The sequence below is a fragment of the Tachypleus tridentatus genome, chromosome 8 (assembly GCF_004210375.1).
Source record: "Tachypleus tridentatus isolate NWPU-2018 chromosome 8, ASM421037v1, whole genome shotgun sequence".
NCBI lineage: Eukaryota > Metazoa > Arthropoda > Merostomata > Xiphosura > Limulidae > Tachypleus > Tachypleus tridentatus.
In genome coordinates this window covers 48,948,637-49,079,532 of record NC_134832.1, presented here as the reverse complement: position 1 = coordinate 49,079,532, position 130,896 = coordinate 48,948,637, and the positions used below count along the sequence as shown (strand labels likewise).

Here is a 130,896-nt window from a genome sequence, read left to right as displayed (position 1 = left end):
TTGGTTTACGCCGAACACGTCTTCTGTTCTGGTGTCCAAATAATTCAATTTTGGACTCATCTGTCCAAAGAACATTATTCCAGAAGACCTGGTCTTTGTCTACATTCTCTCTGACAAACTTAAGTCTGGTCTTGAATTTTCTCTTAGAGAACAAAGGTTTCTTCCTTGTACACCTCCCATGCAAGTTAAACTTGTGCAGTCTCTTTCTGATTGTAGAGGCGTGCACTTTCACATCAACAGTAGCCAGAGCCTGCTGTAGATCCCGTGATGACATGTTAGGGTGTTTGAAGACCTCTTTTAGCATCTTGCGGTCTGCTCTCGGGGTGAACTTGCTTGGACGACCAGACCAGTTACAGTTCGTAACTGTAGAGGTGCTTACTTCAACCATAGTTTCCCTTATCAGTTTCTGTATGTCATTACGAGTTAAACGAGGGTTCCTACTAACTTAACTGAGAACCTTCCTCTTGGTTCTCTCTGAAATTTTGGTAGGGCGTCCTGAACGAAGGTGGTTTGCAGTTGATCCTATAAGCTTAAACTTGAAAATTGGATTTCGGCACATTAAGTTGTGTAGCAATACCGGAAAAAAACAGACGAAACTTGTATTTTACAACAATTCGGATTTTTAAATCACTGGACAGTTGTTTCCGGTACGCCATGATGACCAAGCAGATAATGACGGAGACGGCGCTAAATTGCCGGAAGTACATTTTTTGCTGGCTAAATTCCAATAATTATGAACCAAGTGTCTAGTTCTGGAATGGTATAATGTAGTTTATTTGCCAAACCAAACAAATTTTTCACAGGAATATCAGTTTTTTCACACGTTCTTATATTCTTTGATATGTATGAAGCTTGGTAGTTGTCTGTATTGGATTTTTATGGCTACGTCTAAGAATGTTAAGTATCCTTCTGGTTTGGGTAGTTTTAGTGTTAACTTGGCTAATAGATAAAGGTTTTTAGGAAATAGTGAAGTGTTCTAGTACTTCTATTGCAAATAATATCATATCCCCAGTGGCGCAATTGGTTAGCGCACGGTACTTATAAGACAGTACTTGTGGAATATGCCGGGGTTGTGAGTTCGAGCCTCATCTGGGGAAATAACGTTTTGTTTTCTACCTCGTTGTCACGTTGGCAAAGAATTTCAATTGAAATCTACGATCTGATATTTTGGCCCGGCATGACCAGGTGGTTAAGACACTCGACTCGTAATCCGAGAGTCGCGGGTATTAATTCCTATTACCCCAAACATGCTCGCCCTTTGAGTCATGGAGGTGTTAAGGGACAATCAATCCCAATATTCGTTGTTAAAAGACTAGAAAAATAGTTAGTGTTGACTGTCATGACTATTTACCTTGTCTCTCGTCCTACGCTGCTAAATTAGAGACGGCTAGAGCAAAAAGCCCTCATGAATCTTTGCTCAAGACTCAAACCAAATCGTTTCCGTAATATGCCATCGATGTATCTCTACCATACTTCTGGTGTTAAACCTGAATTTAATCTATATGTGTCAAGAGCTTTGATGTCTTGTGTACATATGAATATTATTACAAATGTCACTGTCAAATTTCATATAGATGGTCTCATATGATTCTCAAGCACTCTCTTATACACAGTGGAATTCGTGGTGGATTCTATGATTGTGAGCTGTCCAGGTCCTGCTGCAGCAAAGCAGCCCCAAACTATGGCACTTCCACCTCCATGCTTCACATTTGGTATGAGATTCTTTTCCTGGAATTCAGTTTTTAGTTTACGCCAAACACGTCCTCTGTTCTGGTGTCCAAATAATTCAATTTTGGACTCATCTGTCCAAATAACATTATTCCAGAAGACCTGTTCTTTGTCTATATTCTCTCTGACAAATTTAGTCCGGCCTTGATGTTTCTTTAAGAGAGCAAAGGTTTCCTCCTTGCACACCTCCCAACCAAGTTAAACACTTGCAGTCTCTTTCTGATTGTAGAGGCATGCACTTTCACATCAACAGTAGCCAGAGCGTTCGGTAGGTCCCGTGATGACATTTTAGGGTGTTTGGAGACCTTTTTTAGCATCTTGCGGTCTGCTCTCGGGGTGAACTTGCTTGGACGACCAGACCTGGGCATGTTGGCAGTTGTTTTGAAAGCCCTCCACTTGTTGACTATTTTCCATGTAGTGGAATGGTTGATTTCAATATCTTTTGGGATCTTTTTAAAACCCTTACCAGACTCATAAGCTGATACAATTGTCTTTCTGAAGGCCTCAGACAGCTCTTTTGCTCTCACCATGGTGCTCACTCTCACTTCAACAGTCAGGAGCACACCAAACTAAATGTCTGAGGTTTAAATAGGTCAAGCCTCATTCAAAACGCTGAGTAACGATCTTTTAATCATGTGCACCTGGTATGATACACCTGTGTTTGAGTTGAAACATTTTAAGTGGATATAAATGTGGGGGTGTCCTAACTTTTTCCTCAGTTAGAGTATGCATTTTTGTAGAATTACATTTACAGAAGGTCTTGAAAAGTCTTTTCTTCAGTTGTAATTGTTTAGATATATTCCTATATTCTCTCAGTATTGTTGAAATTGAGATTAAATAACTACATATCCAAAAATGTTACAAAAATACACAGGCTTTCATAGGGTGTCCTGACTTTTTCACATGCCTGTATATGTGTCAAGAGTTTTGAATTTTAGTGTCACTGCTGCACTGTTATCTATTGCCACTCCTTTGTTTGGTTTGTACAAAGTGTTTAAAACAACTGTTGTTTGAGACAAATATAAGTATTGTGTGGGTTGTTTCTAATGTGATGTTTGCTGGAAAATATATTGATCCCCGTATACACCAAACATCCTCGCCCTTCCAGCCGTGTGGTTGTTATAATGTTGCGGTCATTTGCAATATTTGTGGGTAAAGAGTAGCCCAAGAGTTGGCGGTGAGTGGTGACGAATTGCTGCTTTCCCTCTAGTGTGTGTGTGTGTTTCCTTTAGTAAAGCCACACTAAGCTCTAAACTGAGTCTACCGAAGGTATTCGAATCCCTGATTTTAACGTTGTAAATCCGTAGACTTACACCACTGAATTATGGATGGCTGGCGCGGATATCCCTCGTGCAGCTTTGCGCGAAATTCAAAACCAAACACGTATAAAGTATTTTTGTTATCTCAACCGACGTTTTTCCTTTGCAGCTACATGAGGGTAAATATGCACAACCGATTAATGTTAAGTATCCGTCTGGGCTGGGAAATTTTAGTGTTAACTTGGTTGATGGACAAAGGTTTCTAGGAAATAGTGAAGTGTTCTAGTGCTTCTATTGCAAATAATGTCATATCCCCAGTGACGCAATTACTTAACGCATGGTACTTATAAGGTAGTACTTGTGGGATATGCCGGGGTTGTGAGTTCGAACCTCACCTGGGGAATGACCATTTTGTTCTCTACCTCGTTGTCACGTAGGCAAATAATTTCAATTGAAATCCATGATCTGATACTTTGGCCCGGCATGAGCAGGTGGTTAAGACACTCGACTCGTAATCCGAGAGTCGCGGGTATTAATTCCTATTACCCCAAACATGCTCACCCTTTGAGTCATGGAGGTGTTAGAAGGGACAATCAATCCCAATATTCGTTTTTAAAAGACTAGAACAATAGTTAGTGTTGACTGTCATGACTATTTACCTTGTCTCTCGTCCTTCGCTGCTAAATTAGAGACGGCTAGAGCAGAAAGCCCTCATGAATCTTTGTGTGAGACAAATGTAAGTATTGTGTAGGTGGTTTCTAATGTGATGTTTGCTGCAAAAATGTGTTGATCCCCGTATACACGAAACATCCTCGCCCTTTGGCCCGTGGGGACGTTATAATGTGACGGTCAGTTGTAATATTAGTTGATAAAAGAGTAGCCAACCGTTGACAGTGGGTGATGACGAATTGGTGCTTTCCCTCTAGTGTGTGTGTTTTCTTTAGGAAAGCCACACTGGGCTCTCATCTGAGTCCACCGAAGGTAATCGAATCCCTGATTTTAACGTTGTAAATCCGAAAAGTTAGCGGTGTATTAGCGGAGGACTTTCCCTTTACTCATAAACTACGAAACGATGAACGGTTAGCGCGGATAGCTCTCGTGTAGCTCTGCGCGAAATTTAAAAACAAACAAACAAACATATATAAAATATTTTTTTATCTAACTGACGTTTTTCCTTTTCAGCTTCATTAGGGTTAATATACACAACTTTTTAATATTATGATATTCGTTACATTATTAACACTCTAATAGTGTAGTTATAACACTAATCATACAGCTGTACTGACATATTACATAAATGACTATTTTATGAGATATAAAATAAAAAGAATTACAATATGTTTTATCATTAGTTAAAAACACATAAACAGAAAATACAAGTTGTTAAGAAACAGTAATAAGTTGAAAGGATATAAAGTGTACTTAAGGGCTATAAACGAATTGTAAGACTGTGTGATACTCTACAGTATGCAAGTGTTAAACAGAAAGTAATGGTGTCAAGTGTATCGGTGTTGCGTATTATTTTTAGAATGGTGGTTTGGTTACATATGCCATCAAGTGTCTCTGTTCATCTTCGGATTAGTTTGTTTAATAAGTATAGTTTACATATTTGGTTTGTGGTGCAGATCTTGAAGGTAATTTTTGTTTACGTTTGTAGGGACTCTGATAATTTAATGTGTCATGGATGGAAATGTCTTGACATAGTATATTCAAGTTGCAATAACAGATTCCTATAGTCGTTTGTTGTTTACTCTAGATAAAACCTTATCTAAGCATTGAAATAATAGTTCGGTAATACATTAAATATTTCTGTGTTCGTTCACATAAGAAGAACTTATCTTATATCATCCGTAGCATAGATTAGATCTATTTGTTTGAAGAAAATCAGTTTATCTTTTGTAGTACATGGCATGAGCTCTGTATATACGTTCACTGAAGAAAGAATGTTCTATGTTGGAACATCACAGTCCGTGAAGAACAGTGAGTAGAATATCTGACATTCCGAGCGATGCAGTCCAATTAGGACTTGTCAGCAACATTTCGCCCGCATACATAATTAAAAGAAGAAAAGACTTTATGATACTCGTTTTGCCAAGTCTGATTTCTGTCATCGTGATAGGATCATTTGCTGTTGTCAGTGGCACTTCGTTAACTAGCACCAGGAAACCACAATTAAAGGTGATAGTCAGTTCTCGAATTTCAAACATGTTATCGTATATGTGATATTCCATTGTCCTTCTAAATACAGACAGGATGTAACGATTCATGTGGACATTTTTGACAAGATCATGTGGAGGAGATATTTCTTGGAAGGTTGAAGGGGTGGAAACTGTAGCCCACATAGGTATCAAGCATAATTATTCGCCATTTCCTTTTTGTGAATGTTGTATTATATTCTATTCATTATAAATTGAGAATAAAAAAAATTTCTATGTTTTACTGAGGAAGGCCTGGGTGGTTATTAGTCTCTGGACTTTAGAACTATCAAGGCACGTGGTTTTCGTGCTGGCCTAATTTCCTATTTATGAATGTTGTAGAAGCGATATTACGTTCATTATAAATTGAAAAGAAAGAAAAGTACTATATTTTACTGTGGAAGGTCTGGTTGGTTATTAGTCTTTGGACTTTATAATTATCAAGGTTTTTGTGCCGACAAAGGCTGCTCTTAAAATGCCGAAACTTTCATCTGGTCTCTTAAAATTATCATCTGTATTTACTGCATTAGTCTATTAAAGTTAGAAACATATATAAAACCCTTAATAATAAGTTAAACACTAATAATATGTCTTTGAAACAAAAGAGAGTTAATATTACAAATACAGTCATCAGTCTGTTTTTTTCGACCAGTTAGCCTCGACCATAAAATAAGTTAAACGATGTTTATTATTAAAGACTTTTTTATTCATTGTTTGGTTTATTGAAGTAAAAATAACTAATCATGGTGAGATAGAAAAGTCCCGCGAAATTTGTACCTCGTGCATTTTTAAAATAACAGTACCAGACAAAACCACTGTTGTTGCTAAATCTTCAAAATAAAATATAAATTGTTATGGAATATTCCAGTGCATATAGTTAAAAGAGTACAGGACTAAAACCTGAGCTCCATTTGTTCGCCATTGATCAGCCTGACTGGTTGGGTAGAAAGTGGCTATCTCATTACACGTTCTCCTTCTGCACATGCTGACCTAAGCATTCCAGATAACAAAGTCGAAGCTTTTGGCAAAACTGTGCTCGTGCCACTAATTGTGACTTTAGAACAAAAGAGGGAAACTAAAAAAAAAAAAAAAAAAGGCGGGAGGCAGTGAAGTAACTATTTTATTCTAGTTACAAACATTTTCTGATAATAAAGATCAATTTGTGCCGCTACTGAAGTAAAAGTTTAGATTAATGATTTAAAAATATGGCAGATTTAACTGTACAGTAACAGATAATAATGTAGCGGATTTTTTTTAAAAGTTCGTTTTGATAAGAATTGGCTTGGTTTGGTTTGAATTTCGCGCAAAGCTACACGAGGGATATCTGCGCTAGTCGTCCCTAATTTAGCAGTGTAGGACTAGAGTGAAGGCACCTAGTCATCACCGCCCACCGCCAACTCTTGGGCTACTCTTTTACCAACGAGTAGTGGGATTCACCGTCATATTATAACAGCCCCACGGCTGAAAGGGCGAGCGTGTCCGGTTGACGGGGATTCGAACCCGCAATCGTCAGATTACGAGTCGAGTGTCTTAACCACCTGGCCATGTCGGGGCCTCTGATAAGAAAACTATTATTGCTTAGCAGTGTAGGACTAGAGTGAAGGCACCTAGTCATCACCACCCACCGCCAACTCTTGGGCTACTCTTTTACCAACGAGTAGTGGGATTCACCGTCATATTATAACAACCCCACGGCTGAAAGGGCGAGCGTGTCCGGTGTGACGGGGATTCGAACCCGCAATCCTCAGATTACGAGTCGAGTGTCTTAACCACCTGGCCATGCCGGGGCCTCTGATAAGAGAACTATTATTGCTCATCAAACTTTTGCTGAAATTAAAGTCAATGGTTCATTTTTTAAGTTAACCTCTCTTCACCTCTTTTATTTTTCAAAGCTTTAAAATCTCTAGGCCCAATTACGTAAAAAAATGAACCGAATTTCCTGTTCATCGCAAATCCTGAAAAGGCTTAACTTTCGCTGTTGATTCATGTTAGTTTCTTTTTTTATTATTATTATTATTATCTCTAGCCACCATTTACTATTTGACGATACGTTTAGTAACTAATGCCATAATCTGATAAATCAATAATGCACCGACAACAGTTCTTTTATCAAAATACACAGCAGTTCCTTCTGTAAATACGTTCGTTTTAGTTTTGACGATACGAAACTAATATAAATGTCCTATCAGAGATTAAATCATGGGATTTAGAACAAATTAAGTTTTTTTCGTTTTTTTCAGCTCAAAGTTCTTTCATATTCCAGTAGGTTCTCTTGGCAACTTCAACAAAAAGAATAAAAAAATACAATGTGCGTCTTCACAGTTCCACTTAATATGATCGCTCTGCTTAGAAAATAGGGTTTCGCCTCACTGCCAATAAATCAGAACTGCCGTGTTCATAACAAAGCTGAAACCATACAGGGTTGAATTAAAAAACAAACAAAAAACGTTAGCGTTTACTACGCATATACATGTGCTTAGATTCGCTGGAGACATCAAGGCAGATATAATAGACATTGAGACAAACATTATGGACATTGAGCTGAGCATTAAAGACATTGAGACATTTAGGAAGCCAAGGCACAAATAAAAGACTTTGAACCTAAGAAATTACGAGCAAGATTTTTACATTCATTGAAAGAGTCATAAAACAAGCAAAATAAATTCCGGTTTCACCGTATGTAAAAGTATTCAAATGAAAATAAGACATTCTAGTGGGTTATACATATATCAATGTCGTGATAAGGTTATTTGCTCAATTAACTTCGCAATGTTACACTTGCTAATTTTATATTGCCATTACATTCAATACATAAAATAACATCAATCCAAGATTGTGTGTTTATAAATAAGCTGACAAAATGAATAAATAAACCGTTCAATAATCAAAACGTAAACAGCATTTCGTCACTCTGAAGCCCCCTGGTGACTAAACGATAAGACTAATGGCTTATGATTCCATAAAATCGGGTTTCAGTGCTTGTGATATACAGTTTGTTTGTTTGTTTTTGAATTTCGCACAAAGATACTCGAGGGCTATCTGCGCTAGCCGTCCCTAATTTAGCAGTGTAAGACTAGAGGGAAGGCAGTTAGTCATCACCACCCACCGCCAACTCTTGGGCTACTCTTTTACCAACGAATAGTGGGATTGACCGACACTATATAACGCCCTCACGGCTGAAAGGACGAGCATCTTTGGCGCGACGGGTATGCTAACCCGCAACCCTCAGATTACGAGTCGCACGTCCTCAATTTTGAACTGACAAACTAGAATGAAGGTTGCTAAACAACAGTACGCACTGACAAACATTGGGCTACTTACTCTAAGTAACAGAATGGTCAGACTTGGTCGTCACTCTAAATGCGTATCCAAGGGCATGAAGCGAAAAGTGAATTTTTGTGTCAACTGTTGGGTTCAAATTGGGAAGAGACAATTGATGTAATTTTTGAGTAATGTCTTATATAACATTAAAACACGATAAGACTCTACGTATGACGTCATGCTCGTGAATAAGGCGTTACGACAGTTTAATAAAGACGAATAACAAGGTAATCATCCGCAAAGCAAATAATCCCTGGCACTCATAGATTAGGATTAATCAAACACATTTTTCGTCCATTCGAAATTGATGGGTCAGGCGTGGGTCAGTGGTTAGCGTGCCGAATTGCGAATCCGAGGGCTCTTGGCCCGTATTCCATTGCTGCAGAATTATAACTTTAGAGCCGTATGCAAGAGTGGAAGTCAACTCCCACTTTTTGATTAGAGTAGCTCACAAGTTGACGGCGAGTGTTTTAGCTGGATGCCTTCCCTTTAGAAAGAACAATGAATACGTTATTAATGAAGATGTTCAAATGAAGTTTCCATCTTGGATAGTGCTGTTCGATTAAAATGTGAACTTAGGAACGTTTTTTTGTTTATTAAAAAAAAACCTGTAGTAACGAAGTATCTTGAATAAAAATAAATCTATTGTTTTTTGTTTCTCCTTGTTCTTATTAAACGCGTGCAGAAGGCCTGTAAACTAAATATTATACAACTAACTAATTCCCTTTATTGTACACCTTGGAATACGTTTTGTTTGTATATTTTCTGATATATTAAAAATTGAACCTTTAGAAAACAAACAGTCCACCGAAAATACGGTACATTGGAACGAGAATCATTATAAAAATACGGTACATTGGAATCATTATAAAAAGAATATTTAGAAAAATAAAGGAAACGCTTAGAAATAATTGTTTTGAATTTCGCGCAAAGCTACACGAGGGCTATCCGCGTTAGCCGTCGCTAATTTAGTAGTGTAAGACTAGAGAGAATGCAAATAGTCACCACCACCCACCGCCAACTCCTGGGCTACTATTTACCAATGAATAGTGGGATTGACCGTCACATTATATATAACGCCCCCACGGCTGAAAGGGCGAGCATGTTTGGTGTGACGGGGATTCGAACCTCGGATTACAAGTTGAGTGCCTTAACCTCCTGGCCATGCCAGGACTTTAGAGATAATAAACAATCATAATATAAAAAATGAAGTAAGTTCGTAAAGCTGTTTTGTAGTTTTAGGTTAACTGAGCATCAAAGCGAAGAACTGTTGTCGGCTAAGCCTAAAGACAAACCTAAAATACACTATATTCGTAAAAATAATTTGAAAAAAATTTCAGTAGAGAAATGTTGAAAATTAAAAAAGAAGGATTTCCAATAACACCAAACGAAACGTTTGTTCTTCCATTTTTAAAGTCGAGAGGCCATCTTTAAAAAAAAACCTCTAAAAAGTGGTATAACCTTCAAGTAACTATTTCAGATGTGATATTTTTCTCGATGATTGTTATGTGTAATTAAGATAACTTTGTTTATAGTTAAGCACAAAGCTACACAATGGGCTCTCTGTGTTCTGCCCACCAAGAGCATTGACACACAGATTGGTGCCCGCCATTGCCAGCCGGGTTAAGGTGTTCGACTCGTAATCTGAGAGTCACGGGTTCGAATCCCCGTCGCACCAAACATGCTCGCCCATTCAGCCGTGGGCGCGGTATAATGTGACAGTCTATCCCACTCTTCGTTGGTAATAGAGTAGCCCAAGAGTTGGCGGTGGGCGGTGATGACTAGCTGCCTTCTCTCTAGTCTTGCACTGCTAAATTAGGAATGGCTGGAGCAGAGAGCCCTCGTGTAGCCTTGCGCGAAATTCAAAAAACAAACAAAACGAACACACAGATTGTAGCGCTGTAAGACATGGCGCTGTGAGGCATAGTTAAGACTAACTCGTGTTATTAACCCTGATAAAGCTGCAAAACGAAAATAAGAAAATTATTATAGAGCGATAAAGAGTAAGAGACTTTAAAGGTCTTTTTTTTTCTAAACTGTTTATCAAATATTAAAAGATAACAAAAAAAAAAGTTTAAAAGATGAACATCAGTAAAACCGAAAGAGGGCGCCACAATCAGTTCCGTTATTGACTGCTTCATTCTTACTTGAACTTAAGGATTGTAAGGGAACATTTCGTTCCCCCTCTAAACAAGAGATCGTTTCATTCACAATTTCAAAAGCATTAGTTAGAAAGTCCTAGATGTACTCTAATAATCCCAACGCTTATTTTAAACTTCAAATTTACAATTTATTTTCTTTATATTTTTCGTCTAGAAATTAAAAACTTACCAAAACAAATTGGATGTAATTATTCATTTTCTAAGCAGAATACATAGTGAATGCCAGTGGTAGATATTGGAATTAGTTGTACTACTGGTGACATGTTTGTTAGATTTAATCTCTTGTGTATGTATGTTTGGATTTAAACACAAAGCTTATACAATGGGCTATCTGTGCTCTGCCCATTGCGGGTATCGAAACCCGGTTTCTAGCGGTGCGAGTCCGCAGGCATACCATTGTGCCTCAGGAAGGGGCTTTTGTGTATGACTCGCAGGTCATTAGCCTGGCATGATCTTGTGGTTAGGGCAATCTGCGAGTCGAATTCCGTCATAGAACATGCTAGCCCTTTAACTTATGGAGGCATAATAATGCGATGGTCAACACCATTTTTCGTTGGTAAAAAGTAGCGTAAGGGTTCGTGTTAAATATCTTCCTTTCCTCTAGTCTATTTCCCGACGAGCCCATCACAATGGTCCTCGCGTGGAGTAGTAGTAAGTGTTCGGATTTACAGTGCCAAAAATAAGGGATTCTTTTCCCCTCGGTGGACGCAGCAGACAGCCCGATGTGGCTTTGCTATAAGAAAACAGTAATGTATTACTTCTAAATTAGGCACGATTAGAGAAAATAACCTGGAAGTAATTTTGGGTGGAATGTTCTACAGTAAAACCTGTCTAAGCCAAAAAATCAATATTTTGCCGCATTATTTTAATATTTCTCTTATAAAACGCCCTCTACATGGTGGAACCTGCGTAACGCAAACGGAAAACTATCTTTCACCTACATTGTCTATCAACAAGTAGGGTTAGAACCTGAGTAAGGCAGAAAAAAATGATTTTGATACAATATTAATTTCTTATTTAATTAAAAATTTCTTTAAACATTAATAAATTCTCGGACATTTTGTGACAGTAAGTACTGAATAAATATATTCTGTTCTTTCTTCTGCCGTCATTATTTCAGAGGTCGCTATTCGAAAGAACGATTGACTCTACTTTTGGTCGCATTTGCTGATGGAAAAACTTGAGTAACCATGGGTAATAGGTAAACGTGAAAATCCGCTCTGTTTCAAAAATTTAAGGAAGAATCATCTTCCTGTGGAATGGAAAGCGAATAATAAAACGTGGATGACAAGTGTTATATTCGAGGAATTTTTGAACAAAAGAATGGAACAAGAAAATAGGAATATTCTACTTTTCCTAGATAATACAACTTGTCACAAAAGTTCAACTTTCTAATGTTCGTTTAGTCTTTATACCTCCATGTACAACATCAGTTCTACAGCCATTAGATAATGGATTATACAGTGAATAAAACTGATGTTTCATCATGTTGTTGTAAACATGGACGACTATAAGAGATCATCTGAAATGACTATGAAAATTGACATGTTAGATGTAATTGCATTTTCTAGTGAAATTCAAACTCTGATTGAGAAGATTGATGCAGATGATTCTGTGAACGTCGACAAGAATGTTTTAACAGAAACTGATGAAATTGATTTAAAATCAAGATGGTAACAGTGTGAGAGATTCAGAAGATGAACAAAATGGAAAAGATAGTGAAGAAATAGAAATTCCCACTTCGTCGCAAGTGTTAAGTTATATTAACTTTATCAAATTGTATGTAAAAATGAACTTCTTGAAAAGGCCATAGAATTGGCGTTCTATTTTAACCGCATGAGAACGCCCATTAAAATAACGAAACAGTTGAAATTGGACACTTTCTTAAAATAAATTTGATTAAGATTTTGTGTGCTTGTGTATATTTTGAATGTCTATTTTTGTTCTTATTCTAATAAATAAAACATAAACATTATAATAATTTTATTCGTAAACGTCTCACTTCCCTTGAGTCAAGCAAATGTAACGTTCCGCTCAAAAATTATATATAATTAAAGAAATGCACGTTTACTGTCTCAGCCGGAAAACCTGCTTCAGCAGGAAATTTTACTTGGACTCGTGCGATTCCGCCTTAGACAGGTTTTACTGTAGGAAGGTTGTAACTACTAAAATCGCGAACCCACATACAGTTTCTTGCATTAAAAAACATTAAAAGTGTGTCTAACAAACCGGAAGGGAAGGGGTGTGTGTGTGTGGATAATTCTAGGGTTCAAGACATTTCTAAATAGTCATGTAAGGAAGTAAGGATGTCGCTGAAACAAATGGACATTAAAACATGCAGTAATGACGGGGGGGGGGAGAGAAATCCAAGGACATCAAACAATAAAAATGACATGTGTGACCTTTCTCCTCTCCCAAAACAGCGAGAGTCCTTCATGGTCTCTGAAAGCACAGATGCGTGTTTGTTTATAAGTGCTGTTAATTCAACGTTAACTGTTATATTCTACTAACATATTCTATCATCACCTACAGAAGTGACGATAACTTTTACTGGTTTGTTTCCATCTCATTCTTCATTAAGTGTTGGCTAGCGGGGGGAGGGCAACCAAGTGCCCGTAAATCATAAAAACAAAAGATACATAGTTGTCCAATGTTCATCAATGGAAAATGTGGCTACCGAATTCTACACATTTCAACCGAATATTTGTTTCTTTTCTGTTAACAGACTTGTTTGCACACTTTAGCAGCTCTGATAAATTTTAACTGAATATCAACATATTTTTCCGTTCTGTTTACAGACATTTTAACAAGTCTTTGGTGTTTTTTTTAATTTCACGCAAAGCTACACGAGGACTATCTCTGCTAGCCGTCCCTAATTTAGCAGTGTAACCCTAGAGGGAAGGCAGTTAGTCATCACCACCCACTCACTATTCGTTAGTAAAAGAGTAGCCGTGAGCATGTTTGGTGCTACGGGGAGAAGATTTGTTAACCCTAACGTTATTACAAAATAAGATCTACTGTATATTTAATATTCCTACAGAGTAGTTCGAAATTATGTTGTTGTTGTTTTTTCGTGTTATTTTTCATCACAAAAACAGTTTGTTTGTTTTTGTTTCACAAAATTAGTGTTTTGATGATCAAAGAAATGTGCTGAATTTTGTGTTATTTTCCCCAGTCCTATAGGAGCTTATCAGTAAATTTAAGAGCTTATAACGCTAGAATTCGAGGCACGAATCCCGCGAGAAATATAGTGCTGCTTTTTCACAAAACAAACAATATCCTATTTGTTATTCACTGATCGTTAAATAAGCTATTTGCTCCTCCCAGTGGCTCAACGATAAATCTAAAGGCTGACAACGCTAAAGACCAAGGTTACGTACTTATAGTGGACACAGTACAGATAGCCCATTGTGTCGCCTTTTACTTCAAAAATGTACCCCGCTGGGACAGCGGTAACTCTCCGGATTTACAACGTTAAACTCAGGGGTTCAATTCCCCTCGGTAGACACAACAGCTAGCCCGATGTGGCTTTGTTATCAGAAAAACGCACACATGCACACACTCCGTAAACAAATAAATTATTTACTACACTAAAAGCTGTAATTATGGAAATTAAAAGAAGTTAAACGACCTCCTTCAGTGATTTCATATGTTTTATCAAGATTTAAATCTTCACGATGTAGCCAAATCGGTTAGAAACTGCAAGAGATTTCAATTGATTTTTGCGTTAGTTTTCCCATAACTTAAGTTCAGCTGTTGCCTGTAGAAGATAAAAGTAGGCTATCATAAAATATTTCATTATCTCGTAACCTCCGACCATCAAAATCATATATATATATATATATCTAAAAGCGCATTTTACTAAAAAACAAAAACGACAAAAAAACATGTTTCTCTCATTTAAGTTAAAACGCTACGTAATAAGTCCTTTGTGAGAGTTGTCAAACCTGCCACTAACGAATCACGAATTAAGTAGTTTTCAAGTGTTAATTAAATGAAACTTCTAATTATGTAAGTTTCACATTAACATTAGGATGTCTCGAAATAAATTTTTCAACTCTATAGGTATTAAAAACGTAATAATTGGCTGAATAAAAATGATAAATTTACATAATATTGAGGTCCTTTGATAGTTTTGCGGTAACCCTGAGAGTTAATGACACCAAAATCTGGATTTCGATACTTGCTGTAGACAAAGCATGTACAGTAAAGCTTTGTTTAAAGCAATACAAAATATACTATAGAAAATTTGTTTGTTTGAAATTTCGGGCAAAGCTACACGAAGGCTATCTGCGTTAGCCGTCCCGAATTTAGCAGTGTAAGACTAGAGGGAAAGCGGATAGTCTTCACCACCCACCGCCAACTACTGGCTACTCTTTTACCAACGAATAGGGGGATTAGCCGTCACATTACAATGCCTCCACCGCTGAAAGAGCGAGCAAGTTTGGCGTGATGGGGATTTAAACCCGTAACTTTTAGATTACAAGTCGAGCGCCCCCTACCCACTTACGATCGAGAGGGATTAGTCATTATTTCAAAAGAGACAACATTCCTATAAGCTGGGTTGAAACTGAACACACAGAATAACATTATGAATCCGATTAGAAATGCGATATTCTAGAAATAACATGTAACATCTGAGACAACGTATTTACATATAACGATCTTCTACGAAACCAACTCATTTCCAAAAAATGTCCAGCACCGTCATAGGAAAGTGGTGCGGTGGCGCTGTCTGTTTTTGTTTTCGTTGTTTTAAGTTTCAGGGTTAGCGGGTTACGTCCAGCTGTCATTTTTTATTTTCTTCATTTAGTATTAGAAATTTAACTAGAGAAACGTAAAAAACAAATTCTAGGAACGCTTTTCCAACATAGATAACAACTGCGTAACTTATTATATGTCCACCTTTTAACGTTTTTGTTTTGTTTTGAAATCAAATTATCGCAGATATACCAAACGTATTATCATGAAGTAAAAGCAAGACAAAATAAAATTATGTTACACAATATCACAGTTAAGTGTTTTCATATTTCGTGTAAATATGCTCAGATATCAATCATGATTTGTTTTTTAATTTCGCACAAAGCTACTAAAGGGCTATCTGCGCTAGCCGTCCCTAATTTAGCAGTGTAACATTAGAGGGAAGGCGGCTAGTCATACATACATTCATACATAAAAATACAAAACTGGTTCACAGATTTCGAAAAACAAATAAATTTTAATTGTGTTTTTGTTGGTTGTTTTAATTTTATAGCTTTTCATTTTCTTGTAATAATGATAAAACAGGGTGTTAGTTTATAGAAGTGACAAACGTGGAAGAAAATTTAACTTCATTTGATGTTTAAAAGATGCGGTAGTTTACAAGCACAGCAAAGTGTAACATATAAACTGGTTTGTTTTGAATTTCACGCAAAGCTACACGAGGGTTTATTTTTTCTTTAATTTCGCGCAAAACTACGCGAGGGCTATCTGCACTAGCCGTCCATAATTTAGCAGTGTAAGACTAGAGGAAAGGTAGCTATTCATCACCACCCGCCGCCAACTCTTGGGCTACTCTCTTACTAACGAATAGTGGGAATACCCGTAACATTATAACGCCCCACGGCTGAGAGATGAGCATGTTTGGTACGACGGGAATTCGAACCCGCGACCCTCAGATTACGAGTCGAACGCCATGCCGGGCCAGAATTAATATGACAATGATTTCTTGGTGATGATACATATATAAAGAGTCATGAAGGCTCTCTACTGATCTCAAGTGGTCCACTGAGTAGTCATGAAGGCTCTCTACTGATCTCAAGTGGTCCACTGAGTAGTCATGAAGGCTCTCTACTGATCTCAAGTGTTCCACTGAGTAGTCATGAAGGCTCTCTACTAATCTCAAGTGTTCCACTGAGTAGTCATGAAGGCTCTTTACTGATCTCAAGTGGTCCACCGAGTAGTCATGAAGGCTCTCTACTGATCTCAAGTGTTCCACTGAGTAGTTATGAAGGTCTCTACTGATCTCAAGTGTTCCACTGAATAGTCATGAAGGCTCTTTACTGATCTCAAGTGTTCCACTGAGTAGTAATGAAAGCTCTCTACTGATCTCAAGTGGTCCAGTGAGTAGTCATGAAGGGTCTCTACTCATCCCAAGTGGTCCACTGAGTAGTCATGAAGGCTCTCCACTCATCTCAAGTGGTCCACTGAGTAGTCATGAAGGCTCTCTACTGATCTCAAGTAGTCCACTGAGTAGTCATGAAAGCTCTCTACTGATCTCAAGTGGTCCAGTGAGTAGTCATGAAGGGTCTCTACTCATCCCAAGTGGTCCACTGAGTAGTCATGAAGGCTCTCTACTGATCTCAAGTGGTCCACTGTGTAGTCATGAAGGCTCTCTACTCGTCTCAAGTGGTCCACTGAGTAGTCATGAAGGCTCTCTACTCAGTGCGGTTTTTCTTTCATTCTTCAACCTCTAGTTTCTTCAGGTTTGTTTTTTGTTTGTTTTTGGAATTTCGCACAAAGCTACTCGAGGGCTATCTGTGCTAGCCGTCCCTAATTTAGCAGTGTAAGACTAGAGGGAAGGTAGCTAGTCATCACCACCCACCGCCAACTCTTGGGCTACTCTTTTACCAACGAATAGTGGGACTGACCGTCACAATATACACCCCCACGGCTGGGAGGGCGAGCATGTTTAGCGCGACGCGGGCGCGAACCCGTTTCTTCAGGTCGCTATTTCTAAGTCCTTCTCTGTTGTTTTACACAAGGTATCTATCTGTCTTTCTCTCTGTCTGTTTGTTTGTTTTGGAATTTCGCGCAAAACTACACGAGGATTATCTGCTCTAGGTTTCCCTAATTTAGCAGCGTAAGACTAGAGGGAAGGCTGCTAGTCATCACCACCCATCGCCAACTCTTGGGCTACTCTTTTAGAAACGAATAGTGGGATTGACTGTCACATTATAACGCACCCACGGCTGTAAGGGCGAGCATATCTGGTGTGACGGGGATCCGAATCCGCGACCCTCAGATTACGAGTCGAATGCCTGAACCATCTGGGCATGTCGGGCCTCACAAAGACACACATGAAATGCCAACTTACACCCCTCTAATTCTGAATCCGCTACAGAAACAAAATTACGAGGAGTGTAGAAAAACACATACACCTGTAGCTACTGTTCTTTTACCACAATTCTAGCTCTATTGTTTTAATAAATGTTATCTATTTCCATTCCTTCTTTATTAATATTTTCAACAAGTTTGTAACAGTTAATGGTTTAGCTAAATTTATGCAAAAATATATTACAACAATGTTGTAACCAAACAATTAAAAATTATGATAACAATGTGGCCATCCATAACTCAAATTTCTTATTACCACAATATCATCACCAAACAGTCATATAATATCATTACAACAATGTTGTAACCAAACAATTAAATTACTTGTGATAACGTGTAATTACTAACCAATCACAGCAATAAAACTACAACGCTAAACTCAAACGTTCGATTCTTCGTAGTAGATTGTCTGATGTGGCTTTCTTTCAAGTAAACTCGCGCGTTGTTACAACATTGTTGGCACGAAATAATTAAATAAATTACGATGTTAATATTGTTTCTAAACAATTAAATAAATTACGATAATACTATTGTTGTTACGAAACAATCAAACCTGAGTCATTGTAAATACGCCAAAGTCAACAGGACCAAGGTTCCGATGAAATCTTAAAATAATCAAAGAAATTGGTAAGCCTAACTCATGCGGCATAATGTACGTAACTTAAACTGTCTAATTGTGTACTCGGTAAAGAAACAAAGATAGATCAATTACATATACACGAAACTACCAAAACGTAAAGCTAGAACTAGACACATCTAATTTAACTTTGATCTGTTTCAGAACATTAATGCTAGACGTTTAAAAGCGTCTATGTGACTGAGTCAAATGTTGTTTAATACACGAACCGGAACGGTAAATCTATATTTTATTCTCTGGTACCAGGGCTGATACAGACAAAAAAAAACAACAACACTTTGTTTATCATCGAACGTAAGACTGGATCACAGCGTTTACGAAGGATTTGAAGCTGCTCCTTAGATAATTTTCGTAAGAACAAACAAGTCGATATCTAACTCTGTATAGAGTATAAGTATATTTGCGATTTAAACCCAATCAGTTTTTCACTAAATAAACATTCATTTAAACTATTACGAATATTCAACATTTATCTATTGCCAATACCTATTTTGTTTTTGTTTTAAGCTCCAAACTGCACAATCGGCTGTCTGTGCTTTGCCTCCCTACACGGATCGAACCCGAATTTTAGCGGTATAAAACCTCAAGCCTACGTGGAAGAAAGCAACAAACGTAAAACTAGTACAGGTATGTTACACAAAATATGACAACTTGCATTTCGTGCAAAGGTGAAAGTGTGCTTTCGTGCTTGATGTTTGTGTGTTTTTATTTCAACAATTGCTGTTAAGCGCTGGCACAAATATTTACCTACATTAGGGTCAGACTCCCGTAAAGTGTGGGCTAAATCATGGACGGGATTTGAAACCGAAATGGGGAAGATAGTCTAATTTAATCATGAATTCCGTGTGTATACTACATCCCATAGAAAAGAAAGTAGGGGTAATTGCCCCCCCCCAAACTATGAGCTAGATCTTGTGTGATCCTGTTGACGATGGTCACATCCGTATATCGTTGTTGTTGTTGTTTTCTGTTACACTTGTTAAATTCTTTTACTAACTTAGCTTTTGACAAATATAATTACAAATCAATAAAGCTTTTTTCTTCTCACGTCTGTTAACTTCTTGGCATCAATAAATAAGGTCGAATTCGATTATTGATTTCTTTGCCCGAACAGTTTTTTTAGGGGTTACAACTATATTTTTAAAACTCTGTATCGTTTCGCGATCACTTTTTACGCGTATGATTAAAAGATAAAAAAGCAACAGTGTAATTACACTAATTACACCAAGCATACGTAGATTACATTTATTATTGCCTTCCGGCCTGGCATGGCCAGGTGGCTTAAGGCGATCGACTCGTAATCCGAGGGTTCGAATCCCGGTCGAACCAAACATGCTCGCCGTTTAGCCATGGGTGTGTTATAACGAGACGGTCAATTCCACTATTCGTTGGTAAAAGAGTAGCCCAAGCGTTGGCGGTGGGTGGTGATGACTGGCAGCCTTCCCTCTGGTCTTACACTGCAAAATTAAGAACGGCTAGTCCTGATAGCCCTTGTGTAGCTTTGCGCGAAATTCAAACCAAACCAAAAGTCTTCACTGAGGCCTTAAAAAATTGTTTTGGTATTTTCTTTCTTTGCCTTAGCGACATTGATTACATTTTAATATTTTTATTTATTAAAACCTTGATATAAAATTACCTGACTGAGTTAATCTACAAAGCAGAGAAAGCCAGTATTTTCACTTTTTATTTTGTTCATTTATTTTCCGCTAGACTACGCCACTATAAAGCGAGCATTGGAAAACTTCACAATCAATCTTCTGAAAAGACTTTTTGAAATCACATATAACATGGTTTCCTTTCTTAGATTGTCATACAGTTGACCTATCCTCACCAGTACAGCGGTAAGTCTACGGATTTACAATCCTAAAATAAGGGGTTCGATTCCCCTCGGTGGGCTTAGCTATAAGAAAACCCACACACACTCCTAAGCAAGTAACACTCATCCATAACGTTACGACGTTTGATTAGTGGTTACCAAAGCATCTATAATTTACTTATGGCTACTAGGTGCACACCATAAATTAATTCCAGTCTCCTGTCTAGTTTGGTTAATTTGTTTATTGGTAGGCATCAGACATTAGTTCTGATTATCAAAATTATAATTGTTTGTAGCCCTGGTTCGTGTAGATCGCTTATCTAATTAAAGTAGGTTGACTTATCAAATAGTTTGTTTTTCTTTTTGAATTTCGTGCAAAGCTACACGAGGGCTATTTGCGCTAGCCGTCCCTTATTTAGCAGTGTAAGACTAGAGGGAAGGCAGTTAGTCATCACCACCTACCGCCAACTACTGGGCCACTCTTTTACCAACGAATAGTGGGATTGATCGCCATGTTATAACGCCTCCATGGCTGAAGGGACGAGCATGTTTGGTATGACGGGGATTTGAACCCGCGATCCTCAGATTACGAGTCGAGTGCCTTAACCATCTGGACAAGCCGGGCGCAACTGAGAAACAAGATGTGACATTTTATTTCTGTCAATTCAAGAATCAATCAAACAAAAGGTTTCTAGTTATATGCTTGACACCACATCGTCAGAGATCACAAAATAAGATTAAATTACTTACGCATACATGGAAGACTATATAATAAGCATGCCTTTAACATTGTGATAAGAAGCCAGCTTATAACACAACGATAGTTTTAAAAACAAAAAAGCCGATGGATACTTCAGGCATTAAAGGTAAATTCTAGGATATTGCGTTTGAAAGATAGTAATATCCGCTATTTTTCTTATACGACGCACATTCCCGATGTTCGTTAGCGTCTTAATCCGTGAAAAGCCTTCATCACACTTATTAACCGTTCATTCAAAGTGAACTTCGAAGCTATTTTCTAAGGCATTCTGATTGGTTGGTTGAAACAAATAACGAAAATTCCTAATTTTTTTAAACCTTATCTAAAGTAACATGTTGAAAACTTATCATTTTTTTCCACCAATCATCTATTAATTGTTAACTTAACCGTTCAACGAATCAAAATAATTAAACTCTGTTCTTTAAGAGTTTTTTTTTTTTAGTTTCAGAATTTCGTATTAATTGTATTATTATCACAATTTTATCGTCCAAGATGAAAGTTATGTTTAATCGTGCCAAAGATGGGGTGATACATTTTGTAACCGTGCAGATATTACCTTACGTGGAAATGTATTTTTTTTTTTTTTTAGTATTATATGTAAGTTTTGTTTGTTTTGAATTTTGTGCAAAACTACTCGAGGGCTATCTGTCCCTGATTTAGCAATGTAAGACTAGAGGGAAGGCAGATAGTCATCATCACCATTCACCGCCGATTGTTAGGCTACTCTTACCAATGAACAGTGGGATTGAACATCACATTATAACGCCCCCACGGCTGAAAGGACAAGCATGTTTGGTGTGACGTGGATTCGAACCTACGACCCTCGAATTACAAGTCGAGTGCCTTAACCACCTGGCCATGGCGAGCCTTTCGGCTGTAGATGCGTTATAAATATGGCAGTCATATTCTACCGCTCGATAAGACAAGAGCATAACTAAAAATAAGCGGCGAGTACTGTTGCCTGTTTATCAGTTCAGAATTGAGGGCCACAAGTGCAGATAGTCCTCACGTTGCTTCGCACGAATATCAACAATAATAAATAGGATATTTCGGGCAACTAGTATAACGTTTTTTTTTTTTAATTTCACGCAAAGCTACACGAGGGCTATCTGCGCTAGCCGTCCCTAAGTTAGCAGCGTAAAACTAAATGGAAGGCAGATAGTCATCACCACCCACCACTAATTGATAGACTACTCTTTTACCAACGAACAGTGGGACTGACCGTTACTAAATAACTCACCCACGGCTGAAAGAGTACGCATGTTTGGTGTAACGGGACCTCGAACCCGCCGTAGCTACTTGGCTATGCCAGGTTCAAGTGTGTTGAATAAATAAGTTTGAAACATGTTTAAAAACTGATGGTTATCTTCAATTTAAAAAAAATATTACAAGAATATTACTTATAAGTATTTTTATATTTTTTTATTTAAAAGAACGGTTGTCACAAGTTCTTTCATATGTAGTTTCTTATACAACCTGTTTCAAATATCGCGCAAACATGTACAAGAGATATCGATGTGTAACTATCTCACCGAATACTGGGATTTGACAGTCACTCTTATGGCACAACCACGGCCACAAATTGTGGAGCATATTATTTTAAGACAAGAGACAGGAAACCCGAATTCGAGGTTTCACACTCTAGTCATTCTAACCACTCTACCATGCCCGGACTTATCACACATTACAAACTGAAAGCATGATACTCATATTGGTGTTAATACTGTTCATTGTATTTGTTTTGTTAAAAATCACAAGAATACTGAAATTTATTTACGATAAAATATCCCATGTCGCTTTTTTATTTTGTTCACTATAACAAATAATGTTTATTAGTGCTGCCACCTGTTGAGCAAAAGTTGAATGAACAATGTGTTTTATTACTTACTTCCTTCAACAAAGGAAAAAAAATACTTAAACATTCCAATTTACTCGCTTAGATTTCGATTTTATTTAACCTGTTAATATTTTACCATCAAGTTAACATTATCTTACTTGTAACAAATTTCAAAATTAATATGAACCACAGTTCAAAATAATTTATTTCTCATGAAATACAAAGATTAAAATATAACATAGGAATAAAAACACACAAAACTTAATGTTTCCATAAAAATATTCACTAAACATAAACAGGGAAAGAAACTCTTAAATCTTATACTGATTACGATATGTCGAAATCCTGTAAAATAAAATAAAAATTTCTACTATTCTAAGAATTCAACATCCCCCAAGACATGTATTACAAATCACAATGAATAAAATTTATATTAAAAATCACAATATGTAAAACTCTAATAATAAATTACAACTCTGGTTTCTCAATTATTCAGTTATATGAGATCCAGCATTTACTATAGCATTTGTCCTACTCACACTTTTTCTGATGTTCGTTGACTCGATTTAGGCCTAACATCTTGACAGGACTGAAGGAACTCTCACAAATCGTAGATCATAAGAAACATATATATAAACAAACCCATTTATAAAAATATACAAGTTATCCAATTTACTTAAAATTGTATGCTTTGGATACACGTACACATGACGTGCCATAAACAAAAATACAGCAGTGTAAAATATTGGTAAGTTCAATTCATTAGAAATGTATGTTTTAAACAAACAATAATATATTTAATTCCTGCTTCACACTGAGTAAAAAATACAACAATCTATAAAATTTCATTATGATGCTTTCTGTTTAAGTTGCTTGCATTTAAAATATGATGAAGTTTTCTATTTCCTATATTCTCAGGAATGCAAAGGCAGAAACGGCAAATTTACTTTCACCCAATTAGGAAAGGGTTAAAAACTATTCTGAACATTAACTGACTTTAATTAGAGTTAAGTGAAATTTAATACACTAATAGTTTTAAAACACAAAACTATGTTCTAACTTACACAGAACTTCTTACAATACATAACACTAGTATGTCAGAAGACTGTTCGAATTAGAACATAGAACACTGGTACGTCAGAAGACTGTTCTAATTAGGATTCAGAGGTCAATCATTTTCTTCTTCAAGATCTAAAAACAATAAAAGTATTGTATTATTGTTTTATGTATGTTGATGATGTTAGAACAGCATGGTAAATCATCGAGTATTATTCTCTGAAGATGTAAAATCACATAAAGTTAAGCTTAAAGGACACTAAAGGCCCAAGAAATTAAATTCAGAATTTTTACAAATATAATAATCTCAAGTAAAAGGTAGAGATGTAAGATTAAAGTTTACAAAACGTTTGTTGTTGTTTTTCAATTCCAAGAAAAATTGTACAAAAAGTGAAGAAAAATGAAGAAAAATCAGGTCAGATCCACAATTATATCATTTATTCACAACCATGGTCATGAGTAAATGATGTGTTTGTGAAACCTACAATTGTCTTCGTTTTTTCATTCAGTTCTGTACTTATAAAGTTTCACCAAGTACTAACAGTTTCAATTATGTAACTTCTTTCTATACAAAAATTCTGAGTTTTTGACGTACGTAAATTTAAATACACAACCAACGTTGTTATAAAGTTCTTTCACACTCATGACATACCTCTTCCCCCCATAAAAAACACACCCTATCCTGTAGAGAGAAAATATTATTAAAAAACAACATTTTTAAACCTTTTCTTGGTGTTGTCACAACACAAATCAACATTATTTCTTAGTACCTGTTAAAAGTTCACTTGCTGGGTTTGTATATTGTATTTTCATATCCCTGTGTATAAACCTATACAGGAAGTAACAAAATAGTTTGTTAATGTCACAATAAATTCAACATTTGAAATTTACTGGAACTTAACTAAACATTTACATGAACACTCACTCACATGGTCATTTTCCTTGAGCACATTAACCTGTCCCCAGAATTTAACAATTTACACACACGTGGTATCATCAGCTATGGTAACAATAACATTTTGTTTAGAATTCATTTCCAGTGAGTTTCAGTTTGCTATGGTAAACGTTCAATTTCAAAATCTAGAAGCATCAGAATCTTACTTATAAAGAAATATTTTTCATTCCATACAAAACCTTGGTTTCTCCAACATATCTTACATTCAACATCACATATCTCTTTAAGATGACTACAGTTGGACTTACACAAATATTGCTCCAGCAAACAGTTGTAATAAAGCTGCCAAGAGAAACGAGAATCCCTTGAAGAAGGATGCAGTGGCAGGGTACAGATTGTTGAATATCAAAGATCCCGTAAGGAAACAGATATTCTGAATTCCAGACATGAATGCAAAAATCTTTCCTGGAATAGCCAAATCATTGAAGTTACTGACTCTGTCACTTCCAGCATTTAATCATGAGCTCAAAACACATGAAACAAAAAGTCCAAATATTCAAAGAAATGTATCAGACCCCAAACTGCCCAATTTTACCTTCTAATCTTATTTTGTATACAAATCTCTCCACCCAACCCATCATGATGGGTCCAAGTCTCTCCACCCAACCCATCATCATGGGTCCAAATAGATTTCATTTTTCTGCAGTGTTTAGGAGAGTTTTGCAATTTTGTTGAATAATATAAATATGATACGCTTCATCTGTTTCAACAACTGGTACGTCTGCCACACCCCAACAAGCCTAAAGAGTTCTACAGTCGGGCAAAAGACTTCGGCATTAAACACAGAGGATATACTGCAGTTAAAATATTATATGTTTTTGACTTTCAGTGAGATAAATATGACTAAAATACTCAAAAACAATTTCTATTATTATAATATCAAAATATTTTATACACAGTATTGACTTCAGAGGACAAAACTTCTACACTGTTTCATCCAGTCAGTTTAATCCTATCTATAAATGGTTTAAACAAAATAGTTCGTCCACCAATAATGTTTTATTTTTAGCAAGTAGTGGAAGAAAGATAAAATCTAATTAATTAAACAACACAATAAACCTGTTAATCACAACTTCTTTTACTGGCCTTGTAGGAGTCAACAATGACAGTTCCAGCTTTCCAAATATACTATGGAAAGACAAAGCCTTTTTTACAATATCAGGCCAGATCAGTCACACATTGCAAATATTATTGTATAAGAGACATTAAGTTGTATAGTTATACAATCTAAACTAGCAAACAAAATAGTTTTTCATATTATAACTGTGATAAAACACCACAATAAAACAAAAACAATAATATCACAACTTACTTCTAAGCAACAAAAACATGTTCCTTTTTCCTAAGTATTTGTATAATTGTGTGAAATATTGTACTGGCTTTGTTGTAAAGCTATCAATTTGAGTATTAACAATTCCATAAGAGCCTTATGTTCATAAGGATAGAGAAAGTTATAGTTGTGGAGAAATGGCTTATGTTCGTAATTTAAACAAATGTTACATGGGATAGAGAAAGTTATAGTTGTGGAGAAATGCCTTGTGTTTGTAATTTAAACAAATGTTACATGGGATAGAGAAAGTTATAGTTGTGGAGAAATGGCTTATGTTTGTAATTTAAACAAATGTTACATGGGATAGAGAAAGTTATAGTTGTGGAGAAATGCCTTGTGTTCATAATTTAAACAAATGTTACATGGGATAGAGAAAGTTATAGTTGTGGAGAAATGCCTTGTGTTTGTAATTTAAACAAATGTTACATGGGATAGAGAAAGTTATAGTTGTGGAGAAATGCCTTATGTTCATAATTTAAACAAATGTTACATGGGATAGAGAAAGTTATAGTTGTGGAGAAATGCCTTGTGTTTGTAATTTAAACAAATGTTACATGGGATAGAGAAAGTTATAGTTGTGGAGAAATGCCTTATGTTTGTAATTTAAACAAATGTTAGATGGGATAGAGAAAGTTATAGTTGTGGAGAAATGCCTTGTGTTCATAATTTAAACAAATGTTAGATGGGATAGAGAAAGTTATAGTTGTGGAGAAATGCCTTGTGTTCATAATTTAAACAAATGTTACATGGGATAGAGAAAGTTATAGTTGTGGAGAAATGCCTTATGTTCGTAATTTAAACAAATGTTAGATGGGATAGAGAAAGTTATAGTTGTGGAGAAATGCCTTATGTTCGTAATTTAAACAAATGTTAGATGGGATAGAGAAAGTTATAGTTGTGGAGAAATGCCTTATGTTCGTAATTTAAACAAATGTTAGATGGGATAGAGAAAGTTATAGCTGTGAAGAAATGCCTTATGTTTGTAATTTGAACAAATGTTACATGGGATAAAGTTATAGTTGTGGAGAAATGCCTTGTGTTCGTAATTTAAACAAACGTTACATGGGATAGAGAAAGTTATAGTTGTGAAGAAATGCCTTATGTTTGTAATTTAAACGTTACATGGGATAAAGTTATAGTTGTGGAGAAATGCCTTGTGTTTGTAATTTAAACAAATGTTACATGGGATAGAGAAAGTTATAGTTGTGGAGAAATGCCTTATGTTCGTAATTTAAACAAATGTTAGATGGGATAGAGAAAGTTATAGTTGTGGAGAAATGCCTTGTGTTCATAATTTAAACAAATGTTAGATGGGATAGAGAAAGTTATAGTTGTGGAGAAATGCCTTATGTTTGTAATTTAAACAAACGTTACATGGGATAGAGAAAGTTATAGTTGTGAAGAAATGCCTTATGTTCGTAATTTAAACAAATGTTAGATGGGATAGAGAAAGTTATAGCTGTGAAGAAATGCCTTATGTTTGTAATTTGAACAAATGTTACATGGGATAAAGTTATAGTTGTGGAGAAATGCCTTGTGTTCGTAATTTAAACAAACGTTACATGGGATAGAGAAAGTTATAGTTGTGGAGAAATGGCTTATGTTCGTAATTTAAACAAATGTTACATGGGATAGAGAAAGTTATAGTTGTGGAGAAATGCCTTATGTTCGTAATTTAAACAAATGTTAGATGGGATAGAGAAAGTTATAGTTGTGGAGAAATGCCTTATGTTCGTAATTTAAACAAATGTTAGATGGGATAGAGAAAGTTATAGTTGTGGAGAAATGCCTTATGTTCGTAATTTAAACAAATGTTAGATGGGATAGAGAAAGTTATAGCTGTGAAGAAATGCCTTATGTTTGTAATTTGAACAAATGTTACATGGGATAAAGTTATAGTTGTGGAGAAATGCCTTGTGTTCGTAATTTAAACAAATGTTAGATGGGATAGAGAAAGTTATAGTTGTGAAGAAATGCCTTATGTTCGTAATTTAAACAAATGTTAGATGGGATAGAGAAAGTTATAGCTGTGAAGAAATGCCTTATGTTTGTAATTTGAACAAATGTTACATGGGATAAAGTTATAGTTGTGGAGAAATGCCTTGTGTTCGTAATTTAAACAAACGTTACATGGGATAGAGAAAGTTATAGTTGTGGAGAAATGGCTTATGTTCGTAATTTAAACAAATGTTACATGGGATAGAGAAAGTTATAGTTGTGGAGAAATGCCTTATGTTCGTAATTTAAACAAATGTTAGATGGGATAGAGAAAGTTATAGTTGTGGAGAAATGCCTTATGTTCGTAATTTAAACAAATGTTAGATGGGATAGAGAAAGTTATAGTTGTGGAGAAATGCCTTATGTTCGTAATTTAAACAAATGTTAGATGGGATAGAAAGTTATAGCTGTGAAGAAATGCCTTATGTTTGTAATTTGAACAAATGTTACATGGGATAAAGTTATAGTTGTGGAGAAATGCCTTGTGTTCGTAATTTAAACAAACGTTACATGGGATAGAGAAAGTTATAGTTGTGAAGAAATGCCTTATGTTTGTAATTTAAACGTTACATGGGATAGAGAAAGTTATAGTTGTGGAGAAATGCCTTGTGTTCGTAATTTAAACGTTACATGGGATAGAGAAAGTTATAGTTGTGGAGAAATGCCTTATGTTTGTAATTTAAACAAATGTTACATGGGATAGAGAAAGTTATAGTTGTGGAGAAATGCCTTGTGTTTGTAATTTAAACAAATGTTACATGGGATAGAGAAAGTTATAGTTGTGAAGAAATGCCTTATGTTTGTAATTTAAACAAATGTTACATGAGATAAAGTTATAGCTTTGAAGAAATGCCTTGTGTTTGTAATTTAAACAAATGTTACATGGGATAGAGAAAGTTATAGTTGTGGAGAAATGCCTTGTGTTTGTAATTTAAACAAATGTTACATGGGATAGAGAAAGTTATAGTTGTGAAGAAATGCCTTGTGTTTGTAATTTAAACAAATGTTACATGGGATAGAGAAAGTTATAGTTGTGAAGTAACATTATAATTTTTTAAGGTCTCAACTTCTGTTCCTCCTACTTATTAAGAATGTTTAAGCATATGAGAAATTCTGTGAAATTTTTGTTGGGATTACGAAGACGTGGTTTAGTTATATTTGTCTTATTGCTAATGTTGGTTTGTCTGCTGTGAAGAGAAACAATGGTAGTTGTATTTGAAAACTTATACATAGAAAAAGGTTATTATATGTGGTATAGTTTGAACTGAAAGCTACTGTTTGTATTAAAATTATACCTTGGCATTTATGTTATGGTTTCAGTTATCAGGAGCACCTGTGTTGTAAGTATATTGTTGTAAGGTAGGTGTTGTTCACAAGTGTAAACACATAAAGGCTGACTGATGTATGATAACTCTGAAAAGTGAATGTATTGTAAGAAAAACAGCTTACATTAGGTAGCTGAGCTGACTGAAATCATAAACTGAGATGAGAGTTGTTATATAATTTATATATGATCAAAGATAAAACATGCTTCCTTATCTTGAAACTAAACATCAACCTAATGACAAGTACAGCTAATTAAATAGTGTTCTTAATTTTTACTTATTAGAAAAATACATTTGTTTATTGGTTTGGTAACCTTGCAATTAGCAAACGTTTTGACCAAAATTTCAACAATATTACACAAGATTTAGCCAGCTTAGGTGATAAAGGTTAGTCCGAAATCCATATACAACATTAACAATAAAATCTTTACAATAATTGTAATAATACTGAACTAGAACTAAAAGAAAATGGATATATTAAACATTCTAAACAATGCTTCAATGCATACAACATTAAAGAAAGAACGAAGCACATTTTTCTTAAGGACTACAAACACCAGTGGATTGTTTCACGTACTATTGAAGACATAAGGTTCTTTGAAGAACTTGACATCTGTAAACACAAAACACGATCTTCCTGATCAGCAACATGTAACTAATGAAAGTCAGTGAAGTGACTCTTACACTATAACTTAGAAAAAATTTAACGATGCCCTTTAGCTACAGAGTCACATAGTTTGACAAAAAAATGAAGAAAAATAAAAACATTAAACTCATAACAAATTAATATAATTAAGTGGGAAGAATACAGATTATCTAATTAAAATATAATCAATCTAATTTAATGAAAAGGTAAAGGAATATACTAAATATACATTGAGGTGTGTCTAATACATTTAACCTGAATTTAACTAACCCCTGTAACATTACAATCCATGTGGAGAGAACGGCTCAAAGTAATAGTTAAATCTTAGGTAAATGACAATTATATGAGATTATATATGAAAACACTCACAATAATAGCAAGACTTAGAAAAGGAAGAGGTAATGGTAGCAAATATGACAGCTGGCATAAATAACTTAATTAATGATGCAATGTTACACTACAGAGGGAACAATTACAAAGTATGGATTAATTACACTAATACTTTAACTAACAGAAGATAAAACTAATGCTGATGACTGTACTACAGTGTTTAGTATAACAAAACATTTTCTAAGAAGTTAAAGTGTAAGTGCAACAGTTTTGAAATGGTCATAGCCATCAGTGCAGTTTTAACCCTATAAGGCACAGCAAAAATATTGCAAGTTTTCTGCAAAACTGACTGAACCTGGAATATTAAATGTAGGTTGAAGAAAGTCCTTGTTTATGAAAAATATTAAAACAATTTTAATATGATAGAAACATTTTAATGGTGAACAATTTAATCTTTCTGAGTAGTAAATATTGTAATGTAACTTACTGGGTTGGTGAGTAGTAAATATTGTAATGTAACTTAAGGGTTGGTGAGTAGTAAATATTGTAATGTAACTTACTGGGTTGGTGAATAGTATATATTGTAATGTAACTTACTGGGTTGGTGAGTAGTAAATATTGTAATGTAACTTAGGGGTTGGTGAGTAGTAAATATTGTAATGTAACTTACTGGGTTGGTGAGTAGTAAATATTGTAATGTAACTTAAGGATTGGTGAGTAGTAAATATTGTAATGTAACTTACTGGGTTGGTGAGTAGTAAATATTGTAATGTAACTTAAGGGTTGGTGAGTAGTAAATATTGTAATGTAACTTACTGGGTTGGTGAATAGTATATATTGTAATGTAACTTACTGGGTTGGTGAGTAGTAAATATTGTAATGTAACTTACTGGGTTGGTGAGTAGTAAATATTATAATGTAACTTACTGGGTTAGTGAGTAGTAAATATTGTAATGTAACTTACTGGGTTAGTGAGTAGTAAATATTTTAATGTAACTTACTGGGTTAGTGAGTAGTAAGTATTGTAATGTAACTTACTGGGTTGGTGAGTAGTAAATATTGTAATGTAACTTACTGGGTTGGTGAGTAGTAAATATTGTAAAGTAACTTAAGGGTTGGTGAGTAGTAAGTATTGTAATGTAACTTACTGGGTTGGTGAGTAGTAAATATTGTAATGTAACTTACTGGGTTGGTGAGTAGTAAATATTGTAATGTAACTTAAGGGTTGGTGAGTAGTAAATATTGTAATGTAACTTACTGGGTTGGTGAATAGTATATATTGTAATGTAACTTACTGGGTTGGTGAGTAGTAAATATTGTAATGTAACTTACTGGGTTGGTGAGTAGTAAATATTATAATGTAACTTACTGGGTTGGTGAGTAGTAAATATTATAATGTAACTTACTGGGTTAGTGAGTAGTAAATATTGTAATGTAACTTACAGGGTTAGTGAGTAGTAAATATTTTAATGTAACTTACTGGGTTAGTGAGTAGTAAGTATTGTAATGTAACTTACTGGGTTAGTGAGTAGTAAGTATTGTAATGTAACTTACTGGGTTGGTGAGTAGTAAATATTGTAATGTAACTTACTGGGTTGGTGAGTAGTAAATATTGTAATGTAACTTAAGGGTTGGTGAGTAGTAAGTATTGTAATGTAACTTACTGGGTTGGTGAGTAGTAAATATTGTAATGTAACTTACTGGGTTGGTGAGTAGTAAATATTATAATGTAACTTACTGGGTTAGTGAGTAGTAAATATTGTAATGTAACTTACTTGGTTGGTGAATAGTATATATTGTAATGTAACTTACTGGGTTGGTGAGTAGTAAATATTGTAATGTAACTTACTGGGTTGGTGAATAGTATATATTGTGATGTAACTTAAGGGTTGGTGAGTAGTAAATATTGTAATGTAACTTACTGGGTTGGTGAATAGTATATATTGTAATGTAACTTACTGGGTTGGTGAGTAGTAAATATTGTAATGTAACTTACTGGGTTAGTGAGTAGTAAATATTGTAATGTAACTTACTGGGTTGGTGAATAGTATATATTGTAATGTAACTTACTGGGTTGGTGAGTAGTAAATATTGTAATGTAACTTAAGGGTTGGTGAGTAGTAAATATTGTAATGTACCTTAAGGGTTGGTGAGTAGTAAATATTGTAATGTAACTTACTGGGTTGGTGAATAGTATATATTGTAATGTAACTTACTGGGTTGGTGAGTAGTAAATATTGTAATGTAACTTACTGGGTTGGTGAGTAGTAAATATTGTAATGTAACTTAAGGGTTGGTGAGTAGTAAATATTGTAATGTAACTTAAGGGTTGGTGAGTAGTAAATATTGTAATGTAACTTACTGGGTTGGTGAATAGTATGTATTGTGATGTAACTTACTGGGTTGGTGAGTAGTAAATATTGTAATGTAACTTACTGGGTTGGTGAGTAGTAAATATTATAATGTAACTTACTGGGTTAGTGAGTAGTAAATATTGTAATGTAACTTACTGGGTTAGTGAGTAGTAAATATTGTAATGTAACTTACTGGGTTAGTGAGTAGTAAGTATTGTAATGTAACTTACTGGGTTGGTGAGTAGTAAATATTGTAATGTAACTTACTGGGTTAGTGAGTAGTAAATATTGTAATGTAACTTACTGGGTTGGTGAGTAGTAAATATTGTAATGTAACTTACTGGGTTGGTGAGTAGTAAATATTGTAATGTAACTTACTGGGTTGGTGAGTAGTAAATATTGTAATGTAACTTACTGGGTTGGTGAGTAGTAAGTATTGTAATGTAACTTACTGGGTTGGTGAGTAGTAAATATTGTAATGTAACTTACTGGGTTGGTGAGTAGTAAGAGTTGTAATGTAACTTACTGGGTTGGTGAGTAGTAAATATTATAATGTAACTTACTGGGTTAGTGAGTAGTAAATATTGTAATGTAACTTACTGGGTTAGTGAGTAGTAAATATTGTAATGTAACTTACTGGGTTGGTGAGTAGTAAGTATTGTAATGTAACTTACTGGGTTGGTGAGTAGTAAATATTGTAATGTAACTTACTGGGTTGGTGAGTAGTAAATATTGTAATGTAACTTACTGGGTTGGTGAGTAGTAAATATTGTAATGTAACTTACTGGGTTAGTGAGTAGTAAATATTGTAATGTAACTTACTGGGTTAGTGAGTAGTAAATATTATAATGTAACTTACTGGGTTGGTGAGTAGTAAATATTGTAATGTAACTTACTGGGTTGGTGAGTAGTAAATATTGTAATGTAACTTACTGGGTTGGTGAGTAGTAAATATTGTAATGTAACTTACTGGGTTGATGAGTAGTAAATATTATAATGTAACTTATTGGGAGTCTTTGCATTTGGAAATGGAAAGTTTATAGTTTCAATATTAAAAATGTCTGTTTTATAGAAAATGTGAACTCAAGTGTTTAATTAATGAAGCTATTATCCAAATCTGAGTAATTTCCTTTGTTGTTATTGAAACAGGTTTTTCCAGAATATGTTTCTTCTGGTGGATAAATCTGTTTTTATATAATTATGTAAAAAATAATGATACCAGTTAATGTTTGAAGGTTTGTCTTAAGAGTAAAATGATAACTGATTTGTTGTTTGTTTTTGAATCTTGCACAAAGCTACATGATGGCAAGCTGTGCTAACTGTCCCTAATTTAGCAGTGAAACAGTGAAAGACCTGAAGGAAGGCAGCTAGCCATCACCACCCCACAGCCAAATCGTTGGCCACTCATACCAATCAACAGTGTGATTGACCACCATATTATAATGCCCCCATTTTATAACATTAAAACCACAAAACACTATTAATAATATTTGTGGCTATTAACAGATTTTGTTTGCATGATATGTTTTCATACACAAACGTTTAGGGTTAATAACAGAATGAATCATAAGTTATTTTACATGAACACAGGGTTTCCTTTTGCTTTTAACGTTTCTTAACCAACTGGAGTACCTTACGTTAAAATAACTGAAACTGTGTCATTCAAGTCCAGAGTCAAATTTTGGTGAAGCAGTATATTGTGGAAACTACAATAAATTGTTTCTGAAAATTCTGATTAATAAATTAGCCTTAACAATCACATACAAAACTTTTCATGATTTTCAACCATGACCCAAAACTTTGAGTTTTTTCTTCTTCAGGAAAATGAAGTGGGGAGAGATTGCGTGCGAGCAACATCAAACTTTTCAAAAGCACTCGAGTTTTGGATCTTGTTTGAAAACTATTGTTTCTAAAATGATAAAGACAGCTTACCTTTTTCATCAGGTTCCACCAGTTTGGAAAGAGCAGATTTTATAGCAGGAATTGGAATTTCAGAAAACACAAAGATTAATGCACCTAAAATAATAAAAATACTGAACATAAAGACTGCAGTATAGGAAATAAAGATACACCTCCTAGTTTTGTTGTTAACTATAAATGTGATTCTTTCATTTAAAAACATTATTAGTAGAATGGAAGAGTCAATACAAGTATCAATAATAATAATCCACTTCATTTGTTTGTACATCTGTTTTCAAAAAATAAATATATATATATTTTTCTAAAAAATATTTCTGGAAAAAAAACACTGTAACACCTGCATTTTTCAAAGAATTTGGATAATTGTATCTAGTAAAGCTGATATCAGTTCAACAAATGTTTATTTAAAAACAAAGTTCAAACTAATATTTTCACTATCGTATTTTATACTATACCAAGAGTATGAAACCTCTGTGAGTTTACAAACTACCTTTGTATGTATTTAAACATCTTAAAAATGTACTTAAGGCTTACAACCACTGCCCTCTTATAAGAACATTGTTTTTAAACTCTATAAGTCTTGCAAAATTAAACAACTGACTAAAAATATTACATATATTACATTATAATACATTAAGGGTAACAAAAGCATGGTAATTGGAATGAGACCCAAAACCCTCAAGACATGAGCATCCCTACCCTATCACCAAAACTGAACAAATGTAAAGCAGAAGAAAACAAAAACATTTATATATGTTAAAGGAGGGTTTTAACAGCTGCTACAAGCAGAAAACAGATAGTGTATTAAGTATTTTAATGACATTAACAACAAACAAACTTGACGCCAATATTTCAAATACATTGACAGTTGGAATAATATAAGATAGATTTAACGGTAATTCCAGTTAAGTGACTAGTTTTTGTGACACTAATTAATGTAACTGCTCTGAAGCATAACACCGTTTTCCTCTGTAAAGTTTAAATCTTCCAATAAAGACAAATATTATTAAAATTTTTAGCTATTAGTAAATTACTCTATAAAATTCAAAACTTTTGCACTACATACTGATATAAACCAGAAAAGATGTTGTACTAAACCCAAGCACGGCCAAACCTAATCCTCGAGACAACGTTCCTATCAGACCAATAAGGGTGTCCGGAGCACGAAACCAGCGAGACAATACAGGCATACCAATCAGTAAGCCTGACCCACAGATAGCAAACTTTAGTGCACTGATGAAACTGTACTTTGACTGACTCCAATTGAGAGGATCATCGGTGAGAAAAATGAAAAGTAGATCAACCTGAACTACAATTAAAAAAACAACAATAAATAATTAGGTTAAGTCCCACAATAACTGTTTGTATTACAATGTTTAAATCATCACGGGTAGAAGACACCTGACGCCCGAATTAGGTGCATTATGTACAACACTAACAGTTTACCCGGAGTTACTTTACATGTTACAAACTGAATACCTGTAATATGATGAGAAAAAATGACAAATTTTCTACTTAAAATTATCTCTAAATAAGCATTTTTCATGATGACAAGAAAACCCACTTGTAGAGAAAAATATACATGTAAAAACGGCTGGTATGGGTACAATGTTGTTGGCTCTTTTACATATCACTTTCTCTACCCATACCAGTTGTTTTTACATAAATAAACGTTTTATACATGTTTTATATAAATTAATTATATTATAGTAACAAGTTGTGTATAGAGAATGATTATCTTATTTCTAATACTTCAGGAAAACAACATTCTTAGGTACATTACTTCATCTTCCTCATGTATCACTTGATTAGCGTTTCGACTTCTATATATTTTTATGTTCAAGTATTCTTCTCGATAAATCCTTATAGGTTAAAATGTGGAAAAACTGATTCTCAAAGACATATTACTATTGGTCAGCTATATGACCCTGCAAATTATTAATTGTGAAAGTAAAAGCCAAGAATTCTCTCGTGAATTTTGGAGTCATCTCTTTGGACTGTTTTCCTGGTTTTGTCTTTGTCAGCCTTTTGAGTGAAGAAATATGTTATAATTTGGGAATTTTTAACATTGAAATGCTCTGTAGGTAAAACATCTCAGTTATTAAAGTTATAGATAATGGTCTGATTAAACAACATTTGGTGATGTTGCGTCAATGTGTCATCACGACAACCAAGCAAACGTAATGGGCAATTTCAGCCAATGATTGTGATTTTTGTGCACCAGCAATACCACATATACCCAAATCAGTTTTATTACTTAGCATAATTTCTACCAACTTAGGTAATTATAGGCCCAAAGTACCACCCTGACCATCTTATATATAAATATGTGTTGGAGAATTTGAAAGGCATAAACTTGCTTGTCACAGCTCAAAACACTATCATTTCAGGCAAACTGCATGTTGATCAGTACCACAATGGCCAAGATATCACAATGACATACAGACATTTTTTTTCTGTCTTTATCTAGTATATTAAACTTATGACAAAGTTTTCTTACTTCAAGATAAATCACACTAACAGTCAAACACTCCATGTTTTCTTAAGCCATGTAAATTTTAAACATAATAAGAGCACATGACCATTCTATGGTTTCAATGTGGGTAATTATGTCTTGTAACAAAGATAATTACAAATTTAAGAAATGTGCAAGAGCACTTCTGAAAACAAGATGCAAGTAAAATAAATAGAAACACATTAAAGTGCTAAGGTGAATAATTATATTTAGTTGTGAGAAAACACAACTTACACATAGTAATAAAATTTATATCTTAACAAATTACTTCAGAATTGTTTTTAGTACCTCAAATTTCTTTTACTTTTTTTAATGGAAAGTAAAGACTGCCTTAGAAAGTTGTATCAGATTCAGTTTTGATAATAACCCACAAATCAAAAGTCATCTTACCTACTAATCCATAATACAGTAGAGCTGAGGCAAGAAGGAAAAGAAAAACATGCAGGCGTCTGTTTCCGAGTCTGTACATGAAAACTGTTTGTAGTACGTCAGTAAAGTGGTGAAAGGTGAAATACTTTTGATGAAATGATTGTCTTTCTTCAACAGGTCTTTCAGAATCTCTACTAATCTGTGGCTTAAGGTCATCAATAAAAAATAAGATATGTAAAATAACTACAACATGCAGACATATTTCCAGAATAAAAGCATAGGCAAAACCCACAACTTTCAACAATGCTCCTCCGACATAAAACCCGGCCGTTCCTCCTGTAAACAACATAGCTTCCAGAAAAGCCATACGTTTTGTACGCATTTCTGTAGTGGTGATGCTTGATAAGTAGCTAAATGTTATGGTAATCATGGTAACAGTCCCGCCACATAAGCCTGAGATAGTTCCACTGATCAACAACAAAGGAAGAGGAAATTTTAAAATGAAGCAGCTAATCACCACCAAGTTTATACATGCAAGAGTGGAACCAATCGGTGGAATTAACAGAGAAAACTTCTTGCTGAATTTATCAGACCACGAACCAATGTACAACGTTGAAATGATTGCCATCGTATAGAGAACAAGATTGTAGTACTGTATCCAGATGTTTGTTTGTTCCTGTACAACATGAAGAGTTTTGTTTTTTAACTTTTCACATGAATTAATATTATGTAAATCTGTTTCTTGGAAGCAAATTCTGGTTCTTATTAGATCCTGAAATACACTCATCTCCAGAAATATAGCCATCGTGTACATAAACAGCACAGGCTCAACAGTAATGGACTTAAAACATGTCTTCACTCCTTCCATGATTCTTCTAGTGCCAAATACGTTGACTGTCTGAGAAATCCAACTGCGTAAAAATGTCTTATTTCGTTACACTTCTGTAAAATTAAAAACTAATAAGGTTATAAATGCTGTAGTAAATACAATGAAATATTTAACAAAACAAAAACACAGACATACAGAATGTCTAAAGTGTTGATTGCCATTTTAACACAGAGAAAATGAACACTTCTTGTTTCTTTTCACATTCTGAGATAGTGACACTGACTACAGGTGAACATGTAAAGGCAATACAAACTAAATATTTCCAATGATCTATCAATTTTAAGGTTTCAGTATATTCTGTAAAAGTGTATGAACATTCAGCTTATGAGAGTGGCTTTTTGAATGCCCTGTAAAACTATACTTAGAAAGAAGGTTTATCAGTCAGTTAAAACCATTTACATTTAATATTTAAACACAATTATTCTAGATAAATAAATAAACTAATGTATGCACACTAATAATAGTTTTTTTTCATTTGAAAATTGAAAACAATACATAAACGATAGGAAAAAAAAACATGGTCCTAACCCTAACTTTAGGAAAAAATTCAAACTTTATTCTAAAGCTTTTGTTCTTCTTTTTTATAACTGACAAATTCAGTCAAGTATCTCAAGATCAACTGTTTTTCACCCATCACAAATTGTTTTTGCTTTAAAAAATTAGAAAACAAAATATGTATATATTCAAAGATAAAGACAATAATAAAATATCCTAGAATGTTACATGATTAATATAGCAAATCTTGATATCCACTACTGCTGATTATATATCCTATATACACACGAAAGTGAACCAGGCATTTCCTTCCAGACACTTCACCCCATTTTTATGTTTTACTTTAAAATTTTAGGTTTTCTATATATATCTGTTGTGTGAAAATCATACCTTCATAAATTATGCAACATGATTTACATGGGAAAAATATACAGTATTGAAACTGTTAATAATGTTAAACACATTTTAGTGTGAAGTCCAAAATCTTTTATATGGAGCAGAGAGTTAGAAATAAAAATATTTATTGACTTTAGTATTGTGAACAAAAAAATAATAAGTAAAGAATTATTTGTGTGCATTATACTACACACTAGACTTAAAACATTTAGAACATGATGTGTTCATGTCCCTTAAATATGAAGAAAATGTCCTATACATAAGAATATTAGTGAGAAACAGGTTACCTAGGGATGAGCTATCCAGAAAAAGTACCCAAACACAGTAAAATATTAAAACAACTACTATAGTTGTATCTTTTTATACAATTTAAAACAATTTATTTCTCAATGTTTTCTTATAGATAAGAAATGACTTAATAAATATTATGTGTTCATTATGTTAAGTGATGGTTTATTAACTGTTGCAACATAAAAATGTCTATGCTTTTTAAATGGGGCTCAGAAACACAAATGAAATATATAGTTTTTCTTTTGTTGTAAAACAGTCCATCTTAAAAACTCAATCACTTAGATAAAAGGATAATGTTGAATAAGAAATTGTGGTTCATTTATTTAAATAACATAAATAAAATAACAATGAACCTGTTGGTCCATGTAAGCTGTCCCAGACACTGAACTAAAAAGAAAAAAAAAAAACAGCTCAAAGACAATTCAAATCGTAAGTATATTTATCAAACATTTCTTTAAACTTACTGCTTCTAACACATCTGAAAAAAGCCCATTCCACAAAGTCAAACACCTTGTTAGAAAAACTTAAACTGTCTTAGTTATAGCAGTATAGATGTCTCCCACTATACCAAAGTACACATATGTGTTTGCTAATCATATGTATTGGTACTCAAAACAGATAAACATGTAATAGTGTAACGGACTAAACATTTTCAACAATCTATCAGTTTCGAGGTTTCAGTACATTCTATAAAAGTGTATGGGCGATCAGCGTATGACATTAACTTTTGAGGCACCCTAAAAAAAATTATACTTAAAATGGGAGGTTTATCACTAAGTTAAAACAGTTTAAATTTAAAATATAATTTTACACGAACAAACAAAATAATATATACAAGTTAAAAAAGGTGTTTTCTTTCTTTCTCATTTAAAAAATCATTTAAAATGTTTTTAATCCTTTTTGAAAATATCACGTTTATTCTTCGAGTCTTAGATTTAAAAAAGCAAAATGAAACCATAATCAAACTGCAAAAAACAAGTCATAACTTAAACCATAATCACATATATTATATATATAAGTTAAATTACTTACAAACTTAGGCAATGAATTAGAAAACTTGAAACTTACAGCTAAATCATATTAAATAAATACTCACATACAGAGACAAAAACCAAAACACTCGGTGTTCCCAGTCTGGATGTGCAACCTAAAAACTTATTGACAAAAATACTTACCAAAATATAACTCAGTATAATTTTCACTTCCAATGTGGCTCGAATTTGTTTGATGATTTATGTACCCAACCACACGACGTAAAACAAGATATTATAAAATTTTCTCCAGCAACGATTTGATTAAACTTCTCAGTGTATTAAACTTAAAAAAAACACCGATGTCATCTCGGCATTTTCAACACAAGCGTCTAAACACCTTATGTCCCAAACTGCTTGTCGTCTCAAGACGACAATAGTTTCCAAACAACTCACACAATGCTAAGTAATCCACTGACTTTAACTGATTGGATTGAGGGTCGTCACTTTCAAGTGGCCATTTTGGTGGTTCTTGTAATTTCTGTTACTAAGAGAAAAAGAATAAAACCTAGTGTTGAGTTTTCACGTTGCAATCTGTATCTAATGTGAAAGTAACAATGTTTGTTGTTGCTATTATGCCCACCACCGGTATTGAAACCCGATTTCTAGCAGTACAAGTCCACCGTGCTAATACAGAGGTTTGCAGTACGAATCTGTAACAGTAGACCAAGAGCTAATCTTGTGTCGTTTCACAAGTTTTGTTTTCTTAATCCTCCGCAAATATATTAATACGTATTGATTTTATAATCGTTTAAAATAATTTATTTCATATGAAATACACACATTAAACTATGACATAAACATAAAAATATATAAATTAGGGCTTCCCTAAAATATTCACTAAATATTAAAACGGAAAGAAACGTTTAAATCTGATACGACATTGTCGAAAGTCTATAAAATAAAATATTTCTACTGCTCTGATAATTCAATTCTAATGGTCCTACATCCCCAAGAACATGTATTACAAATCACAAGTAATAAAATCTATATAAAAGATGACAGTATGAAAAACTATGACAATAAATTATAACTGGTTTCTCAATTATTCAGTTGTATGGGATCAAGCATTTGCTATAGAATTTGTCCTACTCAAACTTTAAAATGTTTGTTAAATTCAATTTAAGCCTAACATTTCCAAAAGACTGTATGAACTCTTACAATCTGGAGATCATTAGAAACATATATATATAAATAAACCTATTTATAAAAATATAAAATATACCTAACTTCAAAAATGCATTATTTGGATAAAGTGCACATCACATGCTATAAACAAAAATAGTGTGAAATATTATTACGCTTCATTCCTTTAAAACTGTATTTGTTAAACAACATGTATTAATGTATTTAACACATTATATTTCTATGTTCTCCTGCCTCACACCAAGTATAAAATACGACAATCTATAAAATTTAATTTCTTAGCAATTTTTTGGCTTAGCAGCTCTTGTGTGTTTTTTATAGCAGAGCTACATTGGGCTATCTGCTGAGACCACAAAGGGGAATCGATCCCTGATTTTAGGATTGTAAATCTGTAGACTTACCGCTGTACCAGCAGTGTAAGACTAGAGGAAAAGCAACTAGTCGTCACCACCCACCTCCAACTTTTGGGCTACTCTTTTACCAACGAATAGTGGGGATTGGCTGCCATTATAACGCCCCCACGGCTGAAAGGGCGAGCATGTTTGGTGCGACGGGTATTCGAAGCCGCGACTCTCAGATTACGAGTTGAACGTCTTAAGCACCTGGCCATGCCGGGAAAAGGGGTATTTAAAGAGAGACAACACTTTAAATAAAATTAACATCTTTAAATTCAGCTTTTATTAAGCCAAAAATAAATAATGCATAAGGTTTTGGACAAAATATTTATAATTACCCAATTTGTTTTTAAAAAAAATATTACCGCGTGTTTTAAAGTCCTCCGGTAGAAATTTACCATGGAGTTTTATTTACAGGAATATTCATGTCAATATTTCTGAGTGATTACATCACATCACTGTTAACAACAACAATTTTTATTGAATTATAAGAAACCCTTTTCAATATATATGTGCAAACACGTAAATCTATATGTTATAACATTTACATATTTAAAATGCTTTTTATACTTTCTAAATACCATTATCATTGTCGTAAGGTATATTTATAATGTAGTTTATTTAATTTATATGTTAACTTGAAGGTTGTATGTAAATCTTGAAAATATCTAGAAAGCGTATATTATACAACGTTTCGTGATTAGGTTATGGAACAAGTAATTTCTATATTATGGTAATTTGTTTTCAAAATAGAAAGTGAACCAGTCACTGTGCTGTAGTTAACGCTATTTATAACGCCCTCTTCAGTAGCACAGCGATATGTCTGTGGACTCATACGCTAGAAACTGGGTTTCAATACCTGTGGTAAATAGAGCACAGCCAGCCCTTTATGTAGCTTTGTGCTCGATTCTAAAGAATCAATCAACTATTTATAACGCGGGCCTACAGTGCTTTACGACAGTGTACAACTTTTCAAGTTTGCTGAAACGTTAACAGAGGTTATAAAGTAATTTATTATCATTACGTGTCTAGGATTTGTTCATTTTTTCAAGATAATTTAAAATAACCCACCAACGAAAGAAAAACGATACAACAATATTATTGTATTTCAAACTTTCTTGACCACTTGTTATGCAAAAACTTTCATACATCTAGAATACAAAAAAGTGAACATTTCTACATTTATTGTTTGTTTTTGAATTTCGCACAAACCTACTCGAGGGCTATCTGTGCTAGCTGTCCCTAATTTAGCAGTGTAAGACTAGAGGGAAGGCAGCTAGTCATCACCACCCACCGCCAACTCTTGGGCTACTCTTTTACCAACGAATAGTGGGATTGACCGTAAAATTATAACGCCCCCACGGCTGAAAGGGCAAGCATGTTTGGCGCGACCGGGATGCGAACCCGCGACCCTCAGATTACGAGTCGCACGCCTTAGCACGCTTGGCCATGCCGGGCCATTCTACATTTAAATAAAACAGTAAAAAAGCGTGGTGAAGTTGCTTACCTCTGAGATAAGATACCACCCTTGAAATTTTAAATTATTTTTAAAAGTTATTCTGAAAATCCCAATTAGATATTTGAAATTTCTAATGGCTCAAACAAATTCTGATAAGGGTCACTGACAAAGGAGATAGCCAGGTGGGTTAAGGCGTTCGACTCGTAATCTGAGGGTCGTGTGTTCGAATCTCCGTCGCACCAAACATGCTCGCCCTTTCAGCCGTGGGGGCGTTATTATGTTATGGTCAATCCCACTACTCGTTGGTAAAAGAGTAGCCCAAGAAATGGTGGTGGGTAGTGATGACTAGCTGCTTTCTCTCTAGTCTCACACTGGTAAATTAGGGACGGCTAGCGCAGATAGCCCTCGTGTAGCTTTGCGCGAAATTAAAAAACAAAAAAAGACATGACATAAGAGAAAATGTTTAAGGCAAGTAAATTCAAAAAGAGAGTACCTATTTCATATTAACAGCATTTCGACATATTCTAGTGACTTGTCTATGCCAAACACGTTTAAATGTCACAGTTTCGGCGGGTTTTATAAACTCTTAAAGTTTGTGTTTAACTTTTTAAGATTAATTTGAAAATTTTGTTTTAATGGTTTAGGTACTGGCCCTTTATTCATTCTAAAAATCTTCTTACCTTAGAATATATTTATCAGGGCGGTATAGTATATGAGCCAATATGCTTCATATCCTCTCAGTTGTTATGTAAACTTTCTGCATATTTTGTGTTTAATAAAGAAGGAAATGAAACCAATGAAAGTCACTATAGTTCCACTATTGAATCAATCAACAAGTGTATCACATGAACTTCCTATCAGAAGAAATCAGATTAGCACGAAACGATACTGATAGTGACAGTGACCTTTTTCTGTTGACACATCAGGCGACTTCCTCTTGTTTGATAGAGTTCACTTCGATCACGTGGGATGTAATCGTACCCTTACTCTATGATAAGACGATAAGAAGACTAATCGAATATATTTGATATTAAAATATACACTGCTTTTGGAACATTTGATCTAATATTTATCATTATTAATTATCATTTATGAAATTGAGATCTCAGTGTAAACAAGTTGGTATTGCACTTTCAATATAAAGAAGATAAAGCTACACAGGGAGCTTTACATTGTGACCACCAGATGGGGCGAAACCTGATTTTTAACATTAACCCTCAACCTTATCGCTGAGTTAATTAACAGTCTCACTAATTTATTATCAAACGCATCTGTTCGACATTCATGTATAATTTTACTGTTTACTCTCTGTTCAACCCAAAAGGTAAACACACATACGCCTTATTTGTTATAAAACTGCACACTCGAAGTACATTATTCCAAGTTGAATTTTGTATTCTCAAAAAACAACAACACTTGAAATCAATTAAGAGTATTCGGAAGAAGTTAAGTATATTAATTTGATCTTAAATAAATAAAATTCCTGGAGTTTATCTTTCAATAGTCTTTACTCTCCAACACCCTTTCCATAAGTTTCATTTTTAACCTTGGATTTAATAACTGTAGTTGTTCCATTTCTGCAAGCACAATTTGAATTCGAATCTCATAAACGCTAATCAGTTGTTCAATCAAATGAGTTGAAAGGTTAATATATTGTGATAAGGCACTTTTTGACAACTAAAATTATGCCGTATTCCGCCCTTTTCAAAAACAAGATCAGTCCTTAAGCCTTTTCTCCAGGTCGTACGGCAACCATTACTTTGACGTCAGTTGTTGTGTGACACCCACCCCAACCGTCTCGTGATAGGACCGAAGATTTTCTCCATGGAAGTAGTGACAGATTTAAGGTTGTGAGGACCCGGAGGCTAATGGTTTTTGTAGGCAATATATCTCATGTAATTTTACATAGAATAAAATTGTCAATGGGTCCCCATTAAGACCATGGATACTGGGACTGAGTCTTCTCTAGCCTATACCTAAATACACACTGCATGAAAGGCAAGTGGTAAACAGTGTTGCCGAGTCTGCTTATAGTAAGTGGAATTGGACAAGTTTTGTAAAAAAAATCACTTTAATATATTGTGAGTAGCTGAATGCGGTTTTGTGGTATTATTTTATTCTGATTGTTTGTTTTTGGATTTCGCGCACGAGGGCTATGTGCGCTAGCCATTCCTTATTTAGCAGTGTAAGACTAGAAGGAAGGTAGCTAGTCATCAATACCAACCGCCAAATCTTGGGCTACTATTTTACCAACGAATAGTGGGATTGCCCGTAACTTTATAACGCCCTCACGACTGAAAAGGCGAACATGTTTGGTGCGACGGGGATTCGAACCCGCGACCCTCAGATTACGAGTTGAACGCCTTAACCCACCTGGCCATGGCGGACAGTTTTATTCTGAAGTTGCTTGTTTGTACGTTTTACAACAGCTGACCTTAACATCCAGTAAAATGTTTATAGAAGAAACTGACTGAGTCAGTGATGTTTAGGTTCATGCTATCCTTTCACTAAACAACACACTAAAATCGACATGCCCATTTGACATATCCCACATTTACAATTAAGCAGTGCAAACCATTTTGAGGGTGCACCATAACAAAATAAACAGTTTTGAAAATAGCACCGTTTATTTTTCTCGCGCGACCTGTGCTCAATCAACCGAATTAAGAGTTAACCCACTAGATGTTCTAACTAATAACGTATTTTTTTAACACCTCAAACTATTACAATAGCTTGAAAGTCGTCGGACACACATAACACTTTCTTCTTTTACGCCATATGTTATAAAGGACATTGTGTCTAAACAAGGTTATAATACTAATGATGAGTTGAAGGCAGCTGTTACCGCGGCATTTGGAACAATAACCCCTGCTATGTTGAGGAAAATGTCTCACAGAACATGGCGTCGCATAATATTATGCAGCAAGAATGAGTGTCAGCACACAGATAATACACTGGATACATAATATGGGTAGGGGCTTACGGGCCACCCTGTACAGAAGATGTGCTTCATAAAACCACTTTCATATGGTAATATAACTTCTTCAAAACTGTCTCTACTCTGAAATTATGACTGAATTGTTTTGACATTACCAGTTATAAATAACATTCATATTTATATCAGATAACACATTACCAGTTACAGATAACTGTCTTTATGTCAAATAACACATTACTAGTTACAGATAACTGTCTTTATGTCAAATAACACATTACTAGTTACAGACAACTGTCTTTATGTCAAATAACACATTACTGGTTACAGACAACTGCCTTTATGTTGAGTAACATATTAACAGATATAGATAACTGTCTTTAAGTCAAATAACACATTACTGGTTACAGACAACTGTTTTATGTCAAATAAGACATTACTGGTTACAGATAACTGTCTTTATGTCAAATAACACATTACTAGTTACAGATAACTGTCTCTATGTCAAATAACACATTACTAGTTACAGATAACTGTCTTTATGTCAAATAACACATTACTGGTTACAGACAACTGTCTTTATGTCAAATAACACATTACTAGTTACATATAACTGTCTCTATGTCAAAAAACACATTACTAGTTACAGATAACTGTCTTTATGTCAAATAACCCATTACTAGTTACAGATAACTGCCTTTATGTCAAATAACACATTACTGGTTACAGATAACTGCCTTTATGTTGAGTAACATATTAACAGTTATACACAACTGTCTTTATGTCAGATAACACATTACTCGTTACAGATAACTGCCTTTATGTCAAATAACACATTACTGGTTACAGATAACTGCCTTTATGTCAAATAACACATTACTAGTTACAGATAACTGTCTCTATGTCAAATAACACATTACTAGTTACAGATAACTGCCTTTATGTCAAATAACACATTACTAGTTACAGATAACTGTCTTTAAGTCAAATAACACATTACTGGTTACAGACAACTGTCTTTATGTCAAATAACACATTACTAGTTACAGATAACTGTCTTTATGTCAAATAACACATTACTGGTTACAGATAACTGTCTTTATGTCAAATAACACATTACTGGTTACAGATAACTGTCTTTATGTCAAATGACACATTACTAGTTACAGATAACTGTCTCTATGTCAAATAACACATTACTAGTTACAGATAGCTGTCTTTATGTCAAATAACCCATTACTAGTTACAGATAACTGTCTTTATGTCAAAGAACACATTACTAGTTACAGATAACTGCCTTTATGTCAAATAACACATTACTGGTTACAGACAACTGTCTTTATGTCAAATAACACATTACTAGTTATAGATAACTGTCTTTATGTCACATAACACATTACTGGTTACAGACAACTGCCTTTATGTCAAATAACACATTACTGGTTACAGATAACTGCCTTTATGTCAAATAACACATTACTAGTTACAGATAACTGTCTTTATGTAAAATAACACATTACTAGTTACAGATAACTGCCTTTATGTTGAGTAACATATTAACAGTTATACACAACTGTCTTTATGTCAGATAACAAATTACTGGTTACAGATAACTGCCTTTATGTCAAATAACACATTACTGGTTACAGATAACTGTCTTTATGTAAAATAACACATTACTAGTTATAGATAACTGTCTTTATGTCAAATAACACATTACTAGTTATAAATGTCTTTATGTCAAATAACACATTACTAGTTACAGATAACTGTCTCTATGTCAAATAACACATTACTAGTTACAGATAACTGTCTTTATGTCAAATAACACATTACTAGTTACAGATAACTGCCTTTATGTCAAATAACACATTACTGGTTACAGACAACTGTCTTTATGTCAAATAACATATTACTGGTTACAGATAACTGTCTTTATGTCAAATAACACATTACTAGTTACAGACAACTGTCTTTATGTCAAATAACACATTACTGGTTACAGATAACTGCCTTTATGTCAAATAACACATTACTGGTTACAGATAACTGCCTTTATGTCAAATAACACATTACTAGTTACAGATAACTGTCTAAGTCAAATAACACATTACTGGTTACAGACAACTGTCTTTATGTCAAATAACACATTACTAGTTACAGATAACTGCCTTTATGTTGAGTAACATATTAAGTTATACACAACTGTCTTTATGTCAGATAACAAATTACTGGTTACAGATAACTGCCTTTATGTCAAATAACACATTACTAGTTATAAATAACTGTCTTTATGTCAAATAACACATTACTAGTTACAGATAACTGTCTCTATGTCAAATAACACACTACTAGTTACAGATAACTGTCTTTATGTCAAATAACACATTACTAGTTACAGATAACTGTCTTTGTGTCAAATAACACATTACTAGTTACAGATAACTGCCTTTATGTCAAATAACACATTACTGGTTACAGACAACTGTCTTTATGTCAAATAACACATTACTGGTTACAGACAACTGTCTTTATGTCAAATAACACATTACTGGTTACAGATAACTGTCTTTATGTCAAATAACACATTACTGGTTACAGATAACTGCCTTTATGTCAAATAACACATTACTGGTTACAGATAACTGTCTTTATGTTGAGTAACATATTAACAGTTATACACAACTGTCTTTATGTCAGATAACACATTACTGGTTACAGATAACTGTCTTTAAGTCAAATAAGACATTACTAGTTACAGATAACTGTCTTTAAGTCAAATAACACATTACTGGTTACAGACAACTGTCTTTATGTCAAATAACACATTACTGGTTACAGATAACTGCCTTTATGTCAAATAACACATTACTGGTTACAGATAACTGTCTTTATGTCAAATAACACATTACTGGTTACAGACAACTGTCTTTATGTCAAATAACACATTACTAGTTACAGATAACTGTCTTTATGTCAAATAGCACATTACTAGTTGCAGATAACTGACTTTATGTTGAGTAACATATTAACAGTTATACACAACTGTCTTTATGTCAGATAACAAATTACTAGTTACAGATAACTGTCTTTATGTCAAATAACACATTACTAGTTACAGATAACTGTCTTTATGTCAAATAACACATTACTGGTTACAGACAACTGTCTTTATGTCAAATAACACATTACTAGTTACATATAACTGTCTCTATGTCAAATAACACATTACTAGTTACAGATAACTGTCTTTATGTCAAATAACCCATTACTAGTTACAGATAACTGTCTTTATGTCAGATAACAAATTACTGGTTACAGATAACTGCCTTTATGTCAAATAACACGTTACTGGTTACAGATAACTGTCTTTATGTCAAATAACACATTACTAGTTACAGATAACTGTCTTTATGTCAAATAACCCATTACTAGTTACAGATAACTGTCTTTATGTCAAATAACACATTACTAGTTACAGATAACTGACTTTATATTGAGTAACATATTAACAGTTATACACAACTGTCTTTATGTCAAATAGCACAGTAAACTAAATGGCACAATTTCAGTAAGAATGTCATAACGTTTCTTAAATTACATCCAAAGCAGCACCAATGTTAAATTTCTAAGTTAATGGCAGAATCCCTTGTGTAAGACAAGATTTTAACTATGCAAAATGTTATCCATTTTACGTCGGGAGTAACTTCTGAACGAACCATATAATAATGATTTATCTCTTTGTTCCAGCAATGAGTAAAACATAACAACACTTGTAAAAAGTTCAGTAGCTCAGAGAAACACAGAATACACATTATGAAAAATTAAATTCCTAGAACAAAGAACAACAGCAAATTTTAAAAATTGAGAAATAAATCATTCAAATGTTACTTTCAAAACACTTTAATTACCAACTAAAAGAAAGCTCTGCTCTGTACACATAGAGAAATAAAACTGGCAAAAATCCATTTTACACAAGGCCTAGCCAATCACTACAAATTCTGATATAATTACATGTAACCATTGCTTGTTGGAGTACATTATTACCACCACAATCCACTTCTATGATAAACTACAACTACCTAAAAACTGTTTTTTTCAGTAACAAACCATTTGAAGAGCAACCGTCAAAAGTGTATCCACAATACAACTATTGAATGACAAGTTTTGCAGAAAGAGATTCTTTATAAAAAAGTTGATTCTTACCACCACGGTTTTATAAATGTAACAGAAAGGTTTAAAAAGGAACAACCATGCTCAAAGATTAGCCAAACATCACATTTATTTAAAACCCTTTAAATGCTACTATAAAGACCAAGTTACTTCTTTACTGTTCTTCAACTTGAGTCATCTGAACGTCTGAAACAAATTAATATTTTTTAATCGATAGTTTTATTGAAACAGTTTAGGTGCTATAACAGCTGTTTCGGAACTGTGTCTTGTATCAAGTTACCAGGGGTGTCGGCATTTTATAAAATTAATAATAATAAAAAAAAATACTATATTTGAGAGTAGGGGTATTGTGTAAGTTACAGTCATGGGTTAGGGTGTTGTCAGTGAAAATGTTTGGAAACCATTGCACTAAAAGTTAAATAAAGAGTTTTTCCATTAAAACAAAGACTGAAAAGTGGTCTGATGTCATTATTGTGTAGTCCTAACATGATAAAACAATCTTAGAATAAAACTTCTCAACAGTAGTTCTTCTGCAAAAATCCAATACAAAACTGAATTCACAGTTAATAAAATAAACTGCATTTCAGTGCAGACAACTTTTATACTGTCCAGCAATCTAAAAGAAATTATAAAAAATAAACACTGAAATCATTTTGATTTCATGTTATCAAATTAGAAAACATTAATGTAACGACACGTTTCAACAATAATCAATATTTTAAAATGTAATAACTCATCTTTTGACTGTAGTGTACACTGATACCAGCATTACAATCTGTATACATTTGACAAACATGTTTGTCGAAAAAAAAGATAAAAAACAGAGTAACAAAACTTATTTTTAGCTAATAAACAATTCCATTCTGGTAACTTACTAATAAACTGGAAATGAATAAAGCATATAAAATTATAAAAAGGAAAAGCTTTACTAAAGTTTCCAAGATTACATCACATAAACTTTGTAGAAGTTGTAACAGACATTAAAAAACATCAAACAGATTTTAACGTGCAATATGTTTATTTAACACACATATACACTTTTATTTTCCATCGTAGATAGCTAACCAAATTCAAATAAAACAAGCTTTGGATTACACTAGCCTACTGAAAGTAAAGATAATTTAAGCAGGAGAGCAAATGTTTGTATTTTTTTACCTGTTTTTTGGGTAGAAGGACACAAATGCATACATTCTCTTGATAATAACTGTTATAATTTATGTGGAAGAAGACAAGTTGATTATTTTCACTCTCTATTAACAGCTTTCAAAATTGTTTAAAGAAAAATACTTTATGTATAGATCAATAACTTAAATTATATGGCTGAACAAAACATTGCAACACAACCTGTCTAACACACACAGACAGCCAAGAAATTAATTAAGCAGCTATACAACGAAATAATAAAAAAAGCAAATTATCCAAACAAATCTTTAGTTCCAAACGTAAACTACAGATGGCGAAACTATAATCCGATCTTGCACTTCTAATTACTTTGTTTCACATACTCTCTGATCTATACAAACACAGTTTTGTTAAATATACAAATGGATATAAGAAATACGCTGAAATCATCCTAAAACTAAGGATACAATAACACAGCTAAACCAAGACGTGTAAAGTTTATATGAAGGAGTATATTAAAACTAAAACACATTCCACACTCAAATAAAATAAATGTTTTAACTATTTTTGACATCTAAGCAGATTATAAACAAACAAGCAAACAGTAACAAATTACAAAATGTCCTCAAAAGAAAACTGTTTCAGTATTTTGATTATTTCATTTATAAACATGTTAACTTTCTTAACAAATAATTCCATTTCTTCCACAAGGTGATAGAAGAAAAAACATTCATACTTAAAGGATGCACCTTACAAAACTCAAGAAACTTTGAAATAAACTAATTTTATTACAGACAGACAATTTTAACTGTTTAAGCATATTTTGTGTGTGTGTATATATTATATATATACACACACACACATTATCTAGACATGAATAAAACATGTCTGTACGATTACATCCAAGTATGAAAATGCACAAACAAAAAATCACATTTAACAATGGTTATGTTCACTACATAATGCAAAGCCAGCACCAAGACATAATGAAAAGAACTCCATGCACTATGGTCATTGTAACAACACAGTCCTATGACTATAAACCACAAATATTTGTGAGTACCAAATCAAATCTATGCAATAATTGAATGTCTCTTTGTGTTATTCTTAAAATCTGACATTACAACACATTATGATACACATACTAAAAACACGATATAAAAATAAAGTAAACCGATACACACGAAAACCAGACGATGCTTGTTCAGATGTTAATGGTTGAGAACTGGTTTAACAAACCACGTGTGTATGGACAACGTAAAACATTTTTCATGTTTGAACTCTTTCTTTAACTTGGGCTAATTTCTACATGCTATTTAACCGGATTTGCAAGCACAATGCTAATGAGTAATAAAAACCAAAACCTATTGCACAATGTATCCACAATATACAATTAATGACAATGAATTAAAATTCCCCTTTGTCTCAGACCAAGAAACATCAGTTGTGATAAAATCACCAATAACGGCTAATGTTCGTTCTTTGATCAGTCACAAGACTCCAAGTCTTCATGAAACATCTACTGAAACATTAACAGTTCAAATAATATATTCTGGGTGAATCCTTGGACCAAAATTTTCAACTGCAAAAAAAACAAGTCTTACAATAATAAAACCCATTCTCATCACCTCCAACCAAATGCCTTATATATATACTTGTTTTCTAGTAAATGCAATATAGTCCATTGAACTGCAAACAAAGTAAACACTTTGCTTCTATTAGTCCAGAGAAGTCCAATTTTCAAATGCTATTTCTGCTTCATGCAGGCTAGTCCCTCGTTCTCTTGAAATAGCTTTTATAATGGCCTACAGTAAAGAAAAATTACTTTATAAATGGTTCCTAGTTCTTCATGTCAAAAACGTACACCTGTTTGATTTTAATTATTCAAAAATACACAGACGTTTGAAAATTCCAAATCAGTTTGTTTGTAACATTTTCGATAAAACTGATTCTTTTATGAGCAAAACAAATTTCCATTCAGGAAAACAAATTAATTTATAGAGAAGTAAGAAAATGGGTTAAAGAAACAACGACAAAAAATCTACTCGTGTGGTATTCAAATTAATCACAAAACTACACAATGGGTTATCCTTACTATGCATACCATAACGTATCAAAACCTGGTTTCAAGCAGTGTGAATCTGCAGACATACCACTGTGTCACTGGGAGAAATACCATCATAAATTTAAGTTACAAGTATTCACTTCTTATTTCTTTAGGATAATAACAGAAATCAAATCCAGGATTTTACAATGGATATCTGCAAAAATTACTACTGACCTACTGAATAGTCTAACCTGAAATATCTCTGAGAAAAACTTGATCATTAATTAATTTCTTGGTCTTAAAAAATGTTTGAACTGTACTCCTTTCATTGAACCATTTAGAAATACAGTATATACCCCTATTTTGCTTCTTCTTGGGGTACAAAAAATTTATGGGACAGAAAATGAAACAATACAGACTACTTTGAAAACTTAGGCCTAGCTCTTCTTATACAGGATGTTTACCAAATCACTTGTGAAACTATATAAAAGTTCCTGTTCTCAATATGTTGTGGCACTATAGTAAAAGTTCCTGTTCTCAGTATGTTGTGGCACTATAGTAAAAGTTCCTGTTCTCAGTATGTTGTGGCACTATAGTAAAAGTTTCTGTTCTCAGTATGTTGTGGCACTATAGAAAAAGTTCCTGTTCTCAATATGTTGTGGCACTATAGTAAAAGTTCCTGTTCTCAGTATGTTGTGGCACTATAGTAAAAGTTCCTGTTCTCAGTATGTTGTGGCACTATAGTAAAAGTTCCTGTTCTCAATATGTTGTGGCACTATAGTAAAAGTTCATGTTCTCAGTATGTTGTGGCACTATAGTAAAAGTTCCTGTTCTCAGTATGTTGTGGCACTATAGTAAAAGTTCCTGTTCTCAGTATATTGTGGCACTATAGTAAAAGTTCCTGTTCTCAATATGTTGTGGCACTATAGTAAAAGTTCCTGTTCTCAATATGTTGTGGCACTATAGTAAAAGTTCCTGTTTTCAGTATGTTGTGGCACTATAGTAAAAGTTCCTGTTCTCAGTATGTTGTGGCACTATAGTAAAAGTTCCTGTTCTCAGTATGTTGTGGCACTATAGTAAAAGTTCCTGTTCTCAGTCAAAAAATAACGATTTATTTCTCTTTTCTTTAAAATGGGGGTTGGGGGTGGGGTAGAGAAGGGGGGGTTAATACCAAAAATAACCAATACTTTTCATGCAATGAATACTGAAATGAGTGAATCCTAGTAATAACAAATTCTGTATTAACATGTCTCACATGAGGTACAAATCATCTTGTAAATTACAATACGAAATGACGTCTTACGCACTGGACAGCCAACTGGTATTAATTACTTAAGATACAGAGCAGCCTTACTCTGGTATTTGTCCATGGTATTACATTAAAAAGTTAACATTTTCCTACACTGAAAATGTATTTTCAATGGGTACTTATCTTTCCTAACAAACAGTCATTCCTGAGTGGATGTAAGATATTATATTGAAAAAAACAAAACAAATACTAATGATGGTCCATTGGGTTTGTAATTTACATGGATGAAGCATATGCACATACAATGTGCATGAATACTTGAACTTATGATTGGTTTATTCACGTGTGCATGAAGAGACAAGCCGACTAAGTAATGACAATGTGTGTGTAGCTGAATGGAAAACTTGAAACTGGAGAATTGAGACTGTTTATGAAGCATTATGTTACGTTCATTAAATTTACAGATCCTCAGTAAAACAGGTAAAGATATTTTTTGTTAGTGGCTTCATTATATCAACTACCAGTTCTGTATGCTTTGAACTTAATTCAACTTCTCAACTGTTTACAAAACTTCCAAATTTCAGCACACAAACCGTGCTTAGAGTATTAATACAAAATATATATAATAACTCTGTGCCCAAAGTATTCTTACCTCAGGAATCCATACTTCAAACATATAAGCCACTGTATCGAAAGAACTGACCGGATCAAAGTTGGACTTAAACAGTTGTAAGCAGTAGTCATAGATCTCTTCTTGCTGTATACAAATGGAAATTTTTAAGTACACATCTATTACTACAACAAGAAAATCTGTAAACAAAACAAAAGTCGTTTTATTTAATATTCACTAATTATTTTTACAGGGATGACCAAAGGAAAAAAAAAGAACACGTGATAAAAAGCAAGGATTATTTTAGTTATTTGCTTTGAATGATTAACAAAAAGGTTTCTAGTTTATATTCCTGTTGGGTAACAGAAAATAATTGTAATATCATACACTGTACTAAACTCCCCAACTTCATCATTATATAGATTGTAATGGGGGCCTGCTTAAGACCCAATATCACAACAGATAAAACATTTGTGTGAATCACGAGACCCGGGTTCAAGACTTAGTTATACCAGGTTTTATAATATCCTCATTTATTACAAAATGAACAGTACTGTGTAACAGTGTTATGATTCTTTTCATTTTATGGGGTTAATTTTTCCATCACTTCATAGAATGTAGATTTCCAGACTCTAGTTATGTTTCACTGATCCATGTTGACATTCAGATGAGTCAGGGTGAGAACATTTATCATTCTTTAGAATTCCAATATACTTGTACCAAAAACATGTCACAAGAGTTCAACTTGAATGAATATTCTGATCAAATTTAGGGTCTCAAAAAACTGTCATGGTACCCCATGCAGTGTATTCACTATACAGAAAGAAGCTAGCATGTCATAATGGTGATAGCTAGAATAAATTAATTTAACAGCACTCCACAAATAGACCTTGAAATAAAAGAGTGTTTGATATTATATATTAAATTTTGTTGTCATGACACAGCCCAGAAAGTGTAAAACATTGTAGGTAAAACAGAGAACTTGCATAAAAGCCTTACTTGATGGTGATTGGACTCTGATAAATTACAATAGACTTGAAATGCTCTCCTAACACTGTCTAGTACACCCTATACTGTTAAGACAGAGACAGGTTACTTTGAATATAGGAAAGTAAGAGACAGAACACTAAACCTCAGTGATACTGATGTTAAGTATCTTTGTTTATGTAGCCTTCAGGACAGAATGAAGACTGACATTGATCTCAAGTATGAGATAAACAACCATGTACCAGATGACAGAAAAGTGTCCAGATGTACAGTATCAAGCATTCTCAATGAGAATGTAATATTTGATCACGTAGCAGTTGATAAAAACTGTTACTTAGAACTCCAAATATTGTCAAGAGACTGACATTTGCTAAAAAGTACAAAACTGGACTGTTGATGACTGAAAAAAGGCATTATAAATGGATAAGTCCAAGTTTGAAATATCTGGTTTAAAATGTAGGTTGTATATCTGGCAGAAGAAATGTGAAAGATAGTTACCTCACTGTATAGCACCTACCATGAAGCATGGGGAAGGTAATGTGAAGGTTTGGAGGTGTTTTTCTGCTGAGATGATAAGGAAATATTTTAGAAACAGGTGGAATAATGGACTGGTACAAGCATCATCAGATCTGTCATGGTATACTCAGTGGTTTGCATATTATTGGTAAAGGATTCTACTACCAAGAAGATAATGACCTCAAACAATCATACAACCTGTGTAGAAACTACTCAGCCACAAAAGAAGCTGCTTCAGTTATTCAACTGATAAAATGGTTCCCACAGAACCCCAGTTGAGCAGATCTGGGATTTGGTAGATCAAAAACTTGACAAATCAGAAGTTACTTCTAAAGAAACTTTATAGGAGTGTATTAGAGACATTTGGAGTAAAATCCCAAAGAACACTTTGATTAAATATGTTGTAACGTTGTCTGAAAGACTCTCTACAGTTATCAAAGTGAAAGAGAGAAACACAAAATATTAACTGTTTGCTGAACTCAAGCATGTTCACTGAGTTTCTGTTGTACTAAATATGAAGATTAATATCAAGCATGTTCACTGAGTTTCTGTTGTACTAAATATGAAGATTAATATCAAGCATGTTCACTGAGTTTCTGTTGTACTAAACATGAAGATTAATATCAAGCATGTTCACTGAGTTTCTGTTGTACTAAATATGAAGATTAATATCAAGCATGTTCACCGAGTTTCTGTTGTACTAAATATGAAGATTAATATCAAGCATGTTCACTGAGTTTCTGTTGTACTAAATATGAAAATTAATATCAAGCATGTTCACTGAGTTTCTGTTGTACTAAATATGAAGATTAATATCAAGCATGTTCACTGAGTTTCTGTTGTACTAAACATGAAGATTAATATCAAGCATGTTCACTGAGTTTCTGTTGTACTAAACATGAAGATTAATATCAAGCATGTTCACTGAGTTTCTGTTGTACTAAATATGAAGATTAATATCAAGCATGTTCACTGAGTTTCTGTTGTACTAACTATAAAGATTAATATCAAGCATGTTCACTGAGTTTCTGTTGTTCTAAATATGAGGATTAATATCAAGCATGTTCACTGAGTTTCTGTTGTACTAAACATGAAGATTAATATCAAGCATGTTCACTGAGTTTCTGTTGTACTAAATATGAAGATTAATATCAAGCCTGTTCACTGAGTTTCTGTTGTACTAAACATGAAGATTAATATCAAGCCTGTTCACTGAGTTTCTGTTGTACTAAACATGAAGATTAATATCAAGCATGTTCACTGAGTCTTTCTTGTACTAAACATGAAGATTAATATCAAGCATGTTCACTGAGTTTCTGTTGTACTAAATATGAAGATTAATATCAAGCATGTTCACTGAGTTTCTGTTGTACTAAATATGAAGATCAATATCAAGCCTGTTCACTGAGTTTCTGTTGTACTAAACATGAAGATTAATATCAAGCCTGTTCACTGAGTTTCTGTTGTACTAAACATGAAGATTAATATCAAGCATGTTCACTGAGTCTCTCTTGTACTAAACATGAAGATTAATATCAAGCATGTTCACTGAGTTTCTGTTGTACTAAATATGAAGATTAATATCAAGCATGTTCACTGAGTTTCTGTTGTACTAAATATGAAGATCAATATCAAGCATGTTCACTGAGTTTCTGTTGTACTAAATATGAAGATTAATATCAAGCATGTTCACTGAGTTTCTGTTGTACTAAACATGAAGATTAATATCAAACATGTTCACTGAGTTTCTGTTGCACTAACTATAAAGATTAATATCAAGCATGTTCATCGAGTTTCTGTTGCACTAACTATAAAGATTAATATCAAGCATGTTCACTGAGTTTCTGCTGTACTAAATATGAAGATTAATATCAAGCATGTTCACTGAGTTTCTGTTGTACTAAACATGAAGATTAATATCAAGCATGTTCACTGAGTTTCTGTTGTACTAAACATGAAGATTAATATCAAGCATGTTCACTGAGTTTCTGTTGTACTAAACATGAAGATTAATATCAAGCATGTTCACTGAGTTTCTGTTGTACTAAACATGAAGATTAATATCAAGCATGTTCACTGAGTGTCTGTTGTACTAAATATAAAGATTACTAACATTTTGATGTTTCACCTGTGATTTACTTTCCATTGCTCTTTGACAGTAGCCTGAAATCTAATTTTTGAGTTTGTGGTAACATTTTCACAAAGCACCGTACACGTTTCACACAGCACCGTACACGTTTCACACAGCACCGCACACGTTTCACACAGCACCGTACACGTTTCACACAGCACCGCACACGTTTCACACAGCACCGTACACGTTTCACACAGCACCGCACACGTTTCACACAGCACCGTACACGTTTCACACAGCACCGTACACGTTTCACACCGACTGACTTCTTCAACTTACTTGATCTTCTTCTTCAAAAGGACTAAACCATGAAGAATGTTGGAGCTGGTTTCTTTCAGAAGGTACTTCACTATGAAAGTTGGTATGACGCTGACTGGCTATAGAACCACTATAAACCCCAAGAAGATGATTCTAGACAAAGAAAAAGTGATTTGCTTTCCAAAAAACAGCTTTTATTACAATACATAAACAACAATGCACAAGAAATATTACAATTAAAACGTTTAATGAGTTATTTTCATGAGTACCCAGAAACCAAGGATAGAACAATTAACTACTGACACAATAGTTCTTCCTTCATAACTTCACACATGTAGGAATGATTCAGGATACACAAGAGTTGGGTACAAGAAAGCAGCAGACGTTGATATTAATATTAAAACAGATTTTTTTAAATGGTAGAACAGGAACGCTGGTTAATTTGAAACGATGATTTACAGACTTCTCTTACAAACATGTTAACTTCTTGTTTGGATGACAGAATAATTAAATGTCTTGTTAATCCTAGAAAAGTGCCAGAAAGACTGGAAGTTACAACAGCAAAGTAAATTTAGTACCAAATAGGATCTGCAGCTTTATCACTAAATCCAAAGTAATAAATCAAACAGATAATTATATTATTAAAGGGTTTTTGACCCTACCAACCAATATGCTTTTGTACAATGTATAATTAATGTAGTATATAACCTTTATCAGAAGAAACTTGTTCATATTGTACTTTCTGTATGATAATATATCGCAATAGGTACAAAGACATATTCTGGCTCATGTCATGTAACATTATCAATGCTGCTAACTTGTATATTATAAAGAAATAAAAAAGAAATGTCTTATGTTCCTTGTATCTTCTAAACACATAATACAATGTTCCTGAAAGTGAGTCCAGACTTAGAAGGGTTGTGAAGTATTAGTCCAAACTAAGGAAGACCCTGAAATTGGTCTTGACTTTGATGGGTTGTGGAGTATTAGTCTTAATTGAGCAAGACCCTGAAATTGATCTGGACTTTGATGAGTTGTAAAAATTTAATCTGAGCTAACAAAAACTCTGAAAGTGTGTCTAGACTTTGATGGGTTGTGAAGCATTAGTCTGAACTAAAAATAACCCTGAAAGTCCACAGGTTAAGGATTCAAAATATGCAAAAAAGTAACTGATATGTTTTTGATATTTAAAGGGTATATGTTACCTTAAATTATACATTATAACAGATAAGAGTGGAACTTTACAATACTGGGGAAAAAATAAGGAAGAAAAGATAACACAAAGCATATCAGTTTTTCACCAAAAAAAATCCAACAGAAGAAATGTTACACCAATAAAATTATTACATACACCCACCCACCTCCACTCTCCCACTCTTTATACACCTCAGCAGTTTAATAACTTCTTCTTTCTTCTCTCTTCTGAAACAAACAAACAAATGCTTCGTGAAACAAGACATAAACACCATCACTACAATTTCTGTAAAGTACACATTCACGATTAAGATATTTTCTTCTGATAACAGCAAACTATTACATGAGTAGACAACTGTTTGTACTTCATTGAACTACCAGAATAGCTTAAACATGTTCAAAAATGTCACATTCAATGTGAAAGATGTCCATGTTTAAAGACAGCTTGGAAGAATAATAAAAAACTTCACTACAGGTTTTATTTATCACCTATTTAAGCCGTTTTCAAACTCTATTGTCTCAAAGAGAGGTCCTCATCACTAAATCTGAGAGGTCTACGTACAATAAGATTTTATAAATAAATACTGAATTGATTTCTTCATGATTAGAAACAAACATAAAACACACACAATAAGATACTGGGTGTTAAAAAACTTAAAACATTAAACAGCCAGGGCTTCAAGTTTAGTACTACTGTATAGTTACAGAGCTGGATGCATTACTAACTGGGGATCTAGACCAACTAAAGTCAAGTCTAAATCAGTGTTACCAGATTTTCGACTTAAATATATTTATTATAGCTTTGGAAGTGATGATCAAAAGGTTTCTACATCTGATGTTATATATTTTATTCAAAATAAAAATTAAATAATTTTGTGGTGGAATTGTATTCATTATGTCTGACATCCACTTAAATGTTACTGTTTCAAGCTGTTTTTATTTGAGATGAGGGTTACATAACTCAATATTTTTGTCATGTAATCAGTACATAATTATTACTTTTTGTACACAACTACCTCATAATAAATAATTTTATGTTGCTTAATTTTAAACTGTTCCTTGGATTATTTTCACTTTATAACACTGGGACCCTGATCAAGTTAAAATTTATTTTTTCCAAAGCTGAATCAAAATGGTATGAAAACACAAAAAAAGCAAACCAATAGTAACTGAGATATAACTACATTTTTTATACCACAACTACGGTTTCTACTTAGCATAAATCAAACAGCATTACTAATTGTTTATGTCAACCTCAGTGCCACAACAGAAAGTAAACAAACCTTACTGCCCTAAAAATAAACACATGAACTAAGGTTATTACACTACGAGTGATGCTATATCTCCATGATAGAAATCATAGTTGATGTCATTGGGGGCAGTTTCCTCTTTTGTTTGCTCTGCAACTTTCTTACATCACTCTAAAATTGTTATCAATAAATGTTTATACCAACCCGTAAGATGTGAAACAAAACCAGCCTATAGCAACAGTTAAAAACCATTATAACCAGTTATCCTTTAAATTAACAGATATTTTTTGAAAATTAGTATTAGTATGTTAATGAAAGATTCCAAGAAACTTCTGTATTAGTGATTTATGTTTCTGGATTTCTACAAATTCTCACAATCTAAAGAATTGTCCAGTTATACCATCATCTCTCAGGGCTTTACTTCATCAATACAAACATGTCATTCAGCCCCTTTATACTGAGAAATACAATAATCTTTTTTGTGCCAATACAGAAACCTAATGTAGTAGAAAAATTCTTTAATTCAATATTATCTGTCAACAAATTTACTTGGATTGTCACTTGTCGCAACCACGGATCGGTGAATGGACACTCAAAAAGATATCTCTATTGTAAGTTCCAAAATAATTCTTGTAACAAAAGTGTGATATGCATTATCTACCCTGTTAGATTCCAAACAATGTATCAAACTTTCAACATTCCTGAGTTTATATTAATAACATTTATCTTAGTTATTCATGAGACTTTATGAGTCACCAAGGTTTTCCTTTAGTACAAAAGCAGTGGTCTAGTGGCAAACCAAAGGATAACCAGCGAGTACAACTCTGCCTTGATAATGTGAGAGTGGCCCTCAATTGCGTGGATGGTATGTGTACCTGAAGATGGAGATATCTGTAGATACATACTGTTTTATGTTTAAGATACTCTGCTTGCTAGACCCCCAGTATAGATTTATGTTTTGAGATTAACACTGAAACTGAGGTTTATACAGAACTAGGTTTCAATACAGATTACTGAGAGCCATTGTTTGCTCCTGAAAATGAGTCCAGACTTTGAGGGGTTATAAAGTATAAGTCCAAATTTAGGAAAAACCTGAAAGTGGGTCCAAACTTTGATGGGTTGTGAAGCATTAGTCTGAACTAGGGAAAACCCTGAAAGTGCAGGGGTTAAGGATGCAAAAAAAAAATATATTTTTTAAATTAACTGGTATATGTTACCTTAAATTAAACATTATAACAGCTAAGAGTGTTAAAGGGTATATGTCACCTTAAATTAAATATTATAACAGCTAAGAGTGTTAAAGGATATATGTTACCTTAAATTAAACATTATAACAGCTAAGAGTGTTGAAGGGTATATGTTACATTAAATTAAACATTATAACAGCTAAGAGAGTTAAAGGGTATATGTTATCTTAAATTAAACATTATAACAGCTAAGAGTGTTAAAGGGTATATGTTACCTTAAATTAAACATTATAACAGCTAAGAGAGTTAAAGGGTATATGTTACCTTAAATTAAACATTATAACAGCTAAGAGTATTAAAGGGTATATGTTACCTTAAATTAAACATTATAACAGCCAAGTGTTAAAGGGTATATGTTACCTTAAATTAAACATTATAATAGCTAAGTGTTAAAGGGTATATGTCACCTTAAATTAAACATTATAACAGCTAAGAGTGGAACTTTACAATACTGGGACAAAAAATAAGCAGGTAAAGATAACACAGACACATCAATGTTTCACACACACACAAAAATCCAACTGAAGAAATGTTACACCAATAAAATTATTATACCTGCACACGAACCTCCACCCCCTATACACTGAGAGCCTTTGTTTGAATCATAGATCATGTTAAAGCTTTGAATTTGACATAAATGAACTAGAATTACAATGGTGGAAGAGTGTTAGTAACGTTCTCTCTCCATTCAATTAAACAAGCACTTGTTCAAGTGTTTAACTTGATTATGGCTGTTCCTGTTTACAGCCCCGTCTGTGCCCACTGTCTTTCTTCTGATTAAGGCTCATTCAAAAGGAGAGAAAATCCAAGCACTTCTGTGTAACATAGTATCTCATAAATCTATTTATTTAGCTCCTGAGGAACAACTGACGGGAAATTAATGCAAACTGAAAACATGGCAAGAAAAAAACACAAAATAAAACATATCATCTTTCATTTTTGTGCAACTTCCAGGAGACTTCTAGCCTGAAAGTAACACAATTATCAACTTTTTTTATTATTTTTATTATTATTAATATTAATTATTATTAATAATATTTACTATTATTAATATTAATATTTTATTATTTATTATTAATTAATATTAATTATTAATATTTTGTTATTATTTATTATTAATTAATATTAATTATTAATATTATTTTCTTCTCTCTCATTGGTTTTACTGCTACAGCCCTTTGATACCAGTTGTTTACGATGTCACAGTACATGGTCTGAAGAATTAATCATGAAGACCCAGCATTGAAAATATATTTACTTTCCTCAATATAGTCAATTAAATTGTTACAGTAATAATTTGTGATTTGTGTAGATATTGGAAAGTAGTAGTTTTAGGAGGGGTGAACAAACTATTCTAATGTGAAGTTTACAATACTTTGGAACACACTATATATCTGTGAATTTTTTTTCATTAGTCCATCTGATATCCTATTTTTGTTCCTCAAAATATTTTCATATTAATTTATATGAATTTGAAGGCTACAAGAACGTTTTTCTACTTCATCAGGCAACTTTAATTAATGTTAACATGCCTTCTATCAAGACACATTTTTTGGATGACTCAAATTATTTTTTATTGATTTCTATTAAGTATTATATTCAACCAATGCACATAAATCACTTATTATTGTTGAGAACCAACTATAATTTATTATATATAAACTGACAGTGTTAAATAACATTGTTAGTAAGCACATTGTTATGTAGCCTGTCAAAGTTAATGGCGACAACATTTGAAATGGTGGGCTCTCTGGTAATTTTTCTCAGTTTTTGCCATGTTTTTCATGACTTAAGGATAAAAAAAGTGACTATTTTGTGTCTGTGTTTTTCTTATAGGCAAGCAAAGCCACATTGGGCTATCTGCTGAGCCCACTTAGGGGAATCGAACCCCTTATTTTAGCATTGTAAATTCACAGAGTTACCTCTGTACTAGTGGGTAGCATGACTATTTTAATTGGTACAATAAAGTATCAAATGAAATATATTTATGAACATCAAATTCTCTGTGAGGATAGATAAAAAAGTTATATCCCCAGCCTAAAAAAAGGTTAAAACTTGAAACCATTTACTGGGTTATCAAGTAAGAAAGGTTACACTGCTATTGAATAGATAAAACTACAAAGATTCTTCAAGTAGAAATAACTAAAAATTAGTTTTTTGGTATTCATACTTCACTTGAAGGTGACATTTCTTCTCCTTATCTTTCTGAAAATCCTTTTTCACATAATAATTGAATAAATTCTGAAATACCTTATTTATTAATGTTCTATAAAAAAATGACATACTTTGAAGAGGAAACTTCAATGTCTTCAGAGATTTGGGTGTTTGTCAGCCCTGTAGTTGGGTCTTCAATGAGGAAAGACGAACTTTCGGAAAACTTTCTTTGTCTTTTTACGACTTCTGCTTCAAGTAAATTGCAAGAATCACTTTCAGATTCTGACAAGGAGTCAAAGAAATCTGTGACAAAATAAGTTATCATATGTAACGCCTCATTTCCTATACACAAAGAAAATGAACTCTAATACATTTTGAAATCAAATATGCTGATTATAAAGGATACCAATATTTTAACCATTTAAAAATGTTATGCAGGAAACTAAACATTAACCTTATTATAAGCAGTTTTTAAATCCCATGATACTTTACATTTCTTACTGTATTGTTTGTTTATTTTCTGAATTTTGTACAAAGCTACACAAGGACTATCTGTGCTAACCATTTTAGCAGTGCATTTTCTGATAGCAAAGCCACATCGGGCTATCTACTGAGCCCACCAAGGGGAATCAAACCCTGATTTTAGCATTAGAAATCTGTAGACTTACCACTGTACAAGCAGGGGGCAAATTAGTAGTGTAAGACTAGAGGGAGGGCAGGTTAGTCATTACCACCCACCATCAACTCTTGGGCTACTCTTTTACCAACGAATATTGGGATTGACCGTCACATTATAATGTCCCCACAGCTGAAAGAGCAAGCATTTTGGTGTAACGGGGATTCAAACCTGTGACCCTCAGATTACGAGTCAAGTGCCTTAACCACCTGGCCATCTCTTGGGCTACTCTTTTACCAAAGAATATTGGGATTTACTGTCACATTATAAATTTCCCACAGCTGAAAGGGCAAGCATGTTTGATGTAACGGAGATTCAAACCCATGACTCTAAGATTACAAGTCAAGTGCATTAACCACCTGGACAACTCTTGGGCTACTCTTTTACCAACAAATAATGGGATTGACCATCACATTATAACGCCCCTACAGCTGAGGGGATTTGAACCTGCAACCCTCAGGTCATGAATCGAGTGCCCTGACCACCTGGACATGATGGGCTAACTATATTAAATGCAAAGATGTAATTAAGTATATTGAAGTTTTACCTTGAGCATTAAACATTACAAATTTTATAAAATAAAGCCAGTAATGCTACATGACAATAAATTATAATGTACAAGACAGCCAGTGAAATTTAGCTTGAAACTTTCAACCTCCCACTGTTCATACTGTGCTCAAACAATTTCTCTTAAAGATAAGTTCTAAAATAAATATCTCTATCTTGTTCTCCGACACACAAATTCCATGTTTTGCACACTGTTTCAGGGTGTTGTTACATATTCTAAGTATAACAGATTAAAATGTAGCAATTTTGACTACTATATATATAGTAAGGTAGTTCAGTATTTTTAAAACTAGTCATTTGTAGTATAAAATTTAAAACATGGCATAAAACCAAACAGCGACCAACCTCATCACTCTGGGCTTATGGTAAAAACATTAATTTCTGAAAAATTAAAAGTTCACCTCTTTCCAACCACTGATTCCATTTCTGTTCAAACAATAAGACATTAATTCATTCTGCAAATAAGACTCAGTTTAGTTTCCACAATAACCCTGATAAAGTTCTGCAATAACTTATCACATATTAAAGTAAATTTCTGAAATACAGATGATACGAACCTAATTAATGCTCTTTAACCAAACTTTTAATAACATTTACATCTTGCTTAATACTAAGAGAATAAAGTATTCCATTACGGCACATTTCAAACACAAAGCTACTCAAATGAAGTATTCCATTACGGCACATTTCAAACACAAAGCTACTCAAATGAAGTATTCCATTACGGCACATTTCAAACACAAAGCTACTCAAATGAGACTCTTGGACACATACACTGTATCACGTGAATTATATTAATATTAATTAAATGTATAACACATATTTATGCAACTAAATATATCTTGTAATCTTGGTGGTGTATTAACTTAAGCATAAAACCCATACCTCTGTCCATAAACCCAAAAAACTGGGCTGCATTAACTTTTATTCCTAAACATCGTTTTCTAAGGAAGTCCTCAGCTTTTTGCACAGCCTTAACCAGGTTCACAGATTCTTCTGAGGATGTAGGAAGACTCTGAGGAAGAAAGTTTGAAGAAGCATGGCATGATATATTATATGATGAATAGCTACAGTAGAATACTATATACAGTCACAGTATGACCATACTTCATAAAATCATTACCTAACTTAACTTAAAAGTATTAACCTTAGAAAGTCATGAAATAAACCAGTCACACAAAGAGACTAAAATGTGAAACTGGCTAATGGGAGTGAGAAAATTATCAGATTATTGGCTTACATACTTTTCCATGTTTGACTACTGGAAACAAAAAAATAGTAAAAAACAGAAATATACAAAAAACTGTTCAGAATAATTTCATCAGCATCTTTGTGAGGATTTTTGATGTAAATGTTGGTAGAAGCTAGAATAAGAAAAGATGATCATAGGATAAATGGTTATTCATATGGAAATCACGTTTACAAACATTGGAAACGGCTGTATTAATTTTTCATTTAACCAGAACTGATAAATTTCACTATTAACTAAGTAAAACAGTAATAATCAGTTCTTGTCTACAACTATTTAATAGCAGATGTCACATATATTCCACTTCTTTTATATAGTTTGTAAATACCAATCTGTCCTGTTGAAGGTAAGCTGAGGATGCCATTACAACAAACAATCAGACACCAGGTTTTTGTTTTTAAACAATTATCAATGCTTTGTAAAAAAAAGTGAACTTAGTCTAATGATTATTTTCCCCAAAGGGGCTGAAGGCTACCTGGAGGGTTCAGTTGTTTTAACCATTCACACCATTATACAATAGTATGTTGTCTACTAGTTAGTCAGCAGACACCAAAATGACGCTACACGTTACATAGAGGAAGCTTAATGTGTAATTTATACTGTTGTGGCATCAGTAAAACATGTACAGTTGTTTTACCCATTCACACCACAATACAGTAATGTGTTGCCTGCCAGTCAGTCAGTGGACACCAAAATGATGTTATACAAAGGAAGCTTAATGTTATAACTTATACTATTGTGGCATCAGTAAAACATGTACAGTTGTTTTAACCATTCACACCACTGTACAGTAGTGTGTTGTCTGCCAGTCAGTCAGTGGACACCAAAACGACGTTACATAAAGGAAGCTTAATGTTGTAACGTATACTGTTGTAGCATCAGTGAAATGTGTACATGTCACAAATCACATGAAGAATTAGACACTCTGTAGGCTAGAAGACAGTATGACATATGAACTTGAAAAGCAAGATATAAAAATATTTGTTACTGTTAATTTTGATTTTATTTACTCTTGAAATACAAGGCTTTTAGGGACACTGTGGAAGTACATTAAGTAAATACAAGTATGTCTGAACTTACTACAAACAACTAAATGAAGACCAAAAAAGCAAAGTATGATATACTGGAACATCCTAAATGTCATTTAATCTCTTACTACTCTTACAAAGAACAAATTAAAAATGTATTATACAATAAACATTAAGTAATATCTTATAAATATGAATACTCACCAGGAACTTTTTATTCATCTTCGCATCATTAAATGTCACCACCATTGAAATATCAGTTTTGGACCTACACAACGTTATTGAAATTCACTTTATCAGAAGAAAAAATAATATTTAAAACCAAACAAAATCACTGAGTTACAGATCAACATGATAAAGATTTAAAAGATTTTGAATGTTGAAAACAGTGATTTTAATCAGAGAGTCAATATGATTTAAAATGTGAACAAGTTACCATTCCTCACTGTTGGTAAAACAAGTTAAATAAAACATGCTGAAATATTCCATCTGTAACAGTTTAAGAATATTCATATGGAGTTCATGAATTTACAGGGAAGAATGTTAACAGTTAACTTTGTATTCGTACCCTTTCTTCCCTTCAGGATTTCCAATGAACTTCACAGATACCTTTTTCAACTTAGGGTCGACTTTGTGTACCTGAAATTGATAAAGATTAATAACAGTTCATGTCCTTATTACCTGGTACAGAACTATGTCATAACTTTCACCCATTACCAGCTATTAGTGAAACAGTTGTATAATGTTTTACATACAAAATACAGGATAGATATACCTGGTATAGAACGATGTCATAACTTTCACCTGTTACCAGCTATTAGTGTACAGTTGTATAAAGTTTTACATACAAAATACAGGATAGATGTACAATCATGTGAAAAAGTTAAGACACCCTATGAAAACCTGTGTATTTTTGTAATATGTTGGGATTTATATATATTTAATCTCAATTTCAACAATACTGAGATATTATAGGAATATAACTAAACAATTAAAACTGAAGAAAAGACTTTTCAAGATCTTCTGTAAATGCAATGCTAAAAAATGCATATTCTACCTGAGGAAAAAGTTAGGAGACTCTACCCCATAATAGCTAGTGTTACCCTCTTTGGCTGAAATAACTGCAGTAAGATGCTTCTTGTAGTCATCTACCAGTCTCTGACATTGGTCTGAAGAAAGTTTGCCCCACTCCTCAATGCAGAATTCTGTCAGCTGTGAGATGTTTGAGTGGTTTCTTGCATGTACAGCCCGTTTCAAGTCACCCAACAGCATCTCAATGGGATTAAGATCTGGGCTTTGACTCAGTCATTCCAGGACTCTCCATTTCTTAGTTTGGAGCCAGTCCTTGGTGAATTTACTGGTATGTTTTGGGTCATTGTCGTGTTGCAGGGTCCAGTTCCGCTTCTTCTTTAATTTTTATATAGATGGTCTCACATGATCCTCAAGCACTCTCTGATACACAGTGGAATTCGTGGTGGATTCTATGATTGTGAGCTGTCCAAATCCTGCTGCAAAGCAGCCCCAAACCATGACACTTCCACCTCCATGCTTCACAGTTGGTATGAGATTCTTTTCCTGGAATGCTGTATTTGGTTTACGCCAAACACGTCCTCTGTTCTGGTGTTCAAATAATTCAATTTTGGACTCATCTGTCCAAAAAACATTATTCCAGAAGTCCTGGTCTTTGTCTACATTCTCTGTGGCAAACTTCAGTCTGGCCTTGATGTTTCTCTTAAAGAGCAAAGGTTTCCTCCTTGCATACCTCCCACGCAAGTTAAACTTGTGCAATCTCTTTCTGATTGTAGAGGCATGCACTTTCACATCAGCAGTACCAGAGCGTGCTGTAGGTCCCGTGATGACATGTTAGGGTGTTTGAAGACCTCTTTTAGCATCTTGCGATCTGCTCTCGGGGTGAACTTGCTTGGATGACCAGACCTGAGCATGTTGGCAGTTGTTTTGAAAGCCCTCCACTTGTTGACTATTTTCCATGCAGTGGAATGGTTGATTTCAATATCTTTTGGGATCTTTTTAAAACCTTTACCAGACTCGTAAGCTGATACAATTTTCTTTCTGAAGGCCTCAGACAGCTCTTTTGCTCTCACCATGGTGCTCACTCTCACTTCAACAGTCAGGAGCACACCAAACTAAATGTCTGAGGTTTAAATAGGTCATGCCTCATTCAAAATGCTGAGTAACGATCATCTAATCATGTGCACCTGGTGTGATACATTTGTGTGTGAGTTGAGCCATTTTAAGTGGAAATAAATGTGGGGGTGTCCTAACTTTTTCCTCAGTTAGAATATGCATTTTTGTAGAATTACATTTACAGAAGATCTTGAAAAGTCTTTTCTTCAGTTGTAATTGTTTAGTTATATTCCTATAATCTCTCAGTATTGTTGATATTGAGATTAAATAAATACATATCCAAAAATGTTACAAAAATACACAGGCTTTCATAGGGTGTCCCAACGTTTTCACATGACTGTACCTATGTCATCACTTTTAACATTTTCCAGCTACATACAAAGTAGTTGTATAAAGTTTCATTTATTTTAGCTGAACAACATTTACAGCTCTGATCAAAGAGATTATTTGTTTGTTTGTTTGTTTTGAATTTCGTGCAAACTGCACAAGGGCTATCTCTGCTAGCTTTCCCTAATTTAGCAGTATAAGACCAGAGGGAAGGTAGCTGGTCATCACCACCCACCACCAACTTTTGGGCTACTCTTTTTCTAATGAACAGTGGGATTGACCATCACATTATACCATCCCCACAGCTGAAAGGGCGAGCACATTTGATAAAAAAAGGAATCAAACACGTGACCCTTGTGGTTTGAGCTCTCGGCCATGGATCAAAGAGATGATCTTTTTACTGAAAATTAAATGTTACACTTAAAACAAACTAATTAGGGAAGTCATAATTTTGTAAATTCTTCAAAAACTTTATACTGAATTCAATGAAGCCTTTATCTATGAACACTCCAAAATGTAAATATCATTTATACCATATTATTTACTATATAAAAAGAGAAAATAATTGTCAACTATTTCTAATATCTTCTGAGATATAATACTATTTCTGTATTTTTATATGGAAAGCTGGCATTCCTTTTACCTCAAAGTACTGGTGAAAATGTAACTATATTTTTGGCATTTTTTAAATCAGTATCACAACTAAATTATTTTCATAAATCAAAATGATGTTTTCAATTTCCCATGAATAATTATAACCTTTTTACAAATATTTGTGGCACCCATTTTAAACAGCTAAAAATAATATAACACCTTTCTGATCTGTAAAACAGTCCTGAAAAATTACCTTCAATAAAACAGAGTACATTGATAACTATATAACAAAATGTACTTACCACAGCCGGCCACCATAAGTCTTTCAAGACAACCCACACAACATCGTCTTTATCAAATCCAAAGGCTGAAAAATAATAGTTCTTGCATTCAATAGTGATTACCCTTTTGAAGAGACAAATTAAGTAACATATTATGACAACAACAGATGGTTTACTTATGTTTTAGTGATCTCAAAATGCAGTATCTTCCAATCATTACCATTAAGATTTGATTTACACTGCTATCATACTGACATGTGTAGTTTCTACTGCTTCAATTTATTCACAATATGAGGCTCATTTGAATACAATTGTGCATTTAGAAGTATAAACAATCAGATAACATCTCGTAAGTTATGGTAAAATTTCTTATTACATCACTTTCTGTGTTAGTAGTTTGTTATCTACAACCAATAGATAAAATATAAACACAAATCTGTGAAGTTACCATTTTTAATGGATGAATTCACATCACCACCATCATCATCATCACTTCCTGACAAAAGTAAATCTTCATCGCTGTAAGGAAATAAAAAACAACAAACTTTTGGAAATTATACATTTTCCTTTGCAACAGAAAACATAAAGTAAAATAAAATACGTTTATCTTATTCTTTAACTTTAATGTAGCCATGCAACATTCACAGGAACATTAATACTTGTGACATGTTACTTTATTTGTGACTAAAACTCCTAAAACTAATGACTAAAACTAATGTTTGTATTCTACATTAATTGTATGTTGTTGTTTTTTATAAGAAAATATCAGGTAGTTTATAATTAAGCCATTAATACCAATTAACAAATGATTTTTTCTAAAGTATTATACTGAACAAAATACATTTTACACCACAAATATTTCTGTTTAAACTTCTGAAAATGTATAGTAATAAATATACCTGTACTATGTTAAAGCTTCTACTTTTAAAGAGTTTTAAAATACAAGTCAGTAATAAAATATGTTGGTTCTCTTTTGAAAAACTCACTAAACTTTCTCTTCTTAGTTAGAAAATGAATTAGGTATATTGATGGACATTGCATTACATAAAAGGAAGAACAAGAAAGGTACTTTTGGTCCAACTAAGCTATCCTATATGGAAAATAAGACTTATTTTCAGGTCATAACTGTATATGACCTGAAGTAGGGCTATTTTTAGCTAAATCATAAAAAGTTGCATGCAACTACAATTTTACAGGAGATCTAATAGACTTTTAACTACAACAACTGCTGATTTATCAACTGATATGCTATAGGAAATTAGAAAAACAAATTCAGCTTTGTATCATATTAAGTCTTTAGAGCTATGGCTTATGTAAACTAATGTTTTTTACGATTTTGGGTTTTCAGGTGATTTTACTGCCTCACTATGCAAATCCTAAGAGAGATAAACTTGGTTGGAGACAATTTTTTAATTCTGTAAGATCAATTCAGTCAGTACAGCAACTTTCAGCCTTCTACCACCATTACTTTTGCAGCTTCAAGCAGCCAAAGTTACCCAAAAATGAATTTGCCAAAAAAAAATTACTTAACATTTTACAGGGCTGTAAATCAGAAACTATTAGAGATATTGATCTAATCTTTGACAATTTTTCATTATATGGGTAGATAAGCACATGTGAATTTTTTCAAGGCATTCTGTGGGGGTCACCTGCAGCCCCCTGGATGATTTGACATGGAAAGACCCTACTATATTTGGTAAACACAGTGGAATTTTATGGTATCAATAGTTATTTATGATTTTTTTTGGTTATTTCAACTGTATATATAAAACCTATAAAAGTGATTTTATTTCACATGTACAATTTGAAAATCCTTATCAAATTATGGAAAGCAGCAAATGAGCAAAAAGTTCAGTGTAAATTAAAGATATAATTGTTTACTATACTTATTTACTTACTGTTGTATGTTTTAACACAAACAAGTTTAGGAACATATCTGTAAATAGTAATTATCTACATATATTATATAATATATAATAATTGAAATGTAGCTGTATTTCACCAAATACTAATTTACTAAAGCATAGCCAAGACAGGCCATTATATAATGACTGTGTACTGCATTAATGTAAGTTATGTTAGCCAAGCATGACTGGAAAGTCAATATTATGAAAATAATAAATATATATAAATGTATAAAGTTATGATATTTCAACAATTTAGACTAACCATTTGTATTTTTGTGTTATAATCTGTAGTCATTCTAGAATAAAAAATGCATAATTTACATTTATTTCCTAATTTTTATGGTGGTTACGGGGTCAGTCAAAATGACAGACCCCACATAGTTAAGGTAGAGAAAATAACAGACAAAATATAAAGTCTTACTGTAACAAACATTTTAAATATATTTAGAAAGTTTTAGAGATTGCATAAATAATATATGAGATTTTGTGGGTGAAGAATAGTTTTATAATCATAATATGAAAATTGCCTAACACTTGAACTAGTAATGAAAGAAACTTTATATTTTTACAAACAAATCTTTAGTAAACATACTTCATTAAAAAATCCAATTTTTTGTGTGCAAAGGACTTTAAATTTTTACTAAATTTATATCAATTTTTGTAAAGGTACACATACTTCATGAAAAGTTATAGTGTAAATACTTAACTTGTGTATATTATACCAAGCCTATAGTGAAAGGGTTAACTTATGACCTATACAATAACATTATTACCTATTTAAATTTGTATTCAATATTGCTCTTCCATTAGGAATGGCATACTGCTTGGATGGCTTATGAGATTGATCAACCATAACACTAAAATCCCTTTCTTTCATAACACTATTAAGGTTATTCTAATCAAAATTATAATCATAATTCAAACTGTGATATCCCACACCTTGCATTTACAATTAAAATTCATCAGCCATTTATTTACTCAGGTCACCAAATGATCAAAATCCTTTCGTAAAGCAGTAGCATTCCCCTCACAGCCAGTAACATCCACAAATTTACTATTATCAACAGTTTTAAACAATAAAAATGTTTTTTTTTAATTACATGTATGAAAATACCAAAAAGTGCAGAAACAAAGTAAGAATGAATACACAAAATAATACCAATTTGACTACATAAATAGCCAAACCTTTCCCTAAAAGATCTTTTATCTACAACCAAATACTAAATTAAGGTTTGAATAAGAGCATTTATTTGAACTGAATGGCATTACACAACTTTACAGTGACTAATAACCACACGCTTGACCACTGGCTACTCTTATAGGATTTTTCTTTGGTTTCGTACAATCACTGCTACTTTGTTTATATGTTTTTAGCATCTCTATAATACACTTAACTTTTGCTATTTTTATTACTTCTTTCTCATATTATTTAAAACTAATTTTGTTGAACTAGGTTTATAAGTGAACACTAGCCTTATTTTTATAATTCAAATTACATATATGTTGTTAATGTCATACAAGTTTCTCTAATTTTGAATTACATCAGGGGTAGTAAATTTGGAAAGGTTTCTCCAGCATGGTACAAGTACACCAGAAGGTATTTACAGAACCAACACCTTTCAACTTCCCCCAACTTGCTTCCAGCACACCATATGCTAGGGTCACATCAGTAAACAGAGAGGACATCATGTAGATCGTAGATCATGACACCACATACACACACAGCTGCCACGTTTGGCCCCACATAAACTCTGGAGAAAAGTAGACTGCTATAAGATGTTTATTGTTTTGATAATTAAGAAACTGGTGTACTTAAACTCAAGACATCAATAGCATGTACATAAATTTGTCAGTTGCATAAATACTTGATATCTGTGATACCTTGAATATTAATTTAAATCATTCTTTCTTTTATTTATTTATTTTACTTACTGATAGTCTGCTCTAAGTGTTTTTAAAATCTTTTCCTGCCATACTAAAGCCACTGTAAAAACTTCAGAAACAATTTTGGTCAGTGTAAGAGAATAAAAATGAAAGATGAACATTTTATTTCTTTAGCTAGCTCCCACTTCTTGTCTTTCAATATGACATTGAGAGTCTCAGAAGCTGTGAAACACTATAAAACTCAACTTTAATGATTATTTGCACAGTACCAAACTGAATATAGCAGCCATTTTGTTTGTTTAGTGATAATCTACTAACCATTCCTCCATCCACATTATTCAGGTAAATCAAAGAAGGCAAAGGGCTCTAACACTGAATCTTGAAGATCCCCACCTGTGACAATAGTCCAGTTTGACTGTACTCTGTTTATAACAAAACCACTTTCTTCATGTGGTCAGTTTTCTATCCACTGAGCCATCTTATCCCCAACACTACCACTGCCAAGGCAAAAATAAGACTATTTTTACCTGCTAGTGCTCATATGGATTACTGTGCATGGAGGATATGTCGTCCTGTTATTGGAGGATATACTATAATATAAAGATGATTACATCACAAACCATGACAATATACCTTGACATGTGTAGGGATGAGAGGTTTGTTCAAGGTTTGTGATAGGGTATTACCTAGCACTGCATGCAAGGTCTGTGTGAAGAACATAAGTAAGACTTGTGAAATATTTATGCTAGCTTTAAAACTAAATAACATTTTGTTATAACTGCTTTACTTACATGCAGTTTTTAAATCATTTTAATGCACAGACAAACAACGATGTAAGATGATACAATACCTAAGTAAAACGATCATTACCATGAAAAGATATAAGTATATTACAGTTATGAATGAACAAATTATTGTGAATTTAAAAATGTCTCCATAAAAAGTGCAATTCAAACATGACCAGACAAAAACTAAATCCAATTTCCAGGCACATGTTTTAAAATCCTAAAAGTTATTTAAAACATAACTTGTCAATACAGAAGGCCTAACATGAATTGCAAACCAAACAGTGTCAGAAAGCATTTTAAAATATATCCACTTATTCGAAAATATTTGCCTCTACTAAAAATATCCACTTCAACTGAGTCAATACCAGTTTGGATGCAATACAATAACTGTCCTCTTTACAGCTGTTTTAAGAGCAAAACAATAACAAATAATTAAATAAAATTTGGAACATTCTGTAACTAGAGCCAATAAAGCCATTTGTTGTGAATATAAAAACAATTGTGATCATTTTTTAAAATTCATAAATTCTTTCATTATTTCATTTTAAGATTTTTGTAAACTTAAAAGAAAACAAAAACAACTCACGTGTTAGTTCGATCTTCTGACCTATTCTGTCCGACCTTTTTGTCTACTTTGTTTTTTATAGTTACTTCTTTACATATTTCTTCTTTTCTCTTGTTAAATGATCTGGTAGAATAGCTTTCTCTTGGCCCCTGTTTTGTTAGTAAACTTCTATCTTCATCTACAGAACTTTTAGCATCCTTTACATTTGGCAATTTTGATTTCTTGGTAAAGGTAGCAACATGTGAGGAGGTGTCCAACTTGTTTCCTGAAGGACCCTTTTGACTATCTAATCTGCTTGCTCCGAACCGATCTTGAAGCTTTGTTCGGACAGCTTCCTGACCGAGGTCCCATGGATTGTTTCCAACAGCCTTTGGACATTGCTCTTTGTGATGATAGATGAGGTTCTCTATTCGAGATGTAACAAATCCACATTGGAAGCAGCAAAGTGAGGCTGTTGAAGTGACTTTATCTGGAGATCTCTGACACCTGATTCGTAAATCCCAATTTTTTGGCTGCCTTAGAGTAGTTTTTCCTATTAATCCTGAAATTTCCTTTATATCACCAAGAGGTTCAGTTTTGGCTCTTTTATGTTGCCTTTCACTTTCAGAAAATTTATCATATATTTCATATGTACACTGGCCAACTGACAATGACCTTTGATGAATCTGTGTTTCTGATGAACTATTTGGTCTCTTAAGAGTTGAAGAAATAATTCTTTTAACATGTGGACTATTCTTCTTTGTAATACCTTCTCGAGAAAGAAAATTTGGTCTTCTTCTGCATCTTGTCTTAGATTCTGATTTGTTATCAATATCTACAACTAAATCTTGTTGGAAGTCCTTCGAAGATGTCACTAAATCAGAACTAACTGTAATTTCACTAACATCATTTCTTTCATCTTTTAAAGTATCAGAAATAAATGCATTTTCAGGTGCAACTTTTTTTTCTTCATTTCCTAATTCAGTTTTTGTTCTCTTCTTCAGGTTATTTATCTCTTCTTTACTATCTCGGTCTTTTTTCTTTTGAAAATGTTTTTCTTTTTTAGCTTGTTGGACAGTTTCTTCTGTCATTCTTTTTTGCTTTGTTTTTTTCTCTTTAAGCCTTTGTGACCTCAAGAGTACAGGTTTCACCTGGTCATTTGTCCCTAATTCAGGTGCTTCTTGTTCAGCTTCTTTTTGGCTTAACCTGGATCTCAAAGGGATCGTCTTCTGCGTTTCATTTAATCTGAACAAATTTTCAAGTTTTTCTTCTTTATCTTCAAGCTTAGAATTCCTTGTACCTATTTTATGGATAGCACGAGGTTCTTTAACTTGACTACTTTGTACAGGTCTTACACGTAAAGGTCTTGATACAGTGAGATGTCTCTTAGCTTTGCCATCCAGAGTTTCAAGCACTTTTCTTTTATTACAAGGACTACTGCTGGCTGATCTTGTTTTAACTTTACTTACTGCTACCCTGTTGTTAATTCCATCCACACTTAACCTCTGTCTTTTGATGAGAGTCAAAGCACCTACAGGAACATTGTTAGTATTCTCATCTGTAGTTTTGACAGTAGAAAAACCTCTAGACTGCTGGGTATTTGGCAAATTGCGTTTATTTCCTTTTCCTCTACTACACGTTTCATCTGCTTTTAATTCTTCAGTGACACATACTTCTTTAGGATTACTTGTTTTATCAGTGGTACAATTACAGATTTCTTTGAATTTAGGTTGTCTACCTTTTATTTTATTACGGGTTATAACTGATGAATCTGCTTTTGTTTCAGAAACTGAATTTTCTCTTGTGACAACCTTGCTTACCTGTAAAGTTTCTACAACAGGAACGGTAACAGATTTTTCATGTTCATCTTCCTCACTGATTATGACAGAAGAATGTTTAGGTTCAGAAGAGGCAGCATAATTTTGATCTGCACCTAATATTCTTGAACTACTTCTCCTCTTTGCAGGTTCCATCTCATTATAAACTATTTTGCTTACCTGTAACGTTTCTACAATAGGAACGGTAACAGATTTTTCATGTTCATCTTCCTCACTGATTATGACAGAAGAATGTTTAGGTTCAGAAGAGGCAGCATAATTTTGATCTGCACCTAATATTCTTGAACTACTTCTCCTCTTTGCAGGTTCCATCTCATTATAAACTATTTTGCTTACCTGTAACGTTTCTACAATAGGAACGGTAACAGATTTTTCATGTTCATCTTCCTCACTGATTATGACAGAAGAATGTTTAGGTTCAGAAGAGGCAGCATAATTTTGATCTGCACCTAATATTCTTGAACTGCTTCTCCTCTTTGCAGGTTCCATCTCATTATCAACTATTTTGCTTTCCAAGATTCTCGGTTTTTTATTTCTTGTTAAAATTTCTTTTTGTTGTCTTTTTCCTCTCTCAATATCTTGAGTCAGATTCCTCTGTTTAGTGTTTCTTCTGTCATATGTCTGTAAATAACTATGACATTTCTTTTCTTGAAAATTATGCCATGGTCTCGTTTCAATTGCAGACTGGTTTTTCTCAACATTTTTCCTGGTAGTTTTCTGTTCAGGAACTACAATATTTATAATGGTTGGTCTGAATCTTGTTGCACCTAACAAAGGCTTTTTTTCCCATAAACCTAGTTTTCTTTCATATTTATTAGTTGAACCTTCAGATTTTTTTACATCATCTGCTACAGATTTATCTTTCTGTAAACCATGATCAGATGGTAATCTTCTTTCTTCTTGAATGTTTAAAACTTTAGACTGTGTTTCTTTATTTGACTTGCTTATTGGGCTGGCTGTATGTACACCAAGAATTACTTCATCTTTGTTGGTTACCCTGATGTTTCTAGCATTATCAGGTTCTTTAGAAACAGTAGCATGGTTATCACCTGTTTTATTCCCAGAGGAATATTCTTCCTTTTGCTTTAGTAATTGTTTCTTTTCTAATGATGCTTCTTCCAACAAAGATTCAAATACCAATTTATTAGAAATTTTTGATTTCATCAAAGTTAAATTCACTTGCACCTGTTGATGTTTCTCTGTCTCTGAACTACATGCCACAGATTTTGTGGGAGAATGAATAATTTTCTGAAATGCTTTTTTTATCTTTGGTGTTAAACTTTCTGAATTATTGGAAATGATTTTTCTTGAAGTGTTATACAGAAAGGAAGAATCATTTACACATTCTTCTCCAGAAGCTGAAACATCATGTGTATCATCAGCAACTAAATGTATAACTTGGCTCTCTGTAACTGAACTAGAAGAATCAGGGGTGTCTTTTGAAGATCTTGTATTTTGGATAATATTTTGTGATGTTTCTTTTTGGAACTGTTGCATGATTTTAACATTTTGAACACTTTCAACATTTTCAAGACTCTCTGGGACTTTCACTGTTTTTGCAGCACAAACACCATTGTCGACCTCTTCTGGTTCTGTTGTGACTTGAACATTTTTTTCATGTTCAGAATGTTTTAGTTTTATTTCAATTTCAACAGACTTGTCATTGAAGGACTCTTTTGATATTTCACCCATGAACTGATCTTGTGTTTTTAATGTTCTCTGAATACTCCAGCAATATTCAAGATTTGATGCTTTATCATTCACAAACTGTTTTGTTTTTATTGGTGTAATTTGAACACTTTTCCCAACAACAATGTTTTCAGATACATCGGCTACAAACTGTTCTTGAATTGTTGGTGAGCTTTTGACACTGCTGCCATATTCCATACTTTGTGATACATCACTCACAGACTGTTTTTCCATTGGTTCATCAATTTTAACACTTCTACACACTTTATTATCTTCTGATATTTCAATCATGGATTGTTCTGCTGTTGATGCACTACTGACAATGTTATCATATTCAAGATTTTCTGATATATCATTTACAGACTGTTTTTCTGTTGGTTCAGCACATTCAATGCTTTTACACACATTTTTATCTTCTGACATTTCAATCATGGATTGTTCTTCTGTTGATGCACTACCAACAATCTCATCATATTCAAGATTTTCTGACACATCATTTACAGACTGTTTTTCTGTTGGTTCAGTAACTTCAACACTTCTTCCAACTTCATTATCTTCTGACATTTGAATCATCGATTGTTCTTCTGCTGATGCATCATTGGCAATCTCATCATCTTCAACATTTTCTGACATATCATTTGCAGACTGTTCTTCCGTTGGTTCAGTAACTTCAACACTTCTTCCAACTTTATTATCTTCTGACATTTCAATCATGGATTGTTCTTCTGTTGATGCACTACTGACAATCTCATCATATTCAAGATTTTCTGACATATCATTTACAGACTGTTTTTCTGTTGGTTCAGTAACTTCAACACTTATACACACTTTATTATCTTCTGACATTTCAATCATGGATTGTTCTTCTGTTGATGCACTACCGACAATCTTATCATATTCAAGATTTTCTGATATATCATTTACAGACTGTTTTTCTGTTGGTTCAGTAACTTCAACACTTCTTCCAACTTTATTATCTTCTGACATTTCAATCATGGATTGTTCTTCTGTTGATGCACTACTGACAATCTCATCATATTCAAGATTTTCTGATATATGATTTACAGACTGTGTTTCTGTTGGTTCAGCAACTTCAATACTTCCATCAACTTTATTATCTTCTGACATTTCAATCATGGATTGTTCTTTTGTTGGTGCTTTACCGACAATCTCATCATATTCAAGATTTTCTGATATATCATTTACAGACTGTTTTTCTGTTGGTTCAGCAACTTCAATACTTCTATCAACTTTATTATCTTCTGACATTTCAATCATGGATTGTTCTTCTGTTGATGCTTTACCGACAATCTCATCATATTCAAGATTTTCTGATATATCATATACAAACTGTTTTTCTGTTGGTTCAACAACTTCAACACTATCCATCACTTTATTATTTTCTGACATTTCAATCATGGATTGTTCTTTTGTTGATGCTTTACCAACAACCTTGTCATATTCAAGATTTTCTGATATATCATATACACACTGTTTTTCTGTTGGTTCAGCAACTTCAATACTTCCATCAACTTTATTATCTTCTGACATTTCAATCATGGACTGTTCTTTTGTTGGTGCTTTACCGACAATCTCATCATATTCAAGATTTTCTGATATATCATATACAAACTGTTTTTCTGTTGGTTCAGCAACTTCAACACTTCCATCAACTTTATTATTTTCTGACATTTCAATCATGGATTGTTCTTTTGTTGGTGCTTTACCAACAACCTTGTCATATTCAAGATTTTCTGATATATCATATACAAACTGTTTTTCTGTTGGTTCAGCAACTTCAATACTTCCATCAACTTTATTATTTTCTGACATTTCAATCATGGATTGTTCTGCTGTTGATGCACTAGTGATACTCTCATCTATCTCTAACTGTTGCACAGTTAGTGAGCTTTGAAACTTGTAACTTTGAGTGTCTTCTGACAGAATTTTCACAAACTGTTTTTCCTTTGGTGAAGTTTCAACATTTCTATCATCTTTAAGATAACTTGATACTTCTGGTACAAGCTGTTTTAGTGTTGTTTGTGTATTTGGATAAGTCCAAATGTATTGAGAAGTTTCTCTTATACCACTCACAGACTGTCTGTTGCTTGATGTTATTTCAACACTTGTATTCTCTACACCATCCAATTCTGGTGTCACATAATATTTTTCCTGTGTTTGCACATTTTTAACATCTTCAGTATATTCACATATTTCAGTTCCATACTGTTCTTGTACTAATGGAGCATTTTGAAAATGTTTTTCATTTTCAAGGCCTTGAGATATTTCAGCTACAGACTCTTGTTCCTTTATTCCAGTAGTAAGAACAGTTCTGTCACTTAAATTACCCTCAGATATTTCAGACCAGGACTGTTCAAGGTTTTCTGATGCATTATCCAAAGACTGCTCCTTCATTGTTGATTCAACCAGAAAGTTTCTGCTGTCTGTGAGATTATCAGATATTTTAGCTGGAAGCCAAATTTCCTTGGTTGTATCAAACTGGATGTCCTTTGCATCATCAGTTTTGTCCCGTTTAAGAATTAAAGTACGGTTTTCAGAGGTTATAATACTTTGAGAACTTTCTCCTTCTTCACTAAATTTGGATGAAAATTGTACATCTATTAATGAAGTTCTTGAAACATTTTTGTCGCTTTCAACTTCTTCCGATTCTTGAGTCTCACACAATTTATCTGTATTTCCTTTCTTAATGTTTGTTCCACCTTCAAGACTCTGTAATACTGTTACTGCAGCAAGATTTGTTGTAGTGGTTGTACCTTGAATAACAGCACTGTTCTTGGTATTCAGAGACATTCCAACTTGATCTTCACTATATTTACTGTTTTCTGAAAATGTCCTCAAAAGTTCCTTTTCCAAACACTTCTCATTTTGACATATTCTCATTCTATCAGTCTCAGAAACTCCATTCGTAGTGTCCAGAAGAGTTGCATCTTGGTCAGAGTTTTCCCTATTTGTAGTATCCAGAAGAGTTGCATTTTGGTCAGAGTTTTCCAATATTTTGTTCCCTGATTGTTCTTCGGTAGTTTTGAAACCCTTAATGCTTGTCATATCTTTCAGATTTTCTTCCATCTCAACATTGCATCTATTTATCATGATATATTCCATTCTTTCTACAAGCTCTTCATTTGTTTTTGCACTTTTTAATGAATTTCCAGTCATGCTCTGTTCTTCTGTGATAGAATTATCTTCAAGAGTACTTTCAATATTTTCTACAAGTCGTTTTTCTGAGAACTCCATGTTTCCTCTCACATCAGTTTTATTTTCAATATTCGAAGCCATTTTATCAGATATTTTCTGTTCCACATTTGACATATTTTCTGCTATTTCTTCACTTCTGTGAGATTCAGTTCTCACATCCTGTTTTTTTACACATTTTACATTATTTTCTATCTTCCCTCCAATTCCAAAATTTTGTACTGGTACAGTGTCACCCTGTATATTTTCAACTTCCGTGCTCTCATGTTCTTCCGAGATGGATCTATTACTTTCAATATATTTTTCAGGTGTATAATTTTCCTTTATCACAGTAGCAGACTGTTTCTCTAAAATTAAATAATTGTCTTCCAATTTTTCAAAGATATCTGGTCCCCTACCACCTTGTTTACTAATATTTTCTCTAGCCTGATCATCTACTTCACTCACTACGCCTTCTTTAATAACCATATTTTCATTGTCCTTTTGTTCTGCTTCAATACTTTCTGAAGTTTCTTCTACAGTAATCTTATTCGAGTATGAAAAAGTTCTGACATTTTTATCAAAGCTTTGCATTCTTCCTGCACAAAATTCTCCGTAATTCTCACCCTCAGTCCTATTGGATGTCTTAGAATTTTCATTTTCGGTTAATTTAGCTGATTCATAAATTTGTTTCTCTCCTGCTGACCTTACAGCCTCATAGTTTTCTTTTACATTAAATTTGTCTTCTGTTTTACTCACATTTGTTTTCAACTTGAATACCTGATTTTCACTGAGTTTGTCTTCAACATTTTCTATTGTATGAACGACAAACTGACTGTCTATTTCCAATTCTTTTACTTTCTCACCAATTTCAATACTTTCTTTTACTAAGTCCTCTGTTTCCGTTGAAGTGGCTTTCCTAATTTCTTCATCTTTATATTCTGCATCTCCTGTTTTACCTGTTTCATGCTCTTCATCCAAAATATTAAACGGGGTGTAACTACAAACATTATCTACTAAACCAGTTCTTCCTTCTCTCACCTCTGAGGTCTCTGTGACTATAAGCCAATCAGAAAACATTCTTTTTTCTGCATCAAAATGTGTATTCACACTTTTACTATCACATACAAGATCAGTACTTGTCTCACTCATACTGTCCTCTCTCTTTGATATTGTTTCTCCATACATAATGTTAGAGTTACAATCCTTTTCTGTTGAAGTTTGTTTTAAATAAACCCCTTTGTCTGAGACTGTAGCACCAATTTTATCCATAACAGATTCACTTTCTTCTGAATTATGAGGTGTTATTTGTTCAACGTCTGAAGATATTTCATCTTTTCCACGTAATTTTAAAAAAGGGCTACTCTGATAAACCACAGTCTCTTTATTGAGCTTTGAATTGTCATTCTCATGAATGTTATTCTGTGATGAGTGAGCAAATGTGATTACATTTGTACTCCTATACTGATTACATTTATCTGTGCCACTTTTAACTGTATCGGTAATTCTATTTTCGGTTGTTAGGAAAACTTGTTCACTTGATGATGGAGAAATATCTTTTTTTCCCCTATAAGATTCATCAACTGGCAAATCTTTTTTGCTCTCAGTTTCTTGTTCACTTATATTAGAAGTTTCGTTTTCACAGCAAAACAAAGTCAGTTTGTTTTCAGTTGATGATACTTTGTGATGTTCTTTTAATTCACTCTCAGAACATTTTTTGCTCGTATCATCAACTATAATATCTAATGGTTCAGACCGTTCTTGCTGTGTACACTTATCCTCAGTTGCTGCTTGGTTAGAGTAAATTAAGTTATCCACACCTGCTGTATCACACGTAACTATTAAACTTGATACAAAATTATCATTTGTATGTAATTCTTGTTCATAATTTGAACAGCTTTCAGACTGGATGAATTCCTGTTCTTGAACAGAATAAGGCACTGATTTGTTTTCACATTTAGACACTATAGATTTTGTAACCCAATCACACAAGTCTTCACTTTCTCTTACAGGTCCATCTTCAGAAGATAAATTAGTTTCAGCATTAATGGATGACAAATCTAAAGCAGCTGAGCTGGAACAACTACCTCTCTTTTTTTCTGAATTATTTTTCAAATTACTTGATAAAGCATCATTGAGGTGTTCTTTAGTAAAACTTTCTTTGTTGTTGGCAATAGTTAGGCTATCTATGTGTTCAATAACAGGTTTGCTGATATCATTAATGTCATCATGACATTCAATCACATTTTGATTATCTATGAAGGTACCAGGTGTTTTAGAACAAGCAATACTACACTCAGGGGCTTCTACACTTCCACCAAGCTGAAACATGTATTCACTTTCCATAGAGTGCTCATCACAGCCTACTGAATGACCTTCTGAAAAATTATCTTGCTCACCACCAAGCATTACATCTCCTGAATGCATTCTCTGAGACTGAATGTCTTCTTCCGCTGTATTGACGACAACTATAATCTCACCACTGTGCTCGTCGTGAGTCAAAATAACATGCTCCCCGTCGATTTCTATCTGCCGAGGCAAACATATAATATTTTCATCAGAATTAATGTCACTGTCTTCAACTTCTAAATAACCAACAAGTTGACCTTGAACATGGCTTTCAGAAACTTCACTGGATGTAGCTTCGTGGATAGAAGGATTTTCATGTTTCATATATATCACATGTTTTCTCTCTTCACTTGATAAATCAGAATTCTCATGTGTACCTCCACTAGATTCCATTTTGTCAAATAATGATTTATACATTCACAAGCATAACGTGCAAAAGCCAAAGCATAGAGACATAAAATAAATCACATATGAAAGCACAAAAACAATTGCAGTGTCATTAATGGTAATAAAATCCAAGACGTATTTTCAACTAAAAAGTTCATCAGAACACCACCAGATAAAGAAAGTTGTTTATTGTGAAACTATATTCTTCTGATCACATATTAGTTTCTATTTGAGTCTTCAAGGCAAAATCCTGAAAATCTGACCAAAACAAAACTGGTAAAGAATAGCACTAATAGTAGGTTTTTAAATCATTACTTGAACCCTAGTCTATTCATTCAAAGTATTAATTTATGTGTTTGTACATACGCAATACACATTCAGTACTTATGAATTTAAACTTTGATGGTAATATGATAAAAAATACTGAAATTCAGAAAATACCAGTTCCTTATCAGTTATGAAGTACTATTAACAGAGGCATTTATTATTACAGAGTCATTATAACAAATATTATCATTACTCATTTAAACATAAAAGGACAAAGATCTCTAGTCCTTAAAAGTAAAACAAAGTACTGTGCATTATTCTAAAACAAGATACAAGGTTTAGAAATGTTCTTCAAACATCAAATCCTTTCTAAACTATCAAATATTTTATTAAAGAAATTATACTGTATATTTCTCTTTGATACAGTTATGATTTTCTCAGAAATTCTAATGATATAACATCTATGCCAACCTTATACTAGAACTGATTATTCCCGTAGTTTAGTTTTTCAAAGTTAAAAATTTTCTTACTCTGAAAATGTATTTCCAGTAGTTTCCTCTTTTTACACAGTTATCTCGATCCTAGTCTGCCCTCTAAGTGTTGTATACCAGTCTTTATAACCCATCAGTTTTGTGATAAGTGTTGTATACCAGTCTTTATAACCCATCAGTTTTGTGATAAGTGTTGTATACCAGTCTTTATAACCCATCAGTTTTGTGATAAGTGATGTATACCAGTCTTTATAACCCATCAGTTTTGTGATAAGTGATGTATACCAGTCTTTATAACCCATCAGTTTTGTGATAAGTGATGTATACCAGTCTTTATAACCCATCAGTTTTGTGATAAGTGTTGTATACCAGTCTTTATAACCCATCAGTTTTGTGATGTTTCAGAATGTGACTCCTCCTCACTTGTCTCACTGCACAAGCTATAGTGGTGAAGCTAGCTCCCTCTATTATTCTAGAACAATACTCACTTTCAAGAATTGTTAGGCATAAACCATAAACACCAGCATCACAGTGGGAAAAAGTGGTTATCAGAAATAGATGTTCACAGTAAGAGGATATTAACTTTTGAAATGGTACTATCTCCATTCATCCAAAGCTTGAATCCCACATTGCCAAGGTGAAGGCATATAAATCTCAAATCAAGTGGAAAGCAACCACAATGAAAGAATGGGAGTTCTAGAATATAAAGAGAAAGCACACCAGTGGGGTACATCACAATTTCTGAAACAGGTATGCTCTTCACCCAGCAATCAATACAGTAACACAAATGAGGTAGAACTGAATTGGCAGGCACAACTCATGTAAATAAAGAGATGTACAGAACTGAATCTATGTAGGAACTGATGGATAACTATGATATGAATCAATATGGTGTTGATAAATATGGAAAGATTTGTGTGTGCAACCACTTTCCCTTATATGTATGTGCTAAGAGAAGTGCCTTGGGTTGCATCAAATTACACGATGTGAGGTCCATCCATGCAAAACATTCAGTGAAAATACCTTCCATAAGATATACTGACCAAGACAATGCTATCTGCCCAGACAAAAACAACCACGAAAAGTTCATTGGATAAAACAGATTATGAAAGATATAAATTAGTGTTATAAAAGCAACTGTGTGAATCATCTTACCTAGCCTTCTGTCATAGGAAACAAGACATAATACCAAACACAGTGGTAGTGCCAGTAAATGAGCTAGATAGAATAACATAATTAAGGCTTAAAGACCATGAAATTTATTTGAATAGACTAAATGCAGTCTGTTCAGGCATAAAACTTATAGGGGGGAAGCTCCTTGGGATACATCATATTATGCCAAGTGTGGCCAATTCAGGTAAAAACATTCAGTACAATCAGCTTGCATAAGAATTTGAGACCTACAAGTGTGGTTCATCCAGGTATAAAACATCCAGAAGAAGTGCCTTAGATACAGAAGATTAGACCAAGTGTGGTCTGCATGGGCAAAAACATCTAGGGGAAGCACTTTGGGTTATGTCAGATTATGCCAAGCACAGTCCATTTGGGCAAAAACCATCCAGTGGAAGTGTCTTGCATAAGACATAGATATCAATATGTGTGATCTACCCAAGCAAAAAAAATCCAAAGAAAGCACCTTGGATCCTGAATACTATTTTATAATTCTTGTTCAGTATTGTAACAACCACATTCCTCTTCTCAGTGAGTGAGTACACATGGGCTAGAAAGTTATATTTCATTTTCAAAATCCACTCAGCAGGAAACCTCTACGGTCTGCCACTCCAGTTACTGCAAACTGAAAAGGACTCTTGTACTCCACCAGAAGAGAAAAGGGTGGAAAAGTTTTGGGAGATCTGAAAGAACGACACACCGGAGTCAGTGCAATGGGTGTTTACTATTCCCTATTTTGAAAAGGAAACACTGAATGTAGGATAAACAAAAATCCCCATCTGCTTTACTCGTGAGATCCAGAGTGATGGTCATTTATAAATGGAACTAGCTTTTAGGCCAAAAAAAAACCAGATATGCATACCACCCAAAAGCTTCTGGTGGTCTTACAGAAAAACTCCATCTCAAAGGTGAGCATTATAGAATTGTTCATATCTAGTGAAATATAATATGAAACATATTTGATTAGACAATGCTGCCACCAGAAGGAATTCTAAAATACAATATGTATCAAGCCAGGCAAACAGACCAAGATCTATAAGTAGACCACTACCTCTAATTCATTGAAAAGAATGAAGGATGATTGGAATGAGAAAGACAATACCAAAGGGGTGAGCCCCTGAGCTAAGGCAAAGAACTGGACAAAATCCATGCATGAAAATGAACCTAAGAAATGTTTGAATGAACTATTTGTTGCAATTGTTGAAGGAGTGACTTGGAAAGAGGTAAAGGCAAGGGATGTCATTTCAGTAAGGACCACAGCAGAGAGAATGATGTCTGAGCAGGCTAATAAGGATCAATGATTAGGATATGACAAGGAGTGGTCTGGATAAAGGAAAAAACTGGAAAAGAGTTTGATTGGAAGACAGACATACAGGTGAAGAACCCTCCAATCCTGGCTGAATGAATCTACTCCCAGAACTGAAGGATGTAGAACCAGAGACCAAAAGAAAGAAATTCTGGCAAACAGATATATATGCAGTGTTCCCAGTAAAGAACACATCCCCAAAAATACCTATGACAGAAGAGACCATGGCTGTGTCAAGATAAGTGATCAATCACAATATTCATCATGCCAAGGAAGTGACATACTAACATTGCCATCTGGTAATCATGGGCCCAGTAAAAATGATGCAGAGTCTGAAACACAGAGATTTGTTTTTGTCTCTCCCCCCTCCCATGTTTAGTGAAATGTAGTTGGAATTAATTATAATCATCTGCACCCTTAGAAGTGGAAGGAAATGATACATAGCCCAAAGAACTGCCAAAAGTTCCAGAATGTTGAAAGTGAATAATAGCATCATCAATGGACAATCAACTGAAAATATCTTGGGAAGTGAGGAAAGCCCCAACCTACCAATAAAAGAAAAAAATGTGACACAAGAACAGTTGCAATATGTAGATAGACATCCATCATGCCAATTTTGTCATCCAGAGGACTCTATGGTGAAGCAAGGTGGCTGCAGATAATAGTACATCCTGAACAGGTCTATAATGGGTCTCCAATGGCCCATCTTTCAAGGGGCAACAAATAGACATGAGTAAAACCCTAGTTGAGTGGTGAACACCTGTTCAACAGCAACTTGAATAAACTAGGCAAGATGACTGGAAGAAGTATGATCCTAAAAAGGGGTACTGGAAAGTAGATTGGTGGGAAGAACAGAACTGGAGGCAAAAACCTCCAGACAGAGCCTGTAAAAACCTACAGAACTGTTGTGAAGTGTAGCCAAAAAGGCACATAAGCTATATGTGCTTAGAGAAAGTACCCATTATTAATATAACCTTGAAATGTGTAGTCTACAAAGTATATAAAAATGACAAACTTGCAAAACTATGAAATTCAACCAAAATGCACTTCCCCACTGAGACCTGTGTACTTAAAAGCTTGCACTTCCCCACTGAGACCTGTGTACTTGAAAGCTTGTACTTCCCCACTGAGACCTGTGTACTTGAAAGCTTGTACTTCCCCACTGAAACCTGTGTACTTGAAAGATTGTGCTTCCCCACTGAGACCTGTGTACTTGAAAGATTGTACTATCCCACTGAGACCTGTGTACTTGTGTCACAACCATTGTTGACTGTCACAGAAATTTTCTCATCTGCCACATTAAGTTTTTTTAAACTTAGGATATTAGAGAGATAAAGATGTGGGCAGAGTACAAGAGTTATATATCAATGCCAGGGAAGAAAAACCAGTCATAGAAGTAGTAAAACCAATTAACAATAGCCAAGCAACTCTGAAAATGGAGGTACAGAAAGCCAGTGTATGTTTACAACATGGAAGAGCTTGCAGCATAGTTGTTATTAAAGAAAAAGTTTACAACAGATTGTTGTGAAGCACACAGATGTCAGAATCAGGAAGAATTATGCTGGAGTCAATAAAAAACAGTTCATAGTAATGGAGAATTAAGCAGTTGGTTAATTCTTGAAAAAAAATCTGCATTTTGATGTGATTTTTATCACAAATTTTTGGTCCATTAAAATTCAAATATGTTATAATATGTATGCTGGTAAATAATACAACACTTTTGGGTGAATACAAGGAAGGAATACAACAGTTATTTGAGAGGCTTCTTGATAAATTGGAAATATTATAAACTCAGATGTCAACAAAACTACAACTGTAATTTCACAATATGAGAAAGCTCTCAAAATATGCATTAAAGTAAAAGGTTAAAAGTTTTCATTTTGTTTTAGTGTACATTTTTGTACTGTTAGTCTGTAAACATACAACTGACCCACTACAGGACAGAACATACACATCTGTATAGGGGTGAATATAAACAGTGATGGCAAGTGTGGAAAAGATGGACAACAAATATTAGAAACGCCAAAGCCAGCATTCTTAAGCCTCGTAGAATTACTCAAGAAGGATATCAAACAACGACTGAGACGTAACTACTAAAACAGGGTGAAAACATGGATTCTGCATCAAGAAACAAAATGACAACTGAAAGTATCCACAGTATCATTGTCAACACTTGACAAAGATAGATACCTAAAAAAGAAAGCTAATGACGATGTATTGAAACTTGCAAAGAGGGGCCAACCGTTATATATGTACGCAGAAAAATCGTGATGTGCTGATTTAGAGGAATATAATTACATCTGAGAGAATACTAAATAGATCTGATGGGTAAGATCAAAGAAAGGTAAATGAGACACAGGATGAAAGTGATCACTTGACTTGAGGGTAACTGGAAGTGAAGAGAAAAGTTAGTACATACAGTAACAATGGAGAACCATGATCATCATTCCTCAGAATGTAAATGCTTGAATGATAATTACAGAGCTAATGAACCAGTTTTGTTTTGTTTTTACCAAAACCATTTTAGTCAACTGTTAGTGTTACCACAATACCAGATATAGCATTTTCAAAATATTTCACGTTAAGTTTTTACAATTCATAACGCTTCTCTTGCTATAAATTTTATTGTGGATTACTATAGTAACTACCGTATTCTAACGCGTTAACCAATCAAAGTCGTTTTCGTAAGTACGACTATTACTAATAGTATTAATAGGTGTGCAAACAATTTATAAGCATAAGATGTTTTATTGATGGTGAAACATATTAAATGTTTCGATAAAATATTGGTTTATTTTCTTCACTGTTCTGTAGTATGTTGCACTATCAATAAAACTTTTCCTTAAGCCTATTAATCGTTGTTAACTACCTATTATTATATTAGCAAAATATGCTTCCTTACTCAAGTACTACTACTTATTAATACTAAGCCTAATTTCATAGTAAAACGAAATGTTACTGATGGAACTATTACTAGTACTTGTTATGGAGTCTTACGACTAGGCCTACAAAGTATGCCATTCTTGTGTCAAAATGTAAATGAAAAATAATTTTCTCGAGAAATTTTATGCCATACGCCTATTGAAATAAAACGTGAGGCTAATTTAATTACAAAGAAGGAAACTTACGATTGCGTTAAACATCTTTTCTTGACGAGTTTAACTTTTTATTGAGGATAATCAGTAACCTCACACTTTCGTAACGCTTAATATCAACTTTATCTTCACCAACTGTATCTGATTCTCACATTTAAGTTTATAAAAACCTTCATGTTAAATTGTTGATTAAATATTTTGATAAATGAACACATTGAAAATTAAAGGTCAAGACCTGGGCTCCCAAACAAATAATCCTATATTTTGCTAGGGAACAATCTTTTCTTAATATTTTTAAATAGATGGGAAACGTAGAATTACGTACACTATAAGATACGATTTATTTTTATCAGAGCATTGACAGAAAATTCATGATACCGTTTTATTATCCAACTTTTAAACGTTAGAACAAAATATTACTGAATTGTATAGTCTTTTTCAAATAACATCCTTCACAGTATGTTGTGTAAAATATATCGTTAGACTTTGGATTAACAAAACATGTTGTTATAAACTGCGTTTTTAAGAGTTGTAATTAAATGTTACCCAGAGGGTGCTGCGGATCTTAGTAATGACGCTCAGATTAAAAGGTTAAATAAGACAGACCTAACTCATTTAGAAAAATGATGTAGCAAAGTTTTTGGCGTATTCGAAAGTATGTTATATATACAAAAAGATTAAGAGAGTGTCGATATTGCTTTAACAAAACTGAGAATGGTTTCAGTCGATGTGTGACGTAGTTTGGATCTGTGTTAAACATCAAGTGTATTGAAATATTTTGTACAACTGCAAGTTAGTTGATTTTAGTAATTTTTTTAACATTAGTCGCGTCTTAGATTTGAGCGTCACTTATAACGTAGGCCTAAAACAATTTATGACAGTGTACATGTGTTCAAGCTTGAAGAAACATTAAAGGAGAAAATAAAATAATTTGTGATTGTTGTGTGAAGTAGATGTTGAATTGTTTTTACCAGATTATTTAAAATAACCCATCAAAGATCAACGAACAGTGTCATAATACTGATGCAAGAAAAAGGGGATTATCTTGGTGAAAATATAACTTGGAATATACTTGAAATAAAACTTCAACCGTTGAAGATGGCAAAAGTGATGTTAATTAATAAGATTGAAGCATTACTTGGAATGATGAAATTACTAAAATAAGATTAAGTGAAATGAGACAAAATTAAAAGAAGACCAGGAAGAATAAGAATATAAATTAAAGAAAAAGATATAAAATCAATAGAAGATCAGGAAAAACAGAGCAGAAAATAAGAAGAAAGAAGTAAAAGATAGGAATTTAAAAGAGGACTGACAAAAATGAAACATCTCCTTAAAAAAATAAAAATAACAATGACTGAAAACCAGATCAATAAAATTATTGGGGATGTACAGAGAGATTACAACAAGATAAGGAAGTATGAAAAGGTTGTAATGACAACTTTAAAGAAGCACAGAAGTATGTGTTAAATCAAATGTGTAAAAAATAAAGATATTGATAATATTAAAATGAGCATCATTGAAGTAGAAGAATCATCTATAAAATGAATTATTAAATGTAATGGTTAAACCAGTCACACGTCTTTCTAAACCAGCTCGGGAATTACAGCATGAGATGTCGTGATACAAAAAATAGAGTAGGAAAACGTAACTGGTATACTTCTATCACTGCTACTGTTTTGCCACAAATTAATAGAGGATCTTCCTGAGCTACTCTAGCCATGACAATACCAAATCAAGTTCCACAATTTAGCTGACCAATTCAATATCAACCAACTGTAATGTGAATGTATTTTGGGAGGTATGCCACTCTCAATTTCAAATAATCTCCATATTAAATGGGTAGAATAACGAAAAACAGTATTCATCTTGCTACAATTTAAATAAAAACAGCTCTAGCAACATTAAATAACTTTTCAGCAGAGAGATATGCTTTGGTAGCCACATTGCTCAACATGGTTAGAGCATTACAACAGAAGGTTTGGTTTGGTTTATTTTGAATTTCGCGCAAAACTACACGAGGGCTATCTGCGCTAGCCGTCCCTAATTTAGCAGTGTAAGACTGAAGGAAAGGCAGCTAATCATCACTGCCAACTCTTGGGCTACTCTTTTACCAACGAATACTGGGATTGACCGTCACATTATAACGCCCCCACGGCTGAAAGAGCGAGCATGTTTGGTGTGACGGGGATTCGAACTCGCGACCCTCGAATTTCGAGTCAAGTGCCTTTACTACCTGGCCATGTCAGACCACGAAAGAAGAAAGTATCCATAACAAAATTGTGGAACAGGAAATAGAGGAAGGAAGATATCTCAGCCAAACTTGCAAAAATATTGCATTTTTTTTATAATAATGGTATATATTTTTTAAACTTTAATTTATTCACAGGAATTATAACTTCTGAAAAATTAAAAATCGATTTTATAACAAGTATATATTAAAATCTATGTGTTCTAAACAATACTGACTTTTATTAAAACAAATCTCTTAAAGTCTATACATATTGTTAGTGTCTGGAAAAAACCCGAGAAAGGAAATTCACTTTGGCAATATTTAACTCTTGTTATTTACTATGTTAGAAGTAATTAGTTAATTTAATTGTTAGCTGATGCTTTAACGACGTTGTTGTAAACTCTAGCTGTGTTGATTTGTCAGAAAAGGAAGTTTCAAGTCTGATTCCCTGTCCCATCATGATCGCCCTATCAAACATGAGGAGCTATAGTCTTACAGTCTTAAAATCCTACTATTCGTTGGTAAAAGATTTGACAGTGGTGGAAATGACTAGTAGCCTTCTCTGAAGTCTTAAAATGACAAATTAGGGAAAGGTAGCGCAGATATCACTCTGCAGCTTCGCGCGAAATTCGAAACAAATCAAACCTTGAAAGTAATATTACAGGTGCGTATCTCTAAACCTATCAGTGATGACGAGAAAACCCACTTGTAGAGAAAATTATGTATGTAAAAACGGCTGGTTTGGGTTGAGGAAATTTTTATGTAGAGGAGTGTTTCAACCTTTTTATGTGAACCTGACGATGACCGAAGAAGGTCGAAACGTTGTTCGCTCATCTATATAAACATTTTCTACACCCAAACCAGCTGTTTTTATATATATATATATATCTAACTGTATAATTGGCACCCAAATGTTGTGAGTGGTGAAGACTTTAGGTTTAAGTGACTATAATTTAAGTTACAAAGCTAAATGAAATGCATGTAAAGGATTTTCCAGAATGGGTAAAAGGACCACCATTTTACTTCACCTTCTTGTATATGCTTTGCACTTCTTAGTATAATTACACAGTATAATAAATGCTTACGTTTATGATCTGTGAAAACAATATAATACAAAATAACTTGTTATGAGGCTGGTATAGCTAATATTTGAAGATTGTACGCACTTTTTTTTTTTAAATTGAATATCTGAGAAAGTCTGAACCCATAAAGATTAGAATACATTGTTTTCTTAGAAAAGTATTATCGCTGTTAACCATATATTTGCTTATAAACCCAATAGTGTTTAGGAAATCTCGCAGTAATTTATTAAATTTTCCTATGCTTTAGGTACTTTTTTTAGGTACTTAGTCCTTGATTACTTGGAAGCAATTTAGGGGAAAAAAGTGAATTATTTAAAAATTGAGAACCTTGAGTAATATTATGTTCATTTTTAGCTTAGTGTTCAATGCCGTGGTGGCAAATTTTATTTAACGTTTTTATCCAATAGTGTCTCTGAATGGACCAGCGATAAATTTACGGAATTACAACACTAAAATCCAAGGCTTATTTCTCCGAGGGGGCACACGGTAGAGAGCCAAATGTGGCTTTGCTGTAAGACAAACATCTATTAGTCTTCTTTTTCCCCAACTTTTAAAAAGCAAATAAAATTTTCTATTGTACGGATTACATGTGTTAAATGTAATAGTTAACGTGTTAATAGAGGAAATGTGAATATTTATTTTTAGTAAAGGATCTATAACCAATAATTCTGGTGGCTCCTCGCTAGTACAACGGTAAGTCTACGGATTTACAACGCTAAAATCAGGGGTTCGATTCCCCTCGGTGGGCTCAGTAGATAGCCTGATGTGGCTTTGTTATAAGAAAACCACTTATTCTGGTGTCAGAGTGGGCTCGTTATAAAAGCGATAAAAGGGGGAAAACTGTGGTATGAACACCTAAACTTTCCTGCGTATCGAAAAAGTATTCATTTATAAAGATGAAATGTGTGTTTGTTCGCACCCTAACTCCTACGAGCCCATCAGGTTAATTTCAACCAAAATCTGTGTAAACACAATGAGCTATGGAGAATGTTCTAAGAAAGTCAAAATTGAACTTAACCTTATTTATATTTTGTAAAATATGTTGGTTAATCGCTCCTTGCTTATTGAGTCAACCTCAAACAATCTTGGCAGGTTGAAACTATAGACTGATGAATGTTCTAAAGGAATTCAAAATCAGTGTATAAAAGCTGGGAGACTGTTTCTCAAAGAACCACGCATTTCTCATGGTCAGTTAGATTTTAGGTTTGTTTGTTTTAGAATTTCGCACAAAGCTACTCGAGGGCTATCTGTGCTAGCCGTCCCTAATTTAGCAGTGTAAGACTAGAGGGAAGGCAGCTAGTCATCACCACCCACCGCCGACTCTTGGGCTACTCTTTTACCAACGAATAGTGGGATTGACCGTCACATTATACACCCCCACGGCTGGGAGGGCGAGCATGTTTAGTGCGACGCGGGCGCGAACCCGCGACCCTCGGATTACGAGTCGCACGCCTTACGCGCTTGGCCATGCTAGGCCTAGATTTTAGGATGTCCAAGAATAGATTATCTCAAAATCTTCGTTTGTTGGTAGGTGGAAAGCAAATTGTAAATATCTTCTATGAAGAAGCTTTGTTATGATTTTAAAATTTTGAGATAAAGTTTATGTTCAAGTTATTACTTTGAAATATATGATAGCTGTTACATTTATATTGTTTTAATGAAGTTTAAACATTCCTTCACAGTTGACTGGTATTTCAACTTGTATAATTCGTTCTTACCATGAGTTGTGAATAATATATGCGGGAAAAACACAATACATATAAGTCATACTTTATGGAAGTTGGACAATTGTTGCTTGGAATTCTTTTTCGAGGTAAGTTGTTTTTGAATAGTAACATATCAATATTTTCGGAAGTGATTTCTTTAGAAAGTTATTCATCTACATTTTACTCGTATAACATATTCCTAAGACGCCGCGTAGCGGTAAGTGCGAATTATCGGTTTATAAAATTTTCGTTCTACGTCAATGCAACGTCAAAACTTTTGTAATGTGTATATTTATATTATGAAGCATAGAAACAATTAATACGTTGAATCAGGTTGATTTTATCTTAAGATGAAAGAGGTAAGCTAAGTTATGTCTACTACCACTAACGTAGTACTAATATATTACCTAAAAATAATATTACTAATCAAATATTGCTTTATTTGCTATTAGTAGTATTACTAACATTTTTAGTTTTACTGCTGTAACTTTTACTGTTACAACTTACATTTTGCACAATTACTCTTCACTGTGTTACTGTTTTAAAGCATAGACTTCGCTACATCTCTCGTGGGTTTTAAAAAATATTTTTAAAACGTTCTTGATTTGTCTTTCCTTCATCAACGTTTAAAGGATTATCTCGTTTTGTAACCATAAATCTTGTATTTTTGAAAATTGAGAAGTAAGTTCAACTTGTATATTAATATTATGTATCATAACAATATTAACGTATAGCAAAACACCATTTAATTTTAAACCTAATTATGCAAATGTTCTGTTATTTCACTAGAGAATGACTTGAATCAGCTTGTAAGTTTGACAAATATTTGGCAAATGAGCTTTTCTAATTATTAGTTGGAGGGCCATAATCTGTTGGATGAATGAAAAACAAAAACAACTCGTTTTTAACAAGGGAATAGAAAATTGTGTTTCTGTTTTTTACCTTAATAAATATTAATTGTACTATAAACCTACATAAAAGTACTAAAATAAATACTGAAAAGAGAGATGTACTGTTTACAAGAATTCTATCACTATACAATTAGATTGAGGAGTCTTGTTTTACATAGTTGGATAATAAGGATCATGGCATATTACAAGTCATCAAGCAGTGTTTTATTGCTGGCTCCCCTGAAGAATCCAGGCCTATTGATGACATTAATTTTCAGCTTTTATGTACAATAAACTCATTTTGTTTCATTTAATAAAAATTCTAAAAACACTATTACACTTAATTTATTTTTATGACCATTTATTAAAAATGTAGACCAATTTTAATTAGTTGTCCACCTCTCCTCTTTTTTTTTTTAATTTTCTGTCCCACCTGAGTTGAAAACCAGGCTATGTTCCCAAAATATAAAGAGTGGCTTTAAATTTTTACTTTGTTTTCCTCACAGGTGGATTTGCAAGGCCAGTCATAAAGAATCAAATTGTCCATTGTTCAGTATGTTACATTACATGCCATATAAGGTGTCTTAATTAATTGGTAATATAACTTAATTACTGTGCTTACATTGTGGGACATTTCTTAACTATGCTTCAGAAATAGAAGACAAGAGGTAGTAAACTTTGTGAAGTTTGGTTGAGCTATGTTTACAAACCTATGTGTATTTCTGTAAATAATAAACATAACAGTCTAAGAAAGTATTTTCCAAATTGTGGGGCACAATCTCCTAGGGAGGGCTGGCATATTGGCAGGAGATCCCAAAAACCAACTATGGAAGAAACAGAAGAGTTGGAGATGACAGTAACCTAACAAAACTTATCAAATGTTTTTTTTTTCTTGTTGTAGCATTTAAAAACCCCATGCAAGCTTTTTTTTTTTTGAAAGAAAATATTATTAGAAACATGTAAAGAAGATGTTGACTTTGCTCTTATCACTTGCAAAGTTATTTTAATGTGAAGGGTGGATGTAATAGAAACTTTGTTGACTTGTGGGGTTTTCACCATTTAAAATTTAAAAAAAAACTGGTCCAGGGTAAACAACAGAAAATCCAATATTTTTATTCATCATAATTCAGACAAGTTTTATTGGTTTAAGATGTTTAACAACAAGACTTGAATAGGCTTTCTAATCAAGTGAATGAAGTTACATTCAACTAAACCTGAAGAGTGAAAACTATTTTAAATGTGATAACACAAGCTTGCAATGGTTTTATTACCATGAAATGTTGACATGTTCTACAGTAATTCCTGTATGTGGAATCCGAGAGAGGCAGCCATAATAATGGTATTCAATTTCAATTATTATATAATGTATTATTAAATCTTAAATTCTTTACCCATTTTCATAATTCTACATCATTTGGTTTGTAATATTCTAAGAACTTAATTAAACTATTTATTGAAATAACTATTTTAAATAATTTGATGATGGAACATTTGGATAAAATTATATACTGGCTATTTTATGTCAGGTTGAAAAACTGTTATATCTGTGAGTTTACAATTGCATAACTGAAACTATTTTATTCGAGCAGCTTTTACTGGTTATGAAGAAATTTCAGGTTTTCATTTATTTTAAATAAAATTTGTCAGTGCAGAGATAAAATGTGCCACAGTACTTTTAATTTTTACTGTCTGATTCTGTTAGTCAGGTTACAACTTATAAATAGTTTTGCTGAAAAATACAAAATGATTATTTCAAAGTTTGTGCTAGAATTCTTTATGAGTGTATATATGTTGGTCAGTTAGTTTTATCTGCCATGTTTAAGGAAAATAACGTAAACTACAAGAACTTGAGGACATTTAAGATGTTCACCATGTTTTATTTGAAAGTATAAAAGAATTAGACTCTGTTTAATTATTCCAAGTTAAGACTGAATTCTTTTCTCATTGTTTATGTGTGTGAATAATGGTAAGAAAATGGAAGTATGAAGTTAAATATTCAGTAATTTGTTTCAACTTTTGAACATCATGGAGTAATTACAAATTTAAGAAAAATCTTCAGTTGGATTTTCTAGATTTTAGAATGGTTTACCTGATAATGTGCTGTTAGCTTCAGTTTTAAATCTGCTGGAATGATATATAGATGCAAGACTACATCATTTGGTTGTTGTTGTAAGGGGTTGCTTTTGTGGGCTATATAGTCTTTCATGTTTTTACATTTTTATTCTTTAATTTTGGTATAAACAATTTTATTATATTGGATTATTTATCATGGAGATGGTCTTTTTTAAACACATGAATGTAAAGGGTAGAAAAGTAAACCTGAATGACGTAAGTGATAAAAACTTAAAATCTTTGAAAGCCCAGAACCAAAATATTTCTTTGTTAAAATTTTTTTCTGTTAACTTTATGAATGTGAAAGGTTATATTTTATTTGGTTTGATGTTTTGGTTGTTTTTTCTTTTAAATGAAGAGAATAATCTTGATTGATTAGTGAGGGAGAAGTCCAGTCAACAGGCTGTTAATCTTGATTGATTAGTAAGGGAGAAGTCCAGTCAACAGGCTGTTAATCTTGATTGATTAGTAAGGGAGAAGTCCAGTCAACAGGCTGTTAATCTTGATTGATTAGTAAGGGAGAAGTCCAGTCAACAGGCTGTTAATCTTGATTGATTAGTAAGGGAGAAGTCCAGTCAACAGGCTGTTAATCTCAATTGGTTAGTAAGGGAGAAGTCCAGTCAACAGGCTGTTAATCTCGATTGGTTAGTAAGGGAGAAGTCCAGTCAACAGGCTGTTAATCTCGATTGGTTAGTAAGGGAGAAGTCCAGTCAACAGGCTGTTAATCTCGATTGGTTAGTAAGGGAGAAGTCAAGTCAACAGGCTGTTAATCTCGATTGGTTAGTAAGGGAGAAGTCCAGTCAACAGGCTGTTAATCTCAATTGATTAGTAAGGGAGAAGTCCAGTCAACAGGCTGTTAATCTCGATTGGTTAGTAAGGGAGAAGTCCAGTCAACAGGCTGTTAATCTCGATTGGTTAGTAAGGGAGAAGTCCAGTCAACAGGCTGTTAATCTCGATTGGTTAGTGAGGGAGAAGTCCAGTCAACAGGCTGTTGATCTCGATTGGTTAGTGAGGGAGAAGTCCAGTCAACAGGCTGTTGATCTCGATTGGTTAGTGAGGGAGAAGTCCAGTCAACAGGCTGTTGATCTCGATTGGTTAGTGAGGGAGAAGTCCAGTCAACAGGCTGTTGATCTCGATTGGTTAGTGAGGGAGAAGTCCAGTCAACAGGCTGTTGATCTCGATAGTGAGAGAAGTTAGTGATTGGTTAGTGAGGAGAAGTCCAGTCAACAGGCTGTTGATCTCGATTGGTTAGTGAGGAGAAGTCCAGTCAACAGGCTGTTGATCTCGATTGGTTAGTGAGGAGAAGTCCAGTCAACAGGCTGTTGATCTCGATTGGTTAGTGAGGGAGAAGTCCAGTCAACAGGCTGTTGATCTCGATTGGTTAGTGAGTCCAGTCAACAGGCTGTTGATCTCGATTGGTTAGTGAGGAGAAGTCCAGTCAACAGGCTGTTGATCTCGATTGGTTAGTGAGGAGAAGTCCAGTCAACAGGCTGTTGATCTCGATTGGTTAGTGAGGAGAAGTCCAGTCAACAGGCTGTTGATCTCGATTGGTTAGTGAGGAGAAGTCCAGTCAACAGGCTGTTGATCTCGATTGGTTAGTGAGGAGAAGTCCAGTCAACAGGCTGTTGATCTCGATTGGTTAGTGAGGGAGAAGTCCAGTCAACAGGCTGTTGATCTCGATTGGTTAGTGAGGAGAAGTCCAGTCAACAGGCTGTTGATCTCGATTGGTTAGTGAGGAGAAGTCCAGTCAACAGGCTGTTGATCTCGATTGGTTAGTGAGGGAGAAGTCCAGTCAACAGGCTGTTGATCTCGATTGGTTAGTGAGGGAGAAGTCCAGTCAACAGGCTGTTGATCTCGATTGGTTAGTGAGGGAGAAGTCCAGTCAACAGGCTGTTGATCTCGATTGGTTAGTGAGGAGAAGTCCAGTCAACAGGCTGTTGATCTCGATTGGTTAGTGAGGAGAAGTCCAGTCAACAGGCTGTTGATCTCGATTGGTTAGTGAGGGAGAAGTCCAGTCAACAGGCTGTTGATCTCGATTGGTTAGTGAGGGAGAAGTCCAGTCAACAGGCTGTTGATCTCGATTGGTTAGTGAGGGAGAAGTCCAGTCAACAGGCTGTTGATCTCGATTGGTTAGTGAGGAGAAGTCCAGTCAACAGGCTGTTGATCTCGATTGTTAGTGAGGAGAAGTCCAGTCAACAGGCTGTTGATCTCGGTGGTTAGTGAGGGAGAAGTCCAGTCAACAGGCTGTTGATCTCATTGGTTAGTGAGGAGAAGTCCAGTCAACAGGCTGTTGATCTCGATTGGTTAGTGAGGGAGAAGTCCAGTCAACAGGCTGTTGATCTCGATTGGTTAGTGAGGGAGAAGTCCAGTCAACAGGCTGTTGATCTCGATTGGTTAGTGAGTCCAGTCAACAGGCTGTTATTTTGGTCAAGTCCCTCATTATTTCTGTTTTTTTTTTAAATCAGAAGCCACTCGGTTGTTATCCTCCACTCAGGCCCTTTTGTTTTTACCGTTAAATGTGTTATTTACCTCCAGCTGAACTACTTCTTTCGGTTGTTATTCAACACATTTGTTTGTTTCTTGGTTGTAAAACTTTGTCATAATTACATATAAATTGGTACTAAAAGATGTTGACATTTTGACCTTTACATATTTTACACAAGTCTGTATAGATCATAACTCTACTTTTTTTTTTTTCCTCACGTAAAATATTGAAAGACAGTGATGAAGATACTTTCAATATTGTCAGGTTTGAACTTAGGTATGCATCAGTAAGCATGGCTCAGTGTAAGCAACAACCATACAGTTTTGGACAAGGCAACAGTAAGCAGGAAGTAGTGAGAAAAGGCTTTGTACTGTTGAGATATTTTGTTTGTGAAGAAGCCAAACTTAAACAAATTGAACATGTTGTGACTACCAAGAGATATGCCGTTGATGTGGAGGTGGTGGATGAACATCAGTATGCTGTGAGACAGGATAACTCATTTGAAGGTTCATCTAGGAACAAAGATATTAGGTTTGTTTCATTAATATTGTGTGTAATAATGTTAAGTACAGGTACCAGTTAGACCATGAGCCATCTACTTTGTGCTTTCGTAAAATTTATCACTTGTTACTATGTGCATTACGTTGACAGATTGTGTATTATAATAATGGTGTTTCAAAAGCTTTCATGTTTTATGGATTTTTAAATATTGGTTGTTCTTAATATCCTTAAAACACTGCAGTATTACATTAAAGTACTCTCTGCACTTAACACAACTTTCAGTTGTAGTCAACATAAACACATTTTTATTTGTTTCATGCTATTATTTATTTCATGTATGTAATTTCATTTGTCTGCACCATGAAAGGTTGAGCCTTCTATTTAGTTAGGCCTTACCCAGAGTGCTGTTTACAATTTCAGTCTTGTCATAAAAGAAAGGATATTGATTTATTTGAAATGGTTCAGAGGAGGGGAATTCTGTGGTGTGTGGACGTACCATTCATTTGAAATGGTTCAGAGGAGGGGAAATTCTGGTGTGTGGATATACCATTCATTTGAAATGGTTCAGAGGAGGGGAAATTCTGGTGTGTGGATATACCATTCATTTGAAATGGTTCAGAGGAGGGGAAATTATGTGGTGTGTGGACGTACCATTCATTTGAAATGGTTCAGAGGAGGGGAAATTCTGGTGTGTGGACGTACCATTCATTTGAAATGGTTCAGAGGAGGGGAAATTCTGTGGTGTGTGGACGTACCATTCATTTGAAATGGTTCAGAGGAGGGGAAATTCTGGTGTGTGGACGTACCATTCATTTGAAATGGTTCAGAGGAGGGGAAATTCTGGTGTGTGGACGTACCATTCATTTTAAATGGTTCAGAGGAGGGGAAATTCTGGTGTGTGGACGTACCATTCATTTTAAATGGTTCAGAGGAGGGAAAATTCTGGTGTGTGGACGTACCATTCATTTGAAATGGTTCAGAGGAGGGGAAATTCTGTGGTGTGTGGACATACCATTCGTTTGAAATGGTTCAGAGGAGGGGAAATTCTGTGGTGTGTGGACGTACCATTCATTTGAAATGGTTCAGAGGAGGGGAAATTCTGTGGTGTGTGGACGTACCATTCATTTGAAATGGTTCAGAGGAGGGGAAATTCTGGTGTGTGGACGTACCATTCATTTGAAATGGTTCAGAGGAGGGGAAATTCTGGTGTGTGGACGTACCATTCATTTGAAATGGTTCAGAGGAGGGGAAATTCTGGTGTGTGGACGTACCATTCATTTGAAATGGTTCAGAGGAGGGGAAATTCTGGTGTGTGGACGTACCATTCATTTGAAATGGTTCAGAGGAGGGGAAATTCTGGTGTGTGGATCGTACCATTCATTTGAAATGGTTCAGAGGAGGGGAAATTCTGGTGTGTGGACGTACCATTCATTTGAAATGGTTCAGAGGAGGGGAAATTCTGGTGTGTGGACGTACCATTCATTTGAAAGGGTTTAGAGGAGGGGAAATTCTGGTGTGTGGACGTACCATTCATTTGAAATGGTTCAGAGGAGGGGAAATTCTGTGGTGTGTGGACGTACCATTCATTTGAAATGGTTCAGAGGAGGGGAAATTCTGTGGTGTGTGGACGTACCATTCATTTGAAATGGTTCAGAGGAGGGGAAATTCTGGTGTGTGGACGTACCATTCATTTGAAATGGTTCAGAGGAGGGGAAATTCTGGTGTGTGGATGTACCATTCATTTGAAATGGTTCAGAGGAGGGGAAATTCTGTGGTTTGTGGATGTACCATTCATTTGAAATGGTTCAGAGGAGGGGAAATTCTGTGGTTTGTGGACGTACCATTCGTTTTCTCCATTCAAGGTCTATGTTTGGAATGACATGGTCAAATAAGACATAATGTTCTTTATCATTCCTTAGAGATAACATCTGGTATGCTCATAAGAATATAGTTACAAAATATACCCTTGTGAATGAAAATCAACAGCAGTATGCTCCAGTGGTAGATCAGATAATATCCCAAGGTTAGAACCTTCTTTATGCTAAAAGGGAAGTGACCAGTGATGTAGTTAGCACTAATCAATCAGCCTGGAACATGATTTTGAGTGAGATGATTAGTTTGGAAATGGATCACAACTCCAGTAAAGGTGGTTGTCCATCACCTAGAAGATGGAATTCACATAATGTTGATTTATGTTGTCTAAAATAGACTGTAATATTTGGGGAGAGACCAGTTCATTGGATATAGGGCAGTTGGATGAGAGAAAACAGTAGGTCCTTAATAATAAAATCTAGTCAAGGTCAGTGCTTGGACATTTTTTTTTTTTTATATATATATATATATATATACCAATGAAAATGATTTTGGCTTATTTGTAAATAAGGCACTCAAAGTACAGAAGCAGTTCTCTTATTGTTAATAATTTCAATGAAATATTAAGGTGTAATTATGGACATTGATTATAAATGAAAAGAGGCAATTGCCTCTATACAAGTCACTGGTTAGACCTTGTTTGAAACACTGTGTTGCAGATTTTGACATCTTTATCTAAGAAATAATACTATCTTGAAAAAGATTCAGAAGAAGGGAATTAGAATGGTTCCAGGTATATAGAGGACCTGTTACTGTATCCAACAATCCGTCATTGCTTATGTCAATAATAATTTCAAATAAATGGAGTTTAAGATACTCCTAACTGCTACTAACTTATATAGATCTCTGTAGTTCCCCTTAACTTGGGTTTATCCCACTCCAGAGAACAGACACAAAAACTCAGTCAAGCTAGTAGAAGCTTCTAGGAATAATCAGTCATATGTATATTTATACAGTATACATATAATGCATATTAAGTACCTAATAACCCTATGAGGTTTCTTGTTGTAGGTGATCTGATTCAGGTGTTTAAGGTCAAACTGGGAACTTAAAGCATTGATCCATCATATCTTTTCACATTTAATAGTTTAATGTTAAGACTAGGAGCCACAAATGTGAATTTTGGTAAGGGAGGAGTCATCGTCAGCTGAGAAATCTTTTACTTTTCTGTTACAGGGTAGTTTGTATTTTTAATAGATTGTTTTCAAATGTGATATTGCTAGTTTAAGAAAATATTTCATAAATATTTGGATGATAAGGGCTGACTTTGAGTGTTTTAATTTTATTTTAGTGTTTAGTAGAGGGAATGGCTTAAATGGACCAAGAGGTCCCTTGTTGTCCTTAAATTATATACATATATTTACATAAAACAAAGAACAATAGGGTTTCATAACCATGATATACAGCTTGTATTGTGTGTGAGAAGAAAATTGATAAAAGAAAATGTGCTTTTTAAATGGATATTGTGAATAGTTTTCTTTTAAAGCATTATTTGAAATTTTCCTACACGCCATTAACTTTGAACTTGCTAGAGGTGAATTATTGAAATTATATAAATTTTTCAACTGACTAATGAAATCTATAGGCAGAAAAAAAAACAAAAATAGTCACTTTGAAACTAAATTATTAACATCAGTTTGACAACAAAGTTATAAAACAATAACTGTTACTGTTTTTTTTATTTTAAGATGGAATAAAAATATAATTTTGCTTTTGAATTCTGTTGTAATAATGTAGTCTGGTGTTGAAATTTTAAAGATTGGGTTGAGAAAACTTAAAGGGAACTTCAGGTTATAGATAAAAAATGTGTTTTGATAAAGTCGAGTTGTAATAAACTGTAAAAACTCATTGTTCGTTACCAGGTTAACAATATAAATATGCAAGTTCATGGTAAACATACAGTATTTCGTATTTATCAACTTGGAAAATAAAGTTTGAATAAAGTCTCATTTTATGTTCAAGAAAAGTTGTTTTTTGAAATTCTGTTCATGAGTGGTATCTCTTGAATAATGTTTTTTTATGGAAATGTATTTATTACTTTATGCATGGTAACAGTTTCTATATTGGTAATAAAGAACAGTATAATCAGAAAAGGAAGTGTTTTACAATTAAATAGCTTTTTGTATATGTTGTTTATATATATATATATATAATAATTACACGTTTTTTGTAACACGTTTTCTTGCTCGTGACATGGTAGCCATGTACATCGTGATCCAGGTATTTGTGGACGTCCATGTTTATAATAGAATGAAAATTAATAGCATTAGGAATATTTTAGCTCAACAGAACTTATGGATTCATCTGGAAATAACGGTAATTAGGTTTCGATGTGAGCATAAGACGCCATCGGAAATTATTTTTTTACAGAACAAAATTAGGCTTAGTCCATTAAGTTTCTCTGGTGTGGACTGCATTAATTACAGGTTTGGAAAAAGATAGAAAATGTGTGTGTGTGTGTTATTGTTTTAACACAAAATTGGGAAATGTATGAACAAATATCGCCGCAAATGTTTACATATTTAGTTTTCCAAACTTAAATTTTTTCGTTTACCAACCCCATTTAATTAAGAAAATTACATCATAAAAAGTAACACTTTAATAAAAGTTATGCCTAACATCGTTTGTTCGCATTGCGTGAAAAACATCTCCCGATGTCTGTTGTTGACAAATCGTTTATTTCATCTTATCAGCGTGTGTATTTTTATCTACTAGCAAGCGTAGTAATAATAGGTTTTACCTCACTAATTAGTCTATATTAGCTAATGTCAAAAATAGAGGTGTGAATACGTTTTCGTTATTTGATCATATTACCAGATAGCGAGTGAGCGGGTAGATATTTGCAAACATTTTGACTTGTTACGAAAAACATTAAAAACTTCAAGGGTGATTTAAAAAAAATAAATTAAATAGGTTACATGTCTCAGTGTTTATAGCGTCACTATCGGTCTGCTTATATGCCCTCACACATATTCAAAAATATGTGTGCGTATTATTCTTTATGTTTAATATTTCTCGCATAAAGTTGCTTAAGACCCGTTTTGTCTAATTGTGGGCCGCGGGATCGAAACTTGTCGCTGAATATGCTCGACCTTTTAGCTGCGGGGGCATTATAATGTGACAGTTAACCGATCTGTTCGTTGGTAAAAAGGTAGCCCAAAAGTTGGCGGTGAATGGTGTGAACTAGCTGCCTTCTCTCTAAAATATTACTTCTAAATTAGGGATAGCTAGCGCCGATAGCTCTTGAGTTACTTTCAGCGAAAATTCAACAAAGCAATCCGATTATGAATTACTGCTTTTCTGGGAAACGTAATGGTTAATTACGTACAGTGAGTCGAAGAAGTCTGTTTTATCAGTGTAGAAGTCATGTTGTTGTCAGAGAGAGAGAAAAAAATCGATGGTAGGAAGTTTTCGCTATAGATAAAACGGTTTGTTTTGGTGAATTGTAATTTTTTTTCTTTCTGCTAATCCGAAAAGACTCCATTTTAAGGACTTGTCATATCACTGACCCCTGTTGGCACGACGACATGTCCGCAGACTTATAAAGTTAGAAATCGTTTCAATACTCGTCGTGGACAGAACACAAGACAACCCATTGTGTAGCTTTGTGCTTAACTTCAACCAACTCAGGCCCAGCATGGCCAGGTGGGTTAAGGCGTTGGACTCGTAACACGAGGGTCGCGGGTTAGAATCCCCATCGAACCAAACATGCTCGCCCTTTCAGCCATGGAGACGTTATAATGTTACGGTCAGTACCACTATTCATTGGTAAAAGAGTCGACCAAGAGTTGGCGGTGATGACTAAGCTGCCTTCCCTCTATTCTTACACTGCTAGATTAGGAACAGCTAGCGCAGATAGTCCTCGTGTAGCTTTGCGCGAAATTCCAAAACAAACAAACAAATCAATCAACTCGCCAAATAAACCATATTACGGCTGTATGTCTTACTAAGACAACGTTTATGTATTTGTTGTATAAAAATTACTTGTAGCATGAAAGTTAATTACAAAGTCGTTATAAGCATTTACAATATTATATGTTGAAAAACAGTAAAACCTGTCTAAGGCGGAATCGCACGGGACCGAGTAAAATTTCCGGCTTAGACAGTGAACATGCATTTCATTAATTACATATAATTTTTTAGTGGAACATCATACTTTCTTGATTCAAGGGAAGTAAGACGTTTGTGAATAAAGTTATTATACTGTTTATGTTATATTTATTAGAATAAGAACAAAAATAGACATTCAAAATATACACAAGCACACAAAATATTAATCAAATTTATTTTAAGAAAGTGTCCAATTTCAACTGTTTCGTTATTTTAATGAGCTTTCTCATGCGGTTAAAAGAGAACGCCAACTCTACGGCCTTTTCATGAAGTTCATTTTTGCCTGTAATTTGATAAAGTTAATATAACTTAACACTTACGACGAAGTGGGAATTTCTATTTCTTCACTATCTTTTCTATTTTGTTCATCTTCTGAATCTCTCACACTGTTACCATCTTGTGATTCTATTATAGATTATAATTAATTTCATCAGTTTCTGTTAAAACATTCTCGTCAACGTTCACAGAATCATCTGCATCAATCTTCTCAGAGTTTGAATTTCACTAGAATTGTCATAACAAACAACTTCTTCACAATCTCCTCCATTATCAAGAATAAAGCCACAGTTTCGAAAGCGCTTTATTTCGCACTTGATTGAATGACTTAAAAATGCAATTACATCTAACATGTCAATTTTCATGGTCATTTCAGATGATCTGTTACAGTCGTCCATGTTTACAACAACATGATGAAACATCAATTTTATACACTGTATAATTCCATTATCTAATGGCTGTAGAACTGATGTTGTACGTGGAGGTAGAAAGACTAAACGAACATTAGAAAGTTGAACTTTTGTGACAAGTTGTATTATCTAGGAAAAGTAGAATATTCCTATTTTCTTGTTCCATTCTTTTGTTCAAAATTCCTCGAATATAACACTTGTCATCCACGTTTTATTATTCGCTTTCCATTCCACAGGAAGTTGATTCTTCCTTAAATTTTTGAAACAGCGCAGATTTTCACGTTTACCTATTACCCATGGTTACTCAAGTTTTTTCCATCAGCAAATGCGACCAAAAGTAGAGTCAATCGTTCTTTCGAATAGCGACCTCTGGAATAATGACGGCAGTAAAAACAGAATATATTTAACCAATACTTACTGTCACAAAATGTCAGATAGTCCTTGGAAAGCTTTGTGGAAACGTTCGAAACAAACTCCCATTTTCATTAGGGGTCGTAGAGGTAGTGGATATATTTATTTTATATATGTATATTCTATATATTTGCGGTAGCGCTGCACTAGAGAGGTTGGGATGGCGTGATTTCACATTTTTAAGATTATATGAAGACCAGGTGTTCAATTTGATTAACAAAGAACTCGATGAATTTCATTGAAGTATTTATTGAGGTAACGCCCATACGGTTATGTATATGAATTTTTACGTTATTGACTGATTTAACTTTCAGAACTAAGTATGGCGCTTAGGATTAAATCAGGCACAAATTGTTTTCTGTATTATTAGGCTTAGAAAATTTAGATATATACAGTTAAAATGAATACAAGTAATACTGGATATTTAATTTATAAACGCTGGGTATATATTGATTCTAGATGGCGCTAAAGGAATGCAAACTATAATATAATATGCAAGTCGTGACCAAGTTTAATTTTTACTCGTGAAGATGGTGATGTATGAATGCTGAAACATGTAGTAGTTTTAGGGTTAGCCCCTGTTTTTAATAAATTAAATTAAATTGTTTAAATTTGTTTAATTATTTAGACTTTCATCTGAAACGAGCTTCACATACCAACAAATATTTCTCTTTTCTGAGACGGTTATAAAGTTTGTAATTCATTCTGAACGTGAAATATGTGTGTATAAAACATTTAAATAAAATCGTATTGTTTGTAAAACATACTTCCGCTTAAATCACTGTTATTATGTGGTAAGTGAAAGTCGTGTTTTTTAACTTTGTCAGGATGACTACTCCTTTCAGCGTTCACTAGAAACAAAAAAAAAAACGATTTTGAGTTACGTAATAATAGTTTTGTTCTCTCGTTGTTGACGTCAACATGCTCTTTGATGCACGGAAGTCTTTTTCTTGGTTTGATGAGTTGTCATATGAAGAGCCAACCTTATCCCTTGTGATGTTTCTAACGCAGACTGTTTGAAAAACTGCTTTGTCATAAATACGAGTTTAATTTTGTTGGTATGAGCTGATGTATTACACCATTTATATAACTATACCAGTAAACCATTACCACGTTCCAAGTTTGATAATTCGCAGAATTTGAAGTTTCAGTTGTCAAATAAAACACAATCAAATGTCGGTGTAATGTGTTTACATTTCTGACATTACTTGTTCATTTTGAGGATCGAGTGTGGATTAGTGGTGAGCTTACCCTGTCTGTGAATCTGAAGATTTAGGGTTTGCATCACGTTACCTTAAAAGTAGTTAGTTCTCTTCGCATTTTGGTCAGTAGATACGCTATAACACTAGCTCATAAACTGTTGATGGACACTCTGACAAACTGCTTTATCTCTATATTGACTTATCAATTTTAGGTTAAGGACGGCTATGTGTAAATAGCCCGTGAGTAGCTTTTCTTGAAAATCCCAAAGGAAAACGAAACAATAAAATATTTTAAACTGGTAAGTGCTGTTACAGTTTTATGGTTTTCGGGGGTATCTTAGTTTTATTGTGTACTAAATTAAACTAATTGTGTAACGAAAATAAATAAATTGGTGTGAAAATTCCTACTGAAAGAGAAGTGTCTTATGTTACGTAACGCCATAAATTAATTAACCTCCCAGTTGCGCGAATTCGTTTATATATTTCAAGTAATAAAAAATAATAGCTCAGCTTTTCGTGTATTTTCCCGCTTCTGTTCTTGTGCACTCGTTCGAATTTTGTGAGACAGCACTTTATAAATGTTTACTGTGCTTAGATGATTAAAATTGTTGGTGAGTGTATTTGGAGCTGATAGTGACAGATGTTTAGGCCTACTGTCATAAGCTGTTTTTCGCCGTCAAATGTTTTAGTGTTGGGTTAATATCGTACGAAAAGGGCTCGACTTGCAGAATATAGTAGTGTAATCGTAGGAATAATTAGATTGTTTCGGTCATTGGTTTTATAAACAGAGTACATTTCTGTTTACAGTTGATACGTTAAGTTTGCTATTTATGTTCTCTAGTCTTCGCACAGGACGTTCTTCTATCGTTCAGGCGTATAATCCGTTGTCAGGGCGGCTTATGGGATCGCCACCAGTGTAGTCGTGATGTTAGTGTAAGATATTACATCAATCGTGCAGGAGTGTAACGTAAGAGAGAAAATTGAGCATGGTTTACGCCCCTATGAATGCATTACACATGGTTTATTTCTCTTAACACCAGGTCAGCTCATCTACTCTGCTATAAAGTAGCACTGTGTTAATTAGCTCAACTCCTGGTACGTCATGCTTACGTGATTGTTTTTCCAGGCACGGATATATCACATTTCAGTAATTTATAATTCTGTTTCAATTTGTTCATTCACAGTGTCTCTGATCAGAGTGATTTTAGTAATAAACCTTAGCTGGCTGAAAGGGTTAACATGACCTGAAATATATTGTCACTAGTTTTATGGTAAAGTTTAACTTTGTATGTGTTTAGAGGTCAAAGGTCACAATAGCTTAAAAATTTGGAACCACGTACAAGATAGGTTAAGTTTCTAGATATAATTTATTAAAAACGATGTGTGTGTGTGTGTATCACCCCCTGATATGTGCTTTCATAATCACAATACCATTTAGTTTCACAATAGCTGTTGGATATTTAATTGACAAAACAGAATTTGTCAAACTGACTGAGATACAACATATAATTTTCAGATGAAACTAGTCGCTTGGATACAAGTTTCATATGAAACTAGTCGCTCGTATGAGCAAGTTCTGTATAAAACTAATTATTGAAAGATTTAGGCAAATAAAGTACATCCATGTTTGATTCTGTTTTATAAATTTTCACATGTGACATAAAAACTCCATAGTGTAATGAAAATAAAATAATAATTTCAAGAAATCTTTGTAAGGATCCCTGCTACGTAGATCTGTATCTAAGCTTCAGATCCACTCTCAGAGGTGGTGTGTAGTTGATGGTGGGGGTGGGGCTGTCTGATGAACAGAGGAATTACTGTGGTGATTATTCCTAATGTAGTAAAGTGGCTCACGAAAGAAAGGGTCTTCCATTAATCTCATGGCTGCTGAGCTAAGAGTGGATATTAACAGGGAGGTGTGGCACTTTGTCTGGCCAATAGCATTTGTCCTGCTAATACCCTTCACACTATATAAAGAAGTGTATTAGCATAAACAAGCATGTCAAGAAGTGTGTGCTTGTCCATATTTTCTATTCAGAATTCAAGGATTTACGAGTCTGTTTGGCATTGAAGAGAAATAAGACTGTTTGTATGTACTTAAAACTGTGAGGTTTAAGAAATGTGTCATTCTGAACAGATAGAAAGTACGTTGATTGCTTCTGGTAATCATCCTGGGTGAGAACTCTGTGTTAACTTTTTCTTGTCCATTGTACTCTACTGCTTTGTTGTATTAAAATCTGGTACTCCAAGCTTTGGTCTGATTAGTATTATCATTGTACCTAAATGGGGAAATTTTCACTAACGTAATGTACTCAAGTGTGTTCATTTTTCAGGTATAAATATTAATGAAGATTTAACCCCACACACATACACACACTTTGCGAATTACATTGTATTTAAAAAGACTCATAAGATATGCTATTTAATATTTTGTGTTTATAATTAATTTTTATAGCTGTTAAATTCCTTTTAATAACCTCAAAATCGTGTTGTGTTTTTTGTTGTTGTTTTTTTACAACATACATGTATTTGTACTTAATAGAAATAACTGAAAATTTTCTTCAGATCTTATGATGAATGTGACAATGCTCTTGTGTCTACACTTGGAAAGGAGCTGAGGAAAATAGCCAATGAATTTGCCACAAGTGCTGCTAGACAGAAAGTAAAGAAGAAAGCTGAAGAAGTATGTTTGTGAAGTTTTTTGTGCAAAGTCCGTTTCTTGTTTGTCATTTGCGTAAACCACCTGATTTTAATTTCTTTAACATTAAAGACAAGAGTATGAGAAGTGTGTATGTATGATTTGGTTTCTAAGGTGCATTTATGAACCAAAATGTAGTTTTTATACATTCTGTTTCAGAGAAAATTCTGGAATATAGTAATTCATTTCTTTTTTGGGACATTGTCTATTAATTCATAATTATCACAAATTGCACAATTTAATTGTTCTGTTTTAAAAAATATTTTTTAATGGTAAATGAGCTTTATTAACAGACTTATAAAATAATCTGTCGTTAAAGTAAGGCCGTGTGACAGTATTTCTAAGCTATTCTGACATTCATGTCACCCAAGTACTCGTAACGCTCTCCTTCCTTTAAGCAAACCACGTAGCTATAAGCTGGTTTTTATTATGTATTCTTACATGTTTAGGTTAAAATGAGTCAACTGTCACTTCGGAGATTCAACGTGCTACTTCTGGAGATGTTTTCGGATGGAATGAATACCAGGGAATCTATTGTTACTCTCTTCTTCTGTAGTGATGTCGTACTTAAAGGTTCCTACATTGATTATTGTATGATGGTCATGATGTGGTCTTGTAGCTTCATAAATGACTGTGTATCAAACTGTAAATCAGTTTGGATTTACCAAAATGGTGGTTGGGTAAGTAACAAACTAATAGATTTTAATTATTATATTATTTTAATCTTAGTATTAAATAAATTATAAACTTACCAGTTTTCTTTGTAGGTGAAGTTGTTTTGAATATCAAAGGATATTTCAGTACAAGAAACGGACTCATTCTTTCAGACAACTTACATCTTTTGATGCGGGAAGTTTTTGTGTGTGGTTTGATTTTTTTTTACTGTAAAAGTTGTAATTTGTAATAAAGTATTATGAGATTAGTGAGTAAAATCAATAATATAGACTCATTCTGTTAAATTTTAACTTAATCTCTGCATATTATTGTTTATTTTTCTTTAAGTATTTTGAGTCCATAAAAATGTCTGAATAATAATAACAAAATGGAATAGCTATGCTGTCTTCAAGAAAATACGTACAGCTGTCTATCATACATGACGTGTACTCACTAAACAGTGTTTGTGTAACGTATATAACAATGAATTACTTTAGTTTTGTAGGTTATTCATTTTGGAAGTGTCTGGACAAATGTTGTGTAATATCAGTATACGTTCTAATTGAGAATTATGTCTTGGTTAAGCTTTTCTTTTGTAAAGAGTAAGACTGCAAGGTTTAATTTCACATTTAAAGAAATGTGAAACTGTTGTGATACAGTCCTTAAATAAATGGCTTCAGTATGGGCAATCCCGTGTCACCAGTTCTGGTCAACATTTATATGATACATATTGAATCTCAAGCGATCAGTTCATCCTTACACCCACCACTATACTGGTACAGGTAAGTTGATGATACAATTGTTGGATTCACATCTACAGAACACAAACTTAGTTTTTTCAATCACATTAACTCGATACACCCCAACATTAAGTTCACCAGTGAACAGGACAAAAACTAACCAAATAAATATCATTTCTTAACCTCAAGATCACTAGAACTGATACACAATTCAAAACAGAAATCCACAGAAAAATCACCCATACTGGATTATACATTCCCTGGGATTCAGCACATGAAACAAAACAAAAACTCAATATATTAAAAAACCAAATAAACACAGCCACAACACTTTGTTCACCTGATAAAATTAACAAAATAAAACAACACTTTATCAACATCAACAAATTTCCTCAACAAACCGTGGAAAAAATTATACCCACACACCTAGACAAACAACAATAAATCCCAAGATACAACAAACTATAGAACCTCACACTGTTGCATACCATATGTTCCCCACATCAACAAAAAAATAACCAACATGTGGAAAAAACTTATAACAAAACACAACATTCCACTAAACACTAAATTTATTCAAAAACCAGGTACAAAACTAAAGTCCATATTATGTAAAAACTACACTGACAAACACAACACCACCATAATTTATAAACTACAATGTAACAACTGCCACAACTTCTATATTGGAGAAACACGCAGAAAAATTGAAACTATATTCACAAAAACACCTTCACACGTTTTCGAACACTGCAACTCAAATAAACACAACATAACTATAGAAATACCCAAATACTAAGTAGGGAAACAAATGCAAAATCAAAGAAGCCCTACTAATACAACAACTAAAACCAAAATTAAACCACTATAAAGGAACATCTTTATACCTATACTTATTAATATCCTAACATCTAATTGCAACGCCCCCTACAATTCCGTACCCTGGCCACCAAAGCATGTCTGGCAATGATCAGTTATGAACTCTCTCTTTGTTAACCTGAAGATGGCCTAAGAAGGTCAAAACGTTGTTCATTACTTTATTTTAATTAAAGTTTTAATACCCATACTAACCATACAGTCTTTAAAAGTATTCTACAAAACTTTGGTTAGAAGAGGTTAGTATGCAAAATACTTCAGTAACTTGTATATAGAACACGCTTCATGTGTGGGATAAGTGGAAAGATGTGTTGTAAAACATCAGTTGTGTAAATTGGAAGGCAATAAGAAGTGGTACACGTGGAAGTTTGCCTGTTAACAGTTATACACCTATTTTCTGTCTTTCTGTAATGTTTAATGGTTAAACTTTCTTTAACAATCTGACATTTAAACAGAATTTACATCTCTGTAATTTTTTTCTCAAGTTTGGATTACCAAATATAGTAAAATAACTACAGTAACTGGTTAAATAAAATTGTTCTTAAGTTTGGAAAATCTTTTCAAGTGAAAACATGAATAATTTATTTAAGATGCAGTAACGCTTTGAGAGTATAAGAGAGACATCATTACACAGGTTTTGAAATTGATAAACTTCTATGCACAGGAGGTCATGATACAAGTTTTATTTAGCACAACTCTAGTCACAACAGAAAGTGCCGTTTCTTTGTCTGTTTTTTAAGTGTATGAAAATAGTTTTTCGACTTCATTAATATTTTCATTTAATTTTGATTTTTCATAATGATTTGCAGGAAAAGGTTCTGTGTTCTGTGGGAGGTTATGTTAAAAATGTAGCTCACACATTCTGCATCGCAGCTGTCGGGATTACAACACTTGTTGTCGGAGTAGCAGCTGTGGTTCACATCAGGCAAAACATCTGAGTGAAGAAGCAAAGTGACAACTCATGTTCTAGTCGTTGACTCTGTTTGTGTTCGCACAAAATGAAATATTATTTATGCCGTTTATTTTTACCTCCTTATAACAAGGCTCAAAATGAAAAATTAATGTAATAATTGATTTAAAACTTCCAATATTAAGAATGGTTAATTTTGTGCAGTAGTCAGTGTGGAGCGATTTCTTGTATGATTTAACAATAGGGCTGTTTTATAAGATAGTAGTAGTACCAAATATTTTTGTATGCAATAATAGTACCAGTGAATGACGTTCGTGTGAACTCTTTGAAAGAATATAAACTGCTGTTATTAGTATGTAAGTTTTGATTCAGTGACTTCGTGCTATGACGTGTAATATTCTTTATTTTAAGAACAGGATTCCTGGTTCTCATCAAATTTTTTAATGTATAAATCATTTAATATCCTAAACTTGTTTTAATAGCCTGGCATTAGAGTGTCCACCATTTTGATACAACCAGTTGTATACCAAATGATTTTTATATTGTAACATTGAAACCTGTTTAGATAATCTGGTTATCTGATCAGTGTATCATAACTTATAATATTTCACAAACTTTGTGAATAACTTTAAACTTACGATCCAGTGTAACGTTGGTTACAGAAATGTTTGTGTAAATAAAAGGTTCATATTAACAGGTGAACTTAAGTGTACAAGATGTATATTTAACTTGAGCAGAGATTGATTATAATAATTTGTATTAAATTTCAATGTTAAGTTTAATTTATATATATTTATTTCTAGACCAGGTGCAGAGTACTTAAGTAATTAACCTGCTGGATAGCTCAAAATCTTTGTTAATTTTAAGGCATTATTTAATTTATTTCAAAGTGTTTTCTATCTTTATTGTACATTAGAGAAACCATTGTGGGGCATAGTTTAAAAATTATTCTAGTTTATTTTCCAAATTGTTTTGTAATTCATGTAATATAATTTTGTTTCAATAAACTCACTTCTTTGTATTGAAATTATTTTAATAATGTCTCTCCATAAATATTTCTTTTTTGTAAGATCCTTGTTAAAATTATTTTATCCTTAATTTAAAATATTATTATTTTTAATCTTATGGACTTTCTTCTCAATCGGACAATAAGACGAGATTTGTAAGTCAAACAAAATGAAAAATCAGTAATGTCACATCTTGTTACTGGTTAAAACTAATATATCAATAAATATCATCTAGTCATTTACGAAATTCTACTTTTGAAGTGTTAGTTGTGCACTGTTTCAGACTTTTAATAGTACCACCATCATTCTGGTTATTGAGTTCTCTTTAGTTTAGTTACTACCACCGTTCTGGTTACTGAGTTCTCTTTAGTTTAGTTACTACTACCGTTCTGGTTATTGAGTTCTCTTTAGATTAGTTACTATTACCGTTCTGGTTATTGAGTTCTCTTTAGTTTAGTTACTACTACCGTTCTGGTTACTGAGTTCTCTTTAGATTAGTTACTACTACCGTTCTGGTTACTGAGTTCTCTTTAGTTTAGTTACTACTACCGTTCTGGTTACTGAGTTCTCTTTAGATTAGTTATTACTACCGTTCTGGTTATTGAGTTCTCTTTAGTTTAGTTACTACTACCGTTCTGGTTATTGAGTTCTCTTTAGTTTAGTTACTACTACCGTTCTGGTTATTGAGTTCTCTTTAGTTTAGGGACTATTACCGTTCTGGTTATTGAGTTCTCTTTAGTTTAGTTACTACTATCATTCTGGTTATTGAGTTCTCTTTAGTTTAGTTACTACTACTATTCTGGTTATTGAGTTCTCTTTAGTTTAGTTAACACTGTTTAAATTATTCAGTGACATTTCTGTACATTTTATGATTTATATGTTGAAGAAAATGGACTGTTATTAGTTGTGTTATTAAATGTAATTTTACAAGATACCTAATTGTTGAATATTTGTTTAATGACGGGTGGAAATTTTGTTATATGTAACTTTTCAGTAAAATTGTTTTGATAGAATTCTAATTTATAAAAGGTTTTATTTAAAGCATAGAAGTGTACTTTATTCAGTGTTGAATTTTGGGTTCGACCCTAGTAGCACACACGGTTAACTCGTTTTGCATAAAAACAAAAACACAGAATATAACCTTAAGCCTTGTAAATTTAGTGGAAGATATAAAACAATTTGAAAAGTTTTTTGTTTTCTTTCAAAGCAAACATTGTAATATAGGGACTAATGGAAGATGTAGGCCTATAATACAGAGGCACGACTGAACCATACAGCAATTTTGAAAATCTGACTTTTGGTGACAAATATAAGGAAAAAATATCTTCAATACTAAGTCCAATTTAGGCTTCACCCTTCTTGGTTGAGTCAGAACGATTGTACGTAAATGTACGCAATTTTACTGCCCATGTTATCCTATTCTCGTTAACAGGGTAATATTGTTATTAATTCAATTTATTTTCTTAAATAAAATAGTAACTTTGTGTTTATTGACATTTTAAAAATACATCGAGGGTATTTATCAATCGAATATATTGTGAAATAAACGAGAAAAAATTATAAAAATCTTAGAAATAAGAAACTTAAAATACATGGGTATTATTTATGAGCGGTTTCTCTGTCGGTGTAAACATATTAAAAATACTAGTTACTAGATTAACTCGTGCTAAAATTCGAAGCAGTGTGGTTGGTTGGTTTTACAACTGTGAGTATATGTGATGTTATCGAGGAAACATTGTTCGCTGATGGTCAGTCTAACCCTAAAACAGCTACTTTAGGACGAGTTAAGAACTTTTGTGGTCATATAATGTCAGTGTTAGGAAAATAAAGGGCCCTGTGTGGATTGATGTTTATGAAATCAAAGATTCGTGGTTTGCGGCCTTTTACTTCGTACTTTGGCCGTGGCTGCGCTATAAACTCTGAGAATCAAATCCTCTGCTTGATCAGACAGTAGTAGCTCAATTGTTCGCGGTGGGTGCTGTTGACAAACTATCTTCATTCTAATGTGTCAGTCGAAAATGTGGGATGCCATATTCTCGCATATTCAGCTCTGCACCGAAGTTGTTAAAACAAGCAAAGACAGAAATGAGCACAATATGTTTGTGTTAATAAGAGAGCTGAATGGAACCTGATGTAATATCAAGAGTGTTATAACAATTACTCCGCACATCGTATTCAACAGGAGATAAACCCTATTTGTGATGCTACCTATTAAGTGATTTAATTAACTCGTACGAACGTAGGCCCCAAGTGGCACAACGGTGTTTGAGGACTCGTAACGCTAGAATTCGATACTTGTGCTTGGCACAGCACAGACAGCCCATTATATAGCTTTGTGCTTAACAATAAACAGAGGAACTAGTCTTTTTGTTACGGTAACAAATTCGACCCCTTTTATTTTAGAAAAAGATTATGCTATGTCCAGGGATCGAACCTTCAATTGTAGAGTGATGAGCTTCAGGCAAACTGTTGACTCACCAGAGAACACGGTGAAATAATGGGTGTAACTTGACAACCAGTTTTAAAGACTACTATGATGATATAGTGCATAGCGTGGCTTCGTGCTCTGAACTCCTTCTCGGCTGATTGTGAGTTTGAAACAAGCCTAATTCATGTTGTACTCTTGAGTAAGACACTTTATCCCACACGTTGCAGTCTATCCAGCTGTATGGTACGTACACAGACGTCAATTATGCGATGGACTGCCTGGTATTAACGAGATTAATTGTGACGTTTACAATTAACTCGTAGAAAGTAGTGTAGAGCGTGTTGGATGTGACCACGTTTCGAACCCTGGTTCTACACCAGGGGTTCCCAATCTTTTTGCACTCGCGACATGAAAATGTAATTGATGAAATAAAATTAATGTTATCCCAAGCTACTTCTAACAAGGCTACGCGACTCCCCTCCCAAGGCTTCGCGACCCACCGGTTGGGAACCCCTGTTCTACACGCTAAACCACAAAGCTAGATCTTGCTTCACATAAACCGCATATCCAGTATGATACTGTTAGCTTATTCTAACAACGAAATGGAGTCCACAGAGAGTTGGAAAGAACAAGAAACAGCTTACTCGTGGACATGGTTTGGAGATAGATGCCTGAAGATAGGATTAATCGAAGGAATAGTGAGAGAGAACCATAGATAAGTTACCACTCGGTTTATCTTGCTTTTACTTGATATATCGCAACTATTCAAAGGGCCTTAGTTATTGGAGAGGGTGTAAAATCATTTCCTATAATCTAATATTCCAAGTAAAAGGCTATTATATGTCAATGCATATAGATTTAAACCATAATAACTTACATAAAACTGTCTAATGTTCTTGGGTGATCTGCTCACTGTCAAGCTTTGAGGGGCGCATTTCGAGATTGGATGTTTCCTTGAAAGCTTTAAAGAGGGTGAGGACCCCTAATGCAAGACAATGGAAGTGAGAAATCTATTTTTGAAAACTATTTTATGATTTAACCTCTTAATTGATTCTAAAACAAATCCAAAAAGCGTTATAAATTTGTCGGTAATATATATTTTTTTAAATACAAGTCAATGTTAGGCATACCGAAATGTAATTGAAAAACTGCCTTTAAAACTGAAGTTTTGCGGATGAGATAGAAATACGTTTGCGACAATATAAGCACATGCAAGTATTTCCAAAGAATCGCGACATAATATATTAGTTATGGACGTGAACACGGGAAAAGCAAGTGTTAGATGCTTCTACTGGAGAAACTATCGATTTAAGCCTCGCCTTCTGGGTATAAGTAATATTTATTCTCATAAATGAACCGTTATATGAACATTTTTCATAGAACTATACAACTAAATATAACACTTTTAGGAAGTAATTATGTTATTCTAAGCCCTGCTAGCAGGATTACAAATTATTTATTGTCCATATCAACCTGAACCACCCATTGTATTGAAATTCTTTGTATTTGGCATCCAGTATTCATAACATCTATTTTCCAATGAATCTCAACTAAGATTAATTAATTATTTTTCCTTGTGTCTCCCAATCGCTCATACATTAAGTTACTGGAAACGAAGAATCGCCGACACTTCGTTTTCAGTGGAAAAGAAAAAACACAATTTTTCAAAAACCTGTCAATATTAAAACGGGTTCGACCAGCTTTTTATGTAAACCAAAATGCCGGAAGCGTACTGTGGGGCCAAAACAACGTACGACATGACATAAGGGTGACAGTTTAACGATTTTCCACCATCTCTAGCTCGTACTATGGTTATCCAAGTTACCACATATTTTTAGTGGATATGCCCTACTGGAATCATACTTAACAAATCAACTGTTGAAGCAATATATTATCAACTATACTAGATATAAAATATTTAATTTTGAATGTTTGTTTGTTTCGAAGTTTGCGCAAAGTTACACGAGAGCTATCTGCTCTAGCCGTTCATAATTTAACATTGTAAGACTAGAGGGAAGGCAGCTAGGTATCACCATCTACCGCCGACTTTAGGGCTACTCTTTTACCAACGAATGGTGGGATTGACCGTAACATTATATCGCCCCCACGGCTGAAAGGGTGAGCACGTTTGGTGTAACTGGGATTCGAACCCGCAACCCTCATATTGTGAGTTGAGCGTCCGTGACCACGTGGCCATGCCGGGTCCAAATTTTGATTGAATATTTCTTTTTTTCGTACCGAAGGTACTGAAACTGTATGATTTTATCATTTCGAATTAAAGACAGGCGAATAGGACATACAGATACACAAAAAATTAGTTAGGCCAAGCCAACTAGATTATCATTTCCTTGCTCAGTTTTCAACATAATCATGCAGATGAACGGTTATTGTTCATTATTCCTTACCAACTTTTAAGCATAAATTTGCTTTTTTTTTTTTTAATTTTTCTAGTTAAATCGCGTTTAGGGTCGCGTGATATTAGCTTACACATAAATAATGATACTTGACACAGCTGTACCGAGTACGTGCGGGTGATGACAAAAACCGGGTTAATAAGATTCCATAGCGTTACAATTGTTTGTTTTGAATATCGCTCAAAGCTACTCGAGGGCTATCTGCGCTAGCCGTCCCTAATTTAGCAGTGTAAGACTAGAGGGAAGGTCATCACCACCCACTGCCAACTCTTGGGCTACTCTTTTACCAACGAATAGTGGGATTGACCATCATATTGTAACGCCCCCACGGCTGAAAGAGCGAGCATGTTTGGTGCGACCGGGGTTCGAACCCGCGATCCTCGGATTACGAGTCGAACCTCTTAACAAGCTTGGCTATGCCAGGCTCTAAAGTTACAATAAAGGAAGTTACAAACTACCTTAATATATTTTAAAGAATTTGGTTGGTTCTGTAAAATATACGTCTGTTCTAAATAATAGGATCGTGATCCTAAAGCTCATGCTCGTTATTATTGAGTTTAACTTTCTTATTTCCCGTGATTTGTTGGTGTGCATTGACAAAAAAAAAATAAAGATATCTAATGAAAACATCTTAAGTGTGAAAAAAGATGCGATCAAAACATGAGTCAATGTGTAATAAGGTGGATTTAGTAAATCCGGGAGTGGCCCGGCATGGCCCGATTATTAAGGCGCTTGACTCCTAATCCGAGGGTCGCGAGTTCGAATCCCTGTCACACCAAACATACTCGCTCTTTCAGCCGTGGGAATGTTATAATGTTACAGTCAATCTCCCGATTCGTCGATAAAAGAGTAGCCCAAGAGTTGGCGGTGGATGTTGATGATTAACTGCTTTCTCTCTAGTCTTACACTACTAAATGGGGGACGGATAGCGAAGATGGCCCTCGTGTAGTTTTGCGCGAAATTCAAAAACAAACAAATCTGGGAGATATGGTTCTGAAGACACAAAGATTCATCAAGTGGTTGTAGTTGAGCCGGGAGAGATGGTTTTATAGACAGTCATATTAAGGAAATTGAATCGAAATTCATGGTCAAACTGGTAGTTACGTCATTGATAATAATTTCAGAGCAGATATTCATTCAGTAGTTAGTTAGGCCTAGTATTTGGTTTTATCCACAATCGTGGTTTGTTTTGTTTTGCATTTCTAGCAAACCTACTCGAAGGCTATCTGCGCTAGCCGTCCTAATTTAGCAATGTAAGACTAGAGGTACGGCAGCTAGTCATCACCGCCAACTCTTGGTCTACTCTTTTAGCAACAAATAGTGGTATTGACCGTGACTTTATAACACCCCCACGGCTGAAAGGGCGAGCATGTTTGGTGTAACGGGTATTCGAATCCGCGACCATCGGGTTCGAATGTCGTTACCAAACAAATTCGCTTTTTTTTGCAGAAATGGGGAGTTGTCATGTGATGATCATTTTTACTATCTGTTGGTAAAAAAGTAGTCCGAGAGTTAGTGGTGTCGACCTAGCGGCTTTCCTTTTAGAGTACTACTGCTAAACTAGGGACGGCTAGCGCAGATAGCCCTGGTGTAGCTTTGTGAGAATTTCAAAAACAAACAAATACAGCGATAGAAGTCAAATTTAGAGTTTGGAAAAACAATGTGCGGATTGGACAATAATATCGTTTGTTTGTTTGTGAATTTCATGCAAGCCTACACGGTGGCTATCTGCGCTATCCATCCATAATTTAGCAGTGTAAGACGAGAGGGAAAGCAACTAGTTATCACCACCCACCGCCAAATCTTGGGCTACTCTTTTACCCACGCATATTGGGATAGACCGTCACTTTATAACGCCCCCACAGCTGAAAGGCGAGCATTTTTGGTGCAACGGGGATTCAAACCTGCGTATCAAACGCCCTAACTACTAGGTCATACCAAGACCTGTGATAACGAGAAATCCACTTGAAGTAAGAATGTATATCAGAATGGCTGGTGTGGGTATTAACACTTTTACTAATAAAGCAGAGAAGATTGTTCAACCTTCTTAGGTCGCTTTCAGGATAACAGTAGCTGCCTTCCCCTTTAGAAAGCTACTGTTAAACAAAGGACGGCTAGCACAGATAGCCCTGATATAGCTTTAAACAAATAACGATGGATTTGGAACATATAAACCTAATTATTTGCGAAAAAACAACAATAGCTATGTTTTTTTGTTAACCTAAAGATGACCTAAAAATGCCGAAACATTGTTCTCTGCTTTATTTCGGTAAAAGTGTTAATACCCATACCAGTCGTCATGAGATGCATTCATACCAGAACCTCACCATAAAGAAGTTAACAAACTAAACGCTTTACAGTTGCAACAAACTATGAAATATGTAATCATGTTTAGTAATTAGATTCAGCCGTTTGAAATAGCTTATATTTAATTTCCATAATCTCACCTGATGCGCTGCTTTTCCCACCAATGTTAAAAATCGGGTTTCATTTCCCACGGTGGGTAGAACTTATCATGTAACAACAAACCAAATTAAATGTCTTGCAAACTCTTCTTTGTCACCCTATCGTTATCGTAAACAGTATATCCGGCACGGCCAGATAGTTAAGGGACTTGACTCCTAATCCGCGGGTTCAAGTCACCGTCACACCAAATATAATGTGAAGGCCAATCCCACTATTCGTTGGTTAAAGAGTAGCCCAAGAGTTTGCGGTGGGTGGTGATGACTAGCTGCCTTCCCTCTAATGTTACACTGCTAAATTAGGGACGGCTAGCGCAGATTGTCCTCGAATAGCTTTGTGCGAAATTCAAACAAACTTAAACAGTACTCTGATTATTAAAAAGCAGAGCGAACGTCACGAGCGTGCACAAAGGATGTGACTGCACCCAAGATGGCCTTTAGTGGGCATTTTTTCCAAAAGAGACTTACTTAAACACCAATGAAGCTTTTAAGTTCATTAGGTTACCTTAACTGTGATTGAAAAGGACTTAAAAACCATTAATGTTGTATGTACGTCGCCGTTATAAGAGGCCTAATTGTATTTCTTTAATTTCCCAGCCCAAAGCTGTGCTAATAAAGCCTTCAAAAGGCCAAACTGCAGTCCACAGCAGTGAGTAAGGCCAATCAAGGAAAACGTTAGGTTTCTGCGTCACGGATTCTCCTTTCAATTTTACCTTTGGTGAAATTGGGAGAAAAACTGTAATATGTATATGTAATAATTAATTACTTGAACATTGTTTATTGTTAAGCCTAAAGCTTTCGAAACCAATTTTAAAAATTTGAATTGGAAAAGTGCTTACATATTTACCTTTGCTTTTGTCATAACTCTCATATTTCTCTAAACTAACACAAATAGTTCACGCACAACTGTGGAATACCGATCAAATTTTACCATTATCTACTATTAATTTTATAGCTCCCCTAGTATGATCCATACTCGAAAACAAACCCTATTAGGATATTTGTCCATGCAGTTTGATTCCGCTTGCTTTTATTCGTTTACTTAAGTTTTCTATTATTAATTACTATATTTATAATTTCCCTTCATAACACAGTGTTAGCCGATACAGTAGAAATGTGAAGTTTCCAGTAAAAAATAAGAGTGTGTAATTTTAAACAAATTCATGTATTTTTTTATGTGTGTGGTTAATTTTCTGTGATGAATTTTAGTGGATTTGCTATGCAAACACAAGGGGGCGTTTGATAGCCTTTATTGTAAAGTCAACTTGTCTAAAAAATCATACCTGTTGTTTTGATTGTTGTGAGTGTAAACTAGTGCGCTATCTAAATGTACATAAAACCTTTTTGGTACGTGGCTCGAATAAGAGATAAATAAGTTAAAAAGTGACACTTTATATAAAATCTTACCAGAAGCTAGCAATTACTGTACTGTGTGAGATGTGAATTATTCGTTAAAAGTGTTTTCTTATGGTGATGCATCGTATATCAAATAACAGCTTTACGGCGTGTTGGTCCTAAATTGCACGTGCTGGGCGGAGTTTGAACGTAACGCAAGTAGATATCGAACCACCCAGAGGCGGGAACTCAGCTTTTCGAAATAAAATTATTCAACGTCAAGCAAAAATGAGACCATCTAGGTACACATGTTTTTCTAACAAACCTTATATTTATTTTCAACCGAAAGTGTTTTTGTTAATTGAACAGAAAATGGGAGATATGGAATATGCTGCTTCCAGAATGTGGTAACTGATTATTATTATATGATGAAAATATCCATACGGTTTTCAAAATGGACGTCAGTAAGGCCTAAACTCACCTATTACAGCAACAAAAATGTGATTTTAACAGCTTTAAAGTAATTTTAAACACAGGATAAGAATATTATAACTCTTTGCCATACGTGCCACGTTGATGGTAATAAACTTCAAATCTTTCTTTGAAAGATGAGATACAGAAAAAGAGAATTCATTACATATTTCAACAAAAATATTAATACAATTGAGTCGATTTTTTTTCCATAGAAAATAGTCTCGGACAATAAAGTTTATTTTAATTATTTGTTTAATTTTTTGAGAGGGCAGTAGATTATTTTGTCACACATAAACACACACAGTATGTTATTATGTTGTGTGTCATTTGCCACATCAACTGAGTAGAGATTCGACCTGATACTGGGCCCGGCATGGCCTAGCGCGTAAGGCGTGCGACTCGTAATCCGAGGGTCGCGGGTTCGCGCCCCGTCGTGCTAAACATGCTCGCCCTCCCAGCCGTGGGGGTGTATAATGTGACGGTCAATCCCACTATTCGTTGGTAAAAGAGTAGCCCAAGAGTTGGCGGTGGGTGGTGATGACTAGCTGCCTTCCCTCTAGTCTTACACTGCTAAATTAGGGACGGCTAGCACAGATAGCCCTCGAGTAGCTTTGTGCGAAATTCCAAAACAAACAAACAAACAAACGACCTGATACTGATTGATTCTAAGGAGCGAAATGTTATGCTAATACAATAGCGTCCCAGTGGCGCAGTGCAAGGTATGCGGGTTTATACTTTTGGAAACCAGGTTTCGAAACCCATGATGGGAAGAGTACAACAACACACATACTTGCAGAAAATGTGCATATGAAGAGATTAGCTTGAGGCAAAATTTAGCTATGTTCTCGATGGAGAGTTTGGTCTCCGGAAATTTTGAAAGTTTCCAAAGGTTTGTGAAAATAGCATAATAATTAAAGTATTAGATTATACGTTAGCTTCTTTCAAGAACCTAATATTATACTAATGTTTCTACTGTTGGTTGAGTGTGAATCCAACCGTTACATAATAATTAATAGGTAATATTGCCTAAGTAAACTGACTATTGGTTTCCAAGGTATTATGAGGTAAGCTTACACAAATGACTGCTTGACGCTGCTATTAAAAGTGGTGTTATGACGTCACAGTTCTAGAAGTGAGACAGATGTCGACAACGGTGCAAAAACTCAGTAGGCCCGACATGACCAGGTGATTAAGGCGATCGACTCGTAAGTCGAGGGTCGCGGGTTCGAATCCCCGTTGCACCAAACCAAACATGTTCGCCTTTCAGCCGTGGGGACATTATAATGTGATGATCAATCCCACTATTCGTTGGTAAAACAGTAAGTTGCCCAAGAGTTGGCAGTGGGTGGTGATGACTAACTGCCTTCTTTACTAAATTAGGGACGGCTAACACAGATAGCCCTCATGTAGCTTTGCGCGAAATTAAAAAAAGAAACAAGCAAAAATCAATTATGTAAAGAACGCCCAAACATTACTGACGTGCGACTCTCTTTTTGTCTTCCAACTGCTGACATAAATGTATATATATATGTTAACTTACGTTCAGTGACATGTGTACACTATTTTATATAGCCACTGTTTTTTTGTCCTGTTTCATGTGAATTCGTGCTCAAATTTCAAACACTACGGCACGATAAGAACGTTTTTCTAGCTACTTTAGAAGTACTTTATGTAGATTACAGTACAATGGTTTTCTCAGAATTTGCGAAGAAAGAAAGACATATTCCGAATGTGCTAAATTCTCTCTTTTGGCTCGTATCTAATACCAAAACATATATATACATAACAAACATCGTTTGACAGAGACGGATAACGTCCATGGAGCTTTGTATAACGTACAACCTATTACTTAGCTAAACATTAATTTTAGTAAAGTACAAGTTATTCTGTGAGGACTCGTGAATGTAACATATTATTTTACGTAAAAGTTTCTTCTATCCACCTTTTTATGCGTCATGCAAGCTTGTTAAATACACTATTGTTTCACACCATAACAATCATGGACTTAAAGTTATGATAAAGCTCAAAACTCATATACATGGGAACTAAGGGGGACATGCCCCCAATAAATAAAATGATGCCCGAATACCTACGGCTCTTCACAATATTTTGCAAACATCAGCTGTTTTTTTTTTTTTTTATGAGATCGCATGTACAAAACAGTTTTGTACGGGTCCGGCATGGCCAAGCGTGTTAAGGCGTTCGACTCGTAATCCGAGGGTCGCGGGTTCGAATCTTCGTCGCACCA

The 130,896-nt window shown here is 34.0% G+C and overlaps 3 protein-coding genes and 1 non-coding gene across 6 annotated transcripts; 2 read left to right on the top strand and 2 right to left on the bottom strand.

Moving 5' to 3' along the window:
* The first annotated feature begins 1,005 nt into the window (after window positions 1–1,005).
* TRNAI-UAU (transfer RNA isoleucine (anticodon UAU)) lies at window positions 1,006–1,097 on the top strand. The gene is given in 2 exon segments: window positions 1,006–1,043; window positions 1,062–1,097. It is a non-coding gene; the product is annotated as a tRNA-Ile (tRNA).
* Window positions 1,098–22,998: 21,901 nt separating this feature from the next.
* On the bottom strand, window positions 22,999–40,907 carry LOC143222360 (lysosomal proton-coupled steroid conjugate and bile acid symporter SLC46A3-like). The gene is made up of 8 exons (XM_076448801.1): window positions 40,776–40,907; window positions 40,033–40,066; window positions 37,630–38,519; window positions 35,791–36,033; window positions 34,737–34,820; window positions 25,070–25,226; window positions 24,637–24,695; window positions 22,999–24,001 (listed from the first exon to the last, which is right to left on the bottom strand). The coding sequence occupies exons 3-8, from the start codon at window positions 38,474–38,476 to the stop codon at window positions 23,979–23,981; spliced, it is 1,413 nt and encodes a 470-aa protein (XP_076304916.1). The 5' UTR covers window positions 38,477–38,519; window positions 40,033–40,066; window positions 40,776–40,907; the 3' UTR covers window positions 22,999–23,978.
* A 9,623-nt stretch (window positions 40,908–50,530) lies between these two features.
* LOC143222359 (uncharacterized) lies at window positions 50,531–93,532 on the bottom strand. Its single transcript, XM_076448800.1, has 12 exons — window positions 93,394–93,532; window positions 77,619–87,289; window positions 72,902–72,972; window positions 72,475–72,539; window positions 69,675–69,745; window positions 69,311–69,374; window positions 67,715–67,844; window positions 65,718–65,889; window positions 61,103–61,163; window positions 59,763–59,894; window positions 55,889–55,993; window positions 50,531–53,745 (listed from the first exon to the last, which is right to left on the bottom strand). Exons 2-12 carry the CDS (start codon window positions 87,059–87,061, stop codon window positions 53,659–53,661), a joined length of 10,401 nt encoding a protein of 3,466 aa, XP_076304915.1. The 5' UTR covers window positions 87,062–87,289; window positions 93,394–93,532; the 3' UTR covers window positions 50,531–53,658.
* A 5,069-nt stretch (window positions 93,533–98,601) lies between these two features.
* LOC143222357 (uncharacterized) lies at window positions 98,602–119,555 on the top strand. 3 transcript variants are annotated; one of them, XM_076448797.1, is made up of 5 exons: window positions 98,602–98,740; window positions 104,102–104,399; window positions 115,216–115,333; window positions 115,798–116,028; window positions 118,428–119,555. In XM_076448797.1, the coding sequence occupies exons 2-5, from the start codon at window positions 104,161–104,163 to the stop codon at window positions 118,554–118,556; spliced, it is 717 nt and encodes a 238-aa protein (XP_076304912.1). In that variant the 5' UTR covers window positions 98,602–98,740; window positions 104,102–104,160; the 3' UTR covers window positions 118,557–119,555. The 3 variants fall into 3 exon arrangements, with proteins under 3 accessions (XP_076304912.1, XP_076304914.1, XP_076304913.1); XM_076448799.1 differs by having other exon boundaries at window positions 98,603–98,740; window positions 104,133–104,399; XM_076448798.1 differs by having other exon boundaries at window positions 98,605–98,740; window positions 104,106–104,399.
* Window positions 119,556–130,896: the final 11,341 nt, after the last annotated feature.

Excerpts from the sequence above, each read along its gene's own strand:
- LOC143222360 (XM_076448801.1), bottom strand. The coding sequence starts at position 38,476 with ATGGAAGGAGTGAAGACATGTTTTAAGTCCATTACTGTTGAGCCTGTG. Across the intron at positions 36,034-37,629 it reads ACTGTATTATGGATTAGTAG|TTCAGGTTGATCTACTTTTC; the intron begins GTAAGATGACTT and ends TTTTAATTGTAG. Across the intron at positions 34,821-35,790 it reads ATCTTTTCTGGTTTATATCA|GTGCATTAATCTTTGTGTTT; the intron begins GTATGTAGTGCA and ends TTATTATTTTAG.
- LOC143222357 (XM_076448797.1), top strand. The coding sequence starts at position 104,161 with ATGGCTCAGTGTAAGCAACAACCATACAGTTTTGGACAAGGCAACAGT. Across the intron at positions 115,334-115,797 it reads TAAAGAAGAAAGCTGAAGAA|GTTAAAATGAGTCAACTGTC; the intron begins GTATGTTTGTGA and ends TTACATGTTTAG. Across the intron at positions 116,029-118,427 it reads TTTACCAAAATGGTGGTTGG|GAAAAGGTTCTGTGTTCTGT; the intron begins GTAAGTAACAAA and ends AATGATTTGCAG.
- LOC143222359 (XM_076448800.1), bottom strand. The coding sequence starts at position 87,061 with ATGTATAAATCATTATTTGACAAAATGGAATCTAGTGGAGGTACACAT. Across the intron at positions 69,746-72,474 it reads ACTTATGGTGGCCGGCTGTG|GTACACAAAGTCGACCCTAA; the intron begins GTAAGTACATTT and ends TATCAATTTCAG. Across the intron at positions 55,994-59,762 it reads CTTTTGAAGAAGAAGATCAA|CAAGAAGAGATCTATGACTA; the intron begins GTAAGTTGAAGA and ends ATTTGTATACAG.